The 144,179-nt window shown below is 46.7% G+C and overlaps 2 protein-coding genes across 6 annotated transcripts in view; both read right to left on the minus strand.

Moving 5' to 3' along the window:
- Window positions 1-21,396: 21,396 nt before the first annotated feature.
- On the minus strand, window positions 21,397-83,527 carry LOC144672664 (activin receptor type-1B-like). 3 transcript variants are annotated; one of them, XM_078534540.1, is made up of 9 exons: window positions 83,347-83,527; window positions 41,956-42,186; window positions 38,722-38,970; window positions 37,682-37,912; window positions 36,633-36,800; window positions 30,276-30,432; window positions 28,446-28,570; window positions 26,755-26,885; window positions 21,397-26,005 (listed from the first exon to the last, which is right to left on the minus strand). In XM_078534540.1, the coding sequence occupies exons 1-9, from the start codon at window positions 83,405-83,407 to the stop codon at window positions 25,880-25,882; spliced, it is 1,479 nt and encodes a 492-aa protein (XP_078390666.1). In that variant the 5' UTR covers window positions 83,408-83,527; the 3' UTR covers window positions 21,397-25,879. The 3 variants fall into 3 exon arrangements, with proteins under 3 accessions (XP_078390666.1, XP_078390667.1, XP_078390668.1); XM_078534541.1 differs by lacking the exon at window positions 83,347-83,527 and adding an exon at window positions 56,595-56,813; XM_078534542.1 differs by lacking the exon at window positions 41,956-42,186.
- Window positions 83,528-100,212: 16,685 nt separating this feature from the next.
- The window catches only part of LOC144672739 (activin receptor type-1-like), a 48,053-nt gene continuing 4,086 nt past the window's right edge, over window positions 100,213-144,179 (minus strand). Inside the window, exons 2-10 of one of the 3 annotated variants that reach the window (XM_078534701.1) lie at window positions 142,841-143,065; window positions 141,038-141,271; window positions 137,610-137,797; window positions 135,467-135,566; window positions 133,700-133,846; window positions 131,839-132,114; window positions 127,023-127,220; window positions 107,588-107,718; window positions 100,213-103,804 (exon numbers count right to left, since the gene is read on the minus strand). In XM_078534701.1, coding sequence (XP_078390827.1) covers window positions 103,661-103,804; window positions 107,588-107,718; window positions 127,023-127,220; window positions 131,839-132,114; window positions 133,700-133,846; window positions 135,467-135,566; window positions 137,610-137,797; window positions 141,038-141,271; window positions 142,841-143,065 — 1,643 coding nt within the window. In that variant the 3' untranslated portion in view covers window positions 100,213-103,660. The remainder of the gene's footprint in view (window positions 103,805-107,587; window positions 107,719-127,022; window positions 127,221-131,838; window positions 132,115-133,699; window positions 133,847-135,466; window positions 135,567-137,609; window positions 137,798-141,037; window positions 141,272-142,840; window positions 143,066-144,179) is intronic. The other 2 variants (XM_078534702.1, XM_078534704.1) reach the window with 2 other exon arrangements.

The following is a 144,179-nucleotide window of genomic DNA, read 5'->3' on the forward strand; positions in this document are numbered from 1 at the left end:
GGTGAGTTCATTCAAAGGTTGAGTTTTGGGGCCCTTACATTATACTAGACAATGCTGTCAAATGCCACTGTCAATGTTCTTAAGGTTAAAGTGAACTGCACAGGAATAGTGAACAAAGGGAACGATTCTCTCATCAAAAGAAAGGACAGTTGTGAGACAACAGCAAAAGCAGCCCTGCTGTGTTTCTCATTTAAGTTTTGGAGTGCGATCAACTTTAAATTGATAGCGCCCCCTGCTGAACTTGGGTTATATTTAGCCACACTGGGTGGTTTTGTTGTGTTTGATATTAGGAGGAAGTGGAGCTGACAGCATCTGGTTCCAATGATCAGCAAACTAAACAAGAACCACTCGGAGTCTCCGTTGCTAATGAACTGCTTGGTTCACCACACATTGGTTGGTCCTTTCAAACTCCCTTTTTTAATTGGTGCAGGTGAAACTGCTTTCAATGTTGGCGGGCTCGAGCTGTTGGCTTTCCTGGCTGCAGAGCGGCAGACAAGAAAGGGCTTGCTGGAGGCAGGAAAGGAGGTTTGGGAGAACTGGGAATGTTTTCGCTTTGACAAGCATCAGAGGTTCTTGAGATTTGTTTAATGAGGAACCTTCAAGGGAAGTAGTGAGCTGTCAAGTTCACTTAAGGTTTATAGGTCGACGCACTGTTCTGTGATTAAACAATGATACATACAGGGGCGGGTGGGTTTTAAGATAGCCAGCCCAAAAGGTCAAGCTACGGGGTCAACCTTGAACCAAACCTGCCACTCTTAATTGTAATTTATGTTCCAATTTCAACCTCATTATCGACTTCCAAACATATTAAAATAAACAAGATCATAGGGTTATTTTTAACCCTCTTTTTTTGACACTAGTTGGCTTTGATGATGTTTGAGGTATCTCAGTGGGGCATGGGGACCAATTTGTTGGAGTAGGCAGTGTCAAAAATCAGCTAATGGTGTTTTGGGAGGGGTTTGGATTAGCAGTTTAATGGACTGGATGAATGTGAAGTGACAGCTTTATCTGCATTGTCTGTAATGCTGCTCCTTATAGAATATCAAACACAGGAAGCTCTGGAGAAAACAAATAGCACAGCACAATTTTCAGTGACATTAATTGACCAGACCTTTCATATTCACTGCTTCTGACCCCAGGCTGTAACCTTAAATGGTTCTCTCTCACACTGTGGGGGGTGGCGTTGGTAGTGTGCCATGAACAGGGCCTTCAGAAATTTTTCTGTGAGGCAGAAATTGAGACCACCCACCACCCCCCCCCCGGCTCCTAAAGGTTCAGCACCAAATGTCAGTCTTTTGGCTTCGCTGCTGTCAGGATGTGGACAGTGTTGGCAAGGCCATGTTTATTGCCCATTCCAGGTTGCCCCAAAGGCACTAACAGCCAACTACAAAGTGTGGGTCTAGAGTTACATGTAGGCCCAAAGCCAGGTGGAGGTGGCAGATTTCCTTCCCCTGCAGGACATCAGTGAAGCATTTGGTTTTTGACAGCAATCAAGCAGATTTTGTGATCATTTTACTGGTGTATATTTGTGTGGTATATTCCCTATTTATCTGATGGGAAAGTTGCATTTTATTCTCATTGAATATATATCTCCCATATTGCCAGTCAGTCTAGTCTATGCCAATAATCTTTCTGTTAGTACACCAGGTCCTCTATATTTTTTGCTTCTTTTATGGAATGTGGGCATCACTGGCAAGGCCAGCATTTGTTGCCCATCCCTAATTGCCCTTGAACTAAGTGGCTTGCTAGGCCATTTCAGAGGGCAGTTAAGAGTCAATGTGGGTCTGAAGTCACATGTAGGAGGCCAGATCAGGTAAGGATGGCAGATTTGGGCATTAGTCAACCAGATGGGTTTTTAACAATAATCGATGATAGCTGTTATGGACTGAGACTAACTCGCTTTCAATTCCAGATTGATTAATTAAATTTAAATTCTACCACTTGCCATGGTGGGATTTGAACCCATGTTGCCAGAGCATTAGCCTGGGTCTCTGGATTACTCGTCCAGGGACATTACCACCACAGCATCATCTGCCCCCACTCAGCCAGGGACCTGAACACAAAACCTCAGCTAACACTCCAGAGCAATCTCTGGACTACTGAGGGCGTGCCCTCCCCCTCAGGTAGATATATAAGATCTTGTTGCACTATTCAAAGGAAGAGCAGCAAAGATCCCCCTGGGGTCCTGACCAATATTTTATCCCTCCACCCGCACCACTGGGATAAATTACCTGGTCATTATCTCATTACTGCTTGTGGGAGCTTGCTGTGTGCAAATTGGCTGCCACACTACAGCAGTGACTGCACTTCATTGGCTGCAAGTTGCTACGGAAATGGAAGTACTTTCTCTCTGGTTGGATAGTGCTTTCGAAGAGCCAGCACAGACATGATGGGCCAAATGGCCTCCCTCTGTGCCTTATGAGATTCATCTAGTAGAACTTTACCCCCTCACCCCCCCCCCCCCCCCCCCCCCCCCGCCCCCACCCCAGCCCCCCAGTGTGAGTCACTGGTGTCAGTAAAAGCAGGGACATTTTCAGCCTGTGAAAGCTAGAAAGGGATATTCCTTCTCTCTCGGTTTCTACCTCATTTTGGTCTCTCCTTCAATCCTTCATTTTGGGGGAGATGGGGGGAAGAGCATGCATGTGTTCATAGACATACATGTGGCTTTGTTTCTCTGCCTCCCTGCTGAGGTGCACACATCAAAACAGGATGTCTGGTCACCCTCATTTAAAATAAAGCGTCACATTTGCAATCGATCTAAAATAGTTCTTGAGTTGAGGTAGATGCAGCAGCTAGTGATGTAAGACTCAGCAGTGGAAACAATAGAACGCTGGCTGATGCCCTGCTTCTGTATAATAGCCTAATTTTGGCTTGTTATAAATTGCTGCAAAGCTGCCCGTGCAATGACTGGTGGTTTTACTCATATTTGCTTTGGTGCTTAGCAACATGGGCCACTCTTCCTATAAGCTGAAGCATAGTCACAGCCACAATACAGGAAAGGCAGCAGCCAATTTGCACACAGCAAGCTCCCATGAACAGCCATGTGATAATGACCAGGTAATCTGTTTTTAGTGATGTTGGTTGAGGGATAAATATTGGGGAAGGACTCCCCAGCTCTCCTTTGAAATAGGGCCCCACTTTAGTACCTCCTTCCCTTCAGCAGCCCAGCGCTCCCTCAGTGTTGTATTGAGAATATCAACCTAGATCATGGGCTCAAGTCCCACAGCCTCCTGAGACCAGCATGTTAGCCACTCAGCCACGACTGACACTGCCTAGCAAGGGAACTTGGCAGTCACTTTAAATTGTAGCTACTATCACAGTCAGCATTCAACTGAAAATCCACAAGCTACTGCACACTGTATCCATGGCTCTCGTATTCAATAAATCAACAGGACGTCCTGCCATGGGAATTGGGTTGAAACTGAAACTCAAATCTGCTTCATCGGCAAGCTGCCAGGGAAAGCACAGCAGGAGTCCACAGCTTGCCGGTCTAATTGAATTTAGGCCCAAACCCTGAAACTGAGCATGCCTCAGGCCTACCCATTCAAGCACAGGGACCAATCCCCGTGCCTAGTTTGCCCTGGCTCCAAGTTTACTTGCTCCGCCATTGGAGGACGTGCTTTCAGCTTTCTAGGCCTTAAATGTTGGAATTCTCTCCCTCAGCTTCTCTGCCTCTCTACCTCACTTCCCTCACTTAAGGCGCTCCTTAAAACCTACCTCTCTGACCAAGCTTTTGGTTGCCTGTCCTTAAATCTCCTTATGTGGCTCTCAATGTCAGATTTTGTTTGATAATGCTCCAGTGAAGAAGCACCCTGGGAAGATCTACTACATTAAAGGTGCTTTCTAAATGCACATTGTTGTTGGTGTGGCCAGCTCCTGCTATCCTGCTTCAACCCCAAAGCAACCCCTCCAACAATGCACCTGATAGACTTGAGAAGCCAAAGACAAATCAGAGCTGGTTGAAAAAAAAAATGATTCCAGAATGGCCAATCTAATCATGACCTGCTTATTTATCATTGGGAAACCAAGGTGAAAAGGCCAAAGTTCATAGTGCAGGCTGGCACCGATCGAGGGTGGCATGAGTAGGACTGACGATAAGGTACATCAGGAAGCAGTGAATGCCAACCTTGAGTTTTAGTTGCCTGCGGATTGCAGGAGGACTGAGAGAGGGAAGGGGTTCCTTAGTTTTGAAGGAAAGAATTTCTCGGAGCAGGCAATGGTGCCATGAGTCAATCAACAGAATGAGGATGCAAGAAATGGGAAGAGCGCATAGAGTGAACTATTTACAGCTTAATGAGACTAAGTGTGGGAAATTCTGAGGATATGAAAGTGGAGGCTGGGGTGGTTAAGGGAAGTTTCCCTAAACCTTCCTTCCCCATTTAGGAATCTATCTCAGTGAATAAACACAGTTGTTAGGATGGGGTAGTAAAGAACTCTCTATAGGAGATGGTACGTTCCTACTACAGTGAGGGATTTGTGTCATTGCAAGGGAGGCGGTGTCAGATTTAAAGATAACCCCTTTGCTGTGGTTTATCAGAGTTCTTCCCCACTTTTATTAAAACCAGCTATGAAATGCTCTTGCACCAGCACAGCCAATCTCGAGAAATAGCCTACAGAAAGCAACATCAAATCTGAATATGCTGCCCTGATTATTTTTGCCAACACACTGCCATTGATCAGCATTCAACCAGCTTTCTCTCAGTTGCTTGGCATATCTTCCCTTTCTGTTGGCAGTGCGCTGGGTTCCACTCAAGGCACAAAGGCAAGGACACTTGGGAGACAGGATCAAGCTCACAGGAACGCAAGATATTAGAACTTCCTCTTCGTAAAGGGCGGTGATCGTCTGTAATCATCTGCCACACAGGTTAAGTCGGGTCACAAACATGACTGGGAGAGTTCGGGTATGAGTGGAATGATCTGTGATGGGACAGATTTCCTTAACCTTCCTTCAACATTACCTTGGCAATATTAGCGTATGAATGCTTAACATGGTCATTTGACGTGACATAGAATTATAGCTACAAAAACAGGCCATTTGGCCCGTCCCTAATTGCCCTTGAACTGAATGGCTAGCTAGGTATCCCTCTTCATCTCACCCTATCAGCATATGCTTCCATTCCTTTCTCTCTCAACTACTCATCTCCTTTCTCTCTCAACTATTCATCTAGATTCTCCTTATTTTCAATGTGCCTCAATCACTCCCTGTGGTAGTGAGTTCCACATTCTAACCACTCTCTGAGAAAAAGGTTTACTTTCTTTCTTTATTCTATGATGGGATGTGGACATCACTGGCAAGGCCAGCAGTTGTTACCCATCCCTAATTGCCCTTGAACTTGAGTGACTTGCTAGGCCATTTCAGAAGGCAGTTAAGAGTCAACCACATTGGTGTGGATCTGGAGTAACATGTAGGCCAGACCAGGTAAGGACGGCAGATTTCCTTCCCTAAAGGACTTTAGTGAACCAGATGGGTCTTTATGGCACTCAATTATAGTTTAATGGGGCTTCATTTTTGAGACTGGCTTTCTCCTGAATTCCCTATTGGATTTATTAATGACTATTTTATATTTATGGCCCCTAGTTTTGGAATCGCCCACAAGTGGAAACATCTTCTCTATGTCTACCCTATCAAATGCCTTCATAATTTTAAAGACCTCCATCAGATCACCCCTCAGTTTTCCCATTTCGAGATAAAAGAATCCCAGCCTGTTTGATCTTTTCTGATATTTATAGCTTCTCAGTTCTGGTATCATTCTTATAGATCTTGTTTTGCATCCTCTCCAGTGCCTCTATATCCTTTTTATAATATTGCAACCAGAACTGTGCACAGTACTCCATGTGTGGTCTAACCAAGGTTCGATACAGGTTTAACATAACTTCCCTACTTTTCAATTCTATTCCTCTAGAAATAAAACCTAGTGCTTGGCTGTTTTTTTTTTAATGGCTTTATTAACTTGCAACATTCCTTTCTCCAACATTTTAACAGAGGCGGGCAACCATTTAGAATAAATGCCTGTGTTAAGATAGAGGACAAAGACGTGTCATATGATTGATGAAGATGGAGGAGACCTAGGGTTCCTAGTAGGCTCAATATTTATTAAGTCCAACCAATCTAGAGCAGCATTCAAGAAAGCCAAAAGAGCACTGATTTACATTTTTTTAATTCTTCCATGGGGCATGGGCATCACTGGCGAGGCCAGCATTTGTTGCCCATCCTTAATTGCCCTTCAACTGAGTGGCTAGCTAGGCCATTTCGGAGGCTGGTTAAGAGTCAACCCATTGCTGTGGGCCTGGAGTCACATGTAGGCCAGACTGTGTAATGTTACAACGGGGTGAGGAGCAGTGAACTGGCTCCCCTGTATTCATCCCCCTCGGTTGGTCACAACAAAGGTTTTTTTAAAATTTATTTTCCACATAAATGCCTTTTCAAATCCAAATGCATTTATTTTTTAATAAGGAGCCAATCGAACCAGGTTTTCTTGAGTCAAAGAAAGAATAAGTTTTTTAGTTACTAAACCCAAGAAAAAATAATAAAAGATGCAACGACACGCACACACAGATATCAGAAGTAAGAAAAGTTAGAGTCTAAATAAAGGTTAAAAGAAAATATGATTAAGCCCTTTGCTTGTCCTTGAGGTGTAGATTGTTGAATGTTGCTGCCATTTGAGGTTAGCTGATTTCCTTTAAAATCCTGGAGTTGAATTGAAGTCCAGGTAACTGCACTTTGCTGGAGACAATCTTAGCTTCAGAGAGAGAGAGAGAGAGAGAGAAAGAGAGAGAGAGGTTCCTTACTGCTTCCTTCAGCAGTTTTTTTAAGAGGGCTTAGATGGTGTCTGTCTCCTTCTGGCTTGGCAAATCCAGTTCTTAAACCTCCTGTCTGTATATTCCAAGAAAGGAATTTGATTAACATATCTTGCAGTCATTGTTGTAGAATAAGTAGAGACATTTTTGATCTTTCATTTCAGAAATTTTTGACACATTTCAAGATAGTAGAAACCAACAGGAGATGGGGTTATTTTGTCCTTCAAAGAGGGGTTTGAGTGTCTGTTGGGTGTTTTCTGGCTGGCTAGCAGTTCCCAATGTCTTTACAGTTGATTAAAATTTAGCTCTTTGCATTTTTGATGCCTCCCTTTCAATAGCCCATTTTTGAAGTGGACATTGGCACCCCCCCCCCCCCCCCCACCCCCAACAAGGTGTGAAATTCCATGCAACAGGTCAGGGTAGGTCTGTAGCGCAATCCATATAGGAACTTTCCAGAAAATTGGTCAACTTCAATAGCAGACATCAGGTGACTGGTGGTAGCCATCTTTGGTCAGTGTCTTTCCTTGTTTATTTTTGGGAAAAAAGGCCCTCTTTGAACAGTTCAATATGTTTTTTGGTTAGCTGGTGAAGGTATAGGTAGATCTCACTCAGTCACAATTTCCTGTCATTGTGACAGTAAGGATGGCAGATTTCCTTCCCTGAAGGACAGTAGTGAACCAGATGGGAGTTCCAGGAGAGATGGATCAAAATGCTGGAACTCCCTCCCTAACAGCACTGTGGGTATATCCACACCAGAGAGTCTGCAGTGGTTCAAGAAGGCAGCTCACCACCGCCTCCTCAAGGGGCAATTAGAGATGGGTAATAAATGCTGGCCTAACCAGTGATGCCCACATCCCATGAATGAATTTTTTAAAAATGGGCTTTTACAATAACCAATGATAGTTTCATGGTCACCATCACTGAGACTAGCTTTCAATTCCAGATTTTATTAATTGAATTTCAATTCCAACAGCTACCATGGTAAGATTTCCCATGTGCCCCCAGGGAAATAACTTGGGTCTCCAGATAGCTGGACTAGTGGTGTTCCCATTACACCACCACCTCCCCTTATGTGGCCAAGCCAGTCAGAGGAACTCACGCTCAAACTGCAAAGTGCTCTGAACAGCTCACACTTCACATACTGGGTGGGGCGGGAAAATTTGGAGCGTGGCCAAAAGTCAATTGACTTTTGGCTGCTCTCCAGATTTTCCCATCCTGCCCTCAACAATGCCCGCTGCTGGCAGGGCCGAAAAATCCCGGCCACCATGCGCAGTTCTGGTCAGCAAGACGTGAGGGCAATATTCAAGGATCGGTAGCAGCTGGTAAAGCTGATCTCCAGGGTTAGAGAGCCAATTCTTGAGGAGACGGTGCTGGTGATTTTAAACCCACTTTATTCAACAGAAATCGGGTGGCTGGGCACTTAAAATCACCCGGGTAAATTGCCTTGCCCTTCAGCCTCCACCACCCACCCACTCCGCCTTCCCCAGGAGCTGATCACTCCGATTGCAACCAGCTCACCTGAGCAGGCAGCGGGGACAGCTGCCAGATCCGGCGGGGTCCTTTTTGTGGACCTCTGCATGTCAGGCCCTGGTATCATCGTCAGGAGAGCAATTTTAACTGGGTGTCCTGAACAGGAAGCGACACTTCATTTCCCACCAGGTGAAGACTGGAAGAGGTTTCGAGGCCAGAAGAGGGCCAAAAAAGGCGCATTTGTTTAAAGATCTTTTTTTACTTTCTTTGTGAAACCACAAGAACTAGGAGAGCTCCTCAGGGCCCAACAGGGATAATTTAGGCCACCCCAGCATCTTAAAACCTATCTCTTGGACCAAGCTTTTGGTCACCTGTCCTAATATCTTCTTGTATGGATCAGTGACAAATTTTAGTCGATCGCACTCGCGTGCTTTGGGACATTTTTACTACGTTAAAGATGCTATATAAATATTAAGGACAGGTGACCAAAGGCTTGAAGGAAGTCTTGTGCAGTGGGTGGTGTCCCTGCCTCTGAGCCAGAAGCTTTGGGTTCAAGTACCACTCCATGACTTGATGGCCATGGAAGATGTGTTCATAATGAGGCCAAACAGGTTGATTATCAGCCTGTAAATCCTTCCATTACGGCAGGAGGTAAGACGGGGAGAGTTTCCTGGTCAGCCATCCTGCAGAAGGCAATGGCAAACCACTGCAGTACTTTGCCAAGCATAATCATGGACTGATCCAATGGAAGTCCATGGCCACTTGGACTTGGTACTGGAAAAGAGAGAGACAAGAGCTTTGTCAAAAAGGTGGGTTTTAAGGAGTGCCTTAAAGGAAGAGAGAGATTTAAGGAAGGAATTCCAGAGCTTAAGACCAAGGCAGCTGAAGGCATGACTGCCAATGGTGGAGTGATTAAAATTAGAAACGCACAAGGGATCAGAATTAGAGAGATCTCAGAAGGTTGGAGGAGAGAAGGGTGAGGGCTTTGAAAACAAAGATGGGGATTTTAAAATCGAGGCATTCCTGGATCAGGAACCAATATAACTCAGTGAGCAGGGGGTGATGGGTGAACAGGGTTTGGTGTGAGTTAGGACATGGGCAGAAAAGTTTTGGATGACCTCAAGTTTTGTGGAGGCTGGAAGATGGGAGCTCAGCCAAGAGAGTGTTAGAAAAGTTGAGACTGGAGGTAGCAAAAGGGAATCTAAAAGTTTTCTATAGGCAGATAAATAGCAAAAGGGGTGGTATAAGGAGGAGAAGGGTCAATTAGAGATCAAAAATTGAATTTTTACACATGGGAGGCAGGGGCCATGGCTGAGGTATTAAATGAATACTTTGCATCTGTTTATACCAAGGAAGAAGATGCTGCCCAGTCCATGGTGACAGAAGAGGTAATTCAGACACTAGAAGGGTTTAAAATTGATAAGGAGGAGGTATTGGAAAGGCTATCTGTACTTATAGTGGGTAAGTCACTAGGACTGGATGAGATGCATCCAAGGGAAATGAGAATGGAAATTGCGGAGGCACTGGCCATAATTTTCCAATCTTCCTTAGATTTAAGGTGATCCCAGAGGACTGGAGAATTGCAAATATTACACCTTTGTACAAAAAGGGTGTAAAGATAAGCCCAGCATTTGCTAAACCAGTCAGTTTAACCTCGATGGTGGGGAATCTTCTAGAAATGATAAATCAGGACAAAATTAATAGTCACTTGGGCAAAAGTAGGTTAATTAAGGAAAGCCAGAATGGATTTGTTAAGGGAAAATGATGTTTAACTAACTTGCTTGAGTTTTTTGATGCAGTAACAGAGAAGGTAGATGAGGGCGATGCTATTGATGTGGTGTACATGGATTTCCAAAAGGTATTTGATACAGTGCCACACAACAGACTTGTGAGCAAGGTTAGAGCTCATGGAATAAAAGGGACAGTAACAACATGGATACAAAATTGGTTGAATGACAGGAAACAGAGAGTAGTGGTTAATGGATGTTTTTCAGGCTGGAGGAAGGTTTATAGTGGAGTTCCCCAGGGATCAGTGTTGGGACCCCTGCTCTCTCTTATATATATTAATGACCTAGACCTTGACGCACAGGGAACAATTTCAAAATTTGCAGATAATACGAAACTTAGCATTGTGAACTGTGAGGAGGATAGTGGGATGAATGGAGGAGGCAGAGAGATCGAGCTGGGTAGAAGCTGAATGGAGGCTGACCAGTGCTTCTGGTTGAGAGGTAGAGTGTAAAGAATGAAAAGGAGCAGACTAAGGAGAGACTTGTGAGAAAGGCCAGAGATGACAGTGTGGTAGAGCATGATTTTGAATAACTTTATAAAACCTGTGAAAGCGCTCCCTCTGGTGGATATGTTTTAAAAGTTCACAAAGCCTTCAATGCTGCTTGGGAATTCAGAAACAATAATTTACATCGGGTCCTATTTGAGATTCCTGATGATTCCGTTGGGAAGTGCACTGCCTTGTATGGTGCAGAATTACACAAATTAGGAAGCTTCCAGCGTTACTCGTGGCCTCAGCATCCCTAGGTTAGAGTTCTTGAGCTAACTGAAAATAAACTCGAAACGTTCAAAGTGACAGTGGCATCATGAGAAAAAGAGCATTTGCTCAACTTGTTTCCCGCTTTGGAGTAGCAGCCTTGACTCACTCGTGCTCTAGCTTCAAACCCCACTCAAAGCACTTGAGCATCTCATGTAGGCTGACACTCCAGTGCAGTACTGAGGGAGTGCAGCACTGTCAGAGGTGCTGTCTTTCGGATGAGATGTTAAACCAAGGCCTTTTCTGCCCTCTCAGGTGGATGTAAAAGCACTATTGAAAGAGGAACAAGGGAGTTCACCCTTGGTGTCCTGGCCAACACTGATCCCTCAAACAACACCAAAAACAGACTGGCTGGTGATTATCATCTTGTTGTTTATGGGAGCTTGCTATGTGCAAATTGGCTGTTACTTGCGTTTCCTACACTACAACAGTGGCTACACTTCAAAAGTGCTTTGGTATATTGTGAAAGGCACTATATAAACGCAATTTGTTTCCTTTCTCTACTTAAAAACACACAATGCAATGAGATATACTGTCTTACTTACAAGTGACAGTGTCAGGGCACAAGTGACTATTCTCCCTCTGCCAAAACAAAGCTCAGGCTTGTTAAACACTTCCAAATGTATTCTGACTTACTTGGCTCCTTCTCACGGCTCCATCTGTAACTGCACTGAACTGAGGCCCATACAAATCAGGGAGACTCTCGGTTCAGTCGCTGGTCTGTAACTAATCTCAGTCAGGGGAGTGATAGGGAATGCTGTGGCTGCCTTCAGTCTCCAAGCAGGGGAGTGCAAACAGCGGCTAAGGAGGCTCCCACTGCTGACTGTCCCTCAGGGGTCACCCTACCTGAAAGTGGATGTTGCAATATCCTGATGATTTACCCTCGTAGGCAATAGTTCAACAACATGGCTATTTAACCAGCTACAGTGAGGGTGGGGGCACCTTAAATCCTTCTTTTGAATCAGTGCCAACAGCATCACTCAATCAGGTGTTGGAGTTGCTATTTTCAGCAACGGAGGTTGCGTTGGTTTTTAATTGAGCCAATTTAGACTTTGAAAAGCTCCGTTAGCCTATCAAAGGCTGTAATGCTCATGCCCCCTCTCGCCAGTGCCAATGCTGCTCCTCTTCCAAGTCAGACCCGGCATCAGGTTTTTTTTGAACAGAATGCCTTAACCAAGGTGCGCTTGCACTTGCAGTTTGAAAATAGGCGCGTTTCGTAAATTTCAATCTTGCTCTATGTGAAATGGTTGCACATTGGAAGCATAGGCACTGTTGCAGACCAGGGAGGCGAGGCAGCCAGTCCACAGACTGCTAGATCCGTCAAACAGCCTTGGGATCAATGTTTTAGTAACGTTGATTGAAGGATTGATGTTGCCCATGGGACTGGAGAGAACTCCCCTGCACTCCTTCGCAATAGCAGCTGTGGGATAATTCATATTCGCCTGAGGGTGTCGACTAAAAGGTTTAGCGTCTTGATTTAACATCTCATCTGCAAGATGGCACCCGGGTTGGGGAGCAGCACACTGAAGTGTCAGCTGGGAGAGGGAGTGATTTTCTGGTAAAAAAAGGCACTGTTCACCCAAAGGACAGCATCTTCAACAACGCAGCCTTCTCTGTAGATAAGGCACCCTGTCGATCAGGGAACGTGAGCAGAAAATGCTGGAAATACTCAGCAGGTAGCTGTGGAGAGAGAAACATTTCAGGCCGACGGTCTTTCATGGGAGGTCTTGTGGCGCAATGGGTGGTGTCCCTACCTCTGGGCCAGAAGCTCTGGGTTCAAGTCCCGCTTCAGGACTTGATGGCCATGGAAGGTGTGTTCATAATGTGGCCAAACAGGATGATTATCAGCCTGCAAACCCTTCCAATATGCCTGATGGCAGGCAATAAGAACGGGAGAGTTTCCTGGTCAGCCATGCTGCAGAAGGCATTGGCGAACCACTGCATTACTTTGCCAAGCATAATCATGGACTGATCCAATGGAAGCCCATTGTTGCCAATGTCCCCTTAGGGCTTGGTACCTGAAGGAAGATCTTTCATCAGAACTGGGAAAAGTTAGAGATTAAACAAGTAGTTGAAAAAAAGAGGAGTGGTAGGATGGAACACGCAAGTGATTAAATAACAAAGGAATGATGGTGCAAGGCCTAAGGGAGTGGTAATGGTAAAGAAGCAAGTAAAGAAACAAAAGATGTGCCTAGAGGAGGTGTCAATAGCAGAATGCTACCATCTGAAAGCAAAAACAAGAGTGAAATCAAAACCAGCAAAGAAAAAGGAAACAAAATAGGGGCAAAGGTTGCAGAGCAAATTTGACATTGTGTTGAGAAGACTGTAAAGTGTCTAATTGAACAATGAGGTGCTGTTCCTTGAGCTTCACTGCAGGAGACCAAGGATAGGAAGGTCAGTGAGAGAGCAAGGTGGAGATTTAAAAGGACAGGTGACCAGAAGCTCAGGATCACGCAGAGGTGTTCTGAAAAACAGCTCCCCAAACTGCAGTTTTGCACCCCAGTTTTGAGCAGACAGCAGTGTGGGAGTGATACTAAGTTGAAAGAAGTGTAAGTAAATCACTGTTTCGCCTGGAAGGAGTGGTTGGATGGTGAGGGGAGAGGAGGTAAAAGGGCAGGTGTTGCGTCTCCTGTACTTGCATGGAAAGGTGCCGTGGGAAGGAGGGGGGATATTGGGGGGAGTTAGAGGAGTGGACCAGGGAGTTGTGGAGGGAGCCTTCGGAACACTGAAAAGGGAGGGAAGGAGCAGATGTGTTTGGTGTTGAGTATGGAGGCTGGTGAAGTGGGAGGTGAGGACAAGGGGATCCCTATCGTGCTCCTGGGATGGAAGGGAAGGGGTGCAAGCATAAATGCAGAAATAGAACGGACACAGTCAAGGGCCCTGACAATCACGGTGGGGAGAAATCCTCAACTGAGGAAGAAAAGAAGACATTTCAGAAGCACTGGTATGCAAGTTTGCATTGTCAGAACAGGTGTGACAGAGACAGAGAAGCTGGGAGAATGGAATGGTGTCCTCACAGGAAGCAGAATGTAAGAGAAGTGTAGTCAAGACAGCTGTGGGGATCAGTGGGCTTATAATAAAAACAGAAACAGAAATACCTGGAAAAACTCAGCAGGTCTGGCAGCATCGGCAGAGAAGAGCAAAGTTGACATTTCGACCTCATGACCCTTCAACAGAACTAAGTAGAAATGGGAAGGGGTGAAATATAAGCTGGTTTAAGGGGTGGGGGGGGGTGAAGAAGTGGGGCTGGGTTGTTGGGACAAGCAAGCAGTGATAGGAGGAGATAACCAAAAGATGTAGAAATGGAAAGCAATGAAAGCAATGAAGGTGAACAAGGCAAAAGAGAGATTCGAAAATCCTGACGGAGAGTAGCACAAAACTTCTTCAAGGTAGGCATTTCTTGAAGAGAAGTGGCAGTCAATTAAACACAGAGATAAAAACAAAAAATTGCAGATGCTGGAAATCCAAAACAAAAATAGAAACACCTGGAAAAACTCAGCAGGTCCCAGAATTTTCGAATCTCTCTTTTGCCTTGTTCACCTTCATTGCTTTCCATTTCTACATCTTTTGGTTATCTCCTCCTATCACTGCTTGCTTGTCCCAACAACCCACCCCCACTTCTTCTCCTCCCCCTGCTCCCCCCTTAAACCAGCTTATATTTCACCCCTTTCCCATTTCTACTTAGTTCTGTTGAAGGGTCATGAGAACTCGAAACGTCAACTTTGCTCTTCTCCGCTGATGCTGCCAGACCTGCTGAGTTTTTCCAGGTATATCTATTTTTGTTTTGGATTTCCAGCATCCGCAGTTTTTTGGCTTATAATAAATATTAGCCAACAGTCTATCCCCAGAAATGGAGACAGAGAACTCAAGGAAGGGAAGGGAAGAGTCAGAGATGGAACATGTGAAGGTGAGAGAAGGGTGGAAATTGGAAGCAGACACAAACACATAGTTGCCAGGACACCTGAAAGAAATCCTCTGCTCTTCTTTGAAATAATAGGACCTATTGGAACAAAATCCTCCTGTGGCCTGCTAAACACTCTGAGTCCTTTCATATTGGTGCAAGGGACTAGCTCTGTGTCAAAATCCATAAATTAAATCCTTTTTTTGTGGGTCAGGGAATACAAGACTGCTACTTGACCAGTCACGTTTCACTTGGAAAATCTAATGGGTCTGTTCCCCAATCGATTGAGACATTCTGCACACGTGGATAAAAATTAAAATTGCATGCACCCAATTGGGCTCCAGTACAGGAGGTGAAGTGCCAGAGGGAATTTATTGTGACTCTGTTCCCTTGGAACTATATTGTCCACAGACACCAGGTAAACATGTCTTTTGACTCTGGACAATGGATAATACAGTTTATGCTATGCTATAGTATGTGCTCGCTGACCTATAATGGTCACTTCTGGCAATTTAAAAATTCTCATCCTTGCTTTCAAATCTTTCCGTGACTTTGCCCTCTACCACCTCCCCCTCCCTATCTCTGGAATATCCTCCAGCCCTACAACCCTCTGTGATCTCTGCGCTCCTCCAATTCCGGCTTCTTGTGTAACTCCGATTTTAATTTTTTTCTTTGCAAAAATATACTTTATTGATAAAATATTGAAAAGAACATTACAAAATATTTCAAAATGGCCATCACAGACAGTGCAATCATATTCAAATTATCGACATACATCATGTTGCACTCTGAGGTGCTTCAATACAATTATGATACATTTAGTATTCACTGTATACATTCAATGTGAGCCGTACAGCCCGAGGGGTCTATACAATTCCCAGCCCTTCTGTACTCTATGGCAGAAAGGTCTTAGACAGCGATCTTTCCCCATTGCGCCTTTGTGGCAGCTGCCCCAAGCTTTAGTGCGTCCCTCAGCATGTAGTCCTGGACCTTGGAATGTGCCAGTCTGCAACACTCGGTCGGGGACAACTCTTTGCACTGGAAGACCAACAAGTTTCGGGCAGACCAAAGAGCGTCATTCACCGAGCTGATGATCCTCCAGCTGCAGTTGATGTTTGTCTCGGTGTGTGTCCCTGGGAACAGCCCGTAGAGCACAGAGTCCTGTGTCACAGAACCGCTCAGGATGAACCTCGACAGAAACCACTGCATCTCTCTCCAGACCTTCTTTGCAAAGGCACATTCCACAAGGAGGTGAACAACCATCTCGTCCCCACCACAGCCACCTCGAGGGCACCGTGCCGAGGGGGTGAGACTCCGGGCGTGTTTAATTGCTCCACTATTGGTGGCTGCGCCTTCAGATGCCTGGGCCCTAAGCCCTGGAATTCTCTCCCTAAACCTCTCCGCATCTCTTTAACGTGAAAAGTGCGATACAAATACAAGCTGTTATTGTTGTTCCACTTTATTGGCAGTAAAGAGCATTGTGGTGTCCTGAGTTCACGAAAGGTGCTACAGAAATAAAAGCTTTTCTTGCTTGAACTGATCGCAAAACACATGAGTATTATTGGCCTGAGCCTTTATTGGGGCAGTGACTCAGAGCACTGTTGACAGCGGGAGAATTTGGCAGCTGACAACACATAAAGCTGTCCCCTTTCCCAATGCACACTCTCTCACCTGGAGGAGCTCCACAATCTGAATACAAACACAAAACCACACACATGCAGGCAGCTTATTTAGAAGGCACATTTTTTTTGGCGCTAAATCCACCTGTAAGCAGTTCTCTACTGAGGACCTGTTGGGACTTGAAGACATTGCTTGCACTCCTGTGTGTTGCCCAGGGCCCTGTTCTGTCATATGACTCTATATGTATGTGCCCATTGTTCTTGAAGGGAGACAGTAATGGGTGTGTTGGGAATTCCTGCTCCACCTGAACTGGTTTTAGGACTTACAGCAACCGTGTGTACAATGAGATAGCTCTGTTTGGGCAGGAGGAGACAACAACATTTTGTTTGTGACTCAGGCTTGATACCTTTCCAGTTCCCACGCATTCTCCCCTATTTCCCTGAGACATGGACTAATGGCAGGGCACGAACCAGTTGTCTTCAAGTACATTTCCCGAATGAGGATCCTTCCAATTCAAATCTAGAGAGTGTGCATTGATCAGGCAGCGACCATTAAAAGCAAGACCAAGCCGGGGGTCTCACCCGATGTTCAAGTGGGATCTTTCTTCTCCCTTGCCCAGTGATGCTGAGACCATTTATCATAGGCTTACTCATACTAGAGAGGAGCTGACTCAACACAGGCCAGCAATGGAGACCTAGGACCTTCCAGCTCATGACCACATCGCCCTTCATGAGGAGACCCAGCAGCCATTTTAGGCAAAGGTTTGTCTCCTCATCTATGCCTTTGTTACCTGAAGATTTGACTATTTCAACGCCCCCCTCTCCGGCCTCCCATCTACCAACCTCCATAAACTTGAGCTCATCCAAAACTCTATTGCTCAATTCTTAACTCATACCAAATCATCCTGCTCTTGCTGGCCTACACTGGCTTCCAATTTGGCAACAACTCGGTTTTAAAATTTGTATCCTTGTTTTCAAATCTCTCCTTGGCCTCACCCCCTCCCGATCTCTGTCACCTCCTCCAGCCCCTCCAACTCTCCAAAATCTCCGCATTCCTCCAATTCTGGCTCCAGCATTGTTGGGCAGGCTTAGATCCTAAGCTCTGGAATTCCCTATTAAACCTCTCCACCCGTCTCTCTCTCTCTCTCTCTCCTCCTTTAAACAATTCTTAAAATGTTCCCACCCCTCCTAGTATCGCCATGTGCAGCTCAGCGTTGAATTTTGTTGGATCATGCGCCTGTGAAGTTCCATTTACTATATGAAAGGTGCTATATAAATGCAAGCTATTGTTGCTCTCTTCCTGCTCATCCATGTCTCCAGTTCAGCACCTTTATTCCCCAATTCTTGCATTGGTGGGGGGAGGGGGGGTGGTGGTTGGGGGAAAGAGGAGAATGGCCTGGGATTTCCTTGGGTGGAAGACTGGCAGAAACAACAAGAAAGGCTTGCGTTTATATAGCGCCTTTGGCATAGAAAAACAACATCCCAACACTTCACTGAGGGTGAAGGAAAAAAAAATGGATGCTAAACCAAAGGAGGACGTGTGAGGGGGGCAACCAAAAGCTTGGCCAAAGGGTAGATCTAAGGAGGGCCTTGGAGGGTCAAAGAGAGGTGTGGGGAGGGAATTCCAGAGCTTTGGGCCTAGATAGCTGGAGGCACAGCTGCCATTGGTGGGAGTCAACGCAGAAGAGGATAGAGTCAGAGGAATAGAAAGTCTCTGGCAGAAAGCTCACTGTAGAGCTGGAGGATTTTGCAGAGATAGGGATGGATGCACGAGGATCAGAACTTTAAATTTGCAGCATTGGGGGTTGGGAACTCAAGTCAGTCAGTGAGCTCTGGGGTGATGGCTGAACAGGGTTTGGCGCAGGATAGGATACAGACAGCAGAGTTTTGGATGAGCTGCAGCTTACAGAGACCATTGGAATAATCCCGTTTGGGAGAGACTAAAGCACGGGTCAGCGTTTTAGCAGATGGGCAGAGGGAGGGATGGAGATGGGTGATGCTACAGGTTAGAAGTAGGTGGTCTTGTAATATCGCCCATCTCCACCCTCGTCCTCCCTTTCCATTCCACCAACCTTGGTATTCAACAGATAATCCTTTGCCATTTCTACCTCTAGCATGACACCACCAACAAACACACCTTCCCCTCCCCTTGCCCCCCTGAGGGGACCATTCCCTCCGTGACTCCTTGGTTCACTCCTCAGTCACTCCCTGCACCTCCTCCTTTTCCTAAGACATCTTTCCATGCAAGTGCAGGAGACGCAACACCTGCCCTTTTGCCTCCTCTCTGTTCACCATCTAAGGCTCTAACCACTTTTTCCAGGTGCAAACACGGTTTACTTACACTTCTTTCAATTTAGCATAGTGTATGTGTGCTCATGGTGTTGTCTGCTCTATGTTGAGGAGACCAAGCAGAGTGTAAGTGTGACCCTGAGCTTCCAGTCTCCTGTCATTTTAGTTCTCTATTTTACTCCCACTCTGACCTTTCTGTCCTTGGCCTGCTGCAGTGTTTTTAGTGAAGCTCAACACAAGCTTGAGGAACATCATCTCACCTTTCAATTAGGACTTGACAGCCTTCCAGACTCAACATTGAGTTCAACAATTTCAGTGACCTGCCTCCCACTTTGTTCCCTTTAAAACCAAAACCTGCAAAGATACTCTCGTTTTTTTTTCCTTTTGGACATCATTCTGCCATTCACACCTCCTCTAGCCACATTTTGTGTTTAACTTGTCCCATTATCACTTTGTCCTTACACCACCAACACTTTTGTCATTTAATCTCTCCTGTCTCCCACCCTCACAGACACTTTTTATTTTTCCCCTCCCCTCTTTCACTTGCTTAAAGCCTATTACATCGCTAACTTTTCCCAGTTCTGATGAAAGGTCATTGGCCTGAAGCATTAACTCCGTTTTTCTCTTTCTACAGATACTGTCAGACCTGCTGAATATATACAGCATTTTCCTGTTTTTATTTCAGATTTCCAGCATGTTTTGCTTTTTTAGAAATACCATTTCAGATCGTAAAGTGTATTATTTTACTTCAATCGGAACTAGGCCAGGGCTCTAGGATTGCTTTACGAAATGGAAGCCATGGGCAATATTTCACACTCCTCCCTTTTGTCCTTTCAACTTGCTGTTGGGAATGTGAACATCCAGCTCTTTCTGGAGATATTACATTTGATTTGAGGGCATGCAATGGCTTGTTAATAAATATTATTTCACAAGAACTTGGCTGCAAAATTACAAAGGCCATTGTCTCAAAACTTGACGTCATAAACAATCTATGACACAGGTTGCCTGCCTCAGCAAAAGAAATATCAAACTCCCCTCTATGGAAAAAAAAGCTTGCTTAGTGAGAAAACTCTTGATTGGAGGTTTGTGAAGATGCCTAGACCAGCTTTAGTAACAACAAGCCACTTGTTTAATTCATGTTTCCATTGAATTCGTTTCCAACTCTATGACATTCAAAAGGACATGGGCTATGGATTGCTAGGGCAATTATTTTACAGATTGTGTATGTTTGGCAATGAAACCTTTTCTGTGCAGAGCAGGGGTAAGGGATCTCGTAATATCCATTCTACTGAACTGCTGCATTAAGTGATTATAATGAGCATCGTGCCCATGTAGTGATGCCTGCAAATTTATGAAGAAATGGACACTACTTTTAAAAGGTGGAATAAAAAAATGAACAATTTACCTTGATACAAGATGAAGTCAAGCAGGGTCAGGTGACCTCTCTCTCTTCTCCCTCCCCACAAATTATTGTCTGCAAATATACATGAGACTGCTCAAGGCTGGAAGTAACTTGCTTGTATCATCGGGACATTAAAACGTAAACAATCTTTTGGATACTCCTTTGTGAAGGCATTAAAAATGCAACAGATCTCTTCCACGGACTTTAGTTATTATTGTCTAAATGCCTACCAAAACCACTGTACAATAGCCAGACAGACTTAGTGGCTGCAGAATGAAATTCCACAAAACAGGTGAGAGTAAGCCATTCTATCACAAGAACGTGCAAATGGCCGAGATTCAAAACCCCCATTACGGGTCAGTGCTAACATCGTCAGGGGCCATTTATGCAGATGATGGGAATACTGATGACAGAAGAAACAGCTTATTAACTCACATCTTGTGCAGCAGTCCAGGTCAGTGAGTCTGGGAGACTGTGGGGAAAAAAATCCCACCCTGATAAAGAAAGGATCCAGCCTAGCATCCCCCAACAGGCAGAGAAGTGGGGGCTATCCTTTTTCCTACCGAATTGCAGAACCAAACCAGAAACCGACTGTTGCTAGGAGTAAACCATTGTGAATTCATCACCAGAAATTTCCAATCTCTATTTTCTTCAATGGACCAAAAGAGGATCATCAGGCCTGCAACGTTTCCAGCTACCGTCTCAAAAACAGTACAAGTGACTTTTTGGACTCTCTTAAAAAAAAATTTAAGTGCACGCTACCTCTTTTGTAATTATTTTTTCTTGTGGAGGTGCATGCATGTCTTGTGTGGGGAACCGTCCCACTACCTCTTCCCTATGCATAACGAGATGAATGGTTACTACTTAAGATCTAGCACTTGGTCACCATCCAATTGCTAAATGCTCGAAATTATACATGTGCAGATGCCAGGTAAGGCTAGGATGCGACGCCTCCCAGGGCCGAGTAGGCACCTAGCAATCGGCTTACATGAAAAAAAATGGCTACAGTTGCAGCATAGCTAAAGACTTCTGCCAGCTACCGAACTGAACTGCAACGAATCAGGGCATTGTTTGCAAAATGAAAAAAAATTAAAAGGGGGAAAAAGTGCAATTCAAAAGCCAAATTCTTGTACTTGCCCATAAAACCATGGGCCCATGTTTCAATATTAACTACAGGTTCACATTCACCTGGGCAGTGTAACCAGCATAAATCCCTGGGCGGATGAACTTATTAATGAATCCCAAGTCTCTGTGTGCTAATGGGCAGCTCTTTCAGAGAGCCAGCACAGGCCCAATGGGCCGAATGGCACCCTTCGAATGGTGTAAGGTTCCATGATTCTACAACACAATTGCTTCAACAACAAAAAACCCAACGTAAATGAAAAATTCATCTTTATTTTTCCAATATGTACACACAAGTCTGATCGCAAACCTTGAAGAATGCAATACATCAGTTAAAACACACTCCAGTTAGTTCAAATACACAGTGGGATGGGCCGAAACCTTGTTGGGTTTAGTACATGGACGGCCAACCATGTTGTCACTATCAAGCCAGATTATCAGCAAAAATGAAGGCTGGGTCAGAGCAGCATTGATTGGAGGCTAAAGAATAGTCTTAAGCAAGCTTGCCTGGCTGCTTTTTATTACAAGGCAGCTGCACTAGTATTGCTCAAGCCCCACTCGAGACAATCAAGCCCGTAATCTCTGTTTATGCTCCCCATGCAGTACTGGAGGGAGGAGTGCTGCACTGTTGGAGGTGCTGCCTTGCTATCGAAACGTGAGAACAGACAGGACCTCGATTTTGCAGGTTAACGTAACCAATCCCATGGCCCTATTGTGAAAAACAAGAGTAGGGGGAACACTCCCTGGTGTCCTGGCCAATATTTATCCCTCAACTATCAGTAAAGCAGCTCAAGTGATCAGTTGTCACATTGCTTGCTGCTTGTGGGAGCTTGCTGTGTGCAAAATGGCTGCCGCATTTCCAACATTACAATAATGATGACACTTCAAAAGTACTTCCCTGGTAAAGCACTTTGGGGCACGCCAAGGTCAGAGTAAAAAGTGGACGTTCTTTTCTAGATTGCACCACCAAGATGGAACTGGTCCATGCAGAGTTAGAGCTCAGTCAAGATGGTGGCAAGGTTGGACTGATTCAGGTGGGTGGCGGTCGAAGAGCTACCTTTTGCTCATCTCTATCCAGTGGCTCTGCTGTATGCGTGGGCATTGGACAGACAGAATCAGGCTTGGATGTGATAAATCCAGCAGTTTCCCCACCCTTTCCCCCCTACTCCCAAATTCGCCTGAAGCCCAAGCAATAAACGAAGAAGTTAACGGAGAGGAGTTTCCATTAAGATTTGATGTGAATATGCACGCGCCCAGCATATGCTCTGGCTGTCGGAGGTGCACAGGACACACTTGCCCTCCATTTGCCCAGTTATGTCAACTATTCCTTCTGTAGAATACAAGCGGGGTGTGCCTTTAAGAAAAGCAACTTGTCCTTTCCAATATGGCTTCTCTGAGGCCCAGCATGCACTGCAGTCCAGCATTGCAGCAACCAATAAACAAAAGAACAATCCTCCAGTACGCCAGCAGAGATGTGCTCAGTGTTACCCTGCTTCTAAAACGTTGGCAACTTTCCTTTGGAAGTAGCACGTGGCTTTTTGGAAATTTGGACAATTTTGGAGTGTAGTTGACCCTCGGAGTGTTGCGGGGATTGCCCCTTTGAAAGCACTTTAGTATTTGCAGAAGACCTTCCCTTACCACCTTCCCCCATTTCCCCTCCCCGCAGCCAACAGAAGTTGAAAGCGACTGGTGTAAACCAGGCAGATGGTTACGTGCCAGTTTGCCTGCCCACTGATAACCTTACCCAGCAAGGTTTCGGCCAGTTGATCGTGCAGTGGGCCCTTTTCTTGAGGCCGTGCAGCATTCGAAATCGTATTAGCAGCATGAAGAAACAGATTTACAAATACCGTCACCAGCCACAACAGCACAGAGGCCCCATACAAAAATATTCAAAGATGAAGCGATTTGTTTATACAACAGCAGTAGTCTTAAAACTTGCCTAGCATGTCAAAGTCAAAATACAAGCTCTAGAATATCAAGTTTCACATCAAAACAAAAGTATTTACAATTGTAACGATTTCTATTTGCATACCATGAGGTAAATTTTTTTTTAAAAAAAAAGATATGGGTGGAAGTCAGTAGTTTTGAGTAAAATGAGTAACCGATTCCCACGTGCAGTACATGCCAATCTACTTTGGCGTTCAGTGCCAAATCAAGTGGGCATTCAGTGCCAGGACATGTTCAGCAGGTCACCACACTATCTGCACGAGAGGCTGAAGGTGATTGAAGGGGCACGGTTGCCAATGGTAAAGCATCTGCCAGCCTTTTTACTACACGGTCATATCAACACAGGAAGGTGCACTGACCTCGCTGCTGTGCCGATCTGGGGGGGGAGCTGGGGGATGGAGGAGGGGCTTTGCGGGTGATAATAGAATGATATTTGACTGGGGATTTCCTCCTCACTGCCCAGAGACTGGTTTGGCAATGAGGCCCTTTTAAATTTTAAGAGTCGAGCCCTCACTCTAATGCTGTGCTGGTCAGACAATAAACCCTTTAACCCATAATTCAAAAGCAATCAACCTCCACATTTTAATTCTGAAGTGCCTCCAAGGTGCCTGACAGTTGAAAAGTAGAGCAACACTTGCAGTTGGGGGAAATGAGGCAAGTGCATTTATTTATTTATTTTTTTAAAAGCCAGGTGCTGGTTCAGTAGGCAAATGCATTACAGATCAATCAGGTTTAAGGTTCAATTCCTAGTCTGCACAGAGTTAAGATAGCCTCTCTCGAGGGTAAAAACTGGATCACTAAAAAGAGAATGCTGATGAACAGTGAGGGTGGAATCATTTCCTCCCCCCTGCCCCTAACAGTCGCTGGTGTCAGGGATGCCAGCAGTTCGATTGACCACCTCTTGTACTCGAGCCTGGTGACTGCCCCACATGATGGCACAGGTAACCTTTTGCACAAGGTACATTAAAACATTTCAAATCTGGAGCAATCTCAACAGGTCACACTGGGGGAAGAAAAATAAAACTAGCCCCCCAGAAAAAAATAGTATGTCCCCCTGCTCCTTGTTCACATGCTAGATTTCGCAATTGCTGCCAGTCAAATTTTAATCAGCAACTTTCCCCCACCCCACCTCTCCAAATATCACGTTAAAAAAACAGCCAGTTAAAAACCATCAACAATTGCAAAAGAATGTTGTTGGGCTAGTTACAAAAAACTGGCTAGGTGACAACTCTGAAAGGGGAGGGGGAAGAGCAGAGACAAAACATACACCATCTCCCTTTCTTAATGAACTGAAGCACAGAGTCAAGGCTCACAAGTGCTGTGCGCTGTTTTGAGAGGTACCAGCTTCCCCTTATAGAGAACTGGAGCACTGACACACACCACCACTAGGTGTCACCAGCACCCTTCACTGCCAAGCTGTGTAGAACTCACTGGGAATGCAGGAGGCCTCTGATGGCTGAAAGCAAGCGCTGCAACACTTGGTCCTCAACAACTCCGCCAAATTGGGTTCCTTAGTGTGGGAATCTTTAATCCAACAGGCATCCCAGACTTCTGGTCTTGGGTCAGAAGGCTACTGGGTCCAAAGATGGCAGCATTATTTCCCATTCAGTGATGGCTGCCCAAACCCAATATTCTCGGAAATGCTTCAGTCTATTTACCCAGGGCTGTTGCTGGGCCTATTTAAGGAACTACAGTGGGAACAATCAATTCAATAACCTCAAGGCAGTTCCCAGTTTGAAGCTTCTAATTCATCACCTTAAACCAGTTCTCTTCACAGACCAGTTTTGTAAATTTAGCCTCCTTGTTCCGACAGCTCTCTCCAAACACAGCCAATGTTTTGGGAAGGACTACAATCTATGGCGATGCTCCTGTGTGTTTCTCTAAGCTACATGGACAATAGTGCGAGCATTTCACATAATTGCCCTCAAACCCAAGGAAAGTGAAGGGGCAGTGTCTGCCAAAATCCCAGCTGACACAGTGCTAGCGGACTCTAATTTTCTTACAGTCGAGAACTGTTGGGTGGGTTAGGACCCTAGGTGACCCAACTTTAAAACCTCAAGGATGTACCGTCAAGGAAACAGCCCAGGAGGTCGGTCAGCCAGGCTGCACTGAAGATTTATATTTTCTTTTGATAAAAAGTTAACCTTCCTCATGTAATAATCTGAAAACCTGTTTGTTAAAACGAGGGATTAGAGAGCTCAGTTTCAATAAATCGCTTCTCCTGTCCCTCCTACCTGGCAATTCCATTTAAGTTATACAACAATAAAAACAGAGAACAACGTCCTCCATTTCTTACATGGACCTGAAAAAGACATTAAAAAGGGAATTTCTAAAACAAAATTTAAAAGAAAACACAACTTTGGGGGGGCGGGGGGGGGGCCCACTGTTTAAGGAACACATTGCAATTTCAAAACAAACCAAATATTTTCATCGTTTGCTCGAAGACAATTTTTCGTCATGAGCAGTTCCGGCCTTCACCATTGCTGGGAAGCCATTTTGTCCCTTCTGGGTTATGAAAATTACCACTTTCTTATCAAAATGAGATCCATAAGAAGTTCCTAATACTTTATTGTAGTCTTGGCTTACTTAAGCTTTCCTCAAACCTCCCCCACCACCCTGTTTGCCTTCCCTCCCACCACCCCCAATAAAACAGGATACTCTTCCAGTCAACACTTCAGCAGGATTGGCTCTTTATGTAGTGAGGTAGACATTGCTCTGCAGCCACAGTGGCAGGTGGTGTGTAGGTTCGATTCCACAGTGCCATGCTTCCCTGCTTCTCGCTCCCCGCCTCAGATCTTCACGTCCTCTTGTATGCTCAGCTGTGACAACGCTTTCTTGATGCGGAGAGCCGTCAACCTGGCTGCTCCGTTGGCGTACCAGCACTCCCGCATGATCTTGGTCATGACTCGTAATGCCTGGTTTTTAAAAGAGAGATGGATAACAGTAAGGAAACGTCGCCAGGCACAAGTCCAGAGTTGGCCTCTCTGCTTCCTCAGTCTAACAGAAAGCCCCGACACGGCTGATGCCCTTTCCTCAAGGTCCCTTGGATCAGGTCACTTGACAGGGAAGAGCCACCTAAGGAAGGGCTACCTAGATCCCACCCAGGCTCATCCAGTTCCAGATCAGCTTCCAGTCTGGCCAAAAAGGTGTGCTTTACAGCCAATGAAGTACTCTTTAACAGTGCAGTCACTGTTGTAACATGGGGAGACACAGCAGCTAATTTGCATCGGCAAGCTCCCACAAACAGCAAACTGATAATGACCAGATAATCTGTTTATCTGTGATGTTGATTGAGGGATAAACATTGGCCAGGACACAAGGGCGAACTCCCCTGCTCTTTCTTTGCAATAGGGCCAAGAGATCCCTTACATCTACTTGAGAGGGCAGACATCATCTGTGACAGTGCAGCACACCCTTCAGTGCTGCACATAAGCACTATTATAGCGTTGCACTATGTAAGGGCCATCCTCAGGAGTGGTGCACCATGGCAACGGGAGCAATAACTCACGGCTCATTGGTGAACGGGACTTGGGCCTCAGGTTGTATTTGGAATGCCAATGTCAAATCCCCTTTGCAGCAGCTAAGGCCTTTTAGGATGGCAGGACGTTTTTAAACAAGTAAAAGTTTCCAACTGATACCCCTGTACCCCATCCCACAGCCTTACCTCATTAGTATGCCAAATATTGGGGACATTTGGCCTCAGGTTCTGTTCACAAACAACCTTCCTCATTTCCTCTATGGAGGGGTCAGAGGGCACAAGGTCAAAGTATGGCAGCTGATAATCCTCATGGACTCCTGGGAAAAAAAATGTAACCATATAAAGAACTGTCAAATTCTAAAAAATGTTTGGAATAGTTCTCCATCTGAATAGAACTTGAAAGATTGAATTTGACAGACTCACAAGGGGCCAACACTTCCCTAAAATACAAGTAGAAATCTAACAAGAGGAGAAGGGAAAATCCCCATCACTATACCCAACTGGTGGTTGAGTCAGGAACTCTCATAACATTTAAGAACTATTTAGATATTCACTTGTGTTGCCATAGCCTCCAGGGCTATGGGTCAAGCACTGTAAAATGGGATTAGTGTAGTCAGATCTTTGTTGACCGGCACAGATACAATGGGCTGAATGGCCTCCTTCTGTGCTGTAAATGTCCATGAGTCTATATCTAAATTCACACATAGGGAATTGCCACTCCAGGACTGTTATCCAACAAGAGCTAGCGTCTTCAGTAAAGGAAGAGCCCACATTGCCAAGGCAGAACAAATACTGTGTCACTTTTGCCTCCCTTCTGGTAAAAAATGTACTGTCAGTGAAGCATGTTCAGTAAATCTTGTGAACCATCCCCATACCAGCTTGGGTTGCCAACTCTGGTTGGCCACATTCCTGGATGTTTCATCACATAAACCACCCACCTCAAACGGCCCTGCCCCCACACTCCTGCCATTAGCCCATCTGGGTTTACTGCCTTCTCACATGCTACCCAGTTGGATTAATCATGACTGTTAAGTGAAACCACCTTTCCCACCACCTCCCACCCAGCCCCAATTTTTAAAAAATATAAATTAATAAATTAAAATTTAAGTGTGAAATAAACACTTATTTTTTTGTTAATAACTGCCCCTACGATTTTTCTCCTGGTTTTTGCTCCCAGCAGCATCTTATAGATTAACCCCCAATTCCTGGAAACTCCAGGGCAATCCTGGAGGGTTGGCAAGCCCCACAGCAGCCTAAATCCCAGTAAACACAGAGGGAAACATGTAACTCCAGGATGCCATCCCTGCCTCCCCAGTGCCAGGTACGAGACTAGGAAGGAAACGTCACTGGTCAGCCTAGGTGAGCATGCCAAAACATGGTTGTGCCAGGCACGGGCAAGTGACTTGGTCTCAATGGAGTCAGGGCACAATCAGACTAACTATAGTATTTGGGCAAAAATGGTCTTGCTCAACACAGATTTATGACAGTTGTAGCCCACGTCCATGGTCAGAGCCTGACCTGGACTAGAGGGAGGCTTCCTGGAAAAGGAACCTTGCTCTGCTTTGTTAGATGGGTGAGGGTATTAAGAGTTACAGGACCAAGGCACGTAAATGGAATTAAGGCACAAATCAGCTGTGATCTAACTGAACAGCGGAACAGGCCTCGAGGGACTGAGTGGCCTCCTCCTGTTCCTATGCGTTAAAAAGCGAGTTTGGGCCTTCACAACTAGATTCACAATGAATATGTCTGGCGCTGGCACAAAGCCAAGGCCTCTTCGCACAGACACCAAATCCGCACTTAGGCCTCAGGTTTCTCTCCTCAGAACACGAGGGGGAAGATGTGTGAAGTGAAAGCAACTTCCAGCAACAGCTCAGTACCTCCGGTGGAGCATCTGCGAGCTATCTCCCAGTACACCAGCCCGAGGGCGTAAATGTCAGCACACTTGAAGGAATCGAAGTGTTGCATATTGATCGTCTCGTCCAGTACTTCAGGGGCCATGTAACTTCAAAGAGAAAACAGAGGGAGATTGTTAACTAAAGGGCGGGAATCACAGAATAAAACCAGACAAAAGCAAATATTAAATTAAACCAGATGACTCTTGACCTTCCAAATATGTCGGAATAGCAATATTCACAGGGAAGGCAGCTGGTCTCTCCCACAATGCATCTTCACCACATCCACCCTGTCAAAACTTCATTCTTAAAAATCGGTCAGCTCACCTCTCAGCCTTCTCTTTACTAGAGAAAAGAGCCCTAGCCTGTCCTTCCTGATAGGTAGGACTTCTCAGGTTTGGTATTCTAGCAAATCATTCTCACACCTTCTCCAGTGTCCCGATACGCCTTCTATAACATGGAGGCAAATCCAATCTTATTTTCCTTTAACTTGCAGAATAAAATGTTAAATGATCTTTATTAAAATCTACTCATTGTTTAGCTTCTGGAAGCAGAGCTTTCAGTTGCACAATGTTAAAAATTCAAAATATATATAAATTTAGATTGTGGCTTTTCCAGATCGTCATATCGAGTTATATTGCTTAAAGCTGTTGATAGTTATTCTCAATGGTCACTCATTTGGCATGGTTGGCACACAGGCTGATGTCCTCAAACAGACCAACCAAATAGGCCTCACTGGCTTCCTGTGAAGCTCCAGTTGCAGCGCTCTGAAACCTCAGAGCAGTTTTCAAGTCCTGGGCAATCTCACCTGCTGACAACAGTTGTTTGGTAGTACAGAATTTGAGTATTAAAAAAGAGACATGTTGAAGCTTTTCATCTTGCACTCATCAGGACACTTTGCAAGAATACCAATATAAGGGGGAAACAACAATTTATACTGCATGTGAAGAGAGTGTTGATTGGTTGGCAAGTGGACTCTAATTGGTAGGGTGTTGCCATGGAGAATGCACCAATGACGGTGGCTGACAATATTAAAAACACTTTTTTACCCCCTTTGCAGAAATAATTGTCAGAATATGGTCAAGTTTTGACAGGGATTGTAACCTTTAGTCAGCTACAGGACAGCCTGCTCTGAATTCTCAGCACAAAATCCCACTCCTAACAAGAGTGCTTTCATCCCCTCAACCCTAGGCTGCATTCAAATCACCTGATCCGATGGTTTAAATTCATTCAGACAGTCCCTCTTTGTGCTGAAATTCCCCGGCCATGGGTGCAGGTGGGAAAAATGTTACCTCGGAGCTTTCCGAGTGTTCCGAGATGGGGCTTTTGAATCACCTCTCCCATTCTCAGGGGAACAGATCCTACAATATCAGTCTCCCCGCACAGTCGCACCCAGTTTACGTTTCAACTGTCTGGTCATTCTCCATCATGAGGCTTCGCTGAGGAGTTAAGCAACCAGGCCCCAAAAATGGCAAGTTGTCAATTCTGCTGGAACAAGGCCTCAGATCAGCGTGTGCGACGTCAGCTGCAGTTGTACAATGCAAAAAACAGGTTATGGTGGCACACGAGTGCTTGGGACAACTTATCCTGCCTGCTTCTGCTCGCCAACCCCTCAGGTGGTGTTGGGCCTACACAAGAGCTACCATGGCAACTTGCGTCGCCTAGTGCATTTCCTGCCAGCAATAAAAGGTTTTCCCCACTCCTGCACCTACCTAAACTGAAATACTGGAATTTAATATGGGAAATGGGATTAGTGCTACTCCTTAGAGGGCAAAGGTCGCAAATGGAGGGGAAGGAGCAGATTTGAATTGTTACCGTTTTGTGCCCACTCTCTGATTGGGGGCAATGTCGATGGTGTCAGTCAGCGAGTCGTGCCTGACAGCTAGGCCCAGATCAGCTATAGCACAGGTGCCGTTTTTCTTCACCAAAATATTTTTGGACTTCAAATCTCGATGGGCAATCCCAGGCTTGCCTGAAAAGACACAAGGTTACATGGGATCACACTCTGATCTACAGAAAGCACACAAAAAAAACTAAACAATGGAAAGGAGGGAGAAGAGGAAAGGAGACAAGAATAGGGCTTTTGGCACAGGGTTCCCTGCCCCATCTCTCACCTCCTTTTAACACGCTCCTTAAAATCTACCTCTTTGGCCACGCTTTAGCCCCTATATCTTGTGGGCCAGAGTCCCAGTTTTGCCCCATAACTGCTCCTGTGAAGCGCCTCGCAACAGTTTAGTGCATCAAAAAGGCGCTATATAAATGCAGGCTGTTGTTAAACTGACTATTCCTTTGGCTCCACCACCCCCACAACCAGTTTTTCCTCTCTCCCCCCTTCACACGGTCTGCGAGGAGCGCTATAAAAGAAATGCACTGTTGCCACGAGCTGTGAGAAACACCCACTCATTGGCTATAAAAAGTGAAGTTCAAAGCCAACAGACTGGCTCCAAAGGAAATCAGACGCCTGCCTTTAACACTAAACCTTTTGACACCAGTTGATGGGACACTGCCTGCTGATGTCCAGGAACAAAGGCGAGCTTTTAAAATAGTTTTTGTCATGATTAAACAGCAAATGCATTAACAGCGCATCCTGTGAGAGAAAGAGTCTCCCTGTGTTAAGGGAAGGCAATCCAGCCTCAGGAGCTGTTAACGAAAGGGCCATTAATGATCAATGGCTGCCTTCAGGTGAACAGCCGGGAGAGAGGGGGGTGATGGTGAAGTCGGTGGGTGGGGGTGGGGAAGGATGCCAATTCTCCACTGTGGGAATCGCTGTCGGTTTAGCAATTTCCTACGGTACACCACTGCCTTCAGATGTGCTATTTGCTGCTGAGTTTGAACAATTTCCATCTCTCTCCGCTCAGGCAACACTAAAACGTCCCCCGAGGTGTTTTGACCATCTACAGGGAGATCAGTTTGAGGAGTTCTTCGCAGAATCATTGACCAGAAACTGAACTGGACCAGCCATATAAACACTGTGGCTGCAAGAGCAGGTCAGAGACTGGAAATTCTGCAGAGAGTAACTCACCTCCTGACTCCCCAAAGCCTGTCCGCCATCTACAAGGCACAAGTCAGGAGTGTGATGGAATACTCCCCACTTGCCTGGATGAGTGCAGCCCCAACAATATTCAAGAAGCTCGACACCATCCAGGACAAAGCAGCCCGCTTCATCGGCACCGCATCCACCACCTTCAATATTCAGTCCCTCCACCACTGACACACAGTAGCAGCAGTGTGTACCATATACAAGATGCACTGCAGCAACTCACCAAGGCTCCTTCGACAGCACCTTCCACACCCTCAATTGCTACCATCTAGAAGGACAAGGGCAGCAGACACATGGGAACACCACCACCTGGAAGTTCCCCTCCAAGTCACTCACCATCCTGACTTGGAAATATATCACCGTCCTTCACTGTCGCTGGGTCAAAATCCTGGAACTCCCTCCCTAACAGCACTGTGGGTGTACCTACACCACATGGACTGCAGTGGTTCAAGAAGGCAACTCACCACCACCTTCTCAAGGGGCAATTAGGAATGGGAAATACAATGCCAATGACATCCATATGCCGTCAACAAATATGTATGAAAAAAAAATTGAAAGCAGCCCCTATTTTTATGAAAAACCCAATGCTACCAGCAGTGTGATAGAGATATGGGAAATTTGAAGGCTGCTGGAAGAGATGCCATAGATTCACCTAGTCCACCTTCCTGTTGTCCACCTTCCGATATAGTTTCCTAAAGGTGCTATCCTCAGGTGGGGTTGAGCATTGCCATCATTTGCTGTTTTTTGTTTCCAATTTCCAGCACCTGCAGTTTTTTTTGTTTTTTTTTTGCCCCTAGCCAATAACATTCATCTATAGACTTCTCCCTCAGCGGTCTTGTGGCACAGTGGGTAGTGTCCCTGTCTTTGAGCCAGAAGCTCCGGGTTCAAGTCCCACTCAGGACTTCCTTGGCCATCATGCGGCCAAACAGCTCGAGTGCCAACTTGGAAAGATTTACAACACACACCAATGGCAGGTGATGTTCCTGGTCAGCCATGTGATGTTGGCGCCTCTATCATCATTGTCCAGAGCGCCAGACAACAGCTTGTGTGTAAAAAGCGTATGCTGCCACAACACCTCGGACTTGAGTGAACTGTAACTCACCACCACCATGCACTTTTCCAATTGAAACGTGAAGAGACCCAAACATTCTCCCTCCATGCCAGCCCACCCTGTCTTAGCTTATGCCAGTGCCCTTTATCCTGCTGCTGATAATCTCTGCTCAGAGGGTGCGCTCAGTGCCCATCACTTTGCCACCTGTGTGCTCTTGCTGTGCACAAATGGGCTGTCACATATCCTATGTTACAACAGGCCCTTGGTCATGAAAGGTGCAATATAAATGCAAGTTCTTCCCCCAGACCAAAACGAATTAGCGGCACTTGCCCACTGGGTGACCCAGCCTCTCAGCTACCTGTAAACCAGAGTCGATTGGGGAGTTTTACAAACCAGGCCTTGCTGGAGTGAAATTAGGAAGCAGATCTTCACATGAAAGGGTGACAGGAGTTTGGAACTCTCTTCTGCAAATGGCAATTGATGCTTGATCAACTGCTATTTTTAAATGTGAGATTAATGGAATTTGTTAACCAAAAGGTATCATGGGATATGGGGCAAAGGTCAGGTATATATGGCATATAGGGGTCTCCCGCTGATTTTAATCAGTATTATCAGGCTACTTGTTGTGAGTAGCCTGTGGAAGTGTATTCCATTGAAGCTTGCTACATCATTGCACCACACCCACATTGCAAGATTAAGCTTAAAGGGACTTTTATCTTATTGCAAAATTTGGTTGCTAGAGAATATCGTGCTATCAATTGCCCACTGCTGGTCAGCTATATTACAGAAAGACAACAATTGGGAATATAGGGGCCAATAGCAACTTGGTGGATTTCTGACCAAGCCACGTAAGGAGATATTAGGGCAGATGACCAAAAGCTTGGTCAAAGTTAGGTTTTAAAGGAGAGTCTTCAAGGAGGAAGAGGTGGAAAGGGCTGTGCATGCGCAGTTTGGGGGGGGGCCGGGGGCATGGAGGAGGGGGAAGTTCCAGAGTTGTTTACAGCCTGGTCAACCGCAGGCACAGCCACCAATAGTGGAGCAATGAAAATCAGGGATGCGCAATTGACGAGTGCAGAGATCTCGGAGGGGTGTGGGGCTGGAGGAATACAGAGAGATAGCGAGGGGCGAGGTCACGGAGGGATTTGAAAACAAGGATGAGATTTTTAAAATCAATACATTGCCAGACTGGGAGCCAACGTAGGTCAGTGAGCACAGGGGCGATAGGGAATGGGACTTGGTGCGAGTTAAGGTATGGGCAGCAGAATTTTGGATAAAATCAAGTTTATGGAGGGTACTAAGGGTCTGCACGTAATGCAGTACAATGACAACACTGTGGGACTTTTATAGCACAGAAATAGGCCATTCGGCCCAACTGGTCTGTGCTGGTGTTTATGCTGCACACAAGCCTCTTCCCAACCTTCATCATATCAGTTTAATTACATATGCCTTTCTCATGTGTTTGCCTAGCTTTCCCGTAAATGTTATTCCCATTGGTAGCAAGTTCCACATTCTAACTGCCTTGAGAAAAGAAGCTTAAGAATGTTAATGTTTCCTGTTGTGCAATCGCATTCCTGCGCAGGAGGGAGTGTAACAGGGAACTTAATCCCTTGATTTACAGAAATGTTAAATCTGTGTATGAATAGTTGCTCATCAGGCTTATCTGTTAATCACCACAGCCTGGGCTGGAAATGGTGAGGTAGGCCTTTTCCGGTCACCTCACTCAGATCAATGTTTGTTCGGCTGGTTTCCCTTCTTCGAAAGGATTCATTTTCCTGTGCGCGATCATCCATCGCTGTCCAATTGTGTGGGTGATTCGTAAACCAAAGGAGCCAGCTCAAGACTGCTCACCTATCTCAACTCCCAGCAAAGGATTCATGGTAGCACCCAGCACAGATATGATGGCAGAGGCCAACTGCCTGATAACCGCACCTAGCAAAATTACGCAGTGTGTTCCTGCTCCTTTCCCATCAGGAGTCTGCTATAATCATTGGTACTCACATGGGGAGCTGAAGTGGAGTCTCTATTTGCAGAAAGACTTGCATTCACATAGCATCTTTCACTACCTCCAGAGGTCCCATGCACCTTGCAACCTTTGAAGCGCACTCACTGTTCTAATGCAGGGAACGTGGCACCAATTTGTGCACAGCAAGATCCCACAAAAAACCTCCTTATATGGCACCTTTAACAGAACATCCCAAGGTGCTTCACAGGGGCATTATAAAACAAAATATGACACCCAACTTATATGGTGATACTAAGCAAGATGACCCAAAAGCTTGGTCAAAGAGATCGGAGTGTCTTCAAGGAGGAAAGTGAGGTGGAGAGGTGTAGGGAGGGGAATTCCAAAGCTTGGGGCCCAGGCAGCTGAAAGTATGGCCGCCAATGATGGAGCAATTAGAATCGGGGATGCTCAAGAGGCTGGAATTAGGGGAACGCAGAGATCTCGGAGATCTGTGGGACTGGAGGAAATTATGAAGATGGCGGGGGAGTGGCGAGATCATGGAGGGATTTGAAAATAATTTTAAAAATCAAGGCACTGCTTGACCAGGAACCCATGGAGTCAGTGTGCATGAGGCTGATAGGTGAATGGATTTGGTGTGAGTTAAGACCACAGGCAGAGTTTTGGATGAGCTCAAGTTTACGGAGGATAGAATGTGAGAGATCAGCCAGGAGCGCATTGGGACAGTCGAGTCTAGAGGTAATGAAGGCACGGATGAGGGTTTCAGCAGCAGATGAGCTGAGACAGGGGCAAAGTCACAAGAGGTGGAAATCGGCCATCTTGGTGATGGCGCAGGTATGTGGTTGAAGCCTCATTTCAGGGCCTAGCATGACAATAAGGTTGTGAACAGATTTGTTGTCAGTGGCTTCAGCCTTCCCAATATTTAATTGGTGGAAATTTCTGCTCATCCAGTACTGGGTGTCGGATAAGCAGTCTGATAATTTAGCACCAGTGGAGGAGTTGAGAGAGGTGGGGGTGAGGTCGAGCTGGGTGTCATCAACGTACATGTGAAAACTAACACTGTGCTTTCGGATGGTGTCACTGAGGGGCAGCATGTAGATGAGAAATAGGAGGGGGCCAAGGATAGATCCTTGGGGGGGACACCAGAGGTAATGGTGCAGGAGCAGGAAGAGAAGCCATTTCCAGTGATTCTCTGGCTCCGATTAGATGGATAAGAATGGAACCAGGTGAGAGCAGGTCCCACCCAGCTGGACGACAGTGGAGAGGTGTTGGAGGAGGATGGTGTGGTCAAACCGTGTCAAAGGCTGCAGACAGGTCGAGAAGGACGAGGAGGGAAAGTTTACCTTTGTCACATAGAATGACAATTGTGACTTTGCGAAGGGCTGTTTTAATGCCGTGACAGGGATAGAAACCTGATTGGAGGCATACAAGTGCGGAGCTGCAAGAAAGATGGGCACAGATTTGGGAAATGACAACACATTCAAGGACTTGGGAAGGAGGTTGAGAGTAGGACAGCACTTTTGCAAGAGGTCGAAGGTGGGGTTTTGAGGAGGGAGTGATATCAATTGTTCCTGAGGAGAGAGAACTCTTAGCAATATTCCCTATCATGGTGGTGGCGGGACTGGGGGCTCCAGGAAGGGAAGTTGTACACACAGGGTGTCATTGGGACTTTACACTACACTACGGAGTCCAGCAGGGACTTCCTGCTCCCGCACCATTACCCCTGGTGTCTCCCAAGGATCTCATCCCCCTCCTATTTCTCATCGACATGCTGCCCCTCAACTAACAGTGTTAGTTTTCACATGTGGCTCAGTATCACATCTTGTCTGATCACAAAAGGTGCTATACAAATGTAAGTTGTTGTTGTACTCCCGGGGCCCCACTCCCTTAATCTGATGGCGCGTTCACAAGGCCCCTACACCCATCCTGGGGTTTCAGCTGGTCACCAGGGTGACTATTCTGCCGCCAATACGAGGTTATCAGATTAAGCACGTAAACATCCAGAGCTGCCTCACAGAATTAAAATGGTGTCAGTATAAAACAGCAATGGGAGCTAGGCCTGAGACACATTTCCACACACGCACACACTTAACAGGGGAGGAATTCTCACCCTTGACTTACCCTGAGTGCCCACGATCTCCATGTGCAGGTGTGCCAACCCACTGACAGCTGAGAGAGCCAGCTTGATCAGCCCTTCAATGGTGACTGTATACCTGTTCAGGTAGTCGAAGAGAGAGCCATGTTCGTGATAGTCAGACACTAACCATAGCTGTGTCCATGTTCCATTATCTGGAGCGTGGGCAGGGGGAGAAAATGGAAAAAAAGGTCAAAATAAAAGCAATGGAACATTTCTGCTCTGCACAAACCTTCTCCCACCCAACTGCATATCCTTCTATTCCTTTCTCCCTCATGTACTTGGCCCTCAAAAGCTCCTCATCCAAACAAACAGTCAGCATGGTGTCTAATATACCTGGAAACCCAACTCTGCGCTCCTCGTGCACCCCCAATTTTGATCACTCCACCATTGGCAGCCTTGCCTTCAGCAGCTAAGGCCCTAAAGCTCTAGAATTCCCTCGCTAAACATCTCTCTTCCCCTTTTAAGACACTGCTTCAAACATACTTATTTGAGCAAGCTTTTGGTCGCTTGTCCTAAAAGTCTCTGTGTGGCTCGATCTCAAAACCTGTCTGGTAACATACCTGTGAAGCACCTTGGGGCATTAGAGACACTATAAATGCAAGTAGTTACTGCTGTTTGTTTAAACGTATACAGTTGGGCCATATTTGATTTGTGTTATTTGTAAAATTTCAGGTGAAAGAGTAGTCAAATCCATTGAACAAATGGACTGGCTTTCCCCCTCAATTCCCATCGCAAAGAGCAGTTCAGGAATATAAGGCACCGATTTACAGCTACTTCTGTCTTGGCATTTCAGACAGCGGGAAAGCAGTGGCTGTGCCGTGGACTCCAGCATCAGCTGCTCTTTCACTTGTGGTAGGAGTGTCAACCCATGGGAGGCTTACAGCCATTCTGTCCATCACAGCTCTTTGCACGAGGACCTGAATCCCCCCCATCAGACGGGAGGGGCTTCAGGAGCACTAACCTCTGGGCACAGACCCAACCCACACTAGAACCACCGCCGATGCAAAGCAAAGCAAAGAAACGCTCGCCGTACCTTTATTGTCTGCTGCGATGAACCCCAAAATATTCTCATGGCGCAACATGACCGTCTGGTAGATCTCCGCTTCCCTGAACCATGAGCGCTCTTCCCGAGAGGAGAATATTTTGACAGCAATGTCACCGCCCCTCCATTTCCCTCGCCACACTTCCCCGAAGCGGCCTTTGCCAATTATTTCTTGAAGGACAATGGTCCTCGCGATGGTGCGCTGCACAAATAACGGCAAACCTACCGGGAAAACAATCATTACCCATCGATCGCCATGTAAAGTCTCAAACCTTTTAGAGTGGAGTGAACGATGGTTAACAAGTTCACCCTATTAAGCTGGGAAAAGTGGCACATGTGAATGACTAAAGTGCACTGGCAGTACTGGGCATCAGGAGAACTTCCCCACTCTGCCAAATTGCCCACAAGCATGAACGAGCAGATCGTCTGCTTTATCAGCTCTGATGTTAGTGGTGGGATGAACATTGGCCAGAGGGATGACTCCCCTACTCCTCTTCCAAATAGAGCCAGGGGGATCTTTTAAACCCACTCGAGGGCCTCACAGTTTTACAACTTATCTGAAAGACAGCACCGCAGTGTAGCACTCGCTCAGGAAAATAGCTTGTACTCCTGCTCCAGATCACCACCCCGAGACTCCACAGAGAGACAGGGAGGCTCTGGATAGTATCATCAACAGCCTAGGTGGCTCCCCATGGCCACATGCCCTGCTGTCACCTAGGCTCACAAGCGAAAGGTTGACTGCAAGAGTCACCACCTCCAGGAGAGGTGGGAGTAGGCAAGGTGGGTGCAGAGGGGAGCGGAAAAGAACCACAAGTCTTGCCAGATATAGAGTTGCGTTCCAGTGACCGGACTTGAAAATCACACCTTCTGCTTAATCAAATCGATAGTGCAAACGGAAGAGAATACTTTAATGCCAGGGAATCACTGAGAGAGGAATTGATCAAGTGGATCAGTCACCCATTCCCTGGTTTGAACACCAACCCCCCCCCCACAACCGAACCACACCAACCCTGGTCAATCATAAGCCCTACCAGATCCAGATCCTGAGGTAGTCATGTCAAACATGAGGTCCTTCAACGACTTCCCCTCAGAGATGTACATGTGGTCACAGGACGGCTCCTCCATGTCCAGCTGGTTGCGGTCATGGTAGGCTCGCTGGTGATGGTAATGGCACAGGAACACGGTCACCATCAGCACCACGCACAGGAGAAACACTGGCCCGGCAATCACCGCTGCCAGTTCCACAGGACCCCAACCGTCAAATGCATCGTCTTTTGGACCTGGAGGAGGGGAAAACAAGAAAGCAAGAAGTCCGTTGATAAGATTAAATGTTCCAGCTTTAAAAATTTAAAAATGGCCGCTCACAATTGCTAACCTTCAAACGGGACATTTCCCTCACTAAGCTTGGCCAAGGCAAGTTGAAAATCAACAATGGCACTCTTACATCATCCCTTAGCATGGTCCTGGGAGAATGATACCATCAAAACCTACCATTGTGTCACTCTCCCACGTTTATATGTGAAGTCTGCTGCCAGTCTCCTGCAGGCCTATTCAGAGGCCATTTTGGCCTGTGGAGGCAACTGACTGGGAGAACTGGGTAAAAGTGTGAACTGTGTGAACATTGGGTGGTTTATGCTTAGGAGTGCCACGGATGGCGAATCAGGAGCTGCTTTTTTACAGTCCCAAGTGCCAATGGCTTCCAGTAACCAGGACTTGCTCAACCAGCTGCAGTGCCGAAAGTTAACTTGCCAAAACTTGCTCAGGCGAGTGGGAAGAGCTCATTCCAAAAGAAATAAAGGCTAGGAGCTGCAGAGGAACATGGCTTCGCATACTTACCCCTCTAGGTATGAGGCTGCTTCACATGTAAAATAAAATGAAGAGTGGCACCAACTGCAGATGGGTGGTTCACCTGGCCATCAACAACACTCACTGAGGTGAAGCTGTGGACACCCAGTGGCAGAAGGCCCACACTATCGAGGCTCAGCATAAAAGAACATGGCAAGCAGGGCAGTTTGAAACATTTCTTCAATGCAGGTGGCTTGGCGTTTGCGCGCGCACACAGCACAGGCACCGAGGCACCGCAACACATTAAAGTTTCGATCTGGAGCAGCAAAGAAGAGAATACGGCACATGGTGGTTTGTGTGTCTGCATTCGCCAGTCGTCCCCACCCCACAGGACCTATAGCGAAATATTTAAAACTAAAAGGGGGCAGGAAGTGGGCAGTAACGCACTTCCACCAACGGCCTTCAGAAGGGCCCGGGACTACCTGTTTTCTTCTCAAAACTACTGCACAAAAATGTCAAACACCTCGAGTTGGCTTCCTGAAGCATTCAATCAAACAGGGAACCCTGGGGACAGAATACGAATTTGTGGTGGGCTCCACCATTCATTTAACCAATGCCTGCCATCTATGGCAATGGCATCCACCCTATAGCTGTTGCACCATGAGGCTCCCCCCCCACCCTGACAAACCAGTCCTTGAGACACTGGCAACTCAAGCCTTACTTGCACTTCCCGAATGAGTTTGCCCCTATGAATAGTCTCGGCCTAGAGGTTTGGCAAGAGCCCTGTTGCCTCGTAGCTGGATAAGTCCTCATCTGAACACCACAACATGTTGGCATCTGCAACTTGATATACAAGTTAGTCCGAACATGGGAGATAAACTTTATGTATGTCATGCCCTGCCCCAGCTCCACAGCAACCACCTACATGGCCCACAAAGACACAAGTTTGTCCATCCCTTCTCTAGGAAACCAAACTGGTCTCCCAATCTTAGTCCAGGCCCTGAAAAAGAGTCAAATTCTTCTGTTTTGATTTCAAGAGGGAAAAAAAAATCCCATCAAGCTTTGCAGCAAGTACCTTGCAGATTATTGCAGTTCTGGCCAGTTCGCTTCAGGGGAGAAGTGCTGTCCTTTCCACTGTGAGCGCAGGCTGTGTTTTTTTTTTAAAAAAGAGAAAGAACAATAAAAAAGGAAAAGAAACTGCCTTTATTTTGCGCCTCACCCCTCTCAGGGCTTCCTGAAGTGCTTCACAGCCTTAAAATGCATTTGCTGTTATTGCGCAGGCAAACGCAGCAGCCATTTTGCGCACAGCAAGGGTTTTGCCAAACAGGAAGGAGATGAGGACACAGTTCTCTCAGTGGCATTGATTGGGAGCAATGTTGGCCAGGACAGGAGCTCAATTCCCGGGATTAGCTCTCCCTTAAATAGTGCATTAATACCTACCAGAACTACTGAAACAAGTCAAGGCAGGCCTCAATTTAGTCACCTCACCCAAACAAAAAGTGCACAACAGGTTATTGGACCCTAATGTGGTTATGCCCACAAACTAATACCACTTCTCAAGTTACAAAACCCTTGTTCTAATGGTGTAATGAGGAGTTAGAATGCGGTGTACTACCTGTGCCTATGTAACCCCGGGGCAGGTGCAGCATGGCTTGGATGCAGAGCAAAGCTCCCTCTAATCTGCCCTGATAAAAGGTGTCTCAGTGCCCAAACTCACGATGAGCCCCTTTGCCTGCGCAGTGTACTTTCCCCTGGCCTGTGCTGGCGAGATTTCCAAGTTCAGCAACGAGCGAGAACTGGTTTTGTGCTGTGGTGCTTGCTCAAGACACTCTGGTCAACTGGAAACCAGGCTCCTGGGGTGAGGTCTAACACCACACAGATTCCACCCCCACCCTCCCCACCATCCTCAACTCAAAATATGGCCATTTACACATTGCCCAGGGAGGAACGAGACAACCCATTAACAGCGCATTAACAGCTTTTACATTTAGCCTTAAGAGGTACATGCTTGGCCCTGCTGGTGCACAGGCCTTAGGCAATTGGTGGCAACCCCAGTGAATGTACTAGATTGGGTTAACCAGGACCTTCCCCAGGCGAGTCTAAACAAGCGCACCCAAGTTGGCATTGCTGTTTGCAAGGTCCTGTCCATCAGGTGCTGACGTACCCCCTCCCCAACTGTGTGGTTGAGGCAAAGAGCAGTTAACAGATTGGCATGAAGATGGGACCAACAGGATGAGGAGACAATTGAAATAAGCCAATCAGGCGCACTGGTGGCTCAAGCGTGCAAACGCACTGCACAACACGGATAACAACTCACACAGATCAGAAACCACCAGTTTCGAGCCCGGGTTCACCAATTTCAGGAGGGGGAGCGGCGAGGACGTCAAAGTTGTCCTCAGGACCCTGGGCTTGGGGGAGGGCGAGGGTGGGGTGGGGGGCAAGCCGGGTAATAAATTACTGGTAGCTTCCCTGGTACCTACCTTCTGGAGGAGGTAACTCCAGGTTGTTGCAGAAGTCTTTATAACAGCAGATGGTAGTCACATACTCTTTGTTGCTCCGACAGTAGATTGGTGGAACCAAGTCTTGGGGAGGCACGCACACTCGGATCTCGTGCTCAACGCCCCCAATTCTGGAGAGGGAGGCTAGGCACGCTCCGTCTGTCTCACAAGTTTGGTTTGTCTTCACACAATGCTTACAAAAGCACTTCAGCGCTTGAAAGAAGAAAAAAGAGGCTTTTAGACTCGAATAAATCAAAACGACTCCAATCCCACCCATCCAGGGCAGAGAGTCAACTGTGGATCAACAGCCATTTTAAGTCAGGAAACACAATTAGGTGCCTTTTACGCTGTAGCAAGGTTGTGAAACCTGGGGGATGCATTCAGCCGACACAATTGGGGTAAACTTAACCGCTCCTCTTACAGCTGATTGTAACAAAAGGCACAAATATTTCCTGGGTGTTACCCGATATAGTGCGAGCTCTCTGAACCGGCCCAGGAAACCTGCTGCAGATAGAGCTTCCCAGGTCAATACTGCAGCCGTTCGCATTCACCCAGATTGTGCAGGCGCCGAGTCTTGCGTGCGGTGAGTTTGCGAGATTGCAATGTGGGAGCCTGCTTCTCGCAGGCCCCTCTTTAGCGCTGAAACACGGGAGAGAGTGGTACACGAGACCTGGGCCCAGAGCCCACCACAGCGTAAAGCATCCCAAAACCAAACACCGGTGACTCTTCATGGGTCAAGTCCACTGCCCTGCCAGTTTAGCCGAATTCAGTCAGGGCCTTACAATAATTAGCCCTCTGCTACTGCACAAGAACTGTACACATCCAGGCTTCCCGTTCTCGATCGCTATCCATTGATTTCAACTGGGGAGTGTATGTGTATTTCCTCCTCCCCATACAACCCTCCAATCACATATGGGTAGCCTGTTGCCATCGACTCCGTAAACTCAACAGCTACTAGGCTATGCCAAGCCGATGGGAGATTTGGAGAAGCAACAAATTAAACAAAAGTCTACATCAGCCACAAAAGGGCTCAGTTAGTTTGGCAGAGTTACTCTCACTTTTTGGAGTCCTTCTCCTGCCTCATGTCATGGTGCCATCACAAGTCAATGAAGACAGCACTGGCATTGAGGGCTCCTGGTTCCCACAGAACCATACCATATGTTGAGGTGCAGATCAGCCACGCCTCATTGAATAGCGGAATAGGCTAGAAGGGCTGAATGGCCTCCTCAGGTGGGCCGTTAAAAGATCCCCTGCCACTACCATGAAGTGAATTCTTCCTGGTGTCCTGACCAACAATCTTCCCTCAATGTCACCAAAAATAGATCAACTAGCTACTCATGGGATCTTGCTGTGTGAATTTGTTACTACATCTTTACATAGTAGAGACTGCACTTTATATTAAAAAAACACTTTCTTTCTTGAAGTTCTTTCCTTAAAAAAAGCAAACTCATTTCAGGTTGTAGTCAAGGGGAGGCGGTGGTAGTGGTATCGGCACTGGACTAGTGTTCCAGAGACCCAGGGCAATGCTCTGGGGACCCGGGTTCGAATCCCACCACAGCAGATGGTGGAATTTGAATCCAGTAAAAACCTGGAATTAAAAGTCTAACAATGACCATGAAACCATTGTCGATTGTTGTAAAAACCCATCTGGTTCACTAATGTCCTTTAGGGAAGGAATCTGCCATCTTTGTCTGGTCTGGTGAAGCCAGTCTTGGTCTGGCATGTGATTCCAGACCCACAATGTGGTTGACTCTTAAAAATGAAGAAGGGCAATAAATGCTGGCCAGCAACGCCCACATCCAGTGAACAAATAAAAAAAAGTCACTTGGTAGGAGAGAGAAAAAAAACACATTGTTGAAGCTTTTCACCTTGCACTCATCAGGACAGATGCAATAATGTCAAATTTCAACAATTTATACTGCATGAGAAAAGGATGTTGATGAGTTGGCAAGTTGACTCTAATTGGTTAGGATGTTGACAATGCAGGGAACTACTGTCCCATACCCTTTTGTTTATTTCAAGAGGCGCAATGCCCAGACATGTTCCTTTTGCCTGCATGTGAATAAATGTTCTAGCAAGCATAAGTGAGCCACATTGTGAGTGATAATCAAATTAGTTGTTTGTGTAATTCTTAGCATACAGTGAACATCCAGCTGGCAAAGCAAGAAGCTGGAGCCAAGCTGTCTTTAAACATAAGTCCAGGCTACTTTTCCCTTTGACATAGATCCCCCACATACATGGTTCTTACATATGTGCCACTAACCTCTCCCCAATTAGTATGAGCTGCTCTTAATCACAACTAGAGCATGCACTCAATTGTCACATTGCACCAGGGATCTCTCATTCTCCATGGCAACACCTCGGCCAGATTCGACTTGCCAACCAATCAGCACCCTTTTCTCGTGCAGTATAAATTGTTGCTCTCTTTGAAATTTGGTATTCTTGTGTCTGTCCTGATACGAGTGCAAGACAAAAAGCTTCCACAGCACATCTCTTTCAGCAACACATTGTATTTTCCAACAATTGGGGTTGGAGGTGATAGAGCTGCTGCAATATTCAATTGAGCTGAAGAGTAAGCAGTTGGGTCTCACTGCGTTAGGCACTGCCCACACGTGGATGCAATGGAAGAAGTCCAGCAGTTATTAAAAAGGGAGCTTTTGCAATAGGACGAGCATGGCTCGATCTCACTCAGCTGTACTAAATAGCATCAATGCAAGGGTGTCCATTCTGCTCCTCTGGGGCTACCTCGGAGATCTCCTCACCTCCAGTCCCATTCTAGCTGGTGAAATTAGGCATGGGACAGGGCACAAAACAGGATCCCACTAGCCACCCACTATGCCACACGCATGACAAGGAAGGCAAATGGCATGTTGGCTTTTATTGCAAGGAGATCGGAGTACAAGAATAAAGAAGTCTTGCTACAATTGTACTTTGACAAGACCACACCTGGAATACTGTGTGCATTTGTGCTCTCCATAGTTAAGGAAAGATATACTTGTATTGGAGGCAGTGCAGCAAGTTCACTAGATTGGCTCCTGGGTTGAGGGGGATGTCCTACAAGGAGAGGCTGAGTAAATTGGGTCTATATTCTCTGGAGTTTAGAAGAATGAGAGGTGATCTCATTGAAACATACAAGATTCTGAAGGGGTTTGACAGGGTAGATACTGAGAGGTTGTTCCCCCCTGACTGGGGAATCTAGAACACGGGGGCACAGTCTCAGGATAAGGGGCCGATCATTTAGGACTGAGATGAGGAGAAATTCCTTCACTCAAAGGGCTGTGAATATTTGGAATTCTCTACCCCAGAGAGTTGTGGATGCTCCATTGTTGAATACATTTAAGGCTGGGATGGGCAGATTTTTGGTGTCTCAGGAAATTAAGCGATTTGGGGAACTGTCTCCACTCAAGAAAGCTGTTGAGGCTGGTGGAGGGGGGAGTGGCAATAAAAAATTTCAAACAAATTGATTTTGTTGGGTAAGAGTATTGGGGGCTAGGGAACCAAGGTGGGTAAAATGGAGTTAAGACACCAATCAGCTATGATCTGGCTGAATGGCAGAACAGACTCGAGGGGCTGAACTGTCTCCTCCTGTTCCTAACGATTGATTCCCTTCACATAAAACCAGTCAACAGAAAATCAAGAAACGGGCAAGTTCGAATGGAGATAGACAGCTCCAGGGGTTGAAACTATGGGATTTACTCAGCGAGTTATCCTGCAAGTCATGCCCACTCGCATGCTCAGGATGACTGCACGTCTTCGCACACTGCATTCAAGATGCCACTCAAAAATTCCAGGCAGGGCAACCTGGTGGCACAGTTGGCAAGCACCCAGTGGTAGTACTGGGTCACATAAACCAGGAATCTCTGTTGCCTGCCAGTGGCGGAGCTAAGCTGCAGTCAACGGGTAGCTTCAGAGTCCCAAGCAAGGGATTGGAATGAAAAGAAAATGTAAAAAAAAAGAGGCAGCGTCCTATACCCGATTATTACCCCTTGATCACAGCCAGAGAGTATGCACACATGCAGGGTTAGACTCGATCACTAATGGCAACATCAGCACCCCACCGCCCCCAAACACACACTGATCAACTCAGCAATGAGTCCACAATCACTTGCAAGGACATACCGCAAGTTAGGAGAGAGACATTGGACAACAGCCAGCATCTTGTGGAAATCAGCAGGAGAGTGGGGGCACGAGAAGAGACAGCAAGGGGGAGACAGAGAGACAAGAGTGGGAGGGGGAGGGAGAGAGTGGTGGGGGGTGGTGGTGTGGAGCAGTGGGGAAGAGATATAGAGCAGGGAGGAGTGGGAGTGTGACAGTGAAAGAGGGAGGGGGGTGTTAGGACAGGAAAAGGGAGAAAACTGTGAGGGAGAGACACTAAAAAGGAACAATAAGTGAACAAGAGAAAAGGAAAGCTTTAAAAATTCAGTGAGTATAATACTACAGCAAAGTATATTCATTGGTCTTGAGGAATCAGTGTGAGCAATTGTCAGGGCAGTTTTCTTTCCTCAGGACACCGGAGAGTTGGAGAAACACTGTGGAAACATCCTCGTCCCCAAAACTAATCAGCAGACCAAAAGCTTGGGAAAGAAGTAGGCTTTAAAAGAATTTTTTCAAGTGAGGCAGAGCTCCAGAGTTTAGGACAGAGACAGCTGAAGGCATGGCAATAAGTGATGGGGCAATGAAAATAGAGGGATGTGCAAGAGGCCAGAATTTATAGGATTGCAGAGATTTCAGAGGGCTGTGGGGCTGGAGGTGGTTACAGAGAAACGGGGCGGGGGGAAGCCCATTTGAAAACAAGGATGAGAATTTTTAAAAAGGAGGCCTTGCTGGAGTAGGCACCAATGTAGGTCAGCGAGCACAGCGGGCGATGGGTGAACGCTTGGGGGATCCTGTTGATTTGCAGAGCCCTAACTCCACCCATGAGCAGATAGCCAATGGTTACACTGCCTCCACCCACCCATACTCTCTTTGAGGCACTCACTGACTGAAAGGGGGAAGAACATTGCGAACCCATTACTGAAGCTTGTGAAGAGCACTAGCTCCTGCCTGCTGGCAATCGTCCAAATGACAGCAAAAAAAGTAGCTGAGCAAATAGCTTTTATCATTTGAAATTTCAAGTTGCAACAAGGCTGCCCCCGAGCTCTTGCTCTAGTCAGTCAGCGCTCCCTCCCAGTGCTATTTTGCGACTCTTTGCTGGAAAGCGAGGAGGATTAGATTCAACTGATGTGTTTCCTCTCCTCCCCCATCCCACAGTCACAATCTCCCTGACCTGAGCAATAGCTGCTTTGGGAGTATTGGTGACCTGTGGAACTGAAATTTCAGCACCAGGGATTCAGGCTGGAGGTGGCAGGGAGAAGGATCCTAAAAACTTCTGCATATGAACTTTCAACTCATTGAGGTTCACTCAAACAAACGAGCCTTTGGTAACATATCCCATCCCATCCCCATCCCTTGAAAAGAGCACGTGCAGGCTTGTACCATTTTTGGTTTTATAAATAGGAGCGTAGGGTACAAGAGCAAAGAGGTCAAAAGTAAATTCAGGGGAAGACAGAACTTGCATCTTCATGGTTTAGATGCTGCAGCTTGTCGGCGAGATCAGGAGAGCACTATAGGTCACACCATCACCAACATTCATTAGTGTTACATTTTCCCTGTTCCAAAGCAAAAACTGAAGTTATGCATCCATCAACACCCACCCAATTCCAGTATCAGTTTGACATCCTCTCATTTCCCGTGCAGAGTGATAGGGCCAGCACGAACATAATGGGCTGAACAGTCTCCCTCAGTGCCCCAAGTCTTTTGTGTGTTTCTATGCCACTAATTTGGAATGTATAAGTGTACAGGTTATTCACTAAAGGGATGGTTCCTTCCCTTCCTTAACCGACGCAGTCAAGGTCCACACATTTGAGGTTTCCTGGCTTGTTAGAAATCCTACCTCATGAAAAAGGTTAACAACAGACAGTGATTTTTCATAAAGGTCAGACCTCAGACAGTGTTCTCACAAGTTCAAACACTCTTTAAAAAAAATCATGCATCTAGTTCAGCGTCAGCTAGTCTCAATCAGGAGCACTCTAGTGATCAGCACCACTGACAGCACCTTCCAAACCCATGACCTCTACCACTTAGGAGGCCCTCTACCACCTAGAAGATACATGGGAACACCACCACCTAAGAGTTCCCCTCCAAGCCACCCACCATCCTGACTTGGAAATATATCATTGTTCCTTCACTGTCGCTAGGTCAAAATCCTGGAACTCCCTCCCTAACAGCACTGTGGGTGTACCTACACCACATGGACTGCAGCGGTTCAAGAAGGCAGCTCACCACCACCTGCTGGGACAGGCAACAAATGTCAAACTTGTCTGCGATGCTCACATCCAAAGAATTTTTTTTAAAAAAACAAAGGGAGGTTGTGGGCTCAGGCTCCACTTCAATGCAATAAAACACTACCTAAATAAAACACATCCCTTAGGTGACAGGCTAAACTCAGACACTGCCAAACTGTATAGGTAGATGGATGTAAAAGATCCTATGGAACTATTCAGATAAGAGAGATCCACTTAGTTCTGGTTAATTTTTCCTCCTACAACCAACATCAAAAGATTAGTTATTCACTCCTTTCTTGTTATGGGGCTGGCTGCTGAGGTGAATGACTGCATTTTGAAGTGCTTTGAGCGATGTGATAAGGGATAATTGTACTGTTGGTATAAAGTCAGCTTGGACCTCTGTTGGAGTCTATCACGTGAGTGCAGAGAGAGCAATCTGTAGCATACAATATAGCGCAGGGGACAATTGAGGTGATGAGTTAAGATCATTGCACAACATTGAACTCAAATCGGCTTCAGTGGATTTTATTTCCTCCAAAGCTAACAGTGACAATGCTGCTGGGAAATTAATACAAGACACAAGAAATACTTCAGCGCCTCAAGGGCTCCGACTATGTTGAGTTGATAGATGTTTCAATCATAAGAAACAGGGGCAAGAGTAGGCCATTCAGCCCCTCGAGCCTGCTCCCTATTCAATAAGATTATTGTTGTCATTTTACATCAACTTCACTTTCCTGCCCCAGCCTGTACTGGGTGAGCAGAAATTTCCTCCAATCAAATATAGGGAAGACTGAAGCCATTGTTTTCGGCCCTCACTCCAAACTCCATTCTCTAACTACCCTCTCCAGCCCTCTCCCTGGCAAGGGTTTGAGATGAAGCCAATCTGTTCACAACCTCGATGTCACATTTGATCCAAAGATGAGCTTCCAACCTCATGTTAGCGCCAAGACCGATTACTTCCACCTCCGTAACATCGCCCGACTTACCCTCTGCTGCCGAAACCCTCATTTGTGCCTTTGTTACCTCTAGACTTGACTATTACAATTCACTTCTGGCTGGTCTCCCACATCCTACCCTCCGTAAACTTGAATTCATCCAAAACTCTTCTTCCTGTGCCTTAACCTGCAACAAGTCCTGTTCCCCTATCACCCCTGGTCTTGCTGGCCTACACTGGCTCCTGGTCAAACAACACCTTGATTCCAAAGTCCCTCATTCATGTTTTCAAATCCCTCCATGGCCTCACCCTTCCCAATCTCTGTAATCTCCTCCAGCCCCACACCCCTCCGAGATATCTACGCTCCTTTAATTCTGGCCTTTTGTGCATTCCCGATTTTAATCGCTCCACCATTGGCGGCCGTGCCTTCAGCTGCCTGGGCCTCAAGCTCTGGAATTCCCTCCCTACACCTCTCCGCCTCACTTTCCTCCTTAAGGAACTCCTTAAAATCTACCTCTTTGATCAAGCTTTTGGTCACCTCACCTGATACCTCCTTATGTGGCTCAGAGTCATACTGTTTTATAATGCTCCTGTGAAGCACCTTGGGATGTTTCATTACATTAAAAAGGTGCCATATAAATAAGTTGTTGTTAGCCCTTGATTCCCTCAAGAGTCCAAAAATCTATTGATCTCGGTCTTGAACATACTCGACTATTGGAATTCCCTACCTCAGAGAGAATGCTCAAAGATTCACAACCCTATAGAGAGTGAAGAAATTCCTTTCCATCTCAGTCCAGAATGGCCAACCCCTTAACTGGAGACTCCGACATCTATTCTAAACTCTCCAACCAGGTGGAAACAGCTTCTAGCAACTACCCCATCAGACTCTCTTAAGAATTTTATATATTCCAGTGAGATCACTTCTCATTCTTCTGAACTCCAGTTCAATCATTTCCATTTTCCCCTCCCCTGCTCTCTCATTGATCACTGGACTACATGGTCCCAGTGTATTATATGTTGCCCCCAAAAAACCACTTCTTCAGGTACAAGCCCAGGTGGGGGTTGCAGCTGGCTACTCCAGCAAGAGGTTGGGGGATGGGACTGTCACAGCCAAACATGTTTCTATCCTCACCTAATTTCTTCTAAAGTTGTACTGCTTAACACACTTTCTCCGTCCACACATGCATTTTCCAGCATCAACGGATAGGGACGATGAGTGGGAACAAAGGCTGATTTCAGCTCCTTACCCCCACCACCCCCAACTCAAGAGGCACAGAAGCTACATGCAGTAGCTTGACCATTGCCCTGGGAAAGCTACATCAGCAGAGCCAAACTGAGGGACAGATAGCAAGCAGTTCGTTCCTTTATTTATTATTAAAAAGATTGCAAGTTTAAGATTGTCCAAAAATCCCAAAAGGTTACTCACTACGAGCTTCCTTGAATTTGGATTCTGGGACTCGAGTGTTCATTAGCCAGCTTCTGGTACAGAACGATATGAATAATGCTATATAAATACAAATCCTCAGGACATCGCAAAGCACATTCTGTTCAGTTCGCTACTTTTGAAATCTAGTCACTTGTTGTAATGCAGGGGGCGGGAAAAAAAGCCTTGCATTATACAGCATTTTCCCCACTATCACCGGATGTCTCAAAAGCTACTTAACGGCCAATGAAGTACTTTGTGAGGTGTAGTCACTATTGTAATGTAGGAAATGCAGCAGCTAATTTAAGTACAGCAAACCCCCACAGAGAGCTGTTGGCAGCAGTTGTCCCTCTATTTGAGGATGATGTCCATCGGGGTCTGCCAAGGGTCTTCACGTGACTGAACAGGCTGATTCTTGATCCACAGATCTTTGGGTACATGGGGCAGGGTGTCCCATGAGGCAGTGGGATCCAGAGTGCAGGATTTTCTTCCTTCTCTTTCCCTCTCTGCTGACGCTCTGCTTCACTGTTAAGACGCTGAGACTCAAAACGTGATTCAGCTTAATGGACAATTTGTTGCCATTTTGAACGATTAGTAGCAAGCTCCTCCCAGTCATAAAGGTCAACAAAGCTCTCCTTGACGTGCAGTAGCAGAGCGTCTTTGAAGTGTTTTCTTTGTCCTCCTCTGGAACACTGGCCATTTGGGAGCGGAGAAATCAGGACCTGGGGGCCGGGTGGAGGTGGGGTTGGGGGTGGTGGGGAAGGGATGCTTTTCAGCCATCCGGACACAGTGTCCAGTCCATCGTAGTTGATTTTGCCGGTGCTTTGCTGGAATGCTTGTGGAGCTGGTTTCAAGAAATACACTAGCGTTTGTTTGACGTGACCTCCTATTGAATCCGGAGGATGCAGTGGAGACATTGCTGATGGAATTTCTCCAACCCTTGCGTGTCGCTGATCCACAGTCCTGGTCTCATTGCAGTACAGGAGTGTGGTGACAACAACTGCTCTACTTGGACTTTTGTTGGCTCCACAACAAAATCCCCAAACAGCAATGTGATAATGACCAGATAACCTGTTTCTTTGATGTTGATTCAGGGACTAAAATATTGGCCAGGGCACAGAGCACAACTCATAACTGTTGAAAGTCACTCGTTTCCCTTTCCACAGGTGCTGCCTGACCCGAGTACTTCCAGCACTTTCTATTTGTATTCGGAGGATAAAACCCCTGCTCTTCCACAAAAACATGCTGCGGGATCTTTTATATCCACCCGGGCAGGCAGACTCATTCAAAAGATGGCACCTCTGACAGTACCGTACTCAAATACCTTGAATAGTGCTGTGGTATCTTTCCCATCTACCCAAGAGAGCAGCAAAGGGACCAAGATAACAGCAAAAAGGGACCCGGTTTAAAGCTTCTTCCTCTGACAATGCCGCCCTTCTGACAGTGCAGCACTCCCTCTGTAATGGAGTACGCGCTCCGGCCTATGGAGGGAGGCTTGAACTCATGCCCTTCAGATTCAGAGGCGAGTGCGCTACTACTGGGCTACAGGTATTAAATTCAGTTTCTGCCATTTTACCCAGATCCAGAAGCCTGCCCTGGTTCTGTGGGACCTTGAGTTTATCAGTATAAATATTGGAGGGGCCAGCTCCCTGGAAGGAATATAGAAACGGTCCCGTTAATCTGAATTATCAAGGCGTTGTGTAACAGCAGGACCTGCTCTCTATCTCACCAAAGCCAGCCCAGATGGATAGAATGATATCATGTTTATAGTTGTAAAGGTGTTATGTAGAAATTAGGTAAGACTGTCTCAACCCAGTCTTAGCAGATGTAGCTTCAGCACTTAAAACTGCTCAATTCAGCAAAGAGGAACTCATGACACCAGAATCATACTGATTCTGCAATAAGTGACTTGGATGTTTATGCTAGTTATATTGATGAGATGAACACTAAGTATCCTGGAGCATACTGTCCTCTATTTTTAATAGAGTATCTGATGACATTCTACCTTCACCACCATGTCTCTCAATTCCTCCATTGTCACTGAACTGCTTGTTCCATTAATCTGCAAGTTATTGAGCAGAAATTTCCTCCAACTAAATAATGGGAAGAGCAAAGGGACCCTTTTGTCCGGCCATAAACTCCAATCCCTAGCCACCACATCCATCCCTTTCCCTGGCAACCGTCCGAGGCTGAATCAGACTGCTTATAATCCTGATGCTAGCTTCCGAACACATATCTGTGCCATCACTAAAACTGCTCATTTTCACCTCCATGACATTGCCCGGTTTCGCCCTTTGTCTCAGCTCATCCACTGCTAACACCCTCATCCATGCCTTTGTTACCTCTAGACTCGACTATCCCTGGCTGGTCTCCCACATTCTACCCTCTGTAAACTTGAGCTCGTCCAAACAACTCCTGCCCGAGTCCTTACACCAAGTCCCATTCACCCATTACTTGTGCTCACTGACCTTAGCTCCTGGTCAAGCAATGCCTCGATTTCAAAATTCTCATCCTCGCTTTCAAATCCCTCCATGGCCTCACTCCTCTCTATCTCTCCAACCTTACATCCCTCAAAGATATCGGCATTCCTCCAATTCTGGTCTCTTGTGCATCCCCAGTTTTAAAAATCGCTCCATTGGCAGCTATGCCTTCCATTGCCTCAGCCCCAAGAAGGAAATTTTGCTTGAGGACAATAGTTGCCTTAGGACAATAGTTGTTGTGGTAGCATGGGATAATAGCTCTTGGAGCCATTCCAATTGCCATTGTAACCAGGGTATCAGGTGTCTTCAAGGGTGGTGGATGAAAAACCAGGAGGGGATAATCTTCCGACATTGAAGTTACGACATACCATAGCAGTAAGAGTGGAGAGAGTCTCACACTGCATGGTAATTGACCTTGAGTACTTGGTACCAACACTCAATGACAAGTGGGAAAATATTCCATTCACTGGCAAAAACACATCCATAAAATGCATAAATGATGCACCACTTAGGTGCTTAGGAGCACAGCATGTGGCAGAATATTGCTTAGAAGACAAGAGGTTTATAATTAGAGGTTCCACATTATATAAGTGCTTATCAATCCACTTCAGTGCCACAGCCACTCTACATCAATGCTCTTGGTACCCACTCAAAACGTTGAATGAAATAGACCTCGAACGGAAAAGTGCCAGCAACGAGTACATTCAGCCGTGGCTCACTTTACGAAGCACTTGTACCTCAAGAGTCAGGGGTTCAACCCCCACTCCACAACCTTTGGTATAAAACTAAAACTTTCCACATGTCCATCTTTTGGATGGGAGGTTAAAGCGAGGTCCCTGGTGTTAGCCAGGGCACTGGCCGACACTGCTATTTTCATTCAACAGTCAGCCATATCTCATTGCTGTATGTGGAAATGCTGCCCTGCACAAACTGGTTACTGTATTTGCCGATATAAGTCCTTATCAAATGCACCCGATGTGCTTTGAGAAGAAGCTGTTATGTAAATGGACATCTTCAGATTAATTTATTAACTTTCTGCACTATAGTGAAAAGGACATCATTTATGTGCAGTACCATTAGAGCTGTGTGATTGCTTCTTCATCACTCGCATGCAAGGAACGTTAGAACTCCAACCTTTTAAGAATCCCTTCATCCCAGATCCATTCCAGACAGCAGCAACTCATCACAAGGCACCTCCACGAAGATCAGCAGCCCTTTCAGCCAAAGGTGTGAGCTCACAAGCATTAGCATGCTATTTGATGGATGAGGGTAGCTCTAGGCAACCCCAGTCCTATCCTCTTGTGACACCTGTGTATGACCCAGCAGGGGGTGGTCACTGGAGAACAAGAAGAAGCAGGAGCCCTTGGCTGATTGATCACCACCCACCAGCATAAAGGCCACCAGCAGTAATTCAGTACAGACAAGTTAATGGACCCCGGCCTGTCTAGCTCAGTACCACCACACACGTGTACACTTCCTCATTAAGACCTCCTGCATCTGCTGGTCTCACCCACCCGAGGGAGATTAAGATGCTTAAAGCAGTTGATGGGGAGAAACTATTTCCTCTGGTTGTTTGGGGTGGGGGGGGGTCCAATACAGGGCAGGTAGATGGAGTTAAGAAACAGATCAGCCATGATCTAATTGAAGAGGAGAACAGTCTCAAGGGGCTGAATAGCCTCCTCTTCCAATGAAAATTCTTGGGTTTTCAGTTCCCATACCAAAAAGAAACTGATCTTGCCTTTTCTCATTACGGGTGCTGACTGATCAGCTATGTAAATTCCAGTGGGGAAAAAAAATCCTCTCTCACACTCAACCATCCCTTTTCCCTGGCTCGGCTGGGATATCTGCTCTCAGCCAACTGAACCACTGTCATTCATGCTCTAAGCTGCCAGCACCTATTGAAGCATCCCTCAGTTAATAGTTATTTGCCTGGCACTTCCAGTGCCAACTGTTGCAGGTCTGGTAGCTGGTAGAAAATGGATAGGGCTCCAATGCCACCTGGGCCATTTCCATGTTTGCACTGGTTGCATTTTCTGCTGCAATTTCTGCTTGGTGGGAGAGGAAAATGAAGCCAACTCCCAGCCACACTTATTAAATCACACCAGGATAGCCATTAACCAACTTAACCTGCCAAAGCAGCACTCATTGCAGTTAGACTGTAGCAGCACATGAAAGACCTGACCTGGTTTCACAGGAGACTCACACAGTGGCAAGCCTTAGCACATCGCAAATCCAGAATGAAGGGCTGCAGTTGGGTCAGCTACATTCTTCAGTACAATAAAATCTTCCTTTACTTACAACCCCACCACCTCCTCCTCGGTGTCACACATCTACAGGCCTCTAAAACCCAAGCTGAGTGTCAGTCAGCACTTACTGCCTGAGTTAGCTCATTTCATCCTCCCCCTCTCTTCATCCTTGAGTGATGCTTCGAGTTCCCAACTCTGGGTAGACACATTCCTGGAGGTTTCATCACATGATCTCCTGCTGACAACAGCCTTGCCCCCATTGGTCACCTGACATGTCCATCCTCACAGTGCCCCCTTCTCTAGGCCAATTGGAAAGCACACAGACTCCATTATCTGGCTGGCTGATTCTTAACCGTTAGTGAAACAACCTTTAAACTTCAGGAGAGCCCCGTTGAAGAGATTTCAACTTGTGATAAACGTAGTTAGTTGAATTACTACCGAGGTTGTGGGGGGCAGGGTGGGGCAAAGGTGAAGGGAGAGAGAGACAGTGTAAAAAGGTTACGGGGGGTTGGGGGGGATTTTGCCTAAAAATAAACTGTCCCATAGGCTGCAGTCCGAAATCAAGGTGGCTGGAAACAGCTCTCTCAGAACTCATTGAATTTAAGAACAAATTGGAGACTCGACAATGAATGACAGCTGTTTTCGTTAACGCTTACCCGAAAAGCTGGTTTCATTAGCACAAAAGATCAAACAGGAATTATTTAAGGGAGTAACAGACAAACTTGCATCTAACATAGGAAAATGTCCCAGGGCGCTTCACAGAAGTGAAAAATCAGACAAAAATTGACACTGAGCCAAAAGGAGGAAGGTGGCTAAAAGCTTGGTCAAAGAGGTACACTTTTCAAGGAGAGGCTTAATGAGGGAAACCCAGAACTTCGACAACTGGAGGGGAAGACCATCAATAGTAGGGCAAAGGGAGTGGGAGGAGAGGCAATGGAGAGCAGGTCAGAATTCAAGGAACACAGTTGAGTTGTGGGGCTGGAGGAGGTTACAGAGATAGGGACGGGCAAGGCCACAAAAGTAATTTGAACACTCGGATGAGAATTTTACAATTGATCGGGAGTCAGTGCAGATCAGAGAACACAGGGGTGATGGATGAGCAGGACCTGGTGTGAATTAGAATGCAAGGCATGTAAATGCTGGAAATATACAGGAGGCCCATCAACACATGATGAACAGGATGGGCAAACATTGAGAGTTAGCATCAGAACTGACCGAAGCCTGATAAAAGGATTTCCATCCAAGTCGTTAATTTCTTCTCTTTCTAGATGCTGATTCGCTTGCTGTGTATTTCCAACATTGGCAGTTCTTTCCCCCCTCTCATCTATGAAGGTGGAATGTTGATTGATTCTCTGTAATTCCATGTGTAAAACAGTCGTGAAACTGCCAAGAGGGAAATCTAGCTTTTGGTTCATTCTGGCACACCATGCCCATAGGTTTTGAGATGGGTCTGAATAAAAAGGAACAAAAAAAAGGTACAGTTCCTGTGCCCAATAGAAGCCAGTCTTTAGCTCAGTGGTAGCTTATCCCACCTAGGAGCCAGTAGGTTTGAACCCCACTGCAGGCAATCCATGAGCGGAGACATGCAGTGAGCAGCCACAGACCCCCAACCCCAATAAGATTGTATTGAATTAACCACCCCGCATTGCTGGGGAAAACTCTCTTCACCCACGCACTGGATGCATCACATCGACCTGTTGGGAGGGAGGGGGGGTGGGGGGAGAGGAGAAGAGAGGAGGGGGGTGAGGGGGGAGAGAGGAGGAGAGAGGTGGGGGGGGAGGAGGAGAAGAAAGGAGTGGGGGGACCTTTAGGGCTGACTTAAAACCCAGTTCCCACTAAGCGGCGAGCAGTAGCTTTAAAATGGAACAGGCTAGGCAAACAGCAAAATGTCACAACAGGGTTCCACTTCCCACATCTACTCCAAAGAAATGCTAATAAGCAAATTAAACTTGAGCACATGTTGAAATAATCAAGAATATTCCAGGAATTTGATCACCAGTAGACAGGGAACAATTCACTTCCGATCTTGTTGAAACACGTCTCAGCAACTCAAGTAATGCTGAGCGCTCCTACAAACAGTGAAAACATTACCACTTGAAGGATTCTTCCTTCTCCCGGAGGGCTGTGCCAATTTTCTGAACAGTTGAATTTTACTGGTAAGAGGAAGGGTGGAGGGGTACAGGGGCAGCTCCACAGGACCTGGTTCCCGCTTGTCCAATTGACCATTATTCACATGAACCGGTCCAGCAAACTGTTAGCCAGTCTTGGGCCTCATAAATCAAAGCCCCCTCAGCATGCATTTCCAGCTCGGGACAGCTCCTCCTTTCCCTCAACCCAGGGGACCCCAAAACAAATTTGTACCTACCTCACCCCTAAACTGCTGCCTTAAATGAGAACAGGCCAACTGGGTACAGAACAGGGGCATAGGTGGGTATCCCTGGTTTGCATTGCTCCATTACATGCCCAACCTGACTCGGTGAATTGTCTTGAATGACAAACAAACAAACAAACAAACAAAGCCTGCTTGGGAAAATCCAGAGAATCAAAAGTGCGTCAGTTAAATTTTCCACTGCACCTCATGAGTCAGGGCCCCAAACCTGGAGCTCAGCTACAGAAAAAAACAGAACACGTAGAGTACAGGTGGGCTGCAGACACACCCCAAGAAGATAGCTGCCAAGAAAATTCTCTCAGGGCAAAAGTCGATTTAAAAAAAGATACCGAAAATGCAACTTTTAAAAGTCATAAAGATATCCAAAATTCTGTCCAAGCTCCAGTACTGGCTCAGTGAGTAAAGGCACACACAGTATCCTATTGAGCATGAAGTGCTCCCGGTTTGGGGTATATTTACAAAATTCAGTCACAATAATTTTAAAAAAAAGAGTAGAGCAGAGGACACTAGAATTGACCTCGGCTTTCATAGGTTCTTTGGCTGAGGGAGGGGGGCAAAGATTAGCAGGGTTCCTGCTTCCACTTAGTAGCCAGAGACTCACTGTTGGAATTGGCAGTGCACAAGTGGCACGTGGACTGGATCAGAAAAGGATCTCGATGGCCAAAGAGTGTGCATCAAGGTCAAGGGCCACACATGAATGAAGGTCACTTGGGTGAGAAACTGGAAGGTGGCTGCTCCAACTGAGGAATCATCACCTTCAAGAGTCAAGGAACTAAACTTGGGTTGATGGGGGTGGGTGGGGAGAGGGACGGGGAAAGGGAGGGGGAGGGGGAGGAGGGTAGAAACAGCATGGGGTGGCAAGGGAGCAGAAAGTAAACCTCCCCAGTTGATGTATAAGAAATCTCACTGCAGAATTGAGTCGGGATAGATGCACAATGAGGCTCGAGATACACGTGACATTAACTGCCAACTCCAGTCAGATAAATTCCTGGGAGATTTCATCTTGTGACCTCCCACCTTCAACTGCTCAGTCAAACAGCATTTTCCCCACAGCCTTCCCACCCCCAGAACCCCTTTGGCCCAATCTCCAATACATAATAAGTGGGGAGAAGGTGGCACAGTGGTAATGTCACTGGACCAGAAGCCTAGGCTAATGGTCTGGGGATGTGGGTTCAAATCCCACCTTGGCAGCTGGTGGAATTTGAATTCAATGAACAAATTTGGAATATAAAGCTAGTCTCAGTACTGGTGACCATGACAACTAATGCCCTTTAGGGAAGGGAAATCTGCTGTCCTTACCTGGTCTGGCCTACGTGTGGCTCCAAACGGACAGCAATGTGATTGACTCTGAAATGGCCTAAAAAGCCACTCAGATGGGCAGCAAGTGCTGGCCTTGCTAGTGACGCTCACATCCCATGATAGAATAAAGAAAGATTTCAAAAGGAAAAAAAAACAGCATTCTTTAATAAAATGTCCCAATGATTTTTCTCAGGCAGGTAGTTGGAGTTAAGACACAGGTCAGCCATGATCTAATTGAATGGCAGAACAGGTTCGAGGGGCCGAATGGCCCCTTCCTCTTCAAATGATGTTGGCGACCTCCCCTGGTCAGCACAATCTGCACAGCAGACACCACACCTTGTGGCACAAAGCTTCACCCCTTTGAGAGAGACGCGTTTGCGGGATCATCTGTAGCAACACGTGCAAACAATCAGACACTGACAGTGCGCAAAATAAAAACCACACGCTCAGCGATCAGACAAAGCCTCACTTTATTCAGTCTTGACCAGATACAAAAAACAAAAAACAAGATAAATGCCCTTCAGAAAAATTCCTTCGCAGACTAAGCAAGGGTATGCAAAGAGTTGCTGAAGGCGCTGTCAAGTTCTCACGGAAGAAGGTTGGGCTAAAAAGCACAATTACAGCGACAGCTGAGAACAGCCTACTAAGCAGTTGCCACAGCAACAATGTTGGCTCAGTATAGTCAGATAGAAACAGCTGACATCCTGCTGTAAGAGGGGCAGGAGGATTTATTCAGCACTCTTTGCAGTCAATTGAGAGACAGGGAGTAGAAAGCAAAACACACAAGCCAAAACATTAAAATTGTCTTATCCCTTCCTTTTCTTCTCCTACATTTCCCCTTCCAACGCCTCATACCCCTGGGAGGTTTTATAGACAATGCCAGACCTCCACTATTACAGCAGTATATCCTAGGCAGCCAGGGTTTGGTTTTTTTTGGGGGGGGGGGTGGGGGGGTGGGTAGCGGGGGGAGAAAAAGAGTGTCACCAGGGGCAATCACAACTGCCGGGCTTGCCAACTCTGGTTGGCCAAATTGTTGAAGGTTTCATTACATGACCTCCCAGTCCCAATTTCCCTGTCCTGTCACCTGACAGGTGGGTCCATCCTTGTGATCCATGGCCAAATGGAAAGTGGAACCAAAATCATCTTTACCCGATTAGGTGACTCTTGACTGGTGAGTCACACAGCCTTTCTCCCCATCCCCCACCATCTCCAATATTTTTTTTATGCCCAATGAATGAAAAAACATTTTTGAAGTGTATTTCTAATGCCATGATGAATTTTCTCCTGCGTTGTTCACAGCAATGTCCAAGGTTTTAATCTTTAGCCCTTGGAGGATCCAAGGAGATTCAAGTTTGGAGTGGGACTTGAACCCAGAGCTTCTGGTTTTGAGGCAGGGACACTACCCACTGTGCCACAAGACCTTGCAGCTCCTGAATTCCCGAATGGATTTATTAGTAACCATCTTATATTGATGGCTTCAAGTTGTGATCTCACCCGCAAGTGGAAACATCTTTGCTACATCTACCCTCAATGGGTGTGAATCTTTATCTGGGTTGGGGTGGGGGGTGTGGGTGGAGAGAGAAAACAATATAATTATAGACATCTATTATGAAACACCTTCATAATTTTAAAGATCTCTATCCGGTCACTCCTCAGACTTGCCTTTTCTAGAGAAAAGAACGCTAGCCTGTTTAATGTTTCCCGATTGATATAAAGCTCCTGGCTCTGGTATCATTCTACTAGATCTTTCTCACACCTTGTCCAGTATCTCTTTAGCCTTTTTATAAACGTGCAGACAAGAACTGTTACAGCATTCGTAGGCGACGTCCTCTAAAATGCTCGCACCTAATGGCAAGCTGCTTTCTCCAGACAGCCAAAGCTTGGAAAGGCAGTCTATAATTATACTGTTGTTTTCTCTCTTCACCCACTGCCCCCACCCCCACCCCAGATAAAGATTCACACCCATTAAGCTACAGTAAAAGTTCAAAGCGGACAGATGCATACAATGCAGCAGTGCAGAAAAAAACTTCCAAGCCCCCCACTATTGCATTTTACTGAAACCCCCAAACACCAGCAGAGTCCCTCCTGCCCTTGAGCTGTGAAAGGAGCCCAGGAGACATTGGGTTGTTTTTGCACGAGTTAATGCTCACTGTGCAAGATGCTCGTGCCTTACACCAGACGCAGTACACCCTGTACAAAGTACTTCAGAGTGTTAGCCAAGGAGCAAAGCCTGGCTACTGGGCTTTAAATGGAATGGCTTGAGGCCAGGCTGCTAAAAAAATAAGCCTCTCTCGACAGCTAAGAGACAGACAGACCAGTTACAGGTCAGGATCATGCTCCTGCCAGGCTCTCAATAATAAAAAAAAGGTTACACAACCTGTAAACAAAAGCTTAAGTGAGCAGCTTGCCAATCTAGTGACCTTTAAACCCAATGAGCCGCACCTCAAACTTTTACTTGTCAAACTGAACACCACTTTGGGCCAAAGGTCAAAGTTCCTCTGACAAGAGTGTGAAAGTCCTGTCAAAACAAGAGTCGGGCAACTTATTTATATAGCGCCTTAAATACAGCAGAACACCCCAAGACGCTTCCACAGGAGCACCATCAAAACAAAAGTTTGACACTGAGCCACATAAGGCGATATTAAGACAGGCAATCAAACGTTTAGTGAAAGGGGTAGGTTTAAGAAGGGTCTTTTTAAAAAAAGAGGGGTTTAGGGAGGGAATTCATGTTTTGCATGCAGGCAGCTGAATCTTTATTAGCCACCAAAGTAAATCACAGGTGCTCAAGGGGGTCAGAATTTGAGGATTCTGAGGAACCTTAGAATCCTAAGATCTGAGGGTTGTGGGGCTGGAGGTAGTTATAGAGACAGGCTGGAGGGATTTGGAAACCAGAATGAGAACTTTAAAATTGATACATTGCTGAACCAGGAACCACGTAGGTCTGAGAAACAGAGGGGGATTTAGGTGAATGGGACTTGGTGAAAGACCATAAGAAATAGGAGCAGAAATTAGGCCAATCGGCCCATCGAGTCTGCTCCGCCATTCAATCATGGCTGATAAGTTTCTCAAACCCATTCTCCTGCCTTCTCCCCGTAACCTTTGATCCCCTTACCAATCAAGAACCTATCTATCTCGGTCTTAAATACACTCAATGACCTGACCTCCACAGCCTTCTGTGGCAATGAATTCCATAGATTCACCACTCTCTGGCTAAAGAAGTTTCTCCTCATCTCTGTTCTAAAAGGTCTTCCCTTTACTCTGAGGCTGTGCCCTTGGGTCCTAGTCTCTCCTACTAATGGAAACATCTTCCCCACGTCCACTCTATCCAGGCCTTTCAGTATTCTGTAAGTTTCAATCAGATCCCCCCTTATCCTTCTAAACTCCATCGAGTATAAAAGTTAGGACACAGGCAGAGTTATGGATTACCTTAAGTTTATATAGGGGTGGGGTGTTTTCTCATTTGGAGAAACCAACATTATGGTGCAATGCAGTTGTTGGGCACTACAATTTCTTGCTAAATATAAACTTCAAACACTAAACACACAGTTGAACAAGTGAGACACATTCCACTCAACATTTTGTAATTTACAAAAAAAAGGGCAAAAGGGCATCCCTTTTCCCGATTGCTGTCCAGTGACAGCTGTTGCAAGGATATCAAGTGGGGGAAAAAAGTTTGAACTGGAGTGTGAAGCACCCTACAGTTGAATAATCCATTGATAGTGTATACGCTTGCAGAGGAAAAATGCCCCCTTGTGTGAGGCCCCAGCTTTTTACAATTACGGCACTTGATTTGTAACGGTTGAGAGTTCAAATCCTAGCACAAGTTGTGAAATGGGTTAATCTGGTGATTTGTGGACAGTAAAGTGACCATAAAACAAATGGGTAAAACCCACCCAAGTGGTCCGTTAATGTAGCTTCAGGGAAGGGAGCCTGCCACCCTTCCCGTCTAGTCTCAGAGTAGGAGACTGATCCTGGTAGTCTCCAGGGTGAGTTTGAGTGATTTGAACAGGGCTGCAAGTGAGTTGGCCAGCAGAGAGACGATAGCTCTGAAGAAGAGTCATACGGACTGAGGGAAGGGGTGAGGAAAAGGGGTGAGGGAAGGGGTGAGGAAAGAGGGAAGGGGAAGGGGGGGGGAGGAAGGGCGCCAATACAGCCGAGGTCTGAACCAGCAAAATCCCAGGGGGATAGCAAAGCAGAGGCAGGATATCCAAGTGTTGAGCTAAATTAGAGGCATCTCGGCCGGACTGCTAACCTCAGGTCGTGACCAGAGAACAAACCTGTGCTGCTTAGCCAACGCCGCAGTTCCTAACCAAGCCCCATCGAGCGCGGGATAAAAAGTGAGTGAGCGGTGACTGCGATTCTCCGTTTCCCAACAGGTGGGATCGGACACTGAGAGAAGAATTGAAGAGCTGGAAACACAGCAAACGAGCTGACACTGAGCTCTGCCATCTGTCCTCCTCCCCACCCCCCCCCCACTTCACCGTGTCCCGCAGACACAAGACAACGCTGGATATTTCCAGAGATGCGTGTTCCAGTTTACTCAGCCCGATTGCCCCCACCCCTCTCCCCCGGTGTGATAGTCGACACCTCTGCGCCCACCCCCTCCTCCCTCCTGCACAGGGAGATGCCAGGACAGTAAGAATGGCGATGAAGGGAAGTGAAGGGGATACCATCAAACCAGCGCACTCCACATCCCATTCCCTTTTCGTGGGGTGGAGGAGGAGGAGGGGAACATCCTGAATCAAAGTGTAATCCTGACAATATCCAAAACCCCAACATGTACAGCAAATGGAATTTGACTTCAGGTCAAATGGCTGCGATTATAGAAAATTAGCTGTCCCTTCCATGAGGAAAAATATACTTGTAGAATGCAATCTAAAATACCACACACACACACACACACACACACACACGAGTTTTTTTAAGAAACAGAATGCCACTCGATCACTAAAACATAAGCAGGGTCACTAGTTTAACGTTTTATATTTAGAGGGCCTGGGATCAGGTGATGGAAAGATGCTTCAAATCCTGGAATGCAACATTAATTCAAACAAATGTTGAAAATTTCACGGTGTGTATTTGTAGATGTGTATTTAAATGGAATGGGCAGCCACAGAAAGTCAGCTGATCAGCAAAAGACAGTGAGTGATCTTCTCTAGGCCTTTTGAGTCCATACTTGGCCCCAACTCCCAACTCCAGTGTTGCACTGTTGGAAGTGCTGCCTTTTGGGCAGGAGGTTAAATCCCCTCTGACAAAGATCTCATGACACTATCCAAAAGCAGCAAATTTTGTTTTCCTTAAGTTTTCCACCTAACTCAGCCTGCTGATAACTGCTTTGGAGGGAAAAAAATACTGCACATTAGCAACTGAAATTTGAATAAATGAGTAACCATTGACCTCACTTATACAAGCAGCTCAGTTCTGTTTAAACAAGATAAGCTGAAGGAACTGACGTGAAGACTTGGTGATAAAAGCAAAACACTGCGGATGCTGGAAACCCAAAAACAAAAATAGCTGGAAAAACTCAGCAGGTCTGGCAGCATCTGCGGAGAGGAGCACAGTTAACGTTTCGAGTCCGAATGACCCTTCAACAGAACTCGGAACGTTAACTGTGTTCCTCTCCGCAGATGCTGCCAGACCTGCTGAGTTTTTCCAGCTATTTTTGTTTTTGTGAAGACTTGGTGAATTGTTCAGTGGTGGGGCTTTCTTTAAAAAAAGAAGAGATTTAGAGTTCAGCTGGTTAGTTTAGTAATCCCCTTTTATGGACGCGATTACACGGAATATTTGAGAGACCAGACCGACCACAAAGTCTCTGGAGGTGTTGGAGTGGAAACTGAGTGGATGGCCAAGGAGGCAAGAGTACTGCCTGGTCTGTTGACATGAGTGTGATCAGGGATGCCCCAAGCTTAATTCTCTGTTTGGTGGTGATCACTACTGAGATAGCAATATGGACACTGGCAGGAATATCAACTGAGGTTCCCATTAGGGTTACCAATCCTCCAGGATTGAAGATTAATCTCTAGGGCACTGCAGCAAGTAACTCTGGAGAAAAATCAAGACAGCATCAAGAAAAAGGCTTTACCTTAAAACCTATAAAAACGATATTCACTTTATAATTATTATATTTAAAAAAACAAAGCAGGAAAAGACTGTTTCTCTAACAAGCCATGATTAGTCCAATTGCTTTATTCGTTCACTGGGTGTGGGCATTGCTGATAAGGATAAGAACAAATGATAAGCATTTGTTGCCCATCCCTAATTGAATTGAGTGACTTGCTAGGCCATTCCAAAGGCCAGTTAAGAGTCAACCACATTGCTGTGGGTCTGGAGTCACATGTAGACCAGACCAGGTAAGGACAGCAGATTTCCTACCCTAAAGACATTAGTGAACCAGGTGGGTTTTTATGACAATTGATAGTAGTTTCATGGGTCACCATTACTGAGACTAAATTTCAATTCCAGATTTAAATTAATTGAATTTACCTTCCATCAGCTATAATGGTGGGATATGAACCCATGTCCCCAGAGCATTAGTCTGGGCCTCTGGAATACTAGTCTAGTGATATTATCACTACACCACTGTCTTGGGTAACAAGGAGTCTGTGTCCCTCCCAATTGGTCACAGGAAGGCAGAGCGCCCAGAGAATGGACCAATGGCAGGTGTGGGAGAGGCGGGTGGTCTGCAGCAGGTGGTTGCAAGATGAATTCTCCAGGAAAACACCCACCTAAAAGTTGGCAACCCATTTCCCCGTTGACCCCTTGCTGGAAAAGTGTAGGAAGTGAGAAAATCAGCAGGATTGGATTTGGTAGATATGCCCATAGCTGTTGGGTTATGGTAGCATAATGGTCATATTATTGCATTTATAACCCAGAGGCTTGGACTAAATAAATCTGGAATAAAACCATGAAATAACTGGGTTATATGATATGCACCATAAAAACCCACTTTCACTCATGCCATTTAGGGAAGAAAATCGGCTATATCTGGTCCAGTCCCACACCAACATGACTGACTTAACTGCCCCAGCAAGCCACTCAGTGGTATTCAAGGCAGCAGCTCACCACTTCCTTCAAGGACAATTTTTTTGTTCTTCCATGGGGTGTGGGCATTGCCAACAAAGTCAGCATTTGTTGCCCATCCCCAAATGCCCCTTGAGAAGGTGGTGGTGAGCTGCCTTCTTGAACCGCTGCAGTCCATGTGGTGTTGGCACACCCACAGTGCTGTTAGAGAGGGAGTTCCAGGATTTTAACCCAGCGACAGTGAAGGAACGGCGATATATTTCCAAGTCAGGATGGTGAGTGACTTGGAGGGGAACTTCCAGGTGATGGTGTTCCCATCTATCTGCTGCCCTTGTCCTTCCAGGTGGTAGCGGTCACAGGTTTGGAAGGTATTGTTGAAGTGCATCTTGTAGATGGTACACATTGCTGCCATTGTGTGTTGGTAGCAGAGGGAGTGAATGTTTAAGATGGTGGAAGGGGTGCCAATCAACTGGACTGCTTTATCCTGGATGCTGTTGAGTGACGTTGGGGCTGCACTCATCCAGTCAAGTGGAGAGTATTCCATCACACTCCTGACTTGTGCCTTGTAGACGGTGGACAGGCTTTGGGGAGTCAGGAGGTGAATTTCTTGCTGCAGAATTCCCAGCCTCCGACCTGCTCTTGTAGCCATAGTATTTACTTGGCTGGTCCAGTTCAGTTTCTGGTCAATGATTCTGTGACAAACTCATCAAACTGATCTCCCTGCAGATAGTCAAAATTCCCCAGGGCACATTTTAGTGTTGCCTGAGTGGAGAGAGATGGAAATTTCTCAAAGTCAACAGCCGATAGCACCCACCACATAATTCCCGCCCTCTGACCTGCTCTTGTAACCACATTATTGAAATGGCTGATCCAGTTCAGTTTCTGGTCAGTGGTAACCCCCAGAATGTTGATGGTGGGGGATTCAGCAATGGTAATGCCACTGGAAATGGGCAATAAATACTGGCCTTGCCAGTCACACCCACATCCCATGAATATATTAAAAATAAGGCTAAATAGATGCCACTCACTGCCAATGCACTAAAACATGAAGGGTGGCCACGTTCCCTGGCAAGAGTTGGCATCACCTGGAACAGTGCAGGAAAGAGAGGCCAAAAACATTATGCAAACATATCACACTGTCCTTGGATGTTTGTAATACACATTAAGAGGAAACTCTGGTATCTCCCACACTTTTAGCAGCTGGTCCATTGGCAGCACTGGCAGTTGACCTGCTCCCAGGCCCCAATTCCTGGATACAGCTACATTTTTAATTCGCTTCAAAAAATAAGGCTAGTCAGAAATAATAGGATTGCAGACTTTTTTTGTGCACAATAACCTAGTCCAGTTTTTAGAATAAAATAGACGCTTCCAAAGCCAGGCTTGGAAACTCTACTTGTACACTAGCCTGAGGCAAGTTACTCACCAGCAGCATCACAATAAGGACCCTCTTTTTCACATTAATGCATTTATCCCTCAGAGAATGCCATGCTGTTGGACTGGGGATCAGCTTTTTAAGCCTTTAGCTGTGCTTACCATGTATTTACAGGTCAGAAAGCAGGCCATTTGGCCTTACTGGTCCAAACCAGTGTTTAAGCACCTCACAAGCCTCCTCCCATCCTTCTTCATCTAACCGATCAACATATCTTTCTATTCCTTTCTCCTCACAATAATCTAGCTTCCGCTTAAATGGATCCATGGTATTCACCTCAACCACTCTGTGGTAGTGAGTTCCACATTCTCACCACTCTGTTCCTCATTCGGAGCATGACCAATTCTGATTGGACGCCGAGGTTTCATCGACCTCCCACCACCAGCAAAAGTGTCCACAGAAACAGAGAAAAAAAAGAACTCTTTCTTTTGAATATCCAATGATTTTTCTCCCCGGTTAACTCGCAACATCATCCAGGAGATTAACCTCTCAACCCTGGAGGCTGGGTAACCCGACCCCATTCACCGATTTTACCAAGAAAGTGCACTGCACTCCCTCAGGATCGCTTTTCCACTAGGAGAGAGTGTGTGCAATCGTTCTTTTGAGTGAGGACTTCAATTGGAGGGGGGGGACATTGTACCTTGAAAGCACGCAGCCTTGGGTGCCCCAAGACAACCCATATGCAGAACTTCTCAACACTACCCCCACCTCAAGCGTCAGCATGGTTCAACTGGTAGCACTTTTACCTCAAAGTTCAAAGGCCGTGGGGTCAAACCCCACTACAAGACTGGAGTCCATAATCTGGGATGACACTTCAATGCATGACAATGCTGCATTGCTGAAGTTGCCTGCTTTAAGATGAGACGCCATACTGAGACCCTGTCTGCCTGTTTGGGTGGACATAATCATGGAAAAGTAGTTCTCAGTGCCCTGGCCAAATTTCTCACTCAAATTGATAACCCAAAAAAAAAAATCTGATCATCCACTTTGCTAGGTACAAATTGCCAAGAAAATAACAGCAACTGGACTAGAAAATAACTTGCATTTCTACAGCCCCTTCTACTACAACCAATGAAGCAGTATTGAAAACGTAGTCACAGTTGTAATATAGGGAGTGCTGCAGCCAGTTTGTACACAGAAAGCTCCCACAAACAGCATGTAGGAATGACAAGGTCATGTTTTTTAAGTGATCGCTGCTCAATCCTGTTTTTACCGGCCATTAACAAGCCACACACAATTCCAGCAGTGATTAATCATTGGTCCACTTTCTTCTCTGCTCATGTGCGCCCCCCACCCCCCCCACCCGACCTAAAACCCCTTATCGCCACTCCAAATATAGAGTGCAGGGGAAATCCAGCACCCTCTACTACTACCCTGATAGAGATCAGCTAACACAGCACAAAGTGGGAGTCAGACCAGAGGTCACCTTGTACATGACAAAGTTACTCACTGGAAAAGCTCACTGAGCCATTCAGCCTTCTAAATAAAATTCACACAATTCAAGAGTAGGCTGACTTTTTTATTTTGGTGAAAGAAGCAAGCGAGGGGCCCCGGAATGTCAGGGAGGATTTTTAAATCCTCAGACTGGCCACACGAACCAGAATCGTTTCTTTCCTCCCCCCACCCCAGTGTCCCAAAATTACACTTGTTCCGACATGGAGCTGTAAACTTAGCACAGCCGCTGGTAGAAAGCAGCTGAAAAACCACCTGACCTCCACACATATGACACTTAAAGGGGTACTGGTCAAGGAAACATTGGACAGCCAAAGCAAGGATAGATCAGGTTAAATTAAGTCTTTGCGACACTTTGCGCACAACACCATTATGGTGAGATAAAAACAAAAAGCTAAAAGCTACTGCGGATGCTGGAAATCCAAAACAAAAACAGAATTACCTGGAAAAACTCAGCAGGTCTGGCAGCATCGGTGGAGAAGAAATCAGTTAACGTTTCGAGCCTTCTGCCGAAGGACCATGAAGGCTCGAAACGTTAACTGATTTCTTCTCCACCGATGCTGCCAGACCTGCTGAGTTTTTCCAGGTAATTCTGTTTTTACCATTATGCTGAGACTGGCTTACGGGTCTGCTGAGACCCTCAAACACTTTTTCACACAAAAAAAAGGTGCAGTTTTGTCATTAAGGTACTGGTAATGGGTCGAATAGCGGGAGCATAAAATGTTCATTCTATGTCCAGTTGAATGGCGATTTCAGCACCCTTGGGCTTGAGTGGATCACCAACTTTTCGTTACTGGACAAGGATTTCTGTGGATGTTGGGCCTGAGTATGGCTCAGCTGTAATGCCTCCTTCCCTCCCTGATCAACACTTGACAATACTCAAGGGTATAGCTAGATATGTGGTCACATCCTCAAGGTACCAGATGGCTTTGCAACTGTACGCTAGTAAAAGTAAGCATCTTCAAACAAGGAGACACAAACAGGGCCAAAAACAAAAGGCATGGGAGCCAGAGGTTCCAAACAATTAAGGGGAAGGGGTCCATGTAACTAGTGTACTAGTATACTGCTAGTAAATGATAGAAAGAAACCAAGTCTGGTCATGTTTCAATCCACATTTAAATTGCACATTTAACCGATTGAGTGGAACAATTGCTAATATTGACTGCAGTGGAGTACTGCAGCAGTGCACTTACTGACCTGAAAGGTGGAAACAACAAAGAACCATAGTCATTCATGTGAGAAAGGACACATACTTGGCAGTGTCACTCTGTTTGTGTGCCCTTAGAATAAAGACATCTCTTTTACACTTAATCTCGACACCAAAAGTCCAAAGTTAATTCATTAAAAAGTTCTCAGGGCATGAGTGATATTGGCAAGGCTGGTATTTATTGCTCAATCCTCATGATTCTGAATGCAGCAAAACTGGGGTGGTGGGGGCAGGCGGGCAGGTTCCCTGCCCCGAAGGGCATCAGGGTTACAATAGGTTATGATAATCTGGCTGCATTCCTGCCCATTTGTTATTGGTGCTAACCCACAAACCACAGCTTTTAGGCTGTTAATAATGACATCTCCAGCCCTCGCAACACCGCCTCCGAGACTGAGCCAAGAGACTTCATACAAAATAAACCACGTAATGATTTTTTCTTCATTTCTGCCCAATATTCCCCTCACATAACTTTTGAGCCACAAGGCAATATTTTGATGAACTCTGCAATGGAAGTTTGATTGAATGCTGCATTGTTGGAATGACTTCCTTAAGTGTCAATTTAGTTCAGTCAACAACATTAATTTTTTATAGCACCTTTAACATAATAAAACATCCCAAGGCACTTCAGAGGAACATTATAAAATAAAGTATGACACCGAGCCATAAAAGGTGATATTAGAGCAGATAATCCTTCTTGGCCTCCACCTATCACTGGCCCCCTATCGAGCTCTACCTGTCCCTCCCACCCTCCCCCTCTACCAGCTTATATTTCATCTCATTTCTATATTTTTCTTAGTTCTGATGAAGGGTCATACAGACTCGAAACGTCAACTGTATCCCTCTCCGTAGATGCTGAGTTTTTCCAGGTATTTTTGTTTTTGTTCTAGATTTCCAGCATCCACAGTATTTTGCTTGTATTTTAGATAGCCAAAAGCTTGGTCAAAGAGGTAGGTTTTAAGGAGTGTCTTAAAAAGTAGAGAGATGGAGAAATTTAGGGAGGGAATTCCAGAGCTCAAATAGTGGAGCGATTAAAATTAGGGATATTCAAGAGGCCAGAACTGGATGAGCAGAAATAACTTGGGCGGGTTGTGGTGCTGAGCACACTCACTAATGGATTTAGACAGCCACGGGTTCAAATGCATTCGAACACCGAATCTGGGCTTTTACTTCAATGCAGTCCTGAAAGAGTGCTGCATTGTCAGAAGTGCCGTCTTTTTGGAGGGGGGGGGGCACTGATCAGAGACCTAGCCTGATGAACGTTTTAAAAAGTCCCAATGCATCACTTGATGAATAGCGGCCTTCCCACGGTATCCCAGCAACTTCTTTCCCTCCCAACACCCTACCCCTTCCCAACACCCTACCCCCTCCCAACCAAAAATATCCACTGGGCAGTTGCTTCATTTTGGGATCTTACTGTACACAAAAATGGCTTCCCTGATTACCCTTGTAACCGCTGCCCTTGTCGAGGCATCGTCTCCACATTTGTCAATGAATGCTCGCAGGAAATTTGGCTATAGGAGGGACATTATAGCCAATCCAAGCCCTGCCCCCTACCCTTCCGTCCCAATTCCCCACAGACCCCCCCGACACAGGGCCCTCAGTGGGTTAGCAGCAGCAATAGGAACCCTGACTCATCCCATCACCTTCCTGTCCAGGCATTAGGAAGCTATCACTATCACTTCCGGTGCCGGTCAATCTTGAGATCCTCCTGTTAGTGTGGGCGAGCAGGATAAGTTCACTGAGCCGCAGAAGCCCGGTGAAAATTCATTGCCTGACACACCAAAACAACTTGCATTTATCTGGCACTTTTAGCATATTAAAAAATGCCCCACAGTGCTTCAGGCACATTGAGACATTAAGACTGGTGACTCAAAAATTGTCAGGAATTCGGTTTTAAGGAATGAGGAAAAGGTGGAAAGGTTTAGGGAGGGAATTTCAGAGCTTAGGGCCTAGGCAGCTGAAGGCACAGCCACCAATGGTGGAGCGATGAAAAAAAAATAAGGGATGCACGGGAGACCAGAATTAGAGATCTTGGAGGGCTGGAGGAGCAAAGAGAGAGAGGGAGGGCGAGGTTCGAGAGTGGGATTTTTAAAACCACTGTCATAAATTGTCACAACCTCTGGTGAAAACAGCAAATGGGCCAGAATTACAAGCTCCCTGCTTCAAGTTGCATTCCATGCACAAGGTATTCATTGCTGATGCAAACTTTTCTTCCCCCTCTTATCTGGCTTCATTCTACACTGATCCTGGATTAGGCGAGAATTCTTTTTTTTAAAAAAAAACACAAGAGGCTCTCTTGGGATTGACGTGTACGGAGACTCGTCTGAAACAGGACACTGATTGTTTTCTTGGCGTTGGATCCCTTCTGGTAGCCTGTCACTTGCTTAATCCTGTTTATGGCTCCTAAACTCCCAACAAAGCATCAGCTCCCAGCGTTAGTTTGAAGAGGTCACACAGAGAACAATCAGCACTTCATTCAGAACCAGTTACCAGACACACCCACCACACACTAACCAAATGAGAACTTCTAACACATAGCCCTGGGGAGGCATCATAGACAGAACAAATCAACACTTCATCGGCCAGTAGCCAAACATCAACCTTCCCCCCACCAAACAACTTTCCACATTGCATTTTGGACAGACCAGGAGAGAAAATACACATTTGCTTGGAAAGATCAGAAGGTACCTCTGCTGATATTCTCAAAGCAAAGCTGCTATTGCGTTGAACTCATGTTGTTCATATTCCTGGGTGGTGTTGACATCTTGGTTTAAATAGCTCGATCGAGCTCCCTTTATCCCGGTGCCAAAATCTGGAGCTTCTCTTACAATGCGCAAGACCCATAAGAACTTACTTATATTGTATCTTTACCAGAATGAAATGTCCCAAGGCGCTTCACAGGGATGAGAACAAAACTTAATACTTCTTATGTGGCTCGATGTTAAGTCAGATGACCAAAAGTTCAGTCAAAGAGGTAGGATTTAAAGAATGCCTTAAAAAGGTAGGGTTGCCAACTCTGGCTGGATGTAGATGTCGGCAGAAGTGACATCGGAGTGGTGTGACTAAGGGAGCGCAAGAGGGGAAAACAAACCAACTTTAATTCGACAGAGGGTATGAATTTGCAGCAAGGGTGAATGATGATTAAAATTTAGAGGGAAAAGAACGCTCTACTCGCTCTTAAGGGGTTCGATGAAACCATGGTGCAAATCTTGCAAACAGGGATATTAAAAGCTGCTAAAACGGAGGAGAAAACAAATTTCTCTCTCTCTCTCTGTCTGTGTTTCTAATGAAATGAGATGGTCCAAACCCCTGCTCATTCCCGTCACAGCCGGAGTAACGCTCGCCGCTCGTGCCCGTCACAGCCGGAGTAACGCTCGCCGCTCGCGCCCGTCACAGCCGGAGTAACGCTCGCCGCTCGCGCCCGTCACAGCCGGAGTAACGCTCGCCGCTCGCGCCCGTCACAGCCGGAGTAACGCTCGCCGCTCGCGCCCGTCACAGCCGGAGTAACGCTCGCCGCTCGCGCCCGTCACAGCCGGAGTAACGCTCGCCGCTCGCGCCCGTCACAGCCGGAGTAACGCTCGCCGCTCGCGCCCGTCACAGCCGGAGTAACGCTCGCCGCTCGCGCCCGTCACAGCCGGAGTAACGCGCGCCGCTCGCGCCCGTCACAGCCGGAGTAACGCTCGCCGCTCGCGCCCGTCACAGCCGGAGTAACGCTCGCCGCTCGCGCCCGTCACAGCCGGAGTAACGCTCGCCGCTCGCGCCCGTCACAGCCGGAGTAACGCTCGCCGCTCATTCCTGTCACAGCCGGAGTAACGCTCGCCGCTCGCGCCCGGCACAGCCGGAGTAACGCTCGCCGCTCACGCCCGTCACAGCCGGAGTAACTCTCGCCGCTCACGCCCGTCACAGCCGGAGTAATGCTCGCCGCTCACGCCAGTCACAGCCGGAGTAACGCTCGCCGCTCACGCCCGTCACAGTCGGAGTAACGCTCGCCGCTCACACCCGTCACAGCCGGAGTAACGCTCGCCGCTCATTCCCGTCACAGCCGGAGTAACGCTCGCCGCTCACGCCAGTCACAGCCGGAGTAACGCTCGCCGCTCACACCCGTCACAGCCGGAGTAACGCTCGCCGCTCATTCCCGTCACAGCCGGAGTAACTCTCGCCGCTCACGCCAGTCACAGCCGGAGTAACGCTCGCCGCTCACGCCCGTCACAGCCGGAGTAACGCTCGCCGCTCATTCCCGTCACAGCCGGAGTAACGCTCGCTGCCCATTCCCGATCCCTCAATGAAATTTAAAACCCACCAATCCCATCACAGCCCACTCCAGTCCCAGCCAGAGTCCTCCTGGTTTTTTTTTGGTTTAAGGTTTGAATTTGATTGTTCAGCACTGCGCAGGATGTGATGTCACCACGTGGCAACACCTCATGACGATGGGAGTTGGAGTTTCTTTCCCCTTCTTGGTGGTTGCTGATAACAAATTACACAACTGATTTATTTAAAATATCGTTTTAAAATCTCCCGGAATGCTTTCTTTGGCCACTGGGAGATTGATGCCGATTCCGGTCGTCTCCTGGCCATTCCAGGAGGGTTGACAGCCGTATATAAAAAGGAGGAAAGCAAGGTAAGAGACGGAGAGGAGTAGGGAGGGTATTCCAGAGCTTGGGACCTAGGCAACTGTGAGCAGCGCCTGCTTTTTGGCACACGTAGGGTTCCCAACTCCAGGATCGCCCTGGGGTTTCCAGGAATTAAAGGCACCTTTGAAAAACAATGGCGTGCTCTCTCCCATCAGCCCCTGCTGGTTTCTTTAGACACTTAATTTATTCGCCATAAGAGGAGATTAGGCAAAAGGTACCATCGTGCAGCACAAAAGGCAACCATTCAGCCCATCGAGTCTGTGCGTTCTCCAATTGGCACAGGAAGATGGGGTGTCACGAGGATGAAGGTGTTGGGTGACCCAAAGGCAGAAGTGTGGGTGCTGAGCCGCTGGAGGCACCTCTGCACAATTTACAGAGCAACATATAGCACTTTTAACACAGCAGAAACACCCTGAGGCATTGCACAGAAGTATCACTGGACATAATTGGACCACGGGCCACACAGGGAGGATATTAGAGAAGGTGGACCAAAACCTTGGTCAAAGAGGTAGATTTTAAAAAAGGAGTGTCTTCAAGGAGTAGAGAGAGGTGGAGAGGGTTAGGGAGGCAACTGAAGACATGGCCACCAATGAGCAATTGAAATCAGAGATTCACAAGAGGCTAGAATTGGAAGAGTGCAGAGATCCTTGGGCAGGGGGGGTTGTTGTAGGGCTGGAGAAGATGATTACAGAGATAGGGAGGAGTGAGGCTGTGAAAAGGTTCAAAACCAACAATGAGAATTTTAAAACCAAGGCATTGCCCAGGAGACAATGTAGGTCAGGGAGCACAGGGGCGATAGGTAAACAAGACTTGGTACAAGTTTGGATATGAGTTTTGGATGAGCTCGAGTTTACAGAGGGTGCAAGATGGGAGACAGGCCAGGAGAGAATGGGAATATTTGAGCCATGCTGCGCAGAGTGGAACGCGGTAGGTAGAGAAACCGTGGAAACCAAACAGCGGGTCACAGGGCCCGGGAAAATGGAGGGCTGCTGATTCTGGTCAGGTGACAGTGGGACAACTCAGTGTCACCCCCTATTGGTCAGGCCCAGAAGCCACGGATTCCCTAATACACAATCAGCTTGACAGGGGACAGTGAGAACATTGCACATCTGCAGTTGGAAAAAATGCCCAAGAAATGAGACCGACTTATTTAAACAAACAACAAATTCTACTAATTTGCCACCCATCTCCCAAAAAGGGAAAACAAGTAGAATGCCAGTTGATTTGCCCACCATTCCACCCCAAGGCCCCTTTAATTGATGGAGCAGGCAGTGACAAAGCCACTCTTCCACCCGATTTGCTCCACTCTCAAAATGACAGTAATTGACAGACTGATCAGGCTGTGGAGAACCCACCACTTTTTGTTTTGAACCGATTACTAATTCACTAGCTCTGCCTCTAGGCAAGCGACCTACAGACAATCAAATGAGAGAGACTGGACTGTGGATGGGAAAGGGGATGGGAGGCTATTGTAACACTGTGGGAACTTGGGAGTATTGTGTCTAGACTGGTCTCCAGACAGACTGGAGAAGCTGCAATGAGGATTTACCAGGATGATACCATAATCAAAGAGGTTATACCCATGGAGGAAAGACTGAACAGGCTGGGGATCTTTTCTCTATGTACAAAGAAGAGACAACTTGAGAGTTAACCTGATAGAGGTCTTTAAAATTATAAAAGAATTTTTATAGAGTAGATGCAGAGATGATGTTATGACTTGTGGGATAGACCAGAACTCCTCCTCCTCAAGTAACCAAGCCCTAAGAGGGCATTGGCAACCATGGACTTCCATTGGATCAGTCCATGATTATGCTTGGCAAAGCACTGTAGTATGGCTGCCCAGGAAACTCTTACAGCCTGCCATCAGGCATAATGGAAGGATTTACAGGCTGATAAATCGACCAGTTTGGCCACGTTATAAGCACATGGCCATCAAAATCTGGAAGTGGGACTTGAACCCAGAGCTTCTGGCCCAGAGGTACAGATGCCAACACTACGCCAGAAGACTGTAGTGAGACCAGAACTAGGGGTCCCAAATACAAGATAGTCACGAATGAATCCAATAGGGAATTCAGAAGAAACTTTCCCCAGAGAGTGTAGAGAATGTGGAACTCACGACCGCAGGGAGTGGTTGAAGTGAACGGATTTAAGGGGAAACTGGATAAACGCATGAAGGGAGAGAGGAATAGAAGGTTATGTAGATAGGGTGAGATGAAGTAGGGTGGGAGGAAACTAATGTAGAACATAAACACTGGCAATGGACCAGCTGGACTGAATGGCCTGTTCTTGTGCTGTAAATTCTATGTAATTCTACAGAACACCACTCCCTAAAGTGCAGGAAGATAAAAAGCACTTTCATACCACACACGCCAGACCCGTTAGCCAGCATTGTCATGGCCTAACCACACAAACCAGCTGTTCCTGATCCTAAGTTTTGAGCAGCTAACATGATTCTTAAAAAAAACATGTACATTGCCCAAGTGCCATTGCTCAACAAAATGTGAAATTGCTTCCCTGACCCCACCCCATCGCAAAGCAGTAAACTTTACAAAGCAGGAATTGAGGGCGTTGGTAGTTCAGTCGGTTCAGCAGTGGGCAGTAGTTCATCACTTGAGGCATTGGGGAACAGGCTTGAAGGGCCACTAAGCCTGTTTCTGGTTCCTTTTCTTACTGAAGATCGGAGGCAGGGAAGTCAGTTTGTGCTGATCTCGCCTGCAGTGAGGGTGGGGCCAAACCACCCCAGCCCCCCACCCCCACAACTGGACCCAGGGTTTTGCTTTTGCGCTGGGGAGAACTCCCCTGCTCTTCTTCACAATAGCAGCTTGTACATCCACCTGAGGGGCCCGACAAGGCCAGCAAAGACAGCACCTCCAACAGTGCAGCACAACCCTCAGCGGGCAAGAGTGCTTGCCCATTGAGCCACAGCTGAGATCAGTGTACCAGTTCGCTGCAAGTACTGGGTTCAGCCAGTTATTCCTGCAAATCCATAGCCCAACATTGTTATGGGATTACAATTCTCCTGCTCGGAAAAGAGAGCCAAGTGCCTACAGAATCACATCCAGCGTGATTCAGCATCTTTAGGAACGGGTTGCAGGGAAGTGTCATTATCCCACAGAATTATGACACTTCAAAAGAAGTCATTCTAGACGAGAATGCAAATACGATAATGAAAATATCATTGCGCATAACGAAGGAAGTTCGATGACTGGGAGTGCTGAGTCCAACCACAGGCTATCACATTGTGCACTGTGTTGGATCAGGGGATCACATTGCTATCCAGTTGCCGTGTGCTTTTCCCATTAGCGGGTCAGCACCAAAGAGCAGTTTCAAGGCTGACACGCATGCAGGCAAACGAGACTCAATGCCCTTGGTTGGTTTTATACCCAACGCATCGAATTACCTTAAACAGAAAGCTTCAAATGACATTTCCATCAGATTTCAGCTGAATCAGAATGTCCAAATCCAACTGAATTTACATACAGTAATCATCAGTCATTGGACACGGCATTAATCTGTACTGCCCACACCTCATCCACCACCTATACCCTTGCTGACCTCCACTGGTTCCCCATCTCCTCAACACCTCCAGTTTGTCAGCTATGACTCAGTTGTGTCAAAGACAGAGAACACTTTGCGTTCAGGTCCCACTCCAGAGTCCTGAGCACAAAAATCCAGGCTGACCGCTCCAGGGCAGTGCTGTCTTTCAGACGAGACATTAGACCTCTCAGGTGGATGTAAAACAACCCATAGAAAAGAGCAGGGGAGTTCTCCCCAGCATCCTGGCCAAGTTTATCCCTCAATCAACATCACCAAAACAGATTATCTGGTCATTATCACTTGCTCTTCATGGGAGTTTGCTGTGCGCATATTGGCTGCCACATTTCCTACATTACTGCAGTGACTACACTTCATTGGATGTAAAGCACTCTGGGATGTCATTGAAAGATACTGTATAAATTCAAATCTATTTTTATTGAAGATCCTGGCTGATTTCCCTCCTCACTAGCGTCAGGCCACCAGGAAGAACTCTGACGACTGTCAGCACCAGCTGGGATCAGCTTACCCTACCTGGGAGCTGGATGGGCCTATAGGTCACAATAGAACACTGGGCTCTTTTGCTTCAATGAACTGAGAGATCAGGAATCTCCTGACACGATCCATTTCTCGTAGACACCCGAGAGTTTCCCATCTCATGCATGTTTATGTTTGATGATTCCTAATCGTTCAAAATTAAAACCAGGCAGGGCCCTGTCGCAGGGCAGTGAACGTGCAGAGTTAGGTCTTAATGACAAAGGGCTTGTCCACCATCACCTATTCACTTCTCCCTGTTAGCTGTGGCACAATGGGGAGCACGCTCACTTCTGAATCAGAAGGTTGTCAGTTCAACCACCCCCCCACCCCTCCAAAGGTCTGCACATGAAAAATAAATCGAGGCTGACACTCCCAAGTGCTGCACTGCCAGAGGTGCCATCTTTCAGATACGATATTAATCCCAGACCCTCTCAGGTGGACACAAGAAGATCTCATGGTACTATTCACATGAGAGCAAAGGGATTTATTCCTGACATGCTTATTGATATCTAATCAAATCAACATCAGTGAAAAACCAGACCATCTGGTCATTACCACATTGCTGTTTGTGGGAGCTTGCTGTGTGCAAATTGGCTGCATTTACTCCAAAAAGCAATTTATTGGCTGTAAAGCAGTTTGGGAGGCCCTGAAGTATTGAAAGGCGCTATAGAAATGCAAGGTTTTTTTCCCCCTTACACTGTGCAAATCTATGATTAAAAAGTCTTACGAAGGGGAGGTTATTTGCTATTTTTTACCTACCCCATTCCCATTTTAAGGAGACATCAACTGGTTTAAAATTTTTTTAAAAAGGGGGGGTTAGAGCCTCCTGTTAAACAGCAGAGGGAAATTTTCAACCAAACGCATCAATCATTCAGACAGAATCCCACAGTATAAGTCATTGCAGGGCTCGGTTACCTCAGCAATCAGATAACACACAATCTTGTCACTTAGGTGACACTAGGATTTCAGCAAAGAATAATGGCACACCGACCAAGCGTTTACACAATGTCTACTTGAACTGCTCAAAAACATCCGGCAGAACATTATTGCATCCTTCCAACCTTGGGCTTCGTTTCGAAATAGCACAGCACACAAGGGAAGATGCACCAGTCAATGGCAGTGACAACAATGGCAAAAAAATTAAGGGGATGAGTTAAGAGTAATAATAGTAAAGCATATTAAGGTAAGTGGCATTTCTCCTGTGGTATAGCAATCCCAGGTTATTTAACAGAAAAGAGCCAGGAGGGAGTGGAGGAGGATTTTATTCACACAAAATAATGATCTGAGATGCACTGCCTGAAAGGGTAGGTGAAGCAGATTCAATAGTAATTTTCAAAAGGGCATCAGATTTATACTTGGAAAGGATAAATCTGCAGGGCCAAGGGGGAGGAGCTGGGGCAATGGGATTAACTAGATACCTCTTTCAGAGCTGGCATAGGCACAATGGGCCGAATGGCCTCGGTGCTGCAAGATTCTACAAGTCAAGAGTTACAGCACTGGTATCAGAGGGCCATTGCTCAGCATGCCTTAGTGTTCAGCAGGGAGCTGAGAGGGGAAGAATAAAAGCAAAAGATAAGTGATGGGATGAGGAAGATAGCAGCACACTCCTTTAAAAATAAAGCAGGAAAGAGAAAACAGAGCCAAGTTCACAGACCTGATAATATTGCCAGCTCCTGGACAGGAAGCAGATCTCTGCAGTGCCTACACATTAGTAATTCCCCGGCCCACCACCCCCACCTCCGTCACCCCCACCCCCGTCACCCCCACCCCGGCTCACCCTCCGTCACCTCCTCCAGGCCTCCCAACCCTCCGAGATCCCTGTGGTCCTCCAGTTCCAGCTGCTTGCACTTCCTCAATTTCTTTCTCTCTACCACTGGCGGCTGTGCCTTCAGCTCCTGGCCCCAAGCTGTGGAATTCCATTTGTAAGCCTCTCCAGCTCAGTTAAGCCTCTGCTTAAACTTTCCTCTTTGACCTAGCTCTTGGTCACCTGTCCTAATCTCTCCCTCTTTGGCTCGGTGTCAAATTTTGGCTGACAATGCTCCTTTGAAGCATCATGGGATGTTTACTATTCTAAAAGGCGCTATATAAATGCAAGTTCTTTCATTTCTATTCCACCGTTTCTGACACTGATAGTGCCCTTTTGACTTATTGTGATGTACTTATGATTCAAAGAGCTGAAAAAGGATCTTCATAACTGCAAGCCTTCCGTATTAATTGCCTTCATACAAAGGAGCCACAAACACACAAGACACCACTCACAATGGGCTCTGGAAATGGCATCAGGTGAGAGAGATCGGGCAAAGAGGAACTCTCAGGTACTCACTTACAGCTAAACTGGAACTGGCACATCAAGGGGAATTCCAGAAGCGGGGGTTGGCAGGGGGAGGGGGGGGCGGTGAAAATGAGGAGTTTCCAACTACTGAAAAGCCACAATTGTGGAATGACTATGTCAAGTCTGAACTCCTGGGCTTGAACGAGTCTTGAATTACAGGCCCAAAGTCTGGATTTTAAACACTTTCTTTCTCTCAATATTCCCGCTCACCCACCGGCCGCCAAATTGGTCCAAAAGACTACTGTAGCAATCAATATTAAGTAGGTCACCATCAGCACAATCAAGTGTCAGCACCATCTGGTTTTCTGCCAGGAGCTAATGCAGTGTGTGTGTGATGTGCAATGTGCAGTGTGTGTGTTTGTGTGTGCGTGATGTGCAATGTGCAGTGTGTTTGTGTGTGTTTGTGTGCGCGTGTGTTTGTGTGCGTGTGATGTGCAGTGTGTGATGTGCAGTGTGTGTGTTTGTGTCTGTGATGTGCAATGTGCAGTGTGTGTGTTTGTGTGCGTGTGTGTTTGTGTGCATGTGTGTGCGTGTGTGTGTGTGTGCGTGTGTGTGTTTGTGTGCGTGTGTGCGTGTGTGCTTGTGCGTGTGCTTGCGTATGCTTTTGTGTGTGTGTGTGTGTGTGTGTGATGTGCAATGTGCAGTTTGTGTGTGTGTGTGATGTGCAGTGTGTTTGTGTGTGTGTGATGTGCAGTGTGTGTTTGTGTGTGTGTGATGTGCAGTGTGTGTTTGTGTGTGTGTGATGTGCAGTGTGTGTTTGTGTGTGTGTGTGTGTGTGTGTGTGTGATGTGCAGTGTGTGTGTGTGTGTGTGTGTGATGTGCAGTGTGTGTGTGATGTGTGTGTGTGTGTGTGTGATGTGCGATGTGCAGTGTGTGTGTGTGTGTATAATGTGCAGTGTATGTGTGTGTGTATAATGTGCAGTGTATGTGTGATGTGTAGTGTGTGTGATGTGCAGTGTTACTTGTTTCAGCTGGGATGGTACAACGGACCTCAACATTCCTGGTCTCGGGCAAGACCTCTTATATTCCAAAAATCCAGCAGCAGCCAGCCCTGGCCTTGGCTGCTCTTCAATATGACCTCCCTTGCCTGCTGGGAACGCACACACGAGTGTGGCCCTCAAATCAGACCCAGCTCTGCTGCTCCTGTACCCAAACACTCAGCGCCCAAGCTCAGAAACAACAACAACAACAACAGAGTGGGCAAAGGGCCACAGGCACCTTTAACCACAGTAAGGGAGACAGACATGAGGAAGTTTAAAAAAAAATCGGAGCCCAACTATTTCCACCCACCCTCGTACACAGTTAAATATCTCGGGTCAGACCAGGACACACATTCCGAATTCAGGATCATCCACACAGAGAGAGGAGGGAGGGTACAAGAAGATTAATATAGCCGTGTATTTACTGGAAGCCTCGCTTCTGATTTAAGTCCGCCAGGCACCACCTAAGCTCATTAAATTCAGAATTGATGAAAAATTGGCAACTTCGTTTTTCTCTCTCTCTCTGTCAATGACCGTCCTGGGAAAGTCCAGCTTGGGTGCAGATTTCCACAGAACTGGTTGGGGGAGGGAAAGGAAAAAAAAGGGGGCTTTTCACAGGACGTTCATTGCGATTGGGGACTTCGATGAACAGCTTCATCTAAACCCGGACAAAGCCACTCGTTCAAATACCTGTCGCTTTTGTTTGTGTGTAAGGTTGGGGGGGGGAGACAAATCATTAAAGTCAAGTCCCCCCCAAAAGCGCCATCAATACTGGAAACGCACAACAATCAAGGCGAAACCGGGGCGGTGAAACATACATAAAGAAACAGAAGCGAAATTGACAAGATGTAAACAAAAGAGAGCGAAACCGATCAACAAATGATCCCGACGTGCGGGTGGCTGGCGGTAGAAAAAAAAGCCTGCAAATCCAGGCAGCTTTCTCTTATTTAGGTTTAGATCACTAGAGACTAGCAGTGGAGACAATCAGACCCTTGTGACAACATTGTATCCAATTCTAGGCGCCATGTTGCGAGGTTCGAGATGTGAATTAAACGTTTCAGACGCTTAAAGATCATTTTTTCCCCCCCCCCAAAGAGAAACAAGAACCGGGCGTCCTCCCCGCTCCTCACAGCAGGTGAACTCCCCAGAGGACTTACCGGCCCCGGTGCTGATGTTCAGGAACAGCAAGACCATATAGAGCTGGTAGGTTTTAGCCATTCCTGCAGCTTGCCATCGCCTGAGATGCAGCGTGGGTGAAATTGACCAGAGGTGGGTTGAAATTAACCAGATACAGAAACCGTCTCACAGAATGAAATCTACAAAAGGGATCACTCCGCCCTCTCTCCTCTGATGCAATTACAAATAACCAGCCCTCTGGAGGGGAGGTGCCTTTGGCGTTGACCTTTTTTTTCATAGATATATTGTAACCCTTACGCTGCCGCGGCTGTTACCAAGCGAAGGTTGTTGGTAGCAGGCGGGCTGTGGTTTGATTTGGGAGTCAGAGCAAGGCAAAAGCTTGTCCCAACGTCGCGAGTTAGAAAGAGAACTGGACACACTCAGGTCAGCCAGCACCTGTAGAGACAGAAACCGAGTTAACGTTTCAGGTCGATGACCTTCCATCAGAAATAAAGATGTCTTTGTGCCTTGTGTGTTTCTAAAGTGAACAGAAATGGGATTACTCAATACATTGTTACATCTTTATTTGCTACTCTCTTGCATTGTTTTATTTACTGAACGCAAGTGATAGCCTCTGCATTTACTGAGTTTGTGATCAGTCCACCACTTAGTGTGTAGAGGGGACACTCCTTAGTCATGTGCAGCATTGCTTGTGTCTCTCCACATGTGCTCAAAGGGTTTGTACTGAGACCCCAGCGGTGGAGGTTGGCTGCTCAGGGGCCCTAGCCTGGCCTGAACATGTTTAGTAAGGACCACTGTCACCTTGGTAGCTCAAAACCTCCCATTCGACAAAGTCACAAGGAACTTGTTAGTGACTTCCCGTGTTTCCCATTCCTTGATCCAGAGGGTGCCTGCTGGTAGATCTTGCTCAGGAAGGGGGATCTGTATAGGGCGCTGAGGTGGAAGGTCATCATGGTAAGTGAAGTACAGCCTCACCTTAACCAGCTTGTGGGTTTTTGTCAGTTAGCGGATGTGCGGTGTTGCAAAAAGATGTTTTGGATTGGGGGAGAGCGGATTTTAGTAAAATAAGGCAGGATCTGGCCAAGGTAGACTGGGAACAGCTACTTGTGGGGAAATCTACAGATTTCATAAAGGAAATGGGGAGGGTACGGGCTCAACATGTTCCCTCTAGGGTGATAGGAAGGAGCAACAAGCCCAGAGAACCATGGATGACCAGAGATATTCGGGATACGATGAGAAGGAAAAGAGGCTTTTAGCAGGTACAAGGGGAGCAAATCAGCAGAGGCATTAGTGGAGTACAGAAAGTGCAGGGTGGAGCTTAAGAAAGCAATTAGGAGAGCAAAGAGGGGATATGAGAAAGCTCTGGCTGGTAAAAATCCTAAGACATTCTATAAGTATATCAATGGGAAGAGGATAACCAGAGAAAGAGTAGGGCCCATAAGGGACCAAAGGGGCAATCTATGGGTGGAGCCAGAGGACATCGGTAGAGTGTTGAACGAATACTTCACATCTGTCTTCACCCAAGAGAATGAGGATGAAGGTATCGAACTCGGGGAGAGAGACTGTGAGGTTCTTAAGCAAATTGATATAGGGAGTGACAAGGTATTGGAGGTGTTGGCAGGCTTAAAAGTGGACAAATCTCCAGGTCTGGATGATTTGTGTCCCAGACTGCTGAGGAAGGCAAGGTAGGAGATCGCAGGGGCTCTGACCCAAATTTTTAATTCCTCCCTGGCCATGGGGGAGGTGCCAGAGGACTGGAGAACAGCTAATGTGGCTCCGCTATTTAAGAAAGGTTGTAGAGATAAGCCAGGGAACTACAGGCCAGTGAGTCTCACGTCAGTGGTAGGGAAACTATTGGAGAAAGTTCTGAAGGAGAGTATCTATCTCCACTTGGAGAGGCAAAGTTTGATCAGGGATAGTCAGCATGGCTTTGTCAGAGGGAGGTCATGCCTAACAAATTTGATTGAATTTTTTGAGGAGGTGACCAGGTGTGTGGATGAGGGTAGTGCAGTTGATGTAGTTTATATGGATTTCAGCAAAGCCTTTGACAAGGTCCCACATGGGAGACTTATAAAGAAGGCAAAGGCACAAGGGATACAGGGTAATTTGATAAGGTGGATTCAAAATTGGCTTAGTTGTAGGAGGCAGAGGGTGATGATAGAATGATGCTTTAGTGACTGGAAGCCAGTGTCCAGTGGCGTACCACAGGGATCTGTGCTGGGTCCCCTATTATTTGTCATTTATATAAACAACATAGATGACTATGTGGGGGATAGGATTAGTAAGTTTGCGGATGACACAAAGATTGGCCAGGTGGTTAACAGTGAGGTTGAGTGTCTTGGGCTACAGGAAGATATAGACGGGATGGTCAAATGGGCAGATAAGTGGCAGATGGAATTTAACCCTGAAAAGTGTGAGGTGATACACTTTGGAAGGAGTAATTTGGCAAAGAAGTATTCAATGAACGGCATGACACTAGGAAGTTCTGAGGAACAAAGGGACCTTGGTGTGTGTGTCCATAGATCTCTGAAGGCGGAGGGGCATGTTAGTGGGGTGGTGAAAAAGGCATTTGGGACACTTGCCTTTATCAATCGAGGCATAGATTACAAAAGTAGGGAGGTCATGTTGGAGTTGTATAGAACCTTGGTGAGGCCACAGCTGGAGCACTGTGTGCAGTTCTGGTTGCCACATTATAGGAAGGATGTGATTGCACTGGAGGGGGTGCAGAGGAGATTCACCAGGATGTTGCCTGGGATGAAACATTTAAGTTATGAAGAGAGGTTGGATAGACTTGGGTTGTTTTCTTTGGAGCAGAGAAGACTGAGGGGCGGCCTGATCGAGATGTATAGGATAGGGAGCAGCTGTTCCCCTTAGTTGAAGGGTCAGTCACGAGGGGACACAAGTTCAAGATGAGGGGCAGAACGTTTAGGGGGGATGTGAGGAAAAGCTTTTTTTACCCAGAGGGTGGTGATGGTCTGGAATGCGCTGCCTGGGAGTGTGGTGGAGGCGGGTTGCCTCACATCCTTTAAAAAGTACCTGGATGAGCACTTGGCACGTCATAACATTTAAGGCTATGGGCCAAGTGCTGGTAAATGGGATTAGGTAGGTAGGTCAGGTGTTTCTCACGTGTCGGTGCAGACTCGATGGGCTGAAGGGCCTCTTCTGCACTGGGTGATTCTGTGATGTTTGCAAGGACAGGGAGCCAGGGGAGGGGTATTGAGAAGAGGGTTCCAGTTATGATGCGCATTGTTGCATTCGGTTGAATGTCAACAAGATATGTGCGTGATGACCTTTGGCAGACAGGTGCACAGTACTCCACTGTGAGTATGATAGGGCAAGTGCTGAGGTCTGAGTGTTGTGGCAGCAGCGCCCCACGTAGATCCAGGTTAGTAGGTTGTTTGTGGTTTTGATCTTTGCTGCTGTTTTGTTCAGCTGTTCCCGGAAGGACAGAGTCCTATACAGAGTCACTTCAATTGGCCCGGCGTCACATAAGCACTGCACACAATGCTCACTCTTCACATCTTAGCACCACAGTGGAGCCTGAAGTGTCCAGCAGCAGTATTCAGGCGAATAATATTATGCCAGCTCTCTGCTTAGTTTCCCTGTCTTGTTTCCAACACATGGCACAAGTGCCCACCCTAAATTTGGATTTTAATTTTTCAATTAAAACTTTCCATTGAGGGCAGTATTCTCATCTGAATCAGACCACGGCCTCAAAGCCCCATCTGAGACACCACATTGCCATGGTGACACTTCTCAGCGCAGGACTGCGGGGGTGTCACCTTTCAGATGAGACGTTAAACCTTTCTGCCCCCTCAGGTGGAAGTAAAAGATCCCCATGGGACTATTGGGTCAATATTGATCCCTTGGCTAACATCACATTAAAAAAAGCAGCATTTATTCCAACTAACATAAATTGAAATCGTTGCTGTTTGTGGGATCTTGCTGTGCGCAAATTGGTCGCTGTGTTTCCTACATTACAGCAGCGACTACACTTCCAAAGCACTTCATTGGCTGTGAAGTGTTTGCTGAGATGTGATTTTATTCTTTCGTGGGATGTGAGCATCACTGGCTCGGGTAGCGTTTATTGCCCATCCCTAATTGCCCTTGTTCTGGAGGTGAGCTGCCTTCTTGGTGCAGGTCCAGTGCCTAAGTTGATCTGTCCAGCTTTACTTTTTGACTGTTTTGTTGCAGTTTGGTATAACTGTATGGCTTGCCAGGTTATTTCAGGATTAAGAGTGAACCGCACTGCTGTAGGTCTGTCAGCTAGACCAGGTAAGGAAGCAGATTTCCCTCGAAAGGAGATTGTTCACCAATCTGATCATTTCACAGTCGCCGTGATTGAGACTCGCTTTCAATTCCAGATTTTATTAATTGAATTTAAATTCCACCAGCTGCTGTGGTGGGATTTGAACTTGGTCCCTGGAGTATTACGCTGAGCCTCTGAATTACCAGGCTCATAACTTTACTGCAGTGCCACCTCCTCTCGAAATTTAAATGCACTCCGTCTTTTCATTTAACCTGGTCAGCAACCTCTTGAAATAAGAAAAAAAGCTGACAAGCAGAAAAAGTCACCATGAAGCTGTTAGATTCTTGTAAAAATCAATCTAGTTCATTGATGTCCTTTAGGGAAGGAAATCTGCCGTCCTTACCTGGTCTGGCCTAAATGTGACCCCAGACCCACAGCAAGTGCGGTTAACTGCCCTCAGAAATGGCCAAGCAAGCCACTCAGTTGTCTCAAACTGCTACCGTGCAGCAATCCCAGAAGATCCACCACCGCCTCTTCGAGGGCAATGAGGAATGGGCAATACATGCCAGCCTTGCCAGTGATGCCCACGCCCCAAGGATTCATTTCTTAAGAATCTTCATCTGCGCCTGGCCACTCTGTGTGTCGCCCAGCACAGGCCCCTTTTTAGGTGGCTCCCTAATTCCCCCAGATTGGACATTCTGAGCTGGTGCTCGAGAGGGTTGCAGTGAATGGTGGCACGCTCTCTGAAGTGCTGGCAAAGCTAAGTTTGCCCCATTTATACCACAGGATGATATCACACCGCAGACAAAAAAGTCAGGAATGGGCAGTTAGGAACAGGGGGAGGCCATTCAGCCCCTTGAGCCTGCTCCCCCATTCAGGCAGATCATGGCTGAGTGGCACCTCAACTCCATTTACCCTCCTTTGCTCCATATCCTTCGAGACTCAACCTGAACAAAAATCTAGTGATCTGAGTCTTGAAAGTATATCCAGCCTTTTGGGGCAGAGAATACCAGATTCCCATTACACTTTTTATGGAAAAAAAAGTGCTTCCTGATTTCAACTCCAAATGGCCTGTCTCTAATTTTAGGATTAAGCCCCCTCGCTCTTGACTCCCCTACCTCGTATCTCCATATTCTACCCTATTGAAGACTTGGAGTGTTTTAAACATCTCGATCAGATCAGCCTTCAATACTCAAAGCCCGAGGGAATCATGGAATGACGTAGCACAGAAGGAGGCCATTCAGTCCTTTAGGCCTGTGCTGGAATACAAGCCAGGTTTATGCATTTTGGTTGTGGTCCTTTCCTGTATTGGGGGGAGGGGGGAACAATACTTGGGGACACACGGTGAGTTCATCCTTCAGCCTGGCAGGCTGTTGACCCCACAGGGGTTGCCTTTACCAGTGCGCGTACTTGAGATTTAAAGGCGGTATTGAGGAAATGGGAAACAAAAATAAAAATACCTGGAAAAACTCAGCAGGTCTGACAGCATCTGCGGAGAGGAACACAGTTAACGTTTTGAGTCCGTGTCACTTTTCAACAGAACTAAGGAAAAATAGAAGAGAGGTGAAATATAAGCTGGTTTAAGGTGGGGTGGGACAAGTAGAGCTGGATAGAGGGCCAGTGATAGGTGGAGATAACCAAAAGATGTCTAGAAAAAAGGACACAGAGGTGTTGACGGTGGTGATAGGGCTATCTGTACCCTGCTCGTCCTGCTTTCTACCCTTAATGTCACCTATTAGCATATTTCTTAGCTAATATCATCACTGTCAACACCTCTGTGTCCTTTTGTCTGTGACATTTTTTGGTTATCTCCACCTATCACTGGCCCTCTATCCAGCTCTACCTCTCCCACACCCCACCTTAAACCAGCTTATATTTCACCTCTCTTCTATTTTTCCTTAGTTCTGTTGAAGAGTCATACGGACTCGAAACGTTACCTGTATTTCTCTCCGCAGATGCTGTCAGACCTGCTGAGTTTTTCCAGGTATTTTTGTTTTTGTTTTGGATTTCCAGCATCCGCAGTTTTTTGCTTTTATTTTATTGAGGAAATGGGGCCTGCTTAACATGTGATTGTAGTAAACATGTCTCCAGCCACCATGTGTCAAGCGTGTGTGGAGATTTCTTCTATTGCTTATCAAAATGATGGAATACCAGAAAACCACACTCACCCTCCGGCAGAAGTTCCAAGGAAACCAGATTTACTTAGTCTTCAGCTCTTATACTCAAGTCAGAGAGCTGATTTGTCTCTTTGGCTGTACGGCACCTTGGGGCATCCTGAGGTTTTGAAAGGGGCTCTAGATATGCAAGTCTTTCTTTCTTTCTTTTTAATGTAGGAAGTGCAGCAGCCAATTTGTGCACAGCAAGCTCCCACAAACAGTAATGAGATGACCCTGATATTCTGTTTCAGTGATGTTGATGGAGTATTGGCTCGGACACCAGGGAGAACTCCCTTGCTCTTCTTCAAAATAGTGTCGTGGGATCTTTTACACCCACCCGAGGGAGCAGATTGGGCCTCGGTTTAACACACCTCATCCGAAAGATGAGCACAGTGGGAGTGTCAGCCTAGATTGTGCTCGAGGCTCTGGAGTGGGGTTTGAAACCATAACCTACTGACTTGGAGACAACATAGGAGCAGGAGTAGGCCATTCGGCCCCTTGAGCCTGCTCCACCTTTCAACTAGATCATGGCTGATCATCTACCTCAACTCCATTTTCCTGCACTATCCCCATATCCCTTAATATCTAGAAATCTATCAATCTCTGTCTTGAACATGTTCAATGACTGAGCCTCCACAGCCCTCTGGGGTAGAGAATTCCAAAGATTCACAACTCTGAGTGAAGAAATCCCTCCTCATCTCAGCCTTAAATGGCCTGCCCCTTATTCTGAGTCTGTGCCCCCTGGTTCTAGACCTCCCAGCCAGGAGAAACGTCCTTCCTGCATCTACCCTGTCAAGCCTTGTAAGAATTTTGTAAGTTTCAATAAGGTTACCTCTCATTCTTTTAAATTCTAGACAATACAGGCCCAGGCTCCTCAATCTCTCCTCTTAGGACAGTCCCACCATCCCAGGAATTAGTCTGGCGAACCTCTGCTATATTCCTTCTATGGCAAGTATATCCTTCCTTAGGTAAGGGAACCAAGCAGAGCTACCTGCTGAGCCACAGAAGTCACTGAATAACAGCTAGGTGCAAGGACCCCAGCTAACATTGTTTTCCTCCAGTGCTCCTTAGCTAAGGCACAGTAAGACCAATTGTAGCATCTCCTATTATTGTCCCAGCTATGATCGACTGACTGGGAATTGAACCCAGGAGCTTTCTTGCCAGCTAGGCCTCCTGACCTCGACTGCTAGATGACAGCCTGGGGCGAGGACAGCATCAGGCTCAGCTACAATGTCTTCTGCATTCAGAAAGCCCGCAGTGTGGGCTCATAAACAGAGAGTAACTGCTCAAAGGGCAATCGCAGCTGTCACTGAGGGAGGCAAGCAACGCCTAAGGGGGAGAAGGTGTTTTAAAACAGCAGAAACGTGTGAGAACATGGATAATGAACAGGACAGATGATAACACTCACACATATGCACACCCATACGTGAGCATGTGTGTGCACAAACATATAAGCGCTCACACACAGAGAGACACTTGCACTCAAACATGTGAGCACTCACAAGCCAACAACAACTTGCATTTTTACAGTGCCTTTAACTTAATAAAATGTCTCGAGGCATTTCGCAGGAGTTTATAAAGAAAAATTTGACACTGAGCCACATAAGGAGGTATTAGGACAGATAATCAAAAGCTTGGTCAAAGAGGTAGGTTTCAAGGAATGTATTAGAGGAAGAAAGCGAGATAGAGAGGGAATTCCAGAGCTTGGGGCCCAGGCAGCTGAAGGCACGGCCACCAATGGTGGAGCGATTAAAATCGGGGATGCTCAAGAACCCAGAATTAGAGGAGTGCAGAGATCGCGAAGGATTGTGGGGTTGGAGGAGATTACAGAGATAGGGAGGGATGAGGCTACAGAGGCAATGCAAGTACACACTCTCACTCACACTCACAGTTACACACACTCTTCCTCTTGCACACAATCTCTCAAATTCTGTCACTCACATGCATGCAGTGTATTTCAGCATTGATGTAATTTTATTGTCCCACATCCTGTCAATTTTCCGGATTTTGGAGATTTGGTGCCAGGAAGAAGGAATTGATTGCTTGTGGCCTGTGGTCCCTGTGACATTGATGAAATGGCCTGGGTCCACACCAAAACAGCTGGAAGGAGTGCAAGTGTTTTTGGTTTAACCCAACAAGTCCCAAAAGACCTCTTGGGCTTTCAAACACTGAGCATCGGACCAGGCCAGGATGACATTTCAGCTGGGTTTGTAAAATTAAGTGGAAGTCCAGGAGAAGCTGAAAGGCCAACAGCCTTTCCTCATTTACAATTTTGCACTGACTTCTGTCAACAACAACTTGCATTTATATAGTGTCTTTAAAGGAGTAAAATGTCTCAAGGCACTTCACAGGAGGATTATCAGACAAAAATTGATACAGTGAATTCTTATAGGGCAGTGAATATTATTCAATATTCGCCAGACACTAGCGCGACTTAGAGGTAGGTCCAGTTCTCTGAGCTGCATTGTCCGCTAGCAAGCAACCTACCACAGCTGTATGATGCTCCCAGTGTTGGCCCTCAAATATACAGTAATCCACTCTCAATAAACACTGCAGCCATGGGTAGGGTTGCCAACTCTGGTTGGATGTATTCCCGGAGGTTTCATCACATGACATCCTGCCTTTAATGATCCTGCACCACCTCCCCTCCCCCAACCATTGGTTACCCAACACGTCCATCCTCGCAGTGTCCTGTCTTCCCGCGGCCAATCGGAAAGGGAGCAGTCTGCTCGTCACCCGATTGGATGAGTCTCAGTCAACCAGCCCTTTGTCCTATGTCTAATATTTTTACAGCCAGTTTTTTTTTAAGTGTATCTTCACACACACGCGCACACACATTTTTTTTCTCTATGGGGAATAGTGGGGAGGCGGTGGAAGGATTCCTGGCTGATTACCAGGGCCCTTCAACCGCACTATGAACATCCCTTCCCTGGACAACTGGCTCAATTTTTGAAAAGGTCCTCTGGTTTTCCTCCTGGAATTTGCTGGCCGCAGTATCCTGGAGATTAATCGTTCATTTCTGGAGCTGCCTGGGCCATCCTGGAAGGTTGACAACCCATCCCAGGATGTGCACCCAGCGCAAACGCATCTCCTTGCGAGAGGCCAAGTAGTCAAAATGAGGGAAGCTGTTCATCGCCTCGAACTGGCAAGCCCTCCAATGTTTAGATCACCTTGAGCAAGCAGTCACCCATATCCCCCGGGACAGCTGGCTTGGACAGTTTGCTTTTGAAGATTTCCTTTTCGTTATTTCCTTTCCAGTCAGTGTTTCAGCTTGAAATGCTGGCAGCTGCATCCAATTCCATTCCCCTTCCTGCCTTCTAAAACCTTTGCGAAAGGAGCATCATGGTTGCTTTCTGTTTCGCCTTAGGACAGAGCCCAAAGTTATCATAAAAGGGAGAAAGATTTGCATTTTTGCACCGCGTTTCCTGACCTCAGGACGTCCCAACGCACCTTACAGCCAATTTTTGAAGTGTAGTCACTGCTGTAATGTTGGAAATGTAGCAGCCAATTTGTGCACAGCAAGCTTCCACAAACAGCAAAGTGATCATAACCAGATTATCTGTTTCAGTGCTGTTGATTGAGGGACAAATATTGACCAGGACACCGGGGAGAACTCCCCTGCTCTTCTTCAAAATAGTATTTGGGATCTGTTTATATGTCCAAAATTGGCTCAGTGACAGGAAACGAAGAGTCGGTGGATGTTTTTGCGAATGGAAAACAGTTTCCAGTGCTGTTCCACAGGGCTCAGTGTTGGGGCCCTTGCTGTTTGTTGTCTATATTAATGATTTAGACTTAAATGTGGGAGGCACGATTGGGAAATTTGCAGATGAATTTGGCCGTGTAGTTGATAGTGAAGAGGATAGCTGTCAACTCCAGACTGATATGAATGGTTTGGTTGAGTGGGTGGAGAAGTGGCAAATGGGATTCAATCCGGAAAAGTGTGAGGTAATGCATTTGGGGAGAGCAAACAAAGCAAGGGAATACTCAATAAATGGGAAGTTATTGAGAAGGGCTGAGGAAGTGAGAGACCTTGGAGTGTATGTCCACAGGCCCCTGAAGGTGGCAGGACAGGTGGACAAGATGGTCAAGAAAGCATATGGAATGCTTTCCTTTACTGGGTGAGGTATTGAATGCAAAAGCAGGGATGTAATGATGGAACTGTATAAAACACTGGTTAGGCCACAGCTGGAATGTTGTGTACAGTTCTGGTCACCACATTACAGGAAGGACATGATTGCTCTGGAGTGAGTGCAGAGGAGATTTACAAGAATGTTGCCAGGGCTTGAAAATTGCAGCTATGAGGAGACATTGGTTAGGCTGGGGTTGTTTTCCTTAGAACAGAGGAGGCTAATGGGTGACCTAATTGAGGTGGACAAAATTATGAGGGGCCTAGATAGTGTAGACAGGAAAGACTTGTTCCCCCTAGCTGAGGGGTCAATTACCAGGGGGCACAGATTTAAGGTGATTGGTAGAAGGATTAGGGGGGACATGAGGAAAAACCTTTTCACCCAGAGGATGGTGGACATCTGGAATTTGCTGCCTAAGTTGGTGGATGAGGCTGAAATGCTTGACTCATTTAAAAGGCACCTGGACCTGCATCTGAAGTGCTGTAACCTGCAGGGCTACGGACCAGATGCTGAAAATTGGGATTAAAATGAACGATTAGTTTCTTTTTTGGCCGGCACAGACATGATGGGCTGAATGGCCTATTTCTACACCATAACTTTTCTATGGCTCAATGGTATCAGAGAGGACAGACAGGGCCTCAGTTTAGCATCACTTCTGAAAGATGACACCTCCGTGCAATGCTCCCTCAGCACTGTACTGAAGTATCAGTCTAGATTTTTATATCTAAGTCTCCAGAGTGGGACTTGTACTCATAACTTCTGACTCAGAGGTGAGAGTGCTGCCCACTGAGCTAAAGGTGAAGTTCAACGACGAATGGGGCAAAGTGGAGACCATCAAACCTGTGGGCTCCTGACATCAGGTAATATCAGTCACTTTAGTTTCTGGCCTCCTGTTAAAGGTATAATTCATTTTTCACTTTTCTGTATAATTGTCAGGAGGGTACAGCCTTACCCCAGCATTTCAACGTTGTCCCTGACCCCAGAGGCACTGACCCCGTCATGGGGTTTAGTTCCACTGGCACCAGCAGCCCTCCTGGACATAACTCAAGTGCCCATTCTTGATGGGTGAGCCCAGGCAATACACACACACAAATCAAGCCGTGGCACATTATCAGCAAACTTGCATTCCCAGCAGCAGGCCAGAAACAATGTACTTGAGGATCTTGCAATATCGTGGTGATTCAGGTTCCAATTAAAAGGAGATGTGATGGTGAGAGAGGAAGTGATGCTTAGTGACGCTATGTGCACATTCCAGATTGTGAGCACAGCTGTCAGCAGGTTTTGCAATCGCAATAGCTTACATAGTAACTCTTCTGATTGTCTGACCTTAATATCCCAATCCATTGTAAAACTCTGGATTTCAAGAATCTTGTCAGTGATGAATCACTGCGTGTAACATATCAAGCCTTTTTTCTAGTACTGATGCGCCAGTGATGGTGTAAATAAAAGGGTGATGGTGTAATCAAGCCAATGATCCTAGCTACAGATGAAACACATCTGCAGTATTGCAAAGTATTGCTTTGGGTAGCTGACTATTTTTTTGTCTCTTGCGTATAGAAGTGTGAAACTTATTCTTCCAGCGATGGTGCAGAGTGAACTGGGCATCAACAATGCTGCTCCTACAGGCACCAGGATCTATAAATCATACTCCGTTTCACAGGTGGGTGTAGCCATCGCCTCTGAGGGCAGGGGTGCCCAGGTGGCAAATCTAAACGTGGTCACAATGGGCAGAAGGTGCCATCTTTTCTGGCCAAGACTTGTGGTGTCACTGTACGCAGCCGCACTGACACAGGAGAGAGCCCGCGTGGATAAAGGAAGTGCGGGTGCCTGCAGATATCTTTCACTGATGTTTGCAGGTGAATGATGAGGGCCGTTCCAGTCCTTGATTCCAATGTGCCCTGTGTGAAGAGCAAAAGGCTCTTTAGTCTGCTGGGATTTGAGGACATCTCACGTTTCCTGGAGAATGATCACTGTGAGCATGTTTGGGATGTGTACCTTTACACTTCAACTGCTGGTTGACTTCACCCTTTCAAGTCGTTAAGTCCTGTCTGAGCCATCTTTTTGTGTACTCATTGCACTACTTAACTGCTCAGTAAATAAACATTTAACGCTTGGCGGAGTCACAGAGATAAATGGACTGGCAGTGAGGCAGTCGACCTTTTTTTGTTGTAAGGTTTTTTCCTCTCCTCTCCTCTCCTGAGGTCGCTGACTCTTATTGGTGGAATAATTACCAGCACCCTTCAATGTCACATTTCCATTTGTATCTGGATGTTAGTGAGTGTCAGAAGGGTAGTCATGCACTAATAGAAGCCTGGCCTATATTCACTGTACCTCTGCCTGTACACATACCCTAGGGCTGGGCTAGAATCTTTCTGTAGTTTCACTCCAAACTCTCTCCTTCTCTCCGAGACCCACCTCCATTTCCCTCGACCTTATTCCCACCAAACTGCTGACCAACTGCCTTCCCTTCCTGGTCCTCATCTTAGCCAATATTGTTACTAATTCCTGCTCCTCAGGTTCTGTCCCCCTTCCCTTCAAATCTGCCATCATCACCCCCCCCGTCACCCCCTCCACGAAAAAAAATCCCTTGACCCCACCATCTTTGCCAACTACCATCCCATCTCCAACCTCTCTTTCCTCTCCAAAGTCCTTGAACATGTTGTCACCTCCCAAATCCGTTCCCATCTTTCCCGGAACTCCATGGGCGGAATTTTCCCGTCGGCGATTTGGGGGTGGGGCCCGCTCGCCGATGGGAAAATGACACGGGATGACATTGGGAAGAACCCCCGACGTCATCCTGGTCCCTTTAAATATTCAGGAAGGCGGGCGGACAGCGAAATCAGCTGTCCGCCTACTGACCTGTCAATGGCCAATTAAGGCCATTGACAGGATAATTAAGCTTGTTAACTGCCCTGCCCGTCAAACTTTAAGGCTGGTGGGCAGGCCAGGAGCCCCAGCGGGATTTTGATAATACATCAAACCTCATCCACTGGCGGAGTGAGGTTTCATGTCCGTTTTTAAAAACTTCAATAAAGTTTATGTGCTTCTTATCAACATGTCCCATCTCGTGTGACATTGTCACCTTGAGGGGGACATGTTAATAATTTAAATATTTTTCTATTTTTGGAGTTTTTTACCTGTCACTAATCTCCCTGAGACAGCACTTAGCCTCAGGGAGCAGTGCGCTCTTTGACAGCTGGGGATTCCCTCCTAACACAGGAAGCACATAGCACTTCCCGTCGGGCAGGCCGCTGGGTGGGGCCTTAATTGGCCCGCCCATTCAAAATGGCGGCCAGCCCCGCTTCGGCGGCGGAGTTCGGCTGCCCACACGCCACCGAGCCAGTGGGGCCCGATCGCCCACCAAGGGCAAAATTCTGGCCCATGTTTGAATCCCTCCAGTCAGGTTTCTGCCCCTGATACTGAAACGGTCTCTTATCAAAGTCACAAATGACATCCTGCATGACTGTGACACAGGTAAACTTTCCCTCCTCGTCCTTCTCGACCTGTCTGCAGCCTTTGACACCGTTTGACCACACCATCCTCCTCCAACACCTCTCCACTGTCGTCCAGCTGGGTGGGACCTGCTCTCACCTGGTTCCATTCTTATCCATCTAATCGGAGCCAGAGAATCACTGGAAATGGCTTCTCTTCCTGCTCCTGCACCGTTACCTCTGGTGTCCCCCAAGGGGACAAGGGCCCTGTTATTTCTCATCTACATGCTGCTCTTCTTCCTGACCACTGTCTGAGGCTGAATCAGATTATTTGCATAACCTCACCATGCTATTTGACCCTGAACTGTGCTTCTGACCACACATCCTCTCCATCACTAAGAGCGCCTCTTTCCACCTCCATAACATCACCCAACTTCACCCCTGTCTCAGCTGTCTCCATGGGCCTGAATCTATTGGAGTTTAGAAGAATGAGAGGTGATCTTATTGAAACATATAAGATCCTGAGGGGACTTGACAAGGTGAATGTTTCCTCTTGTGGGAGAGACTAGAACTAGGGGACACAGTTTAAAAATAAGGGGTCTCCATTTAAGACTGAGATGAGGGTCCTGAGTCTTTGGAACTTTCTTCTCTAGAGAGCAATGGAGGTGGGTCATTGAATGTTTTTACGATAGAGGTGGATAGCTTCTTGACTAACAAGGGAGTCAAAGGTATTCAGGATAGTGGATTTGAGTCCACAATCAGATCAGCCATGGTCTTATTGAATGGTGAAGCAGGCTTGAAGGGCTGAATGGCCTCCCACTGCTCCTAATTTGTATGTTCGTATGCATCTGCTGCTGAAATCCTCAGCCATGGCTTTGGTACTTCCAGCTTCCACGATTCCAATGCATTCCTGGTCAGCCTCCTCTCTTTTACCTTCCATAAACCTGAGCTCGTCCAACTCTCTGCTGCCCCAACCCTAATTTGCACCAGAAACCATTCACCCATCAAGCTGACACTTGCTGATCTGACTAGGCACTTTACAGCCTTCCGGACTGAATATTGAGTTCAACAATTTTAGATCTTGAACTCTCTCCTCCATCCCCACCCCCTTTCCGTTTCTTCCCCCTCCCTTTTGTTTTTTCCAATAACTTATATAGATTTTTCTTTTCCCACCTATTTCCATTATTTTTAAATGTATTTCCACCCATTGTTTATCTCTACCTTTTAGCCCTTTTGTATTCCCCCACTCCCACTAGGGCTATCTGTACCTTGTCTGTCCTGCTTTCTACTCTTAATTAGCACATTGCTTTAGATAATATCACCACCTTCAACACCTCTTTGTCCTTTTGTCTGTGACATCTTTTGGTTATCTCCACCTATCACTGGCTGCTTGTCCCAACAACCACCCCCCCCTTCCCCCCTTAAACCAGCTTATATTTCACCCCTTTCCTATTTTTACTTAGTTCTGTTGGAGGGTCATGAGGACTTGAAACGTCAACTGTGCTCCTCTCCGCCGATGCTGCCAGATCTGCTGAGTTTTTCCAGGTATTTCTGTTTCTGTTTTTGTTTTGTACTTGCTGATCTATACTGGCTCCCAGTCCAGCAACAGCTTAATTTTAAAATTCTTATCTCCATGTTTAAATGCCTCCATGATCTAATAACAATTGGTCTTTGACCTGCCCTCCTGTCAAGGGTTTGGACAGTAGGACTGGCAATTAAACCAGCTACCATCCCCCTGGCTGTGGTTCATAGGTAAATAGGAACAGGCAGAGGCCATTCAGCCCCTCAAGTCCATGCTGTCATTCAGTTAGCTCAAGGCTTATTTGTATCTTAACTCCATCAACCTTAGGAATCTCTTAATGCTCTTAACTTACTTTTCAATTGAGTCCCAGCCTCAATAGATTTTTAAGGGAGAGAATTCCATATTTGTAAGATTGTGCTCCCCTCGTTCTGAATGGGCCTTTTGTCACTGACGGGTCTCTTCCAACCCACCGTGCCACTCAAAAAAGTGGCACCGATAACTGCCCGCTTGTCAACAAATCTGGTCCCACCAGGGGAAGTGCGTTTAATTGATGAGATGCAGGCGATTGCTGTGAGTCTGTTGCACGCTCATTCACGTTTCCTGTGTGGAGACTCGTTTTTTTTCAGTGACCACGATGATCTGTATGTTTTGTGTCACAGTGCTGATTAAAGGAAAATAAACTTTGCTAAAATAACTTACAGCGCTCGCTGCATCACATCACTGGCTGACTGTGGAAAAGCCAGGTCTTTGGGCAAACAATTGTTCCATTCGCAACGTCCTTCCTCTCTGACACCGACCGAGTGCCTCCTGAAAGGCCACAGAAACAACACCCAAGGACATTCTCTTATTCACCACGTTCGTGACCTCCTCAAAAAATGTGACTCAGCACGTTCAAAGTGACTCACCCTTTACAGATCCACGCTGAGGTTCTCCGATCAGCTCAGATTAGGCCGAATGCTCTTAGCAACTCTGTTCCTAGTAATGGGGTGGGGTGGGGAGGGCTCTCTGAATCTGTCTTTATTTCTCATGGAAGGCTTGGGGAATAAAAAAAACAGTCAACAAGTGAACTCAGGAAAGCATCCGGGAGTTGCCACCTTCATCAGCAGGATGGTCCCGCATCTCCCGTTTGGAAAAGCCAAAGACTGGAAGAGGGAAAGACTGAGGGAGGCGAGGCACTCCACTGGTTTGTCTTTCTTTGTGCAGAACAGTGCTCAAGTCCAGACCATCTTACTCTCCCCTCTGTATTGGGGATAAGAGTTGCAGTACTGGTATCTATGGACTGGGATCTGCCACCTCAGAATGTGGGAGCATGTGGGAGGAGGAGGGGGGGTCGACTAGAAAAGGAGAAATAAAATCACTAAACAGAGAGAGAAAAAATAAAGTGACAGACACATATTTCTCTCTTTTGGATTTCATTTGCTTTATTATTTCTCTGAAAGTGCACTTAATGAAGTATGCTTCATATATGATAATTATGGGATTAATTGGAATAACATCAATGCAAACAAAATAGATGTGTTTTTATTTTACATAATCTCTCACTGGCATCATCACAGAGCACGAAGAATGTACAAAATGTCTAGAATGAATTGATTTTTCTTGCTAAATCCCATAAAAACCTTTTTTAAACCTGTTCCCCAGTTTCCTACCTCTGATCCCAAAGCCAGTGATTGTTAGGGTCCAAAAACTGTGGAGAGGGTACCATAGACCAAGACAATTCAGTCATCACCTGACTTCTACACACACCGTCACTCCCACACACACACACACACACACACACAGTCACTCTCACACACACACTCATTCACCCACACACACACTCGCTCTCACACATACACACACTCTCACGCACACACTGTCACTCTCACACACACACACATTCACCCACACACACACTCACTCTCACACATACACACACTCTCATGCACACACTGTCACTCTCACACACACACTCACTCACCCACACACTACACACTCACTCTCACACAGACTTGCTCACATTCACACACACTCACACACTGCCATTCTCTCACACACACTATCTCACACACACACATACACCCTCACTCTCTCACATACACACACACACACACAGGCTGGAATTTTATGGGCCCTTCCCCAAAAATGTAGCGAGCCATTCTAAAATCCATTGTTCCGACGGGAATGTAAAATCCCACTGGAGTAAAATTCCACTCACGCACCCACACACACACATACTCTCACACATTCACTCTCACACACAGTCATACACACACACACACTCACATATAGTCACACACACATACACTCTCGCTCTCTCACACACACATACACTCTCGCTCTTACACATACACTCACGCACACACACTCTCACGCACGCTCACACTCACACACACACACTGTCACACACACACACATTCACTCTCTCACACACACATACACTCACACGTCCGCTCACACTCATACTCACAAACACACACTCACACACAGCCACTCACACACACATGCACTCACTCTCAGGCACACACATACACTCTCACACATACACACACTCACACCCACTCTCTCACACACACACACACTATCACACTCATACACACATACATTCTCACTCTCTCACACACACACCCACAGATACGTACACGTACACACACACACACTCACACACAAACACACTGTCACAGTTCCCACACAGATTCACTCTCTTGCAGTCACACACACACTTACAGTCACTCACACACACACTCACACACACACTCTCACACAGTCACACTCACATACACACACAGACTCACATACACACACAGACTCACATACACATACACTCTCACACAGTCACACTCACACACTTACAGTCACTCACACACTCTCACACAATCACACTCACATACACACACACACAGACTCACATACACACGCAGACTCACATACATACACACAACAGACTTGTCAATTAGAAAGGCAAGCTCATTAATATACAGCATGAAATATGAAAAGAAAATAATTAGTCTTTCTAAATATCCTAACTCTCTCTCTCACACACACACACACAGTCACATTTACACATGCACAAACACGCATGCTCAGGGGTCACTGGATAGTAATGCGAAGTAGTTACCTTGGTTGCTTTCTACATCCCTCCACTCCTGCACAGCCACTTGTTGGGCCCCCGCCAGCTGCTATTCCAGCTCCAACCAGCTAAATCTGCACAGACCAGGAACCGAATCTGAGTGACCTTTCGGTCTGTATGGCTGAGGACATGCCAAGTTTTGCCTTTTACTAGGCTACTGGAGGAATCCTCGAGTAATCCTGCTCACCTTTCGAAATAGGCATCGGTACTGACGTGAATGTTTTGTCTTCCTTATCTCCCCTATTTCTTTGCCTTTTTCTCCTCTTCTGGAGACAGGGAGTCACAATGGGCTCCAACTCCAAGTGGACTGGCACGGGGTACCTCTGGCACCCATGGACCCAGACATGGCCATCAGTGCGCTCTGGTAGAGGAGGGGAGGAAAGTTGAGGAACAACGCCCATCTTACTGAAACAAACAGGGTTGGGAAACACTGTGCAAAGCTTAGCCAGTGTCTGCCCCTGGGGCCTGGCCAAGTTGGCCATTGACAGGTCCAAGATGGACACAGCCCATGGGAGGGGTGGGGTGGTGAGGTCACTCCAATTGCCTGTGTCTCTTCTGAGGCTGCCCGTACCTGGAGAGGGAATGGGAGCAGCTCATTGATGGGCACGAGAGGGCAATAGGGCATCATATTGAGATGAACAACATGGTTGTGATTTTGGTTAACAACTTTCCTATTGTTTGGATGGAAAGGACGTTTACACCTCTGCTCCCTCCGCAGGTGCTGACTGGCCTGTAGAATGCTACCCCCAAAGTGTACTCGCATTTCCAGGCCGAAATCCAGGTGCAATGCCGAGGATTCCCTCCGCATATTTGCTTTATCTTGAAGAAAGTGTTTCAAAGCTAGCCTCAGACCAGTCGCTGTCTCCCACTTCCCCATCTCCCAGATATTAGTCTTCGCTCCACCCTTCCCTCACCACCACCTCCCCCCACCGCCCTCACTTCCCCATGTACGAATCTGATGTGCCCTTTGGTCCCCTCCTCATGTCAGGCGGGGCTGAATGGAAGCAAAGTGAATGAATGAATCGAAAGGTGCTGATTTGCTTTGGCGATATTCATCTTGATGTCACACAGACACAGACCTGCAAAGCAATGCAGGTGACAATGGTACAAGTTCCAACAGGTAAATAAAATCACTGTGAAGTCTTTGGAACTCTTGTTCAGTCCACATCGCTGTTCATGTTGTGCACGATCGCTCTGTAAAACGCCCGCGTGTGTCCTGAACATTTAAGTGCGCCAAGCTGTCAGCGTAAGGTGAAGCCCATAATATTCCGCTCAAATATGATTGGAGCTCTTGGTTTATTGGGTCCTGGGATCTCGCTGTGCAGTGCACCATTCCAACACAGCAGCAGGGGACGACATTTAACCAACCTCACTGCACGTGCGAACTGCTCCCAGATGGTTCCTAAAGGGCATGGAAGCAGGACCATCATTTACCCAGTCCCAACGGCCTCACAGGCAAATGTACAGCTTCACTCAACATCTCCCGTGATGAATGGCGCAACGCAAAGTCCCAAAAACTTTCTTTATCCTGACATGCTGTTGAGTTCACAGATCTAGTTGAGGTCAATTCTAATCAGAACCCACACACAGTTAAAGCCAGCACTGCAGAGTAGATGCTTGAGAGTGTTTATATTGCAAGTTAAAAAGGACATTAGACAAGGTCGTGGTGGATTAACCGGCAGGTGCCATCTGAGAAGATTTAAGAACTGTTTTTTCTTTTGAGGGTTGAGCTTAGAAGAGCTAGCAGTCTGGTTTGAGTTTGTGCAACAAGTTGTCTGAGTTGGCGAGAGCACCCAGGGTCTTTTTGATACGGAGAGCAGTCAGCCTGGCAGCTGGGTTCTGGTACCAGGATTCCTTCATCAGCTTGGCAACAGAGAACAGGATCTAAAGAAACCAAGCAAACAACAGCATGAGCTCAAAGACAGAAAAGGGGCCTTTGATGTTGTCCACAGTCGATTGTTTCTTTTTACAGGATAACAGCAATATTGGGAGAGAGAATCCAGAAGTTTATTCCGCTCAGCCACCTAGTGGCCAGAAACTGTAACTGCTCTGTGATAGTTGACATAGCAATTTGCAATAAAAGAAAGACTTGCATTTATGTCACAACCTCAGGACATCCCAAAGTGCTTTCCAGCCAATGGGGTGCTTTTGAAATGTAGTCACCGCTGCAATATGGGCAAATGGGGAATCCAATTTGCGCACAGCAAGCTCCCACAAACAGAAAATGAAATAAATGACTAGATCACCTGTTGTTTAGGTGTTGGCTGGTAAAGGTTGACAGAAAAGCATAATAAAGCGTGAGCATTTGGGGAGGACAAATGTGGCAAGGGAGTATATAATAAATGACCAGAATATTAAATGTGTAGAGAAACAGAGGGACCTTGGAGTGAATGCTCACAAATCCCTGAGGGTGGCTGGATAGATGGATAGGGTGGTTAAGAAGGCATAGGGAATAACCTCCCTCTATTGGCTGAAGTCTAGAGTATAAGAGTCAAAGAAGTTATGCTAGAACTGTATAAAACACTAGTTATACTGCAACTAGAGTACTACATACAGTTCTAGTCACCACATTACAGGAAGGTTGTGATTGCACTTGAGATGGTACAGAGGAGGTTTATGCAGATGCTGCCAGGAATTGAGAATATTAGCAATGAGGGAAGATTGAATAGTCTGGGGTTGTTTTCTTTGGAACAGAGATTTAATTGTGGTGTATAAAATTATCAGGTTAGCAGAGAGGTCAATAGGTAATTGGATTAGAGGGGGGTTGAGGAGTAATCTTTTCACCCAGAGGTGGCGGGGATCTGGAACTCACTGCCTGAAAGACTGGTAAAGGCAGAAACCCTCATCACGTTTCAAAAAATACTTGGAGTGCTGTAACTCATAGGACTACAACGTGGGATTAGGCTGCATAACTCTTTGATGGCCATAACAGGCTCCTTCTGTGCTTTTTATAAATTCATTCATGGGATGTGGGTGCTGTTAGTAAGACCAGAATTTGTTGCCCATCCCTAATTGCCCTTGAACTGAGTGGCTTGCTAGGCCACTTTGGAGGGCAGTTAAGAGTCAGCCACAATGCTGTGGGTCTGGAGTCACATGTAGGCCAGACCAGGTAAGGATGGCAGATTTCCTTCCCTAGAGAACATTAGTGAACCAGATGGGTTTTTACGACAAAAAATGATAGTTGTCATGGTCACCGTTACTAGCTTTCAATTCCAGATTTTATTAATTGAATTTAAATTCCCCCAGTTGCCGTGGTGGGATTTGAACCCATGTCCTCAGAGCATTAGCCTGAGCCTCTGAGCAGTGACATTACCACAACTCAACCGTCTCCCCATAATTTGCTTACATAAGCACAGCTCACTTTTTATCTCCTAATTGGTAGGAAGTAGACTCTGATTGGTAGACGCATTACATTTAAAATGTAAACAAAATTAAAACTTTGAATTTAAACAAAAACTTGGCAGTTAACTGTTCCCTGGTGCATTCTCCACTGCAACACCTCTATCAACCAGAGTCCACTTGCCTACCAATCAGCACTCTCTTCTCATGCAGTATAAATTGTTGTTCCATTTAGATCTGGTATTCCTCTTGAAAATGGAGTGGGGCTTATCCAGTGGCTCGCCTGGTAAATGCACTTCCCATTGTGGAAATGAGTCATACAGACCCAGGGAAGAATCACTTTGCTGCATTCAGAACATGCACTTGTGATTTTGCAACATACAGTGATCAGTGTTCCACCCAGTACAGCCTCGGGTTCAATTCCCAGGCGAGGGCTGCTTGCAACCGGGACAGCAGTAGGGGCACTACAATTGGTCACTGTCCTCCTGGGATCATCTGGGACTCTCCCTCCCAATTCCTCACCACTGACGCTTGCTGCAAAGTGCCCGCACGTAGAGATTGGCAAGAAATGGCAGTGCCCACTGAGGCCGAATAGCCAGTCTTCCATGTGACATGGCTCGGGCATGAAGAACAACCTGTTGAGTGCGGGACGATAAGGAGGGCAGCCAGCGGCCACAGGATTCTTCTCCAATCAGGAATCAATGCCTCCAGGAAAGGGGGAGATGGAATGGGAGAGGGAAGCAAACCTGGATGTGTCGAAAGGCGTGTGCTGTGGTTATGACAGAAGGTGGTGGCACACTTTGTGGTTAGGAAGGTCAGAGAGAGCAAATTCTGATGAATCCCATTCAGAGTTGTCATCAGCCAGGAAAGCCAGTGTTGACATGGAGGTGATAAATGCTTACATTTCTGTCTGGCATTATCATTTAATTTGGTGTCAGGCATGACTCAGTGCAAAACACACTCTCACTTCTGAGTCAGCAGGTTGTGGGTTCCAATCCCACTCCAGAGAGTTGAGCACAAAATCCAGGCTGACACTCCAGTGTAGTGCCGAGGGAGTGCTGCACTGTCAGAGGTTCTGCCTTTTGGGTGAGATGTTAAGTAAAGGCCCCCAACTGCCCTCTCAGGTGGGCATAAAAGATCACATGGCTCTGTTCCAAGAAGAGCAGGGGAGTTTTTCCAAGGTGTTCTGGACAATATTTATCCCTCAACCAACGTCACAAAAAAACAGATGATCTGGTCATTATGATAATGCTGTTTGTGGGAGCTTGCTGTGCGCTATTTGGCTGCAACGTTTCCTGCATTACAACAGTGACTACACTTCAAAAGTACTTTATTGGCTGTAAAGTGTTTTGGGACATCCTAAAGCCATGAAATGTGCTGTAGAAATTAAGCATCTCTTAATTTTAATTAGTGAATAGAGTTTCAATGGAAATAGACAATGTGGCATGGACAGTTCAGTGACACAAAGACTGTGAGGCAGACTGTTCACAACCTCGCTGTCCTATATGACCCTCAGCTGAGTTTCCAACCCCATGTCCTCTCCATCAGCAAGGCGGGCCTATTTCCAACAACATCATAACATAACATCACCCGTCTCCACCCCTTCCCAGCACATCTACTGCCGAAACCCTCATTTGTGTCTTTATTACTTCCGGACTTGATGACTGCATTCCGACGCTCTCCAGGCCGAACTCCCATTGTCATAAGAACATAAGAAATAGGGGCAGGCGTAGGCCATTCGGCCCCTCAAGCTGCCCCTCTGTAAACTTGAGCTCGTCCAAAACTCTGTTGCCTGTATTATAACTCACCCTGAGTTACTCTCAACCTTTAGCTCTGTGCTTTCTGACCTATATTGGCTCCAGCCCAGCAAAGGTTTGATTTTTAAAATTCCCCATATGCTTAAATCCCTCCATGGCCTCGCCCTTCCCTATCTCTGTAATCTCCTCCAGCCCCACAACCCTCTGAGATATCTGCGCTCCTCTAATTCTGGCCTCTTGAGCATCCCTGATTTTAATCGCTCCACCATTGGCGGCCGTGCCTTCAGCTGCCTGGGCCCCAAGCTCTGGAATTCCCTCCCTAAACCTCTCCGCCTCTTTTCCTCCCCAAGCTTTTGGTCACCTGTCCTAATATCTCCTGATGTGGCTCACTGTCAAACTCTGTCTCCTGTGAAGAGCCTTGGCACTGCATCAAGGGCGCTATATAGATGCAGTTGCTGTTGTCAGTGCATCACCAATTGTGTCATCGCGGACTTCTGTGTGCAAGCTGGACTTTACCAAGATGACAAGGCCCTTTTAAAAACAGGGAACCCGGGAAGAAACAGGCGCATACCGGATCGGAGAGCCATCTGTTGGGAATGTTGGGTCTCTGATGATCGGTGCAGACAACTTTCCTCATGTCCTCAAAGCTGGGGTCAGTGGGAACCACATCGTAAAATGGAGGTCTGTACTCTTCTGTGATTCCTGCATTCAAAACAAGGAGCAATGAGAGTGGCTTTAATTAATTCCTGAAAACTTGTCACTGCTCTCATCTTGTGAACGCTTGCATCAGTAATACCTAGCAAACCTGCCAGCCATGAGTTCAGTCGCACGCTACCTCATTAAATGCAGTAACTCTCACAAGAACACTTAGAAAAAAGTCTTGATTTCTTTAGCACCTTTTATGACCTCGGGTCTTCCCAAAGCACTTTACAGCCAATGAAGTACTTTTGAAGTGTAGTCACTGTTGTAATGTAGGAAACGCAGTAGTCACTATGTGCACAGCAAGCTCCCACAAACAGCCTTGAGGTAGTGGCTGAATAGTCTGTTTTTGTGATGTTGATTGAGGGCTGAATATTGGGCAAGACACCGGGGAGAACTCCCCTGCTCTTCTTCCAAATAATGCCCTGGGATCCTTTATGCCCATCTGAGAGGGCAGACACAGTGTCATCTGACAGTGCAGCACACCCTCAGTACCGCACTGGAGTGTCAGCTTGGATTATGAGCTCTTGCTCCTGGAGTAGGAACTTGAACTACAACCTTCAGACTCAGAGGTGAGTGTGCTACCCACTGAGCCACAGGTGAAATCCTTGCTGATGTACCCCAGGCCCTACAATTATGTTCCCTTCATATCCCACCCTCTCTGTGAAACACAACTCTTACTGATGCACCTCATCCTCTGTATTGAGTGACCTGTTAGTCTTCCATGCATTAGCTTATCTCAGTTGGTAGCATCCTTGAACGCCACCCCAGGTCTTGAACCCACATAATCCAGGTTGACTTACAGTGCAGCATTGAGAGAGTGCTGCATTGGCAGAGGTGCCATCATTCAGCTGGTATTTTGAGCTGAGGCTCTATCTGCATGGTTCAAATTGATTATTAAAAATCCCATGGCACTATCTGTAGATCAGGGAGTTCTCCTGGCATCCTAGTCATTGCATATTTTACATACCAGGGAGGTGGTGGCATAGTGGTATTGTCACTGGACTAGTATTCTAGAAACTCAGGGTAATGCTCTGGGGATGTGGGTTCAAATCCCACCACAGCAGATGGTGAAACTTAATAAAAATCTGGAATTAAAAGTCTGATGACTTTTAGCCGATTGTCATAAAAACCCATCTGGTTCACTAATGTCCTTTAGGGAAGGAAATCCTGTCCTTACCAGGTCTGGCTGACATGTGACTCCAGACCCACAGCAATGTGGTTGACTCTTAAAATGTCCTCTGAACAAGGGCAATTAGGGCTGGCCTAGCTAGCGATGCCCACATCCCATGAATGAATAATAAAAAAAATCTCAGGGAAATGCAGAGATGACACTAATTTCTTAGTGGGCAAGGGGTTTATTTACAAGAGTTTTAAAAATACCTCTGCAATCGCAAAATGTCTGCATTCATGCTTATCCCAGACCTGACTTCTAGTAGCTTCTGTGGTGTCTGTTTACTTTGCTCTGAGTCCACACCCAGGCTTAACCAATCAAGCACAGTGAGCATAGATCAATTACCAGAGTCTCATAATCAAATGCAGGAAAATTAAACTATTGAACACAGCAAGTATTTTCCTCAGATGGAACAGCAACAGTGGTGCGAGAAGTGCCCAATATGCTTCTGGGCTGGAGAGAAGGACAACCAGCCAAGTTCCTGCCTTAAGTGTTTGGCTGAGAACTGGATGCAGATAAGCAGCGATGCCCCCATGGTTGAATATCTTGCTGTCACTTGAGCGAGTGACTGGTGGAACCTTACCTACCCCAGCGATGAATCAATAGCTACGGGAGAGGAGGGAGGGAAGGACAATGGAGGACTGAGGAGAAACCATACCGGTTCTCTCAAAAAAAAGCCCCAATCAAGAGCACAGTGCAAACACTCCCAGGAATCACAAAAACTCTTCGATCGGGAATCAATGTCAAAAAAACTAGCTCTCTACACTTGGCCTCCCGTTCCTGAAAGAATTGTTTTGTTTCTTCATTCAGTGATAAGCAGCTTCCAAACCCGCACCCCATCCCCGAATAACTCACTATCTGGACTTATCATTTGAATAAGGTACCAGAGGTTGAGTGGCACCACATGTTTGGCGAAGACATCAAGACGTTTGCCCGTCCACCTCCTTCCTGTGTCTGGCCTGAGACTTAACCCATTCCCCGAGTGTCGCTTATATCAGCTAATCCAGGATTCATAACCCCTTAGACTCACTGCTACCCCCCACCCCCCTCCCAAGAAACAAAGCTATTGGATTTCAGGCTTTCCCATTGGATGTAGAGCTGGCGTGACACACCCACCAAAGCACCTTGATTTACCTTTGACCTTTGCTCCCTTGCACTATCACCCTTGGTAACTCATGCAAGCCAGCTCCCTTGACAATTTTGTCACTGCTTACCATTTGAACTGAATCGCTGAACAACAGCAACATGCATTTATAGAATGCCTTTAATGTAATAAGGCACTTCACAGGAAGTTATCAAACAAAGTTTGACACTGAGCCACATAAGGAGATATCAGGTCAGGTGGTCAAAGGCTTGGGCAAAGAGGTGCTTTTAAGGAGTGCCTTGAAGGAGGAGAGAGAGAGGCGGAGAGGTGTAGGGAGGACATTCCAGAGCTAAGGGCCTAGGCAGCTGAAAGTAAATCAACACAAAGATGGCAAGTCGCCAAAGGCAGTTAAAGATATTCCTGCAGTATTTTTGGCAACAAACTCACTTGCGTGACATTTTCCAGTGGCCTCTTCCGAAAGCTAAGCGCAGAGCGCCCCCCAATGGCTTAGTTGGCAAATGCACTGTTCCTTGTGGAATTGAGCCACACAGAGCCACAGGTCCACTGAAGACCTGGGTCTGGATTTTCGTCGCCAAGGAGCGTAGCAGGAGTTGGGAGAATTCCCAGGCCTACTCGCCCACCTTGGGAGAAAGTGCCGGCAAAGTGGGATCTTCTTTTTCAGGGATGCGGGGGAGGGTGGGGCAGTGGGGTGGAGGGGCTGGAGGGGGAGGCGGGTGCAGGCTGAAGTCGGGCCAACTGACCGAGGAAAGAGTTTGGAGGCAGCCACAGGGGCTGCTAGGTGCCAGGGTGGGCTGTTTAAAAGGCCCGCTTCACTGCTGTGGGCCTTTGTCCCAACTAAAGTAACAACAGAAAGGCCCTCCATTCCTCACCCCTCCCAAACACTCCCCATGCCTGCTCCATGCCACCTCATGCCCCCACGCCAGGCTATGGCCTCCAACCACCCCCCCCATGGCCCCTCATGGATCCTGTGCCAATCTATGGCCCTCACCCACTCCCGTGGCCTCTCATGCCCCCATGCCACTTCCATGCCCATTGACCTACTACAGACGATATAGAACCAATGAACTCTATAATGACAATAGGATGTGTAAAATAAAGCTTTAAAAGACAGTGAGTCATTCATTACTTTCCACCATGTTAAAGTCCTTTCATTACAGCCCAATAAAAGTGTCAATCATCCAGACCCTTTAAAGTTTCAATGGCTGAGACTGCAAGCACTTGAAACCTCTTAACCTTGTGTAAATAAACATTATGGAATTGACAGCAGAGATCAGCGAGCCAGAGATGTCAATCAAGCACAAAAACAAAAATACCTGGAAAAAGCTCAGCAGGTCTGACAGCATCTGCGGAGAGGGATACAGTTGACATTTCGAGTCCGTATGACCCTTCATCAGAACTAAGACATATAGAAATGAGATGAAATATAAGCTAGTAGAAGGGGGTGGTACAGGAGAGCTTGATAGGGGGCCAGTGATAGGTGGAGGCCAAGAAGAGACTGCCAAAGATGTCATAGACAAAGGGGTGTTGATGGTGGTGATATTATCTAAAGGATGTACTAATGGGGACATTAAGGGAAGCAAGCTAGTGGCAGATGGCCCTAGTGCGGGTGGGGTGGGGGGAAGGGATCGAAATGGGCTAAAAGGCAGAGATGAAACAATAGATCAAAATAAATTTAAAAATAGGAAGGAAAAGAAAAAATATAGTTGTAAAAAAATGATAAATTATTGAAAAAAGACCGGAAAGGAGGTGGGGATGGAGGAGAGAGTTCATGATCTAAAATTGTTGAATTCAATATTCAGTCCGCAAGGTTGTAAAGTGCCTGGTCGGAAGATGAGGTGCTGTTCCTCCAGTTTGCGTTGAGCTTCACTGGAACAATGCAGCAGGCCAAGGACGGACATGTGGGTATGAGAGCAGGGTGGAGTGTTGAAATGGCAAGCGACAGGGAGGTCTGGGTAATGCTTACGGACAGACCGAAGGTGTTCTGCAAAGCAGTCACCCAGTTTGCGTTTGGTCTCTCCAATGTAGAGGAAACCGCATTGGGAGCAGCGAATGCAGTAGACTAAGTTGAGGGAAGTGCAAGTGAAATGCTGCTTCACTTGAAAGGAGTGTTTGGGCCCTTGGACGGTGAGGAGGGGGGTAGTAAAGGGGCAGGTGTTGCACCTTCTGCGGTTGCATGGGAAGGTGCCGTGGGAGGGGGTTGAGGTGTAGGGGGTGATGGAGGAGTGGCCAGGGTGTCCCGGAGGGAACGATCCCTGCGGAAATACGCCGGGGGGTGAAGGGAAGATGTGTTTGGTGGTGGCATCATGCTGGAGTTGGCGGAAATGGTGGAGGATGATCCTTTGAACGCGGAGGCTGGTGGGGTGATAAGTGAGGACAAGGGGGACCCTATCATGGTTCTGGGAGGGAGAGGAAGGTGTGAGGGCAGAGGTGCGGGAGATGGGCCGGACACAGTTGAGGACCCTGTCAACCACCGTGGGTGGAAAACCTTGGCAATGTTTTCTCTGGGGTTCAGATGTTTCATCAGAGTAATGGATGTCTGGGCTCTCAGCCAAACCTCATTATGTATTCTTGGCTCTCTTTGTATTGCTAGGATTTGGTTCAGATGCCAAATATGGAAAGGCAGGCAAAAAAAAAAAATCAGTATACACTGAAGTGATTATTTAGTCAGTATTTTCTGTGAAGAGCAGTGAATTGAGGGTAGACGAGGGAGCAAGGGGGTTTATCAGGGACACAGCTAGTGCAGGGTAAAGTACAGTCACACCGGTTTCTCTTCCTTGCTGACATGTTTTAGGGCTGGATTGCTCAATCTTCCTGCTGTGGCTCAGTGACTCTCGCCTCAGAGTCAGAAAGTTGTGCAATTGAGTCGCAATCCAGCCAGTTAAACACAAAAGCCAGGCTGACCCTCCAGTGTAGCACTGCACTGTCGGAGGTGCCACCTTTTGGATGAGGCGGGTGGCGTTTGGTCAGGATTTGGGCACGTGCTTGGGGGTCTTGGCCTGAGGCTGGACTGAAAACTCCGATAGGAATGGAGGCTTGGAGGATGTCGTTTGAAGCAGAGATGTGTCCCCAGCTGGCAGGTCCTGGCTAGGTGGGGTGAAAGGGGGCTGAGGTTTGAGAGGGCAGGGCAACCTGGGAGGATAAAGACCTTGGGGAGGGCCCTCCGATGGGCTGGTGGGGAGGGGTGGTTGTGGGGACACCTGCCGGGCGTGGTTGCTTGGCATGGGCTTCTCCTGCTGCCAGTTAAATTCCATCCCACAGTTGGCTCATTGGCCACCTCCGCTGCTGGTAATATTGCAGTGGGGACAGGAGCGGGTGGGTAAGCAGGCTGCCCACTGGATTTAATGAGAACTCCCCCACCCTCCCACCTTAAATCCAGCCCCACAAAACTACCAGAACGTTGTAAAAGCCCATCTGGTTGACTAATGTCCCTCAGGGGATGAAATCTGCTGTTCTGATGCCGTCTGGCCTACCTGTGACTCCAGACCCACAGCAATGTGGTTGACTCTGAAATGCTTGGCAAACTACTCAGTTAAGGAAAACCAAGGATTGGGCAATAAATGCTGGCCTTGCCGGTGAAGCCCACATCCCGTGAATGAATAAAAACAAAACCTCAGCTTCTTGAGCAGCTGCAGCTCCTTAAATATCCCCAAAGGCAGTTACAGGAACTTCCCAGATCTGAATGACTGTCAACCACATTTGAAAATGCACTTAACTGGATGGCCTGTGTTGGTTTGATAGCTTTGCGGACAGCCAGCGAGACTTACAACAGCTGTGTCAATCTTAGCCCAGGCCAAGCATAAAGTTCCTTAAAACTGGTGACGGAAATGGGGGGCCAATTTGCACACAGCAAGCTCCCAGAAACAGCAATGAGATAATAACTGGACAATTTGTTTTTAATGATGTTGGTGGAGGGATGAATATTGGCCAGGGCACCAGAGAGAACTCTCCTGTTCTTCAAAATAGTGCCACAGAATCTTTCACATCCTGCTGAGAGAGGGCCTCTGTTTAACATCTCAACCAAACAATAGCACCTCAGACAGTGTAGCACTACACTGGGGTTGTGGGGTGAGCCTGGATTATGTGCTTAACTGGTCCTGATCCAGAAGGGCAAAAGCCCTACCCCCCAGCCTATTAACAGCTAATTCAGGTCCTGGTCACCATTATTGATACTAGCTTTTTAATTCAAAATTTATTTAATTAGCAGTTGTGATGGTGGGATTTGAATTTAAGTCTCTAGATCAGTACTCCAGGCCCCTGGATTGCTAGTCTAGCAACATGACCACTACACTACCACTCCCTGTGTCAGAGTGAAGTTGCCACGAGATATAGTTATGAATAGCACAGCTCCTGCAGTCAGAAGTAACATAAGAAGAAAAGAGATACTTTATATCCCCTGAGCTCTGGAACGCCCTCCCTAAACCTCTCCACCTCACTACCTCTCCATCTTCCTTTAAGACACTCCCATAAAATGGATATTTAGAAAAGAATAGCTTAGAATTTAGGAACTGGGCTGAAGGATTTCTACACAAGTTATATTTGCATCTTGCTGAAAAGAGTTGAAAAGACATGTTGCTGAAGCTTTTCGTCTTGCACTCATCAGAACAAACATAAGAATGCCAAATTTCAAAGGATCACAACAATTTATACTACAGGAGAAAAGGGTGCTGATTAGTTAGCAAGTAACGTTTGAAGATTATTCTGTTGGTGATCTTGGGCTAGCAGGGCCAGTGACGATATTCTCAAAGGGGTTGGGAGTTGGGACTCATCGATGAGAGTGATCTAAGATACGATATCCAAAGAATCTAGGGTATGAAGAAGAGAAAATACCCAAAAAGGTAGTTGTAAACACGGTGGGAAAAGCACAATTACCAGTGACAGTTCAGTGCAGTGCTGAGGTAGTGCTGCCTTGTTGGCGACAATGTGTTTTGGATGAGATGTTGGCCTATTCAAACGGTGTAAAAGATCCCATGGTGCTATTCAAAGAAAAGCAGGGCAGAGCTCCCAGTATCTTGGCCAATATTCCTTTTCACATCGCTGTTTTAACTCGGGTGCTTCGGACAAATATTGGGCATCTCCTGGCAAGACAGAGTGCCGAATATGGACATACATCAGCGTGCAGGGATCCCCAGCATGTTTGTCCTCTTAAGTCAGCGGTCACTCTGTTGGCTGGGTCATGTGAGCCAAATGGATGATGGTCACATCCCCAAAGACATGCTCCATGGTGAGCTTGCTATCAACATGAGACCAACAGGTCGCAAGTGAGAATTCAAGTTGACCGGGATTGGAGTCGATGCATGGGAAGTCCTCACTGCTGACCGGGGTGCCTGGAGACGAGCGGTCAGGAAGGGCATAGAAAAAGCAGGGGACCAAAGAAATTACTAGACGGTGGAAGGAAAAAAAACATCAGTCAACCTCAGGCGAACGCTATTCGTCTGTGCCAGCTGCAGAGGGGACTGCCACTCAAGAATCAGCCTCTACAGCCACAAACGGAGATGTTTATTACAGAAGTGACATACACCCTGGGCGCAGTTCATCATCGCCCAAGATGGACAGATGCCTAACTAACTGTGGGATCTTGCTGTGTGCAAATTAGCTGCCACATTTCCTACATTACAACAGTGACTACACATCAAAAAGTACCTCTTTGGCGGTAAAGTACATTGGGACACCCTGGTGTTGTGAAAGGCGCTACAGAAATGCTCGCTCTTTTTCTATTGCTTCATGCTACAGTGGCATGCATTGCCAGCAGCAACATTGCCCACAATATATTTGCATCTTGCTGCTTTAAGAAGGCATCCCATCCTGAAACCGTGGTATCACCTCGTCCTTTTCTATTCCCACAGGGTGAGGATAAAGCACCGAGTGAGAGTTCCGCCATTCGAGCACTTTGCAATAGGTTGTGTTACACGCTCCAAGCACCGAGGAGCCCAGAGCATTTTGTACGTTTGAGGGATGGGGTCTAAGTGAAGCGTTAGTCAAAAGTGACAAGGCGACAGTGGAAGTAGTCGCTGAAGATCAGGAAACAGCTGCTCATGGCTTCAGCCGGAGGTCCCACCATCTCATAGGTGAGGGACTGATACTCCATTGAACCTGCCTTCAGGAAGGGCCTGAGCGAAAGATCTTTATGATATCTTCAAGACATTGGTGTGTCAGCTGTGGCTCAGTCAGCAACACTCTTGACTCTGTGGCCAGAAGGTTTGCAGGTTCAAGTCCCACTCTAGAGACCTGAGAGGAAAAATCTAGGCTGATGCTCCCAGTGTAGTATTGGGGGAGGGCTGCATTGTCAGAGGTGCTATCTTCCAGATGAGATGTTAAACCTACCTTCCTGGTCAGGTGGATATAAAACATTCTGTGACACTATTTGAAGAGCAGCAGAACCTTCCCTTGTGTCCTGGCCAATATTTATTCCTCAGCCAGCATCATAAAAAACAGATGATCTGGTCATTATCACATTGCTGTTTGTGGGACTACGCTGAAAAAAGTACTTCATTGGCTGTAAAATGCTTTGCGATGTCCTGATATTGAGAAAGACGCAATAGAAATGTGAGTTTTTTGTTGTTGAGACTGTGCTGAGCACCCCACGTATGCTGTTGGAGAATATGCAGCATCCCCATCCTCTCCACAGCAAGGCACAAAGAATTTGCCTATGCAGCCTGGAGCACCTGGGCTGCCTCACAACCACTTGCAGGGTGGTTCTCTTGGACTGAGAGCACTCAACTCTCTCGCGGATGCCGTGACAGAGGTTACTGAGACCTCCAGGTTTTCCGTCTCAGAATCGTGTATCAGGATCGGCTTTGACAGGCTTGGGGACTAAGCTCAGCAGAAGATTGATGACAGGCCTCAGTTTTGCCCTGTTCTCATGCATTAACTGCCCATCATCCTGCTGGAGGAGCATGGGACGTGACAGCAGAAGGGACAGATATGGCAGCTCCCTCTACTGTTGCCGAGGGTTCCTTATGAGGTAATCTGATTGAAACATATAAGATCCTGAGGGGACTTGACAGGCTGGATGCTGAGAGGATGTTTCCCCTTGTGGGAGAGACTAGAACTAGGGGACACAGGTTAAAAATAAGGGGTCTCCCATTTAAATCAGAGATGAGGAGGAATTCTTTTCTCTCAGAGGGTTGTTCGTCTTTGGCACTCCCTTCCACAGAGAGTCTTTGAATATATTCAAGGCTGAGAGGATATTTCTGCTTGTGGAGAAGTCTGGAACTAGAGGACACAGTTTCAGAATAAGGGGTCTCCCATTGAAGACGGAGATGATGAGGAATTTTTTTCCCTCAGATGGTAGTTAGTCTGTGGAATCCTCTTCCCCAGAGAGCAGTGGAGAGCTGGCTCATTAAATTTATTCAAGACTGAGTTTGACAGATTTTCGATCGACATGGGAGTCAAGGCTCATGGGGGACAGGCAGGAAAGTGGAACTGCAACCACAATCAGATCAGCCATGATCTTATCGAATGGCAGAGCAGGCTCGAGGGGCCGAATGGCCTACTCCTGCTCCTAATCCTTGTGTTTCCTCAGGAGCTCCTAATTCAGGACCGCAGAGGGTAGCCCTGGTCTCCTAGCAGCTGTGTATATCTCAGCCTGGGGCATCCAGGCTGCTTCTAGGATGTAAAGTAATCAACTTTACATAGCCATGTTTCTGTGATCGGACACCAGTCAAAACATTAAGTGCCCTCTAATATGATCTGCATGCCTGGTGCTCTCCCCCCTCAAGTTGTTGCTTTTTTTCCACACGGGAACACAATGAAGGTGCAGCCTCTTTAAAACCTTGCGTCTGCCACTTCCTTGATGCATCTCTGACTCTGGACTGACTGATCAGGCAGATGGTCCCTGCTGTGGCTGACAAACAGTCCTGTAGCGGAGATACCGAATGCTGTCAGCAGATGTCAAGCTCAGCGACGGTCTCAGTTTGTGAAATGCAGGTGGCAAAAAAAAAGCGGGTCTCCTCTGACATTACATAAAATGTACAGAAACAGGCCATCTGCAATATTTTTATGACCCATGAATGCAAAAAATACTCTTTTTTAATGCCACGATGAATTTTCTCCTGCTTGCTCTCAGCAGTGTCCAAGATATTCATCTTTAACCCCTGGACAGAACTAAGCATCACATGCACTGCCTGGTCTGCAGGTCCTGAACAGTGAGAAGCAGGAATTCTGGTTGATATTTGCTTCCTCTTTTGCATAACCCAGGGACTTTGTAGTATTTACAGCACAGAAACAGGCCATTCAGCCCATCTGGTCCATGCTAGTGTTTCTGCTCCACATGAGCCTCCTCCTGCCCCTTCTTCATCTCACCCCATCAACATAACCTTTTATTCCTTTCTCCCTCATGTGTTTATCTAACTTCCCCTTTACATGTATCTATGTTATTCACCTCAGCCACTCCCTGGGGAGCGAGTTACCCATTCTCACCATTCTCTGGGTAAAGAAGTTTCTCCTGAATTCCCTATTGGATTTATTAGTGACTATCTTACGTTGTTGACACCTGAGTTTTGGACTCCCCTACAAGTGAAAACATCTTTTTCTATGTCTACCCTTTTAAACCCTTCATAATCTTAAAAATCTCTATCATGTCACCCCTCAGTCTTCTCTTTTCCAGAGAGAAAAGCCCAGGTAGGAGTATATAGTGTGTAAATGTGGCTCCTGAAGTAGTGACAGACACAACTGTCATTGTCCCTCATAAAGATCATCATCTTTATCTGAACCCTGGCATAATAGGAACCCCCAAAGGAACTGCTACCTTTGTCACTTAGTTTGCAAAAGTTTAGCCACTGCTGCTAACGGAAATATTGTCGAAAAATGGCTGCCAAAAAAGTCTTGCGCAAAAATTCAGCCTTCCGGAGCATCCCAAATTAATGCACTGAGTAAAACGCATTTTAAAAAATGCTGTTGGAAAGGTTACAGGGCTTTATAAATAGAGGCACAGAGTACAAAGGCAAGGAAGTTATCTTTATATAACACTTGTTTGGCCCCAGCTGGAGAATTGTGTCCAATTCTGGGCCCCACACTACAGGAAGGGTGTCAAGGCCTTGGACAGGGTGGAGTGGAGATTTGACGAAGTGGCACTGGGGTGAGAGACTTCAGTTTTTTTTCCCCTTTATTCTTTCACAGGATGTGGGGCATTACTGGCTAGGCCAGCATTTGTTGTCCATCCCTAATTGCCCTTGAACAGAGGACAGTTAAGAGTCAGCCACATTGCTGTGGGTCAGGAGTTATATGTAGGCCAGACCAAGTAAGGATGGCAGATTTCCTTCCCCTTTAGTGAACCAGATGGGTTTTTACAACAATTGATGGTTTCATGGTGGTTATTGATCACTGAGACTTACTTTATATACCAGACTTATTAATTGAATTTAAATACCACCAGTTGCTGTGACAGGATTTGAACTCCGAGCATTAGCCTGGGCCTCTGGATTACTTGTCTAGTGACATTATCACTACACCCCCATCTCCCTTTCTTATGTGGAGAGACTGGAAAAGCTGGGATTGTTCTCCTTTGAGCAGAGACTGTTAAGGGAAGATTTAATAGAGGTATTCAAAATCATGAGGGGTTTTGATAGAGTAGATTGTGAGAAGTCGCTTCCACTGGCAGAAGGCTTGGTAACTGGAGGACACAGATTTAAGGTAAAGGAGCTGATGGGAGGGCAAGGGATGAAGTGACTTTTTTTTAAATGTTACAATTTCTTGACTGATATTGCACTTCCTCGCCATTTAGGTTAATATCTGTGTTCTTTAGCAGTTGACTGTTCCAACATGGTTTAGGCCCCATGAAAAATCATTTCTGATCTTTCCTGTGTTAAGATGTACCTAAGTAGAGCATCAAATGGAATGCTCCTGTCCATATAGGAATCCCTTTGGCATTTGGAGCCCTGTAACTAATGGGGCGATGGGGGGGAGGCGGTGCGCGGTGGGGGCTAATTGTAACCTCACTCATCTGAGGGGAGCCGAATGGGGTTTACACCACGCCTCATTTTCCTCCCCATTAGCTCCTTACTGGATGAATCAAGTTAAAATGACCCCCTGTGTAAGTTTGATTTTGGAAACAATGTGACATGGAAAATGTTTTCTGGGTGTCACTCACTCACTGTGATCAGAGGACATGACCCCCCCCACCAACCCCCAATAATGTTTTTTTTTATGTAAAGCGTTCCCTAAAAGGGATTGAACACAATTAGTAGCAGCTCGCCAAGCCACATAGAGTGACTGGTTTTCTGAAAAAAAAACTTGCAATAACTAAGTCATGCCAGAACCACAAACCCTAATAAACACAGATAACTTTGACCCGACCTGTTTGTTCGAATGACTGCTAATGAGTCAAATCTTTTCCAAGGGCTTCAGAATCATTGGCAGACAAGTGAGTTCCTGCTGTGACCTCTCCCCACACTTTTCTATATATCCCCCATAAGTACCGCCTGATAAGATTAGGGCAGCCAGGCAGCCTCTTCTGCCTGGCTTGTTGCTGCATTTCTAATCAAGAGGATTACTTTCACAAAGCTCATTATTCTCCCTTTGTCCCAAACCGGCTGCTGACATGAAGATTAAACTGTTTTCAATCAGTGATAATTTTGCATGAAATAAACAGAAGGCTGAATAACTCTGGCTGAATGGAGCGAGCTGATGACAGAAGCCCATTTATTCCAATGGCGTGAAATGATAAAGTTTCCTGTGGTCATAACTGTAGTAGTTGTAGAAAATATATATAAAGTCTCATCATAACACAGTGAAGTCCCGCCTTCTGCGACTTCCCTGTTCGTTTTATCGATTACCCGCGCTTTGTGCTTTGTGCTTATCGCATGAGCAATGTTCACTTATCCGTGGTTTCTTCTTTCTCTCTCTCTTCTTCTCCCGGGGAGACAGCAGCCATGACGGAGCAGAGACTGAAATGGTTTCAGCTGAAGTGCAGCCCAAACGAAGGGACTAACCCAGGAATGTCCAAGTTGCTGGGTCCAGCGCGACAACAAGGGCTTTTTTCAATTTGAAATCTTCACCGATGCATTGCTCAGAGTTTCCCCCCCCTGCCCTCGTCTGTCCTATCCAGGTACTGCACCGCAGTTTTGCTGGCGAGTCCAGTGCTGCCCTCGCATGACTGGAACCTATCTAATTGAGTCCCATTCAAAAACGCGTTCCCCGCTCGCGATTTTGCCCTTTGTGAGATTTCGCGGGAGCATGACCCCCACGAACACTGGGACTTTGCTGTACATCAAATTTACAGCACAGAAACAGGCCATTGGGGCCAACTGGTCCATGTTAGTGTTTATAAGACTATAAGACCATAAGACATAGGAGCAGAAATTAGGCCCTTCGGCCCATCGAGTCTGCTCCGCCATTCCATCATGGCTGATAAGTTTCTCAACCCCATTCTCCCGCCTTCTCCCCTTTAACCTTTGATCCCCTTACCAATCAACAACCTATCTATCTCGGTCTTAAATACACTCAATGACCTGGCCTCCACAGCCTTCTGTGGCAATGAATTCCATAGATTCACCACTCTCTGGCTAAAGAAGTTTCTCTGTTCTAAAAGGTCATCCCTTTACTCTGAGGCTGTGCCCTCGGGCCCTAGTCTCTCCTGCTAATGGAAACATCTTCCCCACGTCCACTCTATCCAGGCCTTTCAGTATTCTGCAAGTTTCAATCAGATCCCCCCTCATCCTTCTAAACTCCATCGAGTATAGACCCAGAGTTCTCAAACGTTCCTCATATGTTAAGCCTTTCATTCCTGGGATCGTTCTCGTGAACCTCCTCTGGACCCTCTCCAGGGCCAGAACATCCTTCCTGAGATACGGGGCCCAAAATTGCTCACAATATTCTAAATGTAGTCTGACCAGAGCCTTATAAAGCCTCAGCAGCACATCCCTGCTTTTATATTCTAGTCCTCTCGAAATAAATGCCAACATTGCATTTGCCTTCCTAACTACCGACTCAACCTGCAAGTTAACCTTAAGAGAATCCTGGACTAGGACTCTCAAGTCCCTTTGCACTCCAGATTTCTGAATTCTCTCCCCATTTAGAAAATAGTCTACGCCTCTATTCTTCCTACCAAAGTACATGACCTCACACTTCCCCACGTTGTATTCCATCTGCCACTTCTTTGCCTATTCTCCTAACCTGTCCAAATCCTTCTGCAGCCTCCCCACCTACTCAATACTACCTGTCCCTCCACCTATCTTTGTATCATCTGCAAACTTAGCCAGGATGCCCTCAGTTCCTTCATCTAGATCATTACTGTATAAAGTGAAAAGTTGTGGTCCCAACACTGACCCCTGCGGAACTCCACTAGTCACTGGCCGCCATCCTGAGAAGGACCCCCTTATCCCCACTCTCTGCCTCCTGCCAGACAGCCAATCTTCTATCCATGCTAGTACCTTGCCTCTAACACCATGGGCTCTTATCTTACTGAGCGGCCTCCTGTGCGGCACCTTGTCAAAGGCCTTCTGGAAGTCCAAGTAGATAACATCCATTGGCTCTCCTTTGTCTAACCTACTCGTTACCTCCTCAAAGAATTCTAATAGATTTGTCAGGCATGACCTCCTCTTGATGAAACCATGCTGACTTTGCCCTATTTTACCATGCACTTCCAAGTATTCTGAAATCTCATCCTTAATAATGGACTCTAAAATCTTACCAATGACTGAGGTCAGGCTAATCGGCCTGTAATTTCCCGTCTTTTGCCTCACTCCCTTCTTATACTCCACACAAGCCTCCTCCCACCATACTTCATCTCACCCATCAACATACCTTTCTATTCTGTGCTGCCTTGTGTGTTTATCCAGCTTCCCCTTAAATACGTCTATACTATTCATCTCAAGTACTCCCTGTGGGAGTGAGTTCCACATCCCCACCGCTCTCTGGGATAAAGTTTCTCCTGAATTCCCTATTGGATTTATTAGATTTAACTATCTTACATTGAAGGCCCCGAGTCCTGGACTCTGCCGCCCCCCACAAGTGGAAACATCTTCTTTATGTCTACCCTGTTGAACCCCTTCATAATTTTAAAGATGTCGATCAGTTCACCCCTCAAGATTCTGTTTTCTGGAGGAAAAAACCCCCAGCCTGGTGCATGTTGCTGCTCCTGTGATTTTCAATTCTCACCCTTGGATCTTTTCCAATATTAACAGCTCTGTATAAAGACTATGAAACTTGGGCTCCTGGGTGGTATGGATTAGCTGAGCTAACAGCGTCCAGGAAGAGCAGAGGCCTAAAGTTGCCAATGAAATTTCTTATTCCTTAAATCTCTTGCCAGCTCTCCACCTGGCAGGAGAGCCCGCAGATGCCCCACCAAGTATTCGTCCATTAACTCTGTTTCCTTCTCCACAGACGCTGCCAAACCCGTTGAGTATTTCCGGCATTTTCTGTCTTTATATTGGAACTTTGTCACTGTTTCTTCACTGCCGCTGGGTCAAAATCCTGGAACTCCCTCTCTAACAGCACTGTGGGTGTACCTACACCACAGGGACTGCAGCGGTTCAAGAAGGCAGCTCACCACCACCTTCTCAAGGGGCAATTAGGGATGGGCAATAAATGCTGGCCCAGCCAGCGACGCCCACATCCCAAAAGTGAATAAAAAAGATCATACTGCAGCACTGGCGCTGAAAGCTATTTTGCCATCGGTGGCAGCACTGTAATATGAAGGGGGCATTAAACACTCTGTCCCCGAATCCCTTTTCAATGGAGTTGCCCTTTTCTGCATCACATGACTATTGACACTGCGGCCATCCCTGCCAATGACGCCATGGTTGGAATTTAATGCCCTCCCCCATGGAACCTTTGGTGGCACGGGGGCATTTAATTGGGCAAGAGGGTGCCAGGTGGGGATCCCACTGCTTTCCCGCCACTGCCCTGATTAAGTCTGGGGCGGGAAGGCTCGGGGACAGCTTTCCTGGCCCGCTGCCAATTGAGGCCCTTAACTGCGCAAATCATGCTCACTTCAGGGCCTCATCCCGCTGCCTCTCCTGGTATTCATCCAGCAGCGGGGAACTTGCCACGTGGGGAGCCTGAAAAGCAAATCCTGTCGGGGTTGCTTGCAGGCTCCCCTGGGGTGGGGGTCCCTACCCCATGACCAGCACCCCCAAGTCGCCCCCCACCTCACTCACCTGTGGCCTGGGTGCGTCGATGACCCTGGGCCTCAGGTGGGTGCATTACCAGCAGCAGCCACCGCCTGCCACATGGCGCTGCTGGGCCAGGCACAGAGGTTGGCAGCCCTCAGTGGGTGGGATTTCTTCCCCCGAGGTCCTTGATCCTCGGGATGGCCTGCCAGTGCCCAGTTAAGTACCTGATTGGAACTTAATGCGGAGGGGGGGAGGGGCCCTCCTGAAAGTAGGCTGTCACTGGCTCTCCAGTCAGCGGACTCCACCCCTGTCATCTCCATTAAACACCCCACTAAGTGATTTCGGGGTTAGGTTCAGTGTTTAGAGTTTAGGATTGGTAGTTGGTATGCCACTGGCAGCTTAAGACAACTAAAGGTCAGAGGGTTTTTAAGAGTCAACCATTTTGGTGTTTGACTGGACTCACATGTAGGCCAGATCGGATAAGGATGGCAGATTTCTTTCCTTTTAAGAGGATCAGTTGGGTTTTTAATGATAATCTAATAGTTTTGCGTTTTTTATTTCAAGATTTAAAAAAAAACCTGAAATCCACTTCTCAAATTGTCATGGTGCAATTTGAACTAATGTTCCACTTGAATATTATTCTAGGCCTCTGGATTACAGGTCCAGTAACATACTTTTGGAGGCACAGTTGCAATTGTCCTGTGCTGGCAAGTTGCATGTCACAGGGGCTAAGTGAGCACTGCTGCCTGTTCAGCGGGAGAGAGAAAATCAATGAGGGCAAAGTGCCACCTGCCAGCTGTTTTGTCTTCTTGGCTACAGGAGGCACATTGCCAGGAAGGGGCTGGTAAGAGGAGAAAATCAGCCATTACTAGTCCTTAGCCAAGCATAGCAAGCCCTTAAAAAAATAAAGTTGCAGAGCCACAATGTTACAACAGGAGGAAGAGTTCGCCGATGGTATAAGCGTACTTATATCAGTTAAACAGGGCTTTTCTTGTTCACTCATGGGATGTGGGCGTCACTGGCTGGGCCAGCATTTATTGCCCATCCCTAATTGCCCTTGAGAAGATGGTGGTGAGCTGCCTTCTTGAACCGCTGCAGTCCATGTGGTGTAGGTACACCCACAGTGCTGTTAGGGAGGGAGTTCCAGGATTTTGACCCAGCGACAGTGAAGGAACGGTGATATATTTCCAAGTCAGGATGGTGAGTGGCTTGGAGGGGAACTTCCAGGTGGCGATGTTCCCATGCATCAGCTGCCCTTGTCCTAATAGGTGGTAGGGGTCGTGGGTTTGGAAGTTGCTGCCTAAGGAGCCCCTCTTCTCGATTGAATAGACTGATGGAAGTAGGATTTCTTTACAGTACCACTGGCTGGGAGGGGAAAAGCCAGTGAAGAACAACTCTGGGGAAAGGACTGCTGCTTATTATTAGTGCAGAAGTGATGATGGTGAGGAGAAAGTGTGTCACTGTTTAGAATGTAATCAACTGGCTAAAGAGGTTACTCTAATCTTCTGATGGCCACTTTTTAGCATTTCTGCTCTTTCCAATATTGCAGGCACTGCAGATTGTCACACATTGGGTGCTTCCTGGATGATAGGCATTGATGTGCAGGATGATATCTCTTTGGGCAGATGCCATCTGAACATTTTTGCCCTTGTGGATCGTGGGCTTGATATGAAGAGCCCTGTTTCCACACGGGTGCCACCTATGACACCCCTGCACTTGAAGGAACTCTACCAACCAATGGAAAGCCTGGCTCCTGTCCAGTTGATGCCTTCTTTCCACAGGCAAAGTGATGAATGTACAGATTGTCATGACGCAAAAGCCAATTGCCAACGCTAAAAGAATGAAAACGTTGGACAATATTCATCTCCCTTGGACGGGCGGGCTCACACCATTACCCATGCGGCCCTCTTATATGGACCTCTCAGTATTGGGGCAATTAGAAGCTAAAATCCAGCCAGTAATTCATTTCAAACATTCTTTGAGTCTCTAGTGAAAGTTTGCCAGGACCACATCATGACCCGGTCCCACAATCGCCAGGGTCCTTGGCACGAAATGTGAGGTGGCTTTGCCCCCTGGGCACATGCCTGCAGGACTGGGTTTACAACAGATTCCAGCCTTTGGCAAAGTTCAGTACCCCTGGAAAAATTTACCATCATGTATGTGAGTATTAGGTTCACTTCCCATTAACAAAACGTTTCTTCAGCATTCTCCTCGTTACTCTAGTTAGATCCCATTGTACTCAGCTTTGGGTGCCACACCTTCGGACAAATATATTGGCCTTGGAGGGGGCACAGTACAGATTCATCAGAATAATACTGGGGCTAAAAGGGTTTAGATATGAAGACAGGCTGCATAGACTGGGCTTGTATTCATTTGAGTGATTTAACTGAGGAGTTTAATATGATTAAAGAGGTTGATTGGGTCAATAGAGAGAAACTATTTCCTCTGGTAGGAGAGTCCAGAACAAGATATAGATAGGTTTCTAGACAGATTTTTGATAGACAAGGGAGATAAGGATTATGGGGTGGGGGCAGACAGCAAAGTGGACTGAGGCCACAACCAGATCAGCCCTTATCTTATTGGACAGAGGAGCAGGCTCGAAGGGCTGAATGGCCTACTCCTGCTCCTAAGTCCTATGTTCCTAAGGGGGCAGAAAGTTAAAATTAGAGCTAGGCTGTCGGAGTGATGCCAGGATGCACTTCTTCACACAAAGGCTAGGGGAAATCTGGAACACACTCCCCCAGAATGCTGGGGTGGAGGAGGGGGGGTCAATTGAAAATAAGATTGATAGATTTGTGTTGGGCAAAGGTATTAAAGCAGAGACAAGGTGGGTGGAAGGAACTAGGCTACAGGTCAGCCACAATCTAATTGAATGACAGAACAGGCTCGAGGGGCAGAATGGCCTCCCTCCTGTTGCTTAGCCACAGGATCTTAATAACTGTTTCTGCAGCGCTCCCGCAGCTTCTATAACACTTACCACTTATTGATGTTCTCCTTGCAATCTCCCACAGCACAAGACCGAATGCCCAGATGTCTGTCGACTTGTATGACTCAAAGCTGTTGGTGCGAATGGTCTCATCCAGTACCTCCGGGGCCATGTAACGCTTGGTCCCAACTTTGGGGTTGTTGCCAATGTCCAGGAAGTCGTTGTTCTGGGAGTGTATGACAGCCAAACCTGCAGTGCAGCGAAGGAGAGAAGTTACAATGATTCGGACAGCATCAAGACACAAAGCTATTGAAGAGGAGCAAACAAACTGGGTCAATGCTTGTAGCTCCAGGATGGCGTACTACAGGCGCAGTCCCGTCGGCAAGGTCGGGACCGGCGATTTCGCATCTTGCCTGATTTCGTGGGTTTCAGGCCAAACTGGGTTGGTGGAGTCGAGAGTCACTCAGAGGCAGAAATAGACTAGCGCGCAAGCAGCGAAGGGGATAACTAATCAGGCGTCAACACCATGCCAATGGAGCGTCTAGCCTAATCGTCCAGGTAAGTTACTTTTTTTTAATTGCTGGGAAAAGAGACATGCTATCAAAGCTTTTTGTCTTGCACTCATCAGGACAACTCGCAAGAAATTACCAACAATTAAGGGAACAACAATTTATACTGCATGAGAAGAAAGTGCTGATTGGTTGGCAAGTGGACTCTGATTGGTAGAGGCATTGCCATGGGGAATGCAGCAGGAGACAGTTAACTGCCAAGCTTTTGTTCAAAATTCAAATCAGGCGGCAATTTTGAACAAAAGCTTGGCAGTTAACTGTTTCATACGAACATACGAATTAGGAGCAAGAGTAGGCCACTCGGCCCCTCAAGTCTTTTCCGCCATTCAATAAGATCATGGCTGATCTGATTGTAACCTCAACCTCGCATTCCCATCTATCCCTGATAACCTTTCACCCCCTTTGCTTATCAAGAATCTATCTACCTCTGCCTTGAAAATATTCAAAGACTCTGCTTCCACCGCCTTTTGAGGAAGAGAGTTCCAAAGACTCACGACCTTCTGAGAGAAAAAAATTCTCCTCATCTCTGTCTTAAATGGGCGACCCCTTATTTTAAAACTGTGGCCCCCAGTTCTAGATTCTCCCATAAGAGGAAACATCCTCTCCATATATACCCTGTCAAGACCCCTCAGGATCTTAAAAGATTTCAATCAAGTCAAGTTTTCTGCTGTATTCCCTATGGCAACACCTCTACAAATCAGAGTCCACTTGCCAACCACTCAGCACTCTCTTCTCATGCAGTATAAATTGTTATTCATTTTCCAGTTGGTACTTTCTTGTGAGCTGTCCTGATGAGTGAAATGAAAAGCTTTGACAGCATGTCTCTTTTTTCAGCAATACTCAAGTTCTGTACCACCAAACGACTATTTGTTTAATTTTATTTTTTTTATTTAATTAACTTAACTGAAATCAGGCAAGATCTGAAATTGATACATGGTGCATTCTAAACATGTCTGGCTTTCAGACAACTCCAGTTTTTTGGACAGCCGGATTTGTGACATTGTTCTGTACAAATGTCAGGCAGAATGTTGACGGAGGTGTTGAGAGCAAATCTCTCCAGGAAGGGGGAAATCATAGGGACCTGGGTTTGGTTTCACCTATTAGTGAGACCACCACTTCAGAGGACCAGGGACGTCCCAACCATGGTCTGCTGCCAACAGGTACAGTCAGCTATAACAGGAGGTTACAGAGTTAGTACAAACCATCATGCTGCTTGAACTTTTCCTTCAACACCTCTGTAAGTACTGATTATACCATTGCCTCTGCCTTGCCTGGATTTGGCAACTCTTCCCCTGCCCCAACACTGTTTCTGATTCAGACAGCTCATCATCCTCCCTAAGCTGCATTTCCCCCTACCCCCCTACACATCACCCCCCCTGCATCCCACTCTGCTCACATCCCCTCCCCTGCACCCTACTTCCACCTCCCCCCACAATTCCTCCCCCCACACCCTCTCTCCCCACATCTTCCATCCTGCAACACCCGCCCCCTCCCTGCCCCCATGACACTGACTCTCATTGCTCCTGGACTCCTCACATTCTGCCTATTTTGTAGCTGTTTGCTGTTGATTGGCTACTGTTTGCGTACAGGCAACTTGCTGCTGATTGGCTACTGTTTGCATACAGGCAACTTGCTGCTGATTGGCTACTGGTTGTGTACAGGCAACTTGCTGCTGATTGGCTACTGGTTGTGTACAGGCAACTTGCTGCTGATTGGCTACTGTTTGCGTACAGGCAACTTGCTGCTGATTGGCTACTGTTTGCGTACAGGAAACTTGCTGTTCATTGGCTACTGATTGTGTACAAGCAACTTGCTACTGATTACATACAGGCAACTTGCTGCTGATTGGTTATTGATTGCATACAGGCAACTTGCTGCTGATTGCATACAGGCAACTTGCTGCTGATTGGTTATTGATTGCATACAGGCAACTTGCTGCTGATTGGATACAGGCAACTTGCTGCTGATTGGCTACTGATTGCATACAGGCAGCTTGCAGCTGATTGGCTATTGATTGCATACAAGCAACTTGCTGCTGATTGGCTACTGATTGTGTACAGGCAACTTGCTGCTGATTGGCAACTGATTGCATTCAGGCAACCTGCTGCTGGTTAGCTATTGCGTGTTTTTAGGCGTTTGCTGCTGATTGGCTACTGATTGTGTACAGGCAACCTGCTGCTGGTTGGCGATTCAGTGTTTTTAGGCATTTGCTGCTGATTGGCTACTGATTACGTAAGGCAACTTGCTGGTGCTTGGCTACTGATTGTGTACAGGCAACCTGTTGCTGATTGGTTTCTGAACAGGCAACCTGCTGTTGATTGGCTATTGATTGCCTTTGGCATCTTGCTGGTGATTGGCGACTGATTGCGTACAGGCAACTTGCTGCTGCTTGGCTGCCGATTGCATACAGGCAATTCACTGATGATTGGCTGCTAATTGTTTACAGGCAATCGCTGCTGATTGGCTACTGATTACACAAAGCAACCTGATGCTGATTGGTTATTGATTGTGCGCAGGCATCTTGTTGCTGATTGGCTATTGATTGAAAACAGGCAACTTGCTGCTGATTGGCTACCAATTGCGTACAGGCAACTTGCTGCAGATATTTTTTGTGACATGTATTTTTTCCAATGGCTGGCTTCATACTTTACCGACAAATACACACCAGGCGAGGGAACATGCATGCATCGCATCATCTTATTACTTGATAATAATGAGTCCACAAAAGAGTCTGCATTTGAATAGCACCTCACCACGTTTCTGAGAATTGGCAGTAATTTACCATGAATGAATGAAGAGCAGTTGTTGATATGTGGACAAACACATCAGCCATTTTGTGAACAGCAGTGAATGAACGACAAGGTAATCTGTTTTGTTGGTGGAGGGAGGAATGTTGTTCAGGGCACCAGGGGAACTCCCTGATATTCTCCAAATGGTGCAACAGCATCTTTAATACATAGATAAGGCCCTGAAACAGGGAGACAGCACCTTAATTTTATATATCATCCAAAAGACGGCAACTCCAATAGTCCAGCGCTCTCTCGCTACTGCACTGGAGTGTGCGCCCAAGTGTTGTAGTGAGGTTTGAATCCACAACCTTCTGACTCAGAGCTAAATAATTGAATCAAGGCACCACTTAATGAAAAGCTGAAGGGCACGGGCATGGAACATGTGTGTGCGTGCGCCGCGTAGTGTCCATTACCATCCTTTAGTTGGCAGTTGTGCCCAGAGTATTGCACACCCATTAGCAAGTGGTTAAAGAAAATTGCTGGAAGAAACCTGGAAATCATTTGAAGACTGTGTGTTTGGGACAGAGAGGCCAAAGAGGGGAAGTGAATAAGGAAGATTAAAACCACAAAACCAAAATGTATTTATTTAAAATGGTATGTCATCCTGGACATTATTAAGCAAACTGCGGAATGGTATCACCCTGTTATCCTTTGGCTTTAAAATTCCTCTTTGGTGCATTGTGCAGACCAGTAGGCCTCAGGCTTGTGTCTTTTCTGAGTCAGTTGAGCTGGGTTTGACTGAAGGAGATGCTACAAATAGGCATTCGTGGCCCTGGAAGCAGTGGTGGGGGAGAAATATTGAGCCTGTCCCTGACCATTTTTGCTGGAATGTGTGTGTGTGTGTATGGGGAAGTGAGTGTGCAAATTACAAGTGTGGACAGAATCCGCTTGCCAACACTCACTTTCTTTCTTGGTAGATGACGGCACCTGTGCAACAATTTTGGTCAACAGGGGGAGCCAATAGGAAGGGAAAGCAGGCAGCATAAGAGGATGGCAAGCCCCTGTTGATCAGAAGATATGCACAAAATCTTCTCTCCATGTACAGAGCTGAACTGGCCTGTGAGTAATGATCAGCGATAGGCAGGGAAATTCAAAACCACTCCAACCAAAAGACAAAGCGATCAAAATAGAGATGAGATTCATCTGTGAAAGGTGGGGTGGGGAGGGAAGGGTTGGAGACTAGAATTGATCCTGTCAGACAGCACGTGTTTTTTTCTCCCTGTATCCATGTCAAGGAGTGGGAGAGACAGGCTAAAACAGTCTCTCTGAGGTACGGGAACTGTGCTAAAATCTCAGGCTTTATAGAGGGTTGTTAAGGGGACAAGACAGGAACATGAACTCCATGGAGACAGCTTTGGGATGCAAGTGGGAGTTGAAATCAGAGGATAGAGAGTGGGGTGAAGGATGTCGAGGCATGAGGAGGTAAACGAGGAGTTGCTTGTTTGCCAGTCTCAGCTACAGGTTAGCAACAAGGCCTCAAGCAGAGCAAATCTGGTTAGTCGGTGTTACCTAAGTCTGCTATGCAGCACTGCTTGTTTTTCTTGACGAGAATATTTCGGCTTTTCAGATCCCGATGAGCGATGGCTGCTTTGCCTGGTGTGCCGATGATTTCTGCGTGTAAGTGAACAAGGCCGCTGATGATGGACAGTGCGAGTTTCAGACAGCCCTCAGTGTCTACTGTGTTACACTGCAGATAGTCGTACAGTGACCCGTTCTCATGGTAGCGCGTTATGAGCCAGAGCTGGGTGCTTGAGTTTCGCGATGTCATGTCTGAGGCGATGAAGCCTGGAGAGGGAGGAGGCAAGGACAACTAGTTAGAATGTATCAGGGCACGAAGCAGACATCCCAAAGATTCATGCTCGATCAAACAAGCCCGGCAAATAAAAGGAAAATCAGAGGAGCACAGGAGAGCAAAGGAACCCAATTACATTACACAGAATGACAGTGAATTTTACAGCACAGGAACAGGCCATTCATCCCATCTGATCCATGCTACACATGAGCTTCCTCCCACTCTTCATCAACTCGTCAATCTATCCATTTCTTTCTCCCTCATGTGTTTATCTAGTTTCTTCTTAAATACATTATGAATGCTAGAAGAGACGGCAGTGTAGTGGTAATGTTCCTCAACTAGAACCCCAGGCTCATTCCCCTTGTAGAACATGGGTTCAAATCCCACTCATGGCAACTGGCGGACTTTAAATTTGATTAATTAATAAATTCAATCAATGAATAAAAATCAGGAATCTCAGTGACCGTGAACCTATCATTGATTGTTGTTCACTGCTGTCTGTCCCTGGTCTGGTCTACATGTGACTCCAGACCCACAGCAACATGGCTGACTCTTAGCTACCCACTGAAATGGCTGAACAAGCCACTTAGTTTGAGGGCAATTCAGGGTGGGCAAGAAATGCTGGTCTTGCCAGTGATGCCCACATCCCATCAAAGGGAAAAAAAAAATCTGTTATTCACCTCAACTGGTCCCTGTGGTAGTGAGTTACATATTCTTTCCGCTCTCTGTGTAAAGATGTTTCTCCTGAATTCCCTGCTTGATTGATTAGTAGCTATCTTATATTGATGGCCCCACAAGTGGAACTATCTCTACCTCTGCCCTATCGAACTCCTACATGATTGCGAAGATCTTTATCAGGAGACCCCTTGTCTTCCCTTTTCTAGAGGAAAGAGCCCCAGCCTGTTCAATCTTTCCTGATAGGTTTAACCTCTCAGTTCTGGTATCATTCTGCTAAACCTTTTTACATCTTCTCTGGTGCCACTATATCTTTTTTTGGTGCACTGATTGATTTTTTTTTTTGTCAATTAATTGAAACAGATGAAAAAAAATCAGATTTTACAAATGTTACCTGTCCGATTCCCCTGTATTCACTGCACCCAGGCAAGTCAACAGGGGTGGGAGACCTTGGCAGTTTAAGATGGGTGAAAGTGAATTGGCAGAGGATTTTCCTTCTCTGCTGATTTTCATTCCCGTCAACGACAAGGGCGGTAAAAATGGGAAAAGATGTCAAATGAGTTGCCGACTCGCTAGAAGAAGCCCCATGGGCCTCAGGTGGAGGGAAATCGGCCCCTCGAATATCATCATGAGAGGGAATCTCACGGGGAGGAGAAGGAAAAGTGAGCAACAAGAGCCAACACCTTCAGGAGCAGAGGGGAAACAATTAGGGGAAAAATAACTGAATGAATTTGACGCCTAACTTGAGAGGGATTTGCTTCCTTGCCAAGAACATGTCTAAGGGTCTACCTGGAGGGGCTTATAATGCATAAAGCAGCGATTGTGATTCAGTGATGAGAGAAATAAAACTAGGTCTCTTCAGCCCTTCATCACCACACCTTGTGGGAGTTCTGCAGCACTTACCTAGGATGTTATCGTGCCTCAGTAAGACTGTGTTGTAGATCTCCGTCTCTCGAAACCAGGACTGCTCATCTCTTGAACAGAAAATCTTGACAGCCACATTTTCCCCTTGCCACATGCCTCTCCACACTTCCCCATAGCGTCCTTTTCCTAGGTGAGGCAAAATAGGGTTAGAAAGAGGATTAGAACAAGGGAACCAGGCTCTTCCAACGGTCCAATGGAGGCCAATCCGCTCTTTGATATGGAACAGGGCCATGCAGAGAAGAAGGGTTCCAACTTTGATCAGCTGGTCTGCGTTTAAACTCAGTTAGTTGATTTTAACTGAGGCTTGTGGTTGAGGTGAGACATTTGGGCCAAAGTGTCCCTGAATCTAAAGGAGGGGAAAAAGTAGGCAAAGGCTCATCACTGTTCGATAACCCCTGCCAGAAAGGATGCCTGACCGGATTGGGCTTGGCTGTGATGCCCTCCATGGGCGAATAGTCTTCTGACAACTGTCATTCACGCACATAAAATGGCAACATGGGCAAAGTAACAGAGGTCTCCCAGTGCCCAGCATGAAGCAGTATCCACAGGATGGGGATGGCAGAGGAGCAACATTACAAATTAAAATAAAGGGAATCACTGGGAGACCAAGGGGGCGGTGGGGGGAGGGTGGGGGGTAGGGTGGAAGAAGGATTGTCTGGTTGGAAAAAGTCGTTGTTTGTCCTCTGGAACACTGGTTTAACCCCCAATCAATGGAGGAGGGATCTTTCCTCTCTCTTCCGGACACAGGAAAGATCTAAATACGGGATTTTCACACACGTAGAATAGCAAGGCACAGAAGGACTGACACTCCTGGGACTCTTTAGGACACTTTACCCAGGGAATGCCTCCTCTCACCGAAGCTGGTGCCAAGTGAAGTGAGTTTGGTGACCTCTGTCTGGGTATGATCCCATGGTACAAAAACTCAAGGATTTTGGCTAGAATTGGTGTAACTGAGTCAGGATGCACGAATAGAGTGGGGGCTGGAAGGGTGGGTATTTTCTATGCACTCTGAGTGATCAGGAACATAGTGCCAGATAATAATATGATAACATTGGTGACAAGAATATAAAAATAGTTTGTGGTCTAATAGATGACTCTTCTTACCTTTGATGTGGGCAAGGAGCAGCACAAAGGGAGAGGAGAAACATTGCTACAGAACGGCAGACACTAGGGGCCCTTCACTTCACAGTAGAAATGAATTCAGCCCACGGACCATAGAAGTTATGTTTTGAAGAAGGGCAGGCCAGTTCTCCCCGATGTCCTGGGGCCAATATTTATCCCTTAACCAACATCGCCAAAACCGATCATTACCGCATTGATGTTTGTGGGAGCTTGCTGTGCACAAATTGGCTGCCACGTTTCCTACATTAGAGCCACTTAACTGACTGTAAAGCATTTGGGGGACACCGTGAGGTTGTGAAAGGTGCTATATAAATGCAAGTTTCCACCCCCCCCACCCGCTTTTATAGCACAAGACGAGGCCATTCGGCCGATTGAAGCTTTGCTAGCTTTTGGTGAGAGCAATCCAAACGGGATCACACTGTGCCGTGCTCTCTCCGCAGACCTGGATCTTTCTGCGTTTCAAATGTTTCTCCAAACCCTCTCCTGCCCTTGCACAGCGATTGGATTAACAGAGATAACGCGGGGGGTAGGTTTGCAATTGGAATGTTATACTCCATTCACTCAATCCCATAAGGGGATGAACATGAGGTCATTACGAAGGTGTACTAAATGGTTTGTACTGACCTACGCACTCTACCAGTGTAATTTGCCGTGCTACTGTCCTCTGGACAAGGAAAGGGAGTCCAGATCCACTACCGGAGGTGCAGGAGTGATCAAACAGGTCCTAAAATGAGAACATTATTTTTATTCAGGACTAAAACACTCTTAGTAGGAACTCACAAGTACATTACTGCTGGCTACCTGCGTGTAAATGTGTGCTTTTAAATTGTTAATGATAGCTGGAAGCAAAGACAGTACTACTTGCGAGTACAGTGACCGCTTCCCCATTTATCTTTGAGACTGTCCTTATTTCTGGCTGCAAACTGGGATTCAGGAAAGCCGGGCAGAGGTCAGGTGAGGGTGGGACTGGGTTTGACGGTGATGCCCACCAGCTGAGCAACCCGTTGACCCCCTGCTGTTGGCGAGGCTATTCCAGGGGATGTGCCAGGCGCTGCCCATGCCGCTGGTGCCACACCAACCCCCCCACTCCCCTCTCTCCACGGTGACTCAGAGCCCTCGGGACACGGGGAAAGGGAAGAAATAAAGAAAAGATCCACATTATCAGGAATTTCTGGGCTGCAACCCATAAACGTTTATGTAGTAATAGCGGGTGTTTCTGTGGACAAATCTTGAGCTTGCTCCAAGGTATTGGGAAATAATGGGAGTAATGGGATAAAACGATCCTGAGCAGAGAAGGAGACCGATTCACTCATTACGCCAGGACCCCACCGGAGCTTTCTAACCCCATTTCCCTGTGCTCTTTAACATATTTCCTCTTCAAACACTTATCCTCGAGAGAGTAGACAGGGATGTCCTGTTTCCCCGAGCGGAGGGGTCTATTACCAGAGGGCACAGATTGAAGGTGATTGGTAGAAGGATTAGAGGGGACATGAGGAAAAGCCTTTTCACCCAGAGGGTGGTGGGGTCTGGAATTAGCTGTCTGGTTTGGTGGTGGAGGCAGAAACCCTCAACTTCTATAAAAGGTACCTGGATCTGCACCTGAAGTGCTGTAACCTGCAGGGCTACGGACTGGGCGCTGGAAGGTGGGATTAGAATGGGCGGCTAGTTTCTTTTTATTTTTTCTTTTTCTGCCTGGCGCAGGCACGATGGGCTGAATGGCCTCTTCCTGTGCCGTAACTTTTCGATGGTTCTGTCTAATTTCTGCCTGGATGTCGTGGATTGAATCGGCTTCTTGTATCGACATTTGGTCCCGTATTCCCAATCCTATAGGGCGTGTCCTTCGGCACTTCCCGAGCTTTCTCCCAGCGTGACGCCATTTTATTGGCCTCAGACTTCGTGTGACCATTAAGTGACTATCTAGGGGTTACGCGAGCTGTTGAGCAGGGGGTGGGTTGGGGGTGGGGCTTCACTGCTTGAAATGGGTGGGGGGAGGCTTCAGTTCTTGAGCAGCTGTGGCCGGGGCGGGCGGGGGGGTGGGGGGGTCAGGCGGAGAAGTTTTGGTTGTTGAGGGGTGGGGGACTTTAGTCCTTGGCTGGGGTGAGGAACTGGGGTGGACCATTGGGGGAATTAATCTTAAGGGAGGATTTCTGCAAATAAGATACGAAAACCTTCCTTTTCACAGGCCTTTTTTTTGCATCATCAGTCAGGCCTCAGAGTGTAGTCCATTAGGCTGCAGGAGGATTTAAAGGGGCCTTGCAGCTCAAGTTTCATGGCAGCCATTGCCGCTTCGGAGCTCGTGACCCCAAAGTCTCGTCTCATGACCCCAACGGGAGGATTTAAAGGGGCCTTGCAACTCTCAGAAATCAGGTCGGGCTCCACGGCAGCCTCGGAGCTCGTGACCCCAAAATCTCACCTCATGACCCCACTGGGGGTCACGGCCCACAGCCGGGAAGCCTTGGGAAATTCCTTCAAACCTCCCTCTTCATGCTTCTAGCACCAATCCTCAGTCTGTGCCCTCCATTACTGGTTCGCTGACCAGTGCCAATGACCTTTCCCTATTTACCCTCTTGAAACCTCTCCAAACTTATGTTTGCCTCTTTTAAACCCCCCTTTCGCCTTCTCTGCTTCACCGAATCAAGCTAAAAGTTTCTCAGAATTCTCACCAGTAACTATATTCTCTCATCCCTGGTATCATCATCGTGAAGCTACACTGCACTTTTTTGATTGGTTCTACTATTTGGCTGGTGAGGAAGGTAGGAAAACTTACGGTGAGAGTGTTGTCTCCAAGCTCCGTTACTCTCAGCATCTCCGTCTTACCGTGCTCTTCACTCTTACTGAGAAATGGGACTATCTGGTATCTGCAGAACTTCAGGTAGAGTAGCAGGAGGATCGCCAGGACACTAACCACCACAATTGGGACCACCATTATGACCACGGTGCTGGCATTGTTAGGGTCTGAGGAAAGAACAGGAGGTGATGAGCAGAAAGAGGGAATCTCCCTCACAGCACTGGAACAGGAGGAGGCCATTCAGCCCCTCGAGCCTGTTCTGCCATTCAATAAGATTATGGCTGATCTGTATCACAGCTCTGCCTTGGTTCTGTAATCCTTAATACCCTTGCCTGCCAAAAATCTATCAGTCTCAGCTTTGAAATTTTCAACTGACCTCAGCCTAAAGAGCTTTCTTGGGGGGAGAGTTCCACATTTCCAGTCCCCTTTATGTGACGAAGTGCTTCCTGACATCACCCCCTGAATGGCCTGGCTCTGACTTGAAGGCTCTGCTCCCTGTTCTGGACTCGCTCACCAGAAGAAGTAATTTTTCTCTATCGACCCTAATAAATCCTATAATCAATTTAAGCATGCGGTTCAGATTACCCCTTAATCTTCCATACTTAACACCCAAAGAGCTTAACGGTAGATCACAGAGTGAAGGATAACAATGAAGCCCTTCACTTTGGTCACCTTTAGTAATCTTCAACTGCTGGAGCTACCTAAACAGGGCTGAGAAATGGTTGAACAGAGTGTCGTGGGCAGAGTTATTGGCTTGAGTGATATTAGTTTCCTCAAGGACCACAGTCAAAGAAGGTCAAAGGTTATTACAAACTTGCAAATGATTATAAGGTAACTGAAAAATTGAGCCTCAAATAAGTCAGCATCCCTCAGATCGCAGAAGTGACCTTGGAAGTGCAACATTCTCAATTGTACTGGTATCAAAATATCAGGGCATGACCCCTGTATTCCTACAGGGGACTTCAATATTATTCAAAATCTTGTGTCGGGCACACGCTCCCTGTCTACACATCATTCCTCTCATTGTCACAGTTTTTGGTCATTCATTTCTGTCAAGGTACCATTTACCATTGTCAACATTTTCCAATTTTGCTATGTCAACGGTCACAATGCAGCTGTAGCTCTGAGCCACTAGGTGGCTCCATGGAGTGACCTTCTGAAGCCTATCTTTAAGTCTACATTTAAGCCTGGGATAGGCAGATTTTTGGTCTCTCGGGAAATCCAGGGATACTGGGAGCGGGCGGGAAAATGGAGTTGAAGCCCAAGATCAGCCATGATTGCATTGAATGGCAGAGTAGGCTCGATGGGCCGAATGGTCTACTCCTGCTCCTATCTCTTGTGTTCTTGTGAATCCCAGCTTATTTTCATCAACTGACAATGGGAAACGTCATGGTCAATTTACTTGTATCTAGTGTTATTTGATTCCTGTTAGGAACATAAGGACATGAGTAGACTGTTGGGCTCCTTTAATCAATGGGATCATGGTTGATCTGCAGCACTTAGCTGCATTTGCTCCATATCCCTTGATATTCTGACCAAACCAAAATCTATACTTCTCATTGTTGAAACTTCAATCCAGCGCAACATTGAAACTACTGGACATGTGCAAGATTCACTCATACTCTGTCACCCTAAGATCACTTCTCGGTTCTGGCTATACCGCTTCCCCGATGGTGTTAGCTGGCTTGCATGGGTGCACGCAGCCTATGGCCAGAACGAAATGGTGGCCCATACAGTGAATGCTACCTTGGGTTGGTCACCATCAATAGTGCATTGCTGCCAGAGACAAAAAAAAGACCCAAACCATCTTGTACGACAGTGCATTGTGCCTCTGCACGCATTTCCGCACCTTCATGTATATCTCAGGGGAATTAGACAAAGAAGAGGGAGCTCGAATTTATATAGTATCTTTCATGGCCTTAGGACATCCTACAAGACTTCACAGCCAACGGGGAGTGATGTTGTTTGAGGGATAAATATTGGCCCAGGACATCAGGCAGAACTCCCTTGCTCTTCCTCGAAATAGAGGCCATCCTTAATGCCCACATGAGAGACCATAAGACATAGGAGCAGAAATTAGGCCATTCGGCCCATCGAGTCTGCTCCGCCATTCAATCATGGCTGATAAGTTTCTCAACCCCATTCTCCCGCCCTCTCCCCGTAACCTTTAATCCCCTTACCAATCAAGAACCTATCTATCTCGGTCTTAAATACACCCAATGACCTGGCCTCCACAGCCTTCTGTGCCAATGAATTCCATAGATTCACCACTCTCTGGCTAAAGAAGTTTCTCCTCATCTCTGTTCTAAAAGGTCTTCCCTTTACTCTGAGGCTGTGCCCTCGGGTCCTAGTCTCTCCTACTAATGGAAACATCTTCCCCACGTCCACTCTATCCAGGCCTTTCAGTATTCTGTAAGTTTCAATCAGATCCCCCCTCATCCTTCTAAACTCCATCGAGTATAGACCCAGAGTCCTCAAACGTTCCTCATATGTTAAGCCTTTCATTCCTGGGATCGTTCTCGTGAACCTCCTCTGGACCCACTCCAGGGCCAGCACATCCTTCCTGAGATATGGGGCCCAAAATTGCTCACAAGGGTAGACAGGGCCTCAGTTTAACATCTCATCCAAAGGATGCTCCCTCAGTACAGCACTGGAGTATCTAAATAGACTGCGTGGTCAAGTCACATGGAGTGGACCTTGGACCAACTGAAACAAACCTTTGGGAAATACACATCCATAACATGCAAATGTCCTTGAGCATGTAATGCTGATAAATGGCAGGCCCATTGAAATCAAAGGGTAACACTGTAAGGTCAAACCCTGTGTTTCTTGTTCTGCAACCTTTAAAATAAACAGTGGCTCTGAAAATCGGCAGGGGTTCTACCAGCCTCCTGCTGCACTGGCTGGAGAGCTAAGAAACCCAACCAAAACATGCCAGGGACCCAGTTATGGAGGGTCTCCATTCTTTCTGTGATTTTCTACCATGACTTGGAAAGGGTAGAACCTTTGCCTGCTTCACCACAAGCACAATGTTGCCAGGGTGGCAACTCCCCGTGCCAGGAGTTTCCATTCCTTTGGCTCATTTGGGACCCAGGCCTCCCTTCCTACCTCTCCACCCCCAGAGGTGTCAAAGCTGGATATTTTCCACGCAAATTAGGTGCCTTTACATTGACCTCAGCAAACGGTGAGTGCTGGAGGGCGTCAGCAGCCACCATCCCCTAGCAGAAGTGCTGGCGTTTGCGCTCTGCTGTTTCTTTCAACAAAAGTGAACTGTCTCTCTTCCTTGCCCCAGAGGCAGCTCTGTAACCAGTTTGAGCCTGTCACAACAAACTTAGCTTCGAAACAAAGCCAAACCATTTCCTAGGAACTGAAGAGGTTGACAACTGAATCTGAAAATGTGCACTTACCTAGACTCACAGTAAGATTGCTGTTACAGAAGTCTCCTTTGCAACACACCATTTTGAAACCCTCTGCTGAGTGGTTACAGGGCATTTCTTTGTATGGGTGACAGCCCTTCCTGAGCCCACCAGGGCTCTTGCTGTCCATGGAGACAAAACACTGGAAACCGATACAGGTCTTCGTGTTACAATATCCACTCTCACAAACACAATCAAACTCCCCAAGCTTCTTCTCCCGCTTAACTACAATTGAGAAATAAGCAGATCATGATGTTATTGGCAGTTTTTCCTTAAATTAAAACCTAGCGTTTATTGCTGGCGCTACTTGGTGAATCCATTGGACATTCATCAGTCCACCAATTTATTGCAGGCATCAACATGTTAATGGTTTCAATTTTAATCCCAAACTGCTCTCCCCTGACACCCCACCACGTCAACAAGCAGGTAAGGGGCGAGGGGTTAAAATCCTAAAATTCAAGCTCCTGTCCTGTCCCCTCTTTCCATAACATTAAAGGTAGTGATTTGGGCCCAAGTTGAGGCTCCCAAGGTGGATGTCATGGGCACCACCATGTAATTTTAAGGCCTTTGCAAAGAAGGTCTGGAGAGAGATGCAGTGGTTTCTGTCGAGGTTCATCCCGAGCAGTTCTGTGACACAGGACTCTATGCTCTACGGGCTGTTCCCAGGGACACACACCGAGACAAACATCAACTGCAGCTGGAGGATCATCAACTCTGTGAAAGACGCTCTTTGGTCTGTCCAAAACCTTTTGGTCTTCCTGCGCAAAGAGCTGTCCCTGACCGAATGTTGGAGACTGGCACATGCCAAGGTCCAGGACTCTGAGCTGAGGGACAAATTAAAGCTTGGGACAGCCGCCACAGAGGCACAGTGGGGAAAGGCCACTGTCAAGGGGCCAGAACTCGTGTGAATCCCCTCCGGCTGTAGGCTTGACATGGAATGAATAATCTGTAATTGTAAGTGCAGTGAGGCACCTCAGAGTGCCACATAGTGCATTGAAAGAAACTGCACATTGTATAATGACAACTCTGCACTGTTTTGTAATGTACTTTTACAGATTTTATGAATAAAGTATCTTTTGGAGAAAAAAAACACTGTAATTTTAGGGCTGACACATGGGTAGTCTCATGTTGTCTGTTGCCTGGCAACAAGTGGGAGGAGCCAACTGGCCAGAAGATGCCTGGGTAAGGTGAGTCAAAAAGAACGAATGGTGATATGAGGGAAAACCTTTTTCACCCAGCGAGTGGTCAGGGCCAGGAATGCGCTGCCTGAGAGTGAGGTGGAGGTAGATTCAATCGTGGCTTTCAAAAGAGAATTGAATCATTATCTGAAGAGAAAAAAAAAATTGAAGGGCTTTAGGGAAAGGCAGGGGAGTGGAACGAGCTGAGTTGCTCTCACCGCGAACCATCACGGGCATGACGGGCCAAATGGCCTCTTCCTGTGCTGTAGCCATTCTATGATCCCAAGCTTTGAAACTTTCTGACTCTTTGGAGTTCTTCTGGGCCAGGTGGAGCGGAAATGTTGCCCCCCCCCCGCCACCCCCCAAACCCTGTGCAGACCCCTCAGGGAGACCTCAGGCCTCCGCAGCCCAGGGAGCCTTCCTACTGCTCACCCAGCTGTGCCTGTTCCCATCCGCCAGCCAGGTAGTCAATCTGTTCACCCTGTTAAAAAAAATAACCGAGGCCAAAGCCTCTGCTGAGCCACCACCCTTCACATATTTTAAAATGTTATTCTGTGATTTTTACCTCTGCATGCAAGATCAAACATTGATCCCCATTCTCAGCACGTTGGCATACCTGCAATGGGTACGGGCATGGAAACAGCATTGCAAAGGGAACTGCTGCAGCATTCTGTTGTCCCATTTTCTGGTCGTTGGATGCAATTCTCATCATTTAAGCAGCCTTTCTCCTCGTGGACCAGTTGTCCGTTATTGACAGTGTGTGTCTGAAAGCACAACTTCCCAAAGCACCGGTCTCCCATGCAATTATCACCATCACAAACACACTCAGTGCTGCCTGTACCTGTGAAGGAAATTTCATTTTCTTGTCACTCAATTCCTGTCGCGAAACCTGTGCAATTATGTGTAGCAGCGAAGAGTGAGTCTAAAAGAAATCTGCAAGACCCACCTCCCGCTCCCTCGACCCTATTCCCACTAAACTGCTGACCAGCCAGCTTCCCCTCCTGGTCCCCATGTTAGCCGATATTGTAAACAGTTCTCTCTCTCCAGGTGTTGTCCCTCTCTCCTTTAAATCTACCGTCATCACCCCTCTCCTCAAAACACTACATGCTGCCCCTCAGTGACACCATCCGAAAGCACAGTGTTAGTTTTCACATGTACACTGATGACACCCAGCTCTACCTCAACCCCACCTCTCTCAACTCCTCCAATGGTGCTAAATTATCAGACTGCTTATCCGACATCCAGTACTGGATGAGCAGAGATTTCCTCCAATTAAATACTGGGAAAAATGAAGCTATTGTCCTCAGGCCCTGTCAAAAGCTCCCTAGTTACCGACTCCATCCCTCTCCCTTGCAACAGTCTGAGACTAAACCAGACTGTTTGCAACCTTGGTATCACATTTGACCCCAAGATGAGCTCCTGACCACATATTTGCACCATCACTAAGACGGCTTATTTCCATTTCCTTAGCATCGATCGGTGTTGGCCCTGTCTCAGCTCATCTGCTGCTGGAACCCTCATCCATGTCTTTGTTACCTCCAGACTCAACTATTCTAACCCACTCCTGGCTGCTCTCCCACATTCTACTCTGTAAACTTGCGGTCATCCAAACCTCTGCTGCCCATGTCCTAACTCACACCAAGTCCCGTCCCCCTATCACCCCTGTGCCCGCTGACCTACATTGGCTCCCGGTCAAGCAACGTCTTGATTTTAAAATTCTCATCCTTGTTTTCAAATCCCTCCATGACCTCACCCCTCCCTATCGCTGTAATCTCCTCCAGCCCCACACCCCTCCGGGATATCTGCACTCCTCTAATTCTGGCCTCTTGAGTGTCCCCGATTTTAATCGCTCCACCATTGGCGGCCGTGCCTTCAGCTGCCTGGGCCTCAAGCTCTGGAATTCCCTCCCTACCCCTCTCCGCCTCTCTACCTCACTTTCCTCCTTTAAGACACTC

The sequence above is a fragment of the Cetorhinus maximus genome, chromosome X (assembly GCF_964194155.1).
Source record: "Cetorhinus maximus chromosome X, sCetMax3.hap1.1, whole genome shotgun sequence".
In the NCBI taxonomy this organism is placed as follows: Eukaryota; Metazoa; Chordata; class Chondrichthyes; order Lamniformes; family Cetorhinidae; genus Cetorhinus; species Cetorhinus maximus.

Excerpts from the sequence above, each read along its gene's own strand:
- LOC144672664 (XM_078534540.1), bottom strand. The coding sequence starts at position 83,407 with ATGGCTAAAACCTACCAGCTCTATATGGTCTTGCTGTTCCTGAACATC. Across the intron at positions 42,187-83,346 it reads GAACATCAGCACCGGGGCCG|CGCTGAAGTGCTTTTGTAAG; the intron begins GTAAGTCCTCTG and ends TCTTCTTTCAAG. Across the intron at positions 26,886-28,445 it reads TCGCAGATGCTCCACCGGAG|GAGTCCATGAGGATTATCAG; the intron begins GTACTGAGCTGT and ends TTTTTTTCCCAG.